The sequence below is a fragment of the Molothrus aeneus genome, chromosome 28, assembly GCF_037042795.1.
Source record: "Molothrus aeneus isolate 106 chromosome 28, BPBGC_Maene_1.0, whole genome shotgun sequence".
NCBI classification, from domain to species: domain Eukaryota; kingdom Metazoa; phylum Chordata; class Aves; order Passeriformes; family Icteridae; genus Molothrus; species Molothrus aeneus.
This window is the reverse complement of record NC_089673.1, coordinates 4,939,431-5,062,664: the sequence shown is the minus strand read 5'-3', so window position 1 is coordinate 5,062,664 and position 123,234 is coordinate 4,939,431. Positions and strand designations below refer to the sequence as shown.

At 57.9% G+C, this 123,234-nt stretch overlaps 7 protein-coding genes, 1 long non-coding RNA gene and 1 other non-coding gene across 10 annotated transcripts; 5 read left to right on the top strand and 4 right to left on the bottom strand.

Moving 5' to 3' along the window:
• Positions 1-9,374: 9,374 nt before the first annotated feature.
• IGF2BP1 (insulin like growth factor 2 mRNA binding protein 1) lies at positions 9,375-29,568 on the top strand. 2 transcript variants are annotated; one of them, XM_066567148.1, is made up of 15 exons: positions 9,375-9,549; positions 10,970-11,030; positions 19,381-19,429; positions 20,014-20,065; positions 21,367-21,430; positions 23,069-23,338; positions 24,023-24,157; positions 24,549-24,671; positions 24,865-25,000; positions 25,935-26,057; positions 26,554-26,670; positions 27,016-27,090; positions 27,751-27,882; positions 28,498-28,611; positions 29,476-29,568. In XM_066567148.1, the coding sequence occupies exons 1-15, from the start codon at positions 9,375-9,377 to the stop codon at positions 29,566-29,568; spliced, it is 1,719 nt and encodes a 572-aa protein (XP_066423245.1). The 2 variants fall into 2 exon arrangements, with proteins under 2 accessions (XP_066423245.1, XP_066423246.1); XM_066567149.1 differs by lacking the exons at positions 23,069-23,338; positions 24,023-24,157.
• Positions 29,569-37,578: 8,010 nt separating this feature from the next.
• On the top strand, positions 37,579-37,650 carry TRNAQ-UUG (transfer RNA glutamine (anticodon UUG)). Its single transcript has one exon. It is a non-coding gene; the product is annotated as a tRNA-Gln (tRNA).
• A 2,501-nt stretch (positions 37,651-40,151) lies between these two features.
• Positions 40,152-43,549, bottom strand: GNGT2 (G protein subunit gamma transducin 2). Its single transcript, XM_066567178.1, has 3 exons — positions 43,480-43,549; positions 41,120-41,215; positions 40,152-40,333 (listed from the first exon to the last, which is right to left on the bottom strand). The coding sequence occupies exons 1-3, from the start codon at positions 43,495-43,497 to the stop codon at positions 40,208-40,210; spliced, it is 240 nt and encodes a 79-aa protein (XP_066423275.1). The 5' UTR covers positions 43,498-43,549; the 3' UTR covers positions 40,152-40,207.
• A 127-nt stretch (positions 43,550-43,676) lies between these two features.
• On the top strand, positions 43,677-50,108 carry ABI3 (ABI family member 3). The gene is made up of 8 exons (XM_066567180.1): positions 43,677-43,793; positions 45,193-45,360; positions 46,219-46,395; positions 47,149-47,234; positions 47,898-47,987; positions 48,452-48,612; positions 48,732-48,854; positions 49,145-50,108. The coding sequence occupies exons 1-7, from the start codon at positions 43,677-43,679 to the stop codon at positions 48,848-48,850; spliced, it is 918 nt and encodes a 305-aa protein (XP_066423277.1). The 3' UTR covers positions 48,851-48,854; positions 49,145-50,108.
• PHOSPHO1 (phosphoethanolamine/phosphocholine phosphatase 1) lies at positions 50,106-57,699 on the bottom strand. Its single transcript, XM_066567171.1, has 3 exons — positions 57,591-57,699; positions 53,751-53,819; positions 50,106-51,793 (listed from the first exon to the last, which is right to left on the bottom strand). The coding sequence occupies exons 2-3, from the start codon at positions 53,793-53,795 to the stop codon at positions 51,041-51,043; spliced, it is 798 nt and encodes a 265-aa protein (XP_066423268.1). The 5' UTR covers positions 53,796-53,819; positions 57,591-57,699; the 3' UTR covers positions 50,106-51,040.
• Positions 57,700-62,830: 5,131 nt separating this feature from the next.
• ZNF652 (zinc finger protein 652) lies at positions 62,831-85,598 on the bottom strand. Its single transcript, XM_066567146.1, has 6 exons — positions 85,551-85,598; positions 74,022-75,072; positions 70,700-70,847; positions 69,425-69,540; positions 67,479-67,623; positions 62,831-65,369 (listed from the first exon to the last, which is right to left on the bottom strand). The coding sequence occupies exons 2-6, from the start codon at positions 74,886-74,888 to the stop codon at positions 64,849-64,851; spliced, it is 1,797 nt and encodes a 598-aa protein (XP_066423243.1). The 5' UTR covers positions 74,889-75,072; positions 85,551-85,598; the 3' UTR covers positions 62,831-64,848.
• A 1,893-nt stretch (positions 85,599-87,491) lies between these two features.
• LOC136567523 (uncharacterized) lies at positions 87,492-93,141 on the top strand. The gene is made up of 2 exons (XR_010785123.1): positions 87,492-92,480; positions 92,612-93,141. It is a non-coding gene; the product is annotated as an uncharacterized lncRNA (long non-coding RNA).
• On the bottom strand, positions 92,046-96,796 carry PHB1 (prohibitin 1). Its single transcript, XM_066567170.1, has 7 exons — positions 96,781-96,796; positions 96,230-96,349; positions 95,773-95,934; positions 94,844-94,986; positions 94,067-94,183; positions 93,394-93,489; positions 92,046-92,389 (listed from the first exon to the last, which is right to left on the bottom strand). The coding sequence occupies exons 2-7, from the start codon at positions 96,315-96,317 to the stop codon at positions 92,177-92,179; spliced, it is 819 nt and encodes a 272-aa protein (XP_066423267.1). The 5' UTR covers positions 96,318-96,349; positions 96,781-96,796; the 3' UTR covers positions 92,046-92,176.
• A 14,293-nt stretch (positions 96,797-111,089) lies between these two features.
• NGFR (nerve growth factor receptor) lies at positions 111,090-122,202 on the top strand. Its single transcript, XM_066567150.1, has 6 exons — positions 111,090-111,152; positions 115,125-115,269; positions 118,711-119,070; positions 120,668-120,911; positions 121,342-121,502; positions 121,901-122,202. Exons 1-6 carry the CDS (start codon positions 111,105-111,107, stop codon positions 122,200-122,202), a joined length of 1,260 nt encoding a protein of 419 aa, XP_066423247.1. The 5' UTR covers positions 111,090-111,104.
• Positions 122,203-123,234: the final 1,032 nt, after the last annotated feature.

The window sequence follows — 123,234 nt, the reverse complement described above, 5'->3', positions numbered from 1 at the left end:
GGATCCGGGGCTTTGGGACCGGGAGCTCACTGCCTTTTCCTCTCGCGCCGGGCCAGCAGCCACTCCACGAAGTTCTTGCGCAGGACGTGGTCCATGGTGCGGCTGTAATCGCTGGCCAGGGTGGCCTCGGAGTAACGGCGGGACAGACGGACAGCGGGGACAGACGGGCTGGCGCGGGGACACGGGCTCAGGGGGACAGGGGGACAGACGGACAGGGGGACAGGGGGGACGGGGGCTGATCCCGTGCGTTTGGGGCGGATTCCCTGGATTTGGGGCTGATCCAGGGAGCCCGGCCCAAACCCATGGACTCCGCCCCGAGGGCCACGAGAAGGCTCCGGGCTCCCCGGTCCCGGTCCCCGCTCACCCCGGGGCCGTTCCCGGTTCCCGTTCCCGGTCCTGGTCCCTCTCTCACCCCGGGGCCGTTCCCCGTTCCTGTTCCCGTTCCCCGCTCACCCCGGGGCCGTTCCCGTTCCCGGTTCCCGGTTCCCCCTTCCCGTTCCCATTCCCGGTTCCCGTTCCCCGCTCCCCACTCACCCCGTTCCCAGTTCCCATTCCCGGTTCCCCGTTCCCGTTCCTGTTCCCCGTTCCCGTTCCCCGTTCCATTCCCGGTTCCCATTCCCCGTTCCCGTTCCCCGCTCACCCCGTTCCCGTTCCCGTTCCGGTTCCCCGTTCCCGTTCCCCGTTCCCATTCCCATTACCGGTTCCCGTTCCCGGTTCCCGTTCCCCGTTCCCCATTACCGGTTCCCGTTCTGGTTCCAGTTCCCATTCCCCATTCCCCGCTCACCCCATTCCCGTTCCCGTTCCCCATCCCCGGTTCCCGTTCCCGTTCCCCGCTCACCCCGGGGCCGTTCCCATTACCGTTCCCGGTTCCCGTTCCCGTTCCCCATTCCCGGTTCCCGTTCCCCGTTCCCATTCCCGGTTCCCGTTCCCGTTCCCCGCTCACCCCGTTCCCCATTCCCGGTTCCCGTTCCCCGCTCACCCCGGGGCCATTCCCATTACCGTTCCCGGTTCCCGTTCCCCATTCCTGGTTCCCGTTCCCCGCTCACCCCGTTCCCCATTCCCGGTTCCCGTTCCCCGCTCACCCCGGGGCCATTCCCGGTTCCCGTTCCCGTTCCCCATTCCCGGTTCCCGTTCCCCGTTCCCATTCCCGGTTCCCGTTCCCCGTTCCCGTTCCCCGCTCACCCCGCGCTCTCCTCCGCGCCCGCTGCTCCCGGCCGGGCCAGCAGCAGCAGCAGCGGCAGCAGCGGCAGCGCCCGCAGCGCCCTCGGGGCCATTTTCCTCTTCCCGGCCGGGATTCCCTCGGGATCTCCGGGATCTCCGGCACCTGCGGCACCCTCGGGATGCGATCCCGGCCCCGCTCCGCTCCCCGAGCTCTGGAATTCGCGGCGGGAGCGGCTCTGGAACGCCCCGGGACAATTCCCCTTACCAGCCCCAGGGCCACGGAGAGAGAGAGCCAGAATTCCCATTTGCCCTGTGCAATTCCCATTTGCCCTGTGCAATTCCCATTTTCCCCAGAATAACAATTTTCCCAGAAATTCCCTCTTTTTTTTTTTTTTTTTTTTTCCCCCACGGAATTCCTATTTTCCCCTGGAATTCCCGTATTTCCCAAAATTCCCATTTCTCCCTGGAATTCACGTGTTTCCCAGAATTCCCATTTCCCCCAGAAATTCCCATTTCTCCCTGTAGTTCCCATTTCCCACAGAATTCCCATTTCTCCCTGTAGTTCCCATTTCTCTCTGGAATTCCAATTTCCCCCAGAAATTCCCATTTCTCCCTGTAGTTCCCATTTCTCCCTGGAATTCCAATTTTCCCCCAGAAATTCCCATTTTCCCCTGTAGTTCCAATTTTTTTCCGTGGAATTCCGATTTTTCCCCCAGAAATTCCCATTTTCCCCTGTAGTTCCCATTTTCCCCCACAATTCCAGCCTTTCTCCCCCAAATTCCCCTTTTCCCGGGATTTCTCACCTCCCTGTGCGGGTTCCCAGCGCCTCTGCAGCCCCGGGGCCGCTCGGGGCCGTTTTTATCCCGACTCCCGAGGGTATCCAGGAAATCCAGCCGGGAACTGGGGCCATTCCCAGCAGGAAATCACCTCGGAAAATATTGACATTAATGGCAATTAAACATTTCTGCATCGGGGCATTAATGGGGCCGTTCCAGCCCTGACTCCACGGAAACCCCCCCCCCCAGAATTCCCATTTTTGCCATGGAAAAAACCCCAGCCTGCTCCTTGTTTGGTGAAATCCTTGGATTTCAGGCGCCTGCCAGCCCCAAATCCAGCGTTTGCTCCCCAAAAATGGGACCTCCAAGAGGAAATTTGGGATGGAGAGGGGCAGATCCAGTTTGGGGTTGCCAAATCCCAGTTTGGGATTCCCAAACCTCATTTAGGAATTGCCATGGATACCCCATTCCCAGATCCCGTCCCAGGAGAGGCTCTCCCTGCTCCGTGGATACCCCAATCCCACATCCCATTCCCAGTCCCAGATCTCATCCTGCCCCACGGACCCCATTCCCAGATCCCAATCCCATTCTGCTCCAGGGATACCCCATTCCCAATCCCATCCCATATCCCATATCCCATATCCCACCCCACTCCATGGATACCCCAATCCCATATCCCGCTCCATGGATATCCCATTCCCATTCCCCGTTCCCAATCCCATTCCACAATCCCATATCCCATTCCCATTCCCCGCTCCATGGATACCCCATTCCCATTTCCCATTCCACAATCCCATATCCCATTCCCATTCCCCGCTCCATGGATACCCCATTCCCATTTCCCATTCCCCATTCCCCGTTCCCAATCCCATATCCCACTCCATGGATACCCCATTCCCATTCCCAATTCCCTGCTCCATGGATACCCCATTCCCCCATTGTTCCCCATTCCCATTCCCCATTCTCAGATCCCATATCCCGCTCCATGGATACCCCATTCCCATTCCCATTCTCCATTCCCAATCCCATATCCCGCTCCATGGATACCCCCTTCCCATTCCCAATCCCATATCCATTCCCCATTCCCCGCTCCATGGATACCCCATTCCCATTCCCCATTCCCATTCCCCATTCCCATTCCCCCATTTTTCCCATTCCCCATTCCCTGCTCCATGGATACCCCATTCCCATTCCCAATCCCATTCCCTGCTCCATGGATACCCCATTCCCATTCCCCATTCCCATTCCCCCATTGTTCCCCATATCCGTTCCCAATTCCCCGCTCCATGGATACCCCATACCCCATTCCCAATCCCAATCCCATTCCCCACTCTGTGGATACCCCATTCCCATTCCCATTCCCCCATTGTTCCCCATTCCCATTCCCATTCCCCCATTGTTCCCCATTCCCATTCCCATTCCCCGCTCCATGGATACCCCATTCCCATTCCCCATTCCCATTCCCCCATTGTTCCCATTCCCCATTCCCTGCTCCATGGATACCCCATTCCCATTCCCAATCCCATTCCCCGCTCCATGGATACCCCATTCCCATTCCCAATCCCAATCCTATATCCCGCTCCATGGATACCCCATTCCCCCATTGTTCCCCATTCCCATTCCCATTATTCCCCATTCCCCCATTGTTCCCCATTATTCCCCATAAGCCGCCGCCGTTATTGCTCATTAGGGCCATTAGGCGCTAATTACCCACCCGGGGGGGGCCAATTAGCGCCGTTCCCGTCCCGCTCCCGGCTGGGCCGTGACCGGGAGCACCGGGAAAAGCGGGAATTCTTATCCCGGGATCTTCACGGTGCGTGCTCCGGGGGCAATCACCCCGTTTATGGCATCGCTCGGGGCCATATTCCCGATTTTCCCCCTCATTAGGGGGGGATTAATGGGGTGAGAGCAATTCCCGGCTGCTCCCGGCGATCCCGGAACATCTGGAGCGCGGAGGGGCGGGATTGAGCGCCAGATGTGCGCGGGGGGAATCCCGGGAACTGCCAGGAAAGCGGGAATTGTCCCAAAAACCGGTGCGAACCCCGGGAATCCCAGGAAAACCCAGGAAATCCCAGAAAAGCGGGAATTGTCCCAAAAACCGGTGCGAACCCCGGGAATCCCAGGAAAACCCAGGAAATCCCAGGAATTCGCAGAAAAGCGGGAATTGTCCCAAATCTTGGTGCAAACCTCGTCCCTCCCCAGCCCCAGGAATCTCAGGAATTCCCAGGAAAACAGAAATTGTCCCGAATCCCGGCGCAAACCCCGCCTCCACCCCAGGAAATCCCAGAAAAGCGGGAACTGTCCCAAATCCCGGTGCAAACCCCGGGAATTGCCAGGAATTGCCAGAAAAGCGGGAATTGTCCCAAATCCCGGCGCAAACGCCGGGAATTGCCAGGAATTGCCAGAAAAACGGGAATTGTCCCGAATCCCGGTGCAAACCCCGGGAATTCCCAGAAAAGCGGGAATTGTCCCGAATCCCGGCGCAAACCCCGGGAATTCCCAAAAAAGCGGGAATTGTCCCGAATCCCGGCGCAAACCCCGCCCAGCCCCGGGGTCTCCATCCCGGGACACCCGAGCGGGGCTGGAATCCCGGGAATCCGGGAGCGCCTCGGGCAGAGCCCGGAGAAAATCCCGGGGAAGTTCGGATCCCAAAGGGATTCGGGAGCCGGAATCAGGGAAAACGGGATTGGGAACGACCTCGGGGATTTAGGGATGCATCCATCCCTTCCTTCCTTCCTTCCTTCCCATAATTGGAATTTTAGGTTGTTTTTTTCCCCTCCGACATCACCGAAACCTCAGGAAAACGGCAGGAAATTCCCAATTTTGGGGTCCAATCCCCAAATTCCTCCCTTCAGGAATTTCCAAAGCGGCACCAAAACCTCTTGGGAGCTGCGGGAAACAAAAAAATTCCAATTTTGAGGCGGTTTCCCCCCATTTTTGGATGCTTTTCCCCCATTTTTGGTTTTTTTTTTACCCTTCCCCCCCCGTCCATTTTTTTTTTTAATTTTTCCCCATTTTGGGGTTTTTCTTCCCAATTTTGGAATTTTTTCCCCATTTTTGGGGTGGTTTTTTCCCTCCCCCCCCTTCCATTTTTTTTAAATTTTTCCCCCCATTTCTGGGTCCTTCTTCCCAATTTCTGGGATTTTTTTTCCCATTTTTGGGTCCTTCTTCCCAATTTCTGGGATTTTTTCCCCATTTTTGGGTGCTTCTTCCCAATTTTTGGAATTTTTTCCCCCATTTTTGGGTGTTTTTTTCCCTATTTTTTGGGTTTTTTCCCCCTCTCATTTCTCAGCGTTCTGCCCCTCATCCAGCAAATCCCAATCCCAAAAAATCCCAGCTGGGAATCGGGGATGGATCCCGAGCTGGGAATGGATTTTTATCCCCACTTTGGGTTTTTTTTTTTTGGGAAGGGGCGATTTCACTGAATATCGAGGGATCTTTATTGAATTTTGTAGATTTTTATTGAATTTTGTGTGGTTTTAATTGAATTTTGTGGGTTTTTAATTGAATTTTGAGGGTTTTTTTCTTTTTTTTTCAATTTGAAGTTTTCTAATTTCAATGTTGAGTTTTTAACTTGAACCTTGAGATTTTTTAAATTTGAACTTTGATTTTTTTTTTTAAATTGGATTTCGAGGGGTTTTAAATCTGAATTTCGAGAGTTTTTTTTTTTTTACTTGAATTTTTAATTTATTTTTTTTTTTAATTTAATTTTTTCATCCAGGAATTTCCTCCCAGCTGGAATTCCCAGGAACGCCCCCACAGACTGGGATGGGCTTGGAGCGCTGGGATCCCGAATTTCCCAGAATTAAACCCAAAAATTCCCGGGATTCCAGCCCGGGAGGGGTTTTCCCACAAATCCCGGGATTTTCGGGATTCCTTTGGATGAATTTTCCTTCGAGCGCGGGTCCGAGGGGGGGCGCGGCTGCGTCTCCTTTTTGAGGTTGAAAAAAATCATTTTTGGGTGTCCCGAGTGAGGGTAAATTGATTTATTGGGAGGTGAATTCCCCCCTCAGCCGGGGGGGAAAATTAAAATAAAATAAAATAAAATAAAATAAAATAAAATAAAATAAAATAAAATAAAATAACCAAACAAAAATCCAAAAATGAAGATTATATAATTTTTTTTTAAATCACCAATAAATTCCAAAATAAAATAAAATAAAATAAAATAACCAAACAAAAATCCCAAAATGAAGATTATATTTTTTTAAATCACCAATAAATTCCAAAATAAAATAAAATAAAATAAAATAAAATAAAAGGAATTGCCCCTGGAACCCAGCATGTCCCACGGGGGCAGCACTGAGGGAACCCCAAAATCCGCTTGGATTTTTTGGGGGCACAGAACCAGCCCGAGCCCAGCCCAATCCTCCACCACTAACTTGGGAATTTTCCCACATTTTTTAGGATTTTTCCCGCATTTTTTCAAGATTTTTTTCTCTCATTTTTCTGGATTTTAAAAACTTTTATTTTTCCACATTTTTAAAGAATTTTTCCACATTTCCAAAGACTTCTCCCACATTTTTTTTATTTCTTCCCACATTTTTTAGGATTTTTTCCCCACACATTATTTAGGAATTTTTCCACAATTTTTAAGGATTTGTTCATACATTTTTTTTAACTTTTCCACATTTTTTAGGGATTTGTCCACATTTTTATAAGATTTTTCCCCCCATAATTTTAGGAATTTTTTTCCTATATTTCTTAAGAACTTTTCCACATATTTTTAAATTTTTTTCCCATTTATTTTCGATTTTTTTCCCCCCCATTTTTAAAGATTCCTCCCCCATTTTTAAAGGTTCCCCCCCCCCTCCCCCTTTATAGGAGTTTTTTCCTATTTTTAAAGTTTTTTTCCCCCATTTTTCAGGAGTGTTCCCCAGGGGGTTTTTTTCAGCATTTTTTAGGTTTTTTTCCCCCATTTTTCAGGACTTTTCCCCAATTTTTTTTTCAGTATTTTTTTAGGTTTGTCCCCCCATTATTCAGGACTTTTCCCCAATTTTTTTTTCAGTATTTTCCAGGATTTTTCCCCCCATTTTCCAGGATTTTCCCCCATTTTCCAGGATTTTTCCCCCCCCATTTTCCAGGATTTTTCCCCCCATTTTCCAGGATTTTCCCCCCATTTTCCAGGATTTTCCCCCCATTTTCCAGGATTTTCCCCATTTTCCAGGATTTTCCCCCCCCATTTTCCAGGATTTTCCCCATTTTCCAGATTTTCCCCCCCCCATTTTCCAGGATTTTCCCCCCCCATTTTCCAGGATTTTTCCCCCCATTTTCCAGGATTTTCCCCCCCCATTTTCCAGGATTTTTCCCCCCATTTTCCAGGATTTCCCCCCATTTTCCCGCTCCCTCAGCGGGCGGGCCCGGGGCGGGGCTGCCCGCGCTCATTACGAGCCGCGCTCATTAAGCGCTGCCCTCGTTAAGAGTTAATGAGAGCGCGGGGGCCGCTCCCGCCTCGGGGGCACCGGGGGAGCCGCCATTGGAGCCCCCCAAAGACCCCGGAGACCCCAAAAACCGCCCCAGAGCCCCCCAGATTCCCCCCAGAGCCCTCGGTACCACCGGAGCCCCCCAAAGACCCCGGAGACCCCAAAAACCGCCCCAGAGCCCCCCAGATTCCCCCCAGAGCCCTCGGTACCACCGGAGCCCCCCAAAGACCCCGGAGACCCCCGGACCCCTGAGCCCCCAACCCAACCCCGGTGTCCCCCGAGCCTCCGATACCCCCGGAGCCCCCGAGCGCCCCAAAGCCCCCGGTGCCCCCCGAACCCTCAGCCCCCGGTGCCCCCGGAGCTCCCCCGAGCCCCCGGCCCAGCCCCGGAGCCCCCCGAGCCCCCCGGTGTCCCCCAGCCCAGTCCCGACCGTACCCCCGGGGCTCCCCCGGTACCCCCGGCCCAGCCCCGCAGCCCCCGACGGGGCCGCCGATACCGCAGAACCCCCGAGCCCCCGGTGCCCCCCGAAACCCCAGCTCAGCCGTGGGGTCCCAGAGCCCCCGGAGCCTCCCGAGACCCCGGCCCAGCCCTGGAGCCCCCCGAGCCCTTGGTCCGCAGTTCCCGGAGCCCCCGGCCCAGCTCCGGAGCCCCCCGAGCTCCCAACTCAACCCCGGTGTCCCGGAGCCCCCGATACCCCCGGAGCCCCCCGAGCTCTTGGCCCGCAATCCCCGGAGCCCCTGGCCCAGCTCCCGACCCAGCCCCGGTGCCCCCAGAACCCCCGGTGCCCCCAGCCCAGCCCCGGAGCCCCTGGCCCAGCTCCCGACCCAGCCCCGGAACCCCCGGTGCCCCCAGGACCCCCAGAGCCCCCAGCCCAGCCCCGGTGCCCCCAGAACCCCCGGTGCCCCCAGCCCAGCCCCGGTGCCCCCGGTGCCCCCGAGCCCCCGGCCCAGCCCCGGTGCCGCCGCCGCCGCCCCGCGGGGTCGGGGCCCGGGGGTGCCGCTTTGGGGGGTGGGCTCGGGGTGGGCTCGCTGCTATTTTCAACCCAGCTCCGAGCTAAAAATAAAAACTGTCCCGAAAAGGCAGCGGGGGAGCACGGAGGGGCCGGGGGGGGTTTGTGGGGGGGGTCCCTTTGTGCCCGCGCCGCCCCCGGAACCCGCCCGGGGGTCCCGGCAGCCCCGGGGGGAGGGGGCGAGCCCGGGGCTGGCGCCAGGGCCCTCCCGGCCCCTTTGATGCCGAAGTTTTTTACACCCAGAAAAATCCCATTGAGGCTCCGGGGGGAGGGGAGGGGAGGGGGCGGCCATGGGGGGGGAGGGGCGCGGTGGGGGCGGGGGGCGCAGCAGATGGGACCGAGCCCCCGGTGGGGGTTGGGGGGGATTTGGGGGGGATTTGGGGGGGGGATTCCGGGTGTGGACGCCCCCCCCCCCCCCCCCTCATCCCTAGGAGGAACAACGGGCCGGGATTCAAACAAACACACGGATAAACGACGGAATAAATAAACGAATAAATAAATAAATAAATAAATGAAAACGAGCCGAGCGGCGGCCCCTCCCCTCCCCTCCCCCCGGCCCGGCCCCTCCCCCGGCCCTCCCCCCTCCCCACCACGTGGCTTCGCCCCGCGAACGTTTCCGCGCTCGCCCTCTCCCCTCTGCGCCCCCTCCCCGCCCCGCGCCCCCCTCCCGGTGTCCGGTGCCGCTCCGGGGCCGCCTCGGGGGCCCCGCAGCCACCGGCGCCACCGCCCTGCCCGCCGGGGCCGCTCCCTCCCCTCCCCTCCTCTCCTTCCTCCTCCTCCTCCTCCAGCGGCCGCCGCCCCCCTCCCCAACGGCACCGAAATCCGCTCGGCAGAAGGGGGGGAAAAAAAACCCCTTAAAAAACAACAAAAAGGCCAAAAAAAGGAAAACAAAAAACCAACCGGAGGGGGAAAAAAATCCGGGGCGAAGCTCGGGGGGCGCAGCGGAGCCGCCCCGCGCCGGCACCGAGCGGCCGGAGCCCCCGGAGCCCCCCGAGCCCCGGAGCCATGAACAAGCTGTACATCGGGAACCTGCCCGAGGGCGTCACCGCCGCCGAGCTGGAGAAAGTGTTCGCCGAGCACCAGATCTCCTTCAGCGGCCAGTTCCTCGTCAAGTCCGGCTATGCCTTTGTGGACTGCCCCGACGAGCAGTGGGCCATGAAAGCCATCGAAACTTTCTCGGGTGAGGCGCCCAGCCAGCCCGAGCCCTTCCCAAACCCCCACATCCCAAATCCCCAAACCCCGAAACCCTCAAATCCCCGAAGCCCGAAATCCCCAAACCCCGAAATCTCAAACCCTCAAATCCCCCCAATCCCAAACCCCTAAATCCTCAAATTCCCCAAGCCCCCAAATCCTCAAATTCCCCCAATCCCAAACCCCCAAATCCTCAAATTCCCCCAATCCCAAACCCCCAAATCCTCAAATTCCCCCAATCCCAAACCCCCAAATCCTCAAATCCCCAAGCCCCCAAATCCCAAACTCACAAACCCCGAAATCCCAGCCCCGAGATCCCTCCCGACCCTCACTCGATCCCGACCCTCACTCGATCCCTCCCGGACCCCCAGAGCTTCCTGAGCCCCCTCATCAATCCCGACCCCCCAAATCCCTCCCGACCCCCCAAATCTCCCCCTAGATCCCGACCCCCCAAATCCCGCCCCTCCCGATCCCTTCAGACCCCGAAATCCCTCCCGAATCCCGAAAATCCCGAGCCCCAAAATCCCTCCCGACCCCCAACCCCTCCCGTCCCCCCCGGACCCCCCAATCCCGACCCCCAGCCCCTCCCCCTCCAATCCCCGCTTTTTGTCCCTTCCCCGAAATCGCGGCCGGGACGGGGACACGAAGCGAACCCGAACTCGCGGGGGTCCCCAGGATCTGCCCCCCCCCCCCCCCCCCGGGGGTCCCCAAAGCCCCGGGGTCCCCCCGGAGCCGCTCCCGGGGCCCCGCGGACTTTGCCCGTCCGGGGGCGAGGTCGCCATGCTGGGAGCAGCCGGGGAAGAGCTCGGCAAGAGGCAAATTTGGGGGCAAATCGGGAATTTTGAGGCTTTTTAAAATTTTTTTTTTTCCCTTTCCTGTCCGTCTCCTTCCACCCGTCGGATTCTTCTCCTTCTTCGCTATTCCCTCCTAAAAAAAAAATAAAAAAAAATTAAATGATGAATCCTGGACCGAGCCCGCAGCGAGGGGAATCCCTCTCCATTTTCCGGGAGAAATCCTCCATCCCTGTGCAATCCCCAATTCGGAGCTTTCCGGCGGGGGAGAAAAAAGGGAGGGAATTTTCTCCAAAGGCTTTTCCTGGAGGGCTGAAAGAAAATGGGGGGAGGGGGGAATTCTCCAAATCCACCCCAAAAAAAACCCCCAAAACCAAAAAATCTCATCCCTGGAATCCTTCCGGGCTGAAATATTCCCGAGGAACGATTCCAGAGGCACCACTCCCCCTCTGGAACCTCGCATTCCATCAAAATCCACTTGCGAGCAGCCGGGGGACGGCGTCTGGGTGGAATTCGGGGAGGAATTCGGCGGGGAAATTCCCATTTGTGAAAATTCCCCCTTTGTATCCCGAGTTTTCCCTCCCAGATTTTTTTCCAACCCCGGGTTTTGTTTTGTAGGGAAAGTGGAGCTCCATGGGAAGCAGCTGGAGATCGAACACTCGGTGCCCAAAAAGCAAAGGTAAAGGTGGAGTTTTAACTGATTTTTAATTGATTTTTAATTGATTTTTTTTTTAATCGTTATCGTCGGAATTACTAATTTGTGACGAGGGCGGAAATAGGAGACGGAAAAAGCCAAAAATTTCCACCTAAAAATGTGAAAAATGAAGAAGCGTCGGAGATTTTAGGCTGGGATTTGCCCCAGCGAGCTGAGTTTAATGAATTCATTAAACATTTCATGAATTAATTGATTTTTTTTTCCCCAAAGAAAACTCAATCTGCGAGTTTTTCATTAAATTAAAAGGGGGGGGGAAAGAGGTGAAATCAAGAATTCTCCAGGCGCTGCCTGAGGTGATGGATGGCTCTGGGCTGGGATTCCCAAACTTGTGGAAGAATTTCCCGGCTCCTTTTGGCGCCTGGGCTGGGAAATGAGGCAAAATCCTTTGTTTTGGGAGACGGAAAATTCAAAGAAAAATCGAAAAAAATTAATTAAAAAAAAAAAAATCTGATTTAAAAAGTGGGTTTTTTTTTTTTTTTTTTGCTGGGATAAAAAGAACAAAACCAGCGCGCTGCTGCTGAGGGCGGGCAGGGATGAAATCCTGGCTGAATTCCGGGGGTTTTTTGGGGTGAAAAGCGGCGCTTTTGGGGTTTCCCAGGACCTGCCTCTCCCGCCCAGCCCATCCCATCCCTCTCCATCTTCCCCGGCCTTTGTTGTTCCCGGCTGGGGCCGGGAGCGCTCTGGAAATTCCTCCCCGCGCCCCCAATTCCCGGGAAATCCGCCCCGTCCCGCCCGCGCTTGGGGTTTCCCCCTGAAACCCCCCCCCCCTTTTTTCCCCGCCATTTTTCGCCCCCCAAACTCGCGGAATTCCCGGAATTCCCGGAATTCCCGATCCCAAAGAGTCCACGTTGGACCCGAATCCATCGCCACGTGACGGAGGCGCCTTTTCCAAAGGGGAAAAAGGAGGGGAGGCAGCGAGGCCGGCAAATCCCGGCCCCAAATTCCCAAAATCCCATCCCAAAACTTCCCCAAATTCCCAAAATCCCATCCCGAAACTTCCCCAAATCCCGGCCCCAAATTCCCAAAATCCCATCCCAAAACTTCCCCAAATCCCGGCCCCAAATTCCCAAAATCCCATCCCAAAACTTCCCCAAATCCCGGCCCCAAATTCCCAAAATCCCCATCCCAAAACTTCCCCAAATCCCGGCCCCAAATTCTCCAGATCCCACCCCAGAACTTCCTGAAATCCCAGTCCCAAAATCCCGGCCCCAAATTCCCAAAATCCCATCCCGAAACTTCCCCGAATCCCGGCCCCAAATTCCCAAAACCCCATCCCAAAACTTCCCCAGATCCCAGCCCCAAACTCTCAAAATCCGAACCCCAAACTCCCCAAATCACATCCCGAAACTTCCCAAAATCCCGACCCCCAAATTTCTCCAAATCCCAACCAAACTCCCCAAAATCCCATCCCAAAACTGCCCCAAAATCCCATCCCGAACTCCCCAAAATCCCAGCTCCAAATTCCCAAAATCCCATCCCAGTTTTCCCCAAATCCTTTTCCCGACCCTTCCCTGCCCCTTTTTGGGATCGCCCCCTTTGGCCTCGCCTCAAAATTCCCAAAATTCCCAAACCTCGGGAGGGGGCTGATCCCAAAAAGGGCGATCCCAAATCCAGCCCCGTTTTCCCGGCCCAAATTCCCGGACTTTAGGGCAATATTTATAATTTTTATTAATTTTTTTTCCTCCCTCCCTGATGGTTTTTGTTGCTGTGGCTTCGGTGTCCGGGCATGGGGGGAATATTGGGATGGAATTCCATGAAAAGTTTTAAAAAATCCCTTAAAAAAAAGCCTGGAAAATCCTATTTCCTCCCCTATATCGGATAATGAATAATTTGGGGAGGGAGGAGCAGATTTCCTCCTTTTTTTGCCCCAAAATAATTCCTTTAAAAATGAGAATATTCCTTTGGGATCTGGGATTTAAATTGCTGGGGAAAAAAAAAAGCGGGAAAAAAAAACCAAACCTTTAAATATTTTTGGGATTTGGATTTGTTTTCCTCCTGGGCGTCCCTAAAAATGCTTGGATTGGGCTGGAAAATCCAATTTTTGGGGTTTTTTGGGGGATTTTTTGGGGTTAAAATCCGCGCCCCCCTCACGGGCTGCTCTTAAAGGGCCAGCGCCGCTTTTCCCTCCCCGCCCTCCTGGAAGATTTTGGGGCAATTTTGGGGGATTTCGGGACCGTCCCGGACACTCTGGGCAGGGATTTGGTGATTTTGGGTGTGGAAAAGGCGATTTTGGGGCATTTCCCTTCAGCTGGGAGCTGTAAATGGAATTTTTTTTGGGGGGGGTGGGGAGACGATCCCTTAAAAACGAAATTTTTTGGGGGGGGGGGGGGGATTTTTTTGGGGGTTTATTTCAGTTTTCCAGGCTGGAATTTCCAGTTTGGAGCGGCGGGGAGCAGGAAAGGGTTAAAGAGGGGGAGAATTTCGGGATCCAAAGTGAAATTCCTCCCCTTTCCCCTCCCCCAAAACCTCAGGTTCATTTTTTTCTTTCTTTTTTTTTTTCCTCCCTTTTTCTTTTTTTGATCCCTTTAAAAATGTGGGAAAACGAGTCAGGAGCTGGGGGGTTTCCCTTCCCAGTTAATTTATTATTATTTTTTTTAAAAACAGCAAAAAAACCCCCCAATTTTTAAAAAAAATTTAGTTTAAAGTGGAAATAATGCTGTAAAAAAACCCCTGAATTTGGGTGGTTTTAATTCATTCATGCTTAAAAAAATTCCCAAGGAATTCTTTCCTCTTGGTTTATCCCCAAATTTTTCAAACCTCTCCTGAACAAAAAAATTCAAAAATAATTTAAAAAACCCCAAAATGGGTTAAAACAGCACCAAAAAAGGGGATTTGGGGTGTGTGGCTCCAAGAGGAATAAATTTATTTATTTGGGATTAATTCCTGGGATTTTCCCAATTATTTTCATGATTTGGGGAATTATTGCAGCAGAATTCTGTAAAAGTCTTAAACTGTGAAGAAATATTGATAAAAACGGGATTTTATGAACGAAAATGAGATTTTGGGTTGATTTGGGGGTCATTTTGAGCATTTTGTTGGGTTTGGGGAGTTGTTTTTCCTTGGATTTTGTTGATGGGAAAACTGGGGGAGAAACTCGGGATTTCCAACCCCAAAATCCCCGAAATTCTCCTTGTTGGAGTCACCAGGGAAGATTTTTAAATTTCATCTCAAATGAAATTATTTTTAAGGAAATAAAAATTCCAAATTCAGGCGTTTGGGGTTGGGATTTCGGGGCTGGGATGGATTTGGGATGGATTCGAACCCAAAAATGGGAATGAAAAGGGATTTTCACCCCCAGCCCCTCCTGGGGTTGTGCTCAGGGCATTAATTTTGATTATAATTATTAAAAAATCAATATTTTTTCATTATTTTAGCGGCGTCAAAGTTTGGCTCAGGGCAGAGAAATGCTGGGGGAAAAAAAAATCCTAAAATTCTCTTGGATTTTCCTTCAAATCTGGGGATTCCCATCAGGAAAAATCCTCATTTTCCACAGGGAAAATCCTGGAATTCATTGTTCCCAATGAAAAATATCCAAATCCAGGTTGAGGTTCCTTTTTTTTGTCACTTTTCACCCCAAAATTTGCTTTTTTTCCCCCCTTTTCTTTTGGGGTTGGATTTGCTGGAAACGGGACCGAAAATGAACCAAAAAACCCCAAAAACGAACCCAAAAAATTGGAAAATTCTTTTCCATGGAAAATGAGAAGCCAGGTGGATTTTGGGTCTAAAATTCTGCTTTAAATCCAATTTTGAAAATCTTGATTTTTCCATTCAAATGAGGCTGGGTTGGGAGTTTTAATAAAAAAAATAACAAAAAAGCCGGAAAATCGAAATTTTGAGGAGCAGAAAAAAGAGAAAAAAAATTTAAAATTTAAATTTCTTTTATTCCTTTGAGCTCCCAGTTTCCAGCTGCTCCCGGATTTTCACTTCTGGGGACAAAAATATTGGGGAATTCTGAGGTTTTTGAGGATTTTTAGCCCAAAAAAGTAAAAAAATTCAACGAATCCTGGATGATCTTTCCTTTAGTCTCATCCCTGAGGTTTGGAAACTTTGGGAATTCCATCAAATTCCGGCCCTCGGGGAGAGAAAATTCAATTTGGGAATGGCCAAAAGTGAGGAAAATTTCCTTTTATTTCCCTCATTTCCTGTGGGAAATGTGGGAAAACCTCCCCCCCCCCCCAAAAAAAGGGAATTTCAGGGAAAATTGGGAATTTTGAAGCCACGGGGTAGAAAATGAGAAATAATTGAATTTGTGGAATTGCAGAGGGAATTCCTGGGGTCGATCCCGGCATTTCCGATGGGATTTCTGCGGGAATTTGGGTTCAAGCTCGGGCAGACGAATCCAGGCAGGGAATGGGGGGAAAATTCCTCCTTTGGAAATCGGGAATTTTGGGATTTAAATGAAAAACTCCCCCCCAAAAAAAGGGGAATTTCTGCCCCTTCCAGCCCCAACTCCCAGCAATGCTGAAGCTCCCAGGGATTTTCCCAGGGATTTTGGGGGGAATTCTGGTTGGATGAGGGATCCCTGCTCCTTTTCCAGCTTTTCTTTTTAGTTTTCCCCGATTTTTGGGGGTTTTCCCATATTTTTTCTGAGGTTTTCCATGATTTTTTTTTTTTTTTAGTTTTCCCTGATTTTTCCGGGGTTTTCCGCCTCTTTTCCAGGTTTGCTGGATTTGGGAGTGGGGGCTGCCTCTGATCCAGGAGGGATTTGGGAATTTTTTCCCGCCTTTTTTACTTTTTTTTAGGGATTCCGCTGATTTCAAGGAAGAAATGGAGAAATTCCTGGCGCCCCATTCCTGTCGGGAATTCCTCATATCCCATTATTCCCACAGGGAATTCCCGGCGTCTCTTTCCCATTGGGAGCAGGGAATTCCTCACGTCCCGTTCCCGTTGGGAATTCCCGGTGCCCCGTTCCCTTTGGGAATTCTTTGTGTCCCATTCCCACAGGGAATTCTCCATATCCCATTCCCACAGGGAATTCCTGGTGTCCCATTCCCAAAAAGGCTCCCAGGTTTCCATCCCGCAGTCGGGATCAGAGCGCGATCGAAGCTCCTCGATCCCCTGAGCGCTCCCGGAAATCCCAGACTGTGGAATTCCTGGGAATTCCCAGGGGATTTGGGAATTTGGGATCTGCCTGTCCCTACAGGCTCTGAGCGCTCCCAGAAATCCCAAACTGTGGATTCCCTGGATCCCTGAGGATTATTGAATTTGGGGATTTGGGATTTGGGATCCGCCTCTCCCCACAGGCTCTGAGCGCTCCCAGAAATCCCAAACTGCTGGAATTCCTGGCATCCCAGAGGATTTGGGAATTTGGGATTTGGGATCCGCCTCTCCCCACAGGCTCTGAGCGCTCCCAGAAATCCCAAACTGTGGATTCCCTGGATCCCGGAGGATTTGGGAATTTGGGATTTGGGATCTGCCTGTCCCTACAGGCTCAGAGCACTCCCAGAAATCACAAACTGCTGGAATTCCTGGGAATTCCCAGGGGATTTGGGAATTTGGGATTTGGGATCTGCCTGTCCCCACAGGCTCTGAGCGCTCCCAGAAATCCCAAACTGTGGATTCCCTGGATCCCGGAGGATTTGGGAATTTGGGAATTTGGGATTTGGGATCCGCCTGTCCCCACAGGGAAGCTCCGGCTCTTTCCGGCTCCCGCTCCCTCCCCGCCGAGCGGATCCAGCAGAATTCCCGATTTCCCCTCCTGGCTGCCTCAGGCAATGTTGGGTGTGGGGGCTCCAGAAATTTTTGGGAATTCCGGCACAGGGGGGGGCCCCGGTCTCCATCCCAGCTCCGCGATTTCCCTGGAATTTCCTCAGCTGAGCTCCGGCTTTGCCTCAGTTCCCGCGGAATTCCGGAGCGGTGGGATCAGCCCTGGGTGTGCAGGGAGCTCCCTGCAGTTCAATGATCTTAATTAACCAATCCTAATTGGTCAATCCTAATTAACCAATCCTAATTGACCAATCCTAATTGACCAATCCTAATTGACCAATCCTAATTGACCAATCCTAATTGACCAATCCGAATTGACCAATCCTAATTAACCAATCCTAATTGGTCAATCCTAATTAACCAATCCTAATTGATCAATCCTAATTAACCAATCCTAATTAACCAATCCGAATTGACCAATCCTAATTGACCAATCCTAATTGGTCAATCCTAATTAACCAATCCTAATTGATCAATCCTAATTAACCAATCCTAATCGACCAATCCTAATCGACCAATCCTAATCGACCAATCCGAATTGACCAATCCGAATTGACCAATCCGAATTGACCAATCCCAATTGACCAATCCCAATTGACCAATCCCAATTGACCAATCCCAATTGACCAATCCTAATTGATCAATCCTAATTAACCAATCCTAATCATTCCCAGCCTGAGGGACCCCCAAACTCCTGGAGCCTTCACCTGCTGGGGGGTTGGGAAAAGGGGCTGGAATTTGGGATTTTCCCTTTTCTCCGGGGCCGTCCGTCCTTATCCCGAATATTCCTCGGGATTGAGGTGGGAATTTCTGGGATTTGCGTTCTCTCTTTTTTCCAGGGGAGTTTTGGGATCCTCCTGTGGCTCCTCTCCCCATAAAAATCTCCCCAGAATTGACCAAAGGAGCCCCAAAATCCCCCGGAGGGGGGATTGGGATCCCCGAGCAGGAAAATCCCGATGGATTTGGTGGAATTTTGGTGGAATTGTTCTGCCTGTGCAGGGGCTGGGAATGGGGAATAAAGGGAATAAAAATGGGAATAAAGAAGGGAATAAAGAAGGGAATAAAGAAGGGAATAAAGAAGGGAATTCCCCATGGCGGGCGGAATGCCAGGAATCGTAAATCTGAGCGAGGCGTGACTGACAGCTGTCAATCACCCAGATAATGAGGCCCAATTAGCCGGGAATTCCAGGATTTTGGGATCCTTCCCGGAGGGAGGCACCGGGCAGGATCCAGGTTTGGGATTTTCCTGCTCCAGCTCAGCCCAGCTGCTCCCAAACGGACGGAATTCCCCGAAAATCCGGAACATTCCGGGTTTAATCCCGGGTTTTCCCGGGGATTGGGAAGCGGAGGGGGAAATCCAGGGATTCTGGGGGGATCTGGGAAGTGCTCTGGGATCTGTGCTGGGGTGAGGAACCGCCCTGGAAAAAACCTTCCCGTAAAAGCTCGGGATTAAACCGGGAGGGAGAAGGAATCTGGGATTTTGTTCCTGGAGGGATTCTGGGATTCTGGTCCCGAGGGGAATTCTGCTTCCAGTGGGATTCTGGAATTCCATTCCCAGGGGGATTCTGGAGTTTTGCTTCCAGCAGGATTCGGGAATTCCGCTCCTGGGGGGATTCTGGAATTCCATTCCCAGAGGGATTCTGGAATTTCCCAACTAGGGGGAATTCTGGAATTTCACTCCTAGAAGGATTTCGGGATTCTGTTCCTGGAGGGATTCTGGAAATCTGTTCCCAAAGAATTCTGCTTCTGGAGAGAGTCTGGAATTCTGCTTTCAGTGGGATTCTGGAATTTCACTTCCAGCAGGATTCGGGAATTCTGCTCCTGGGGGGGGATTCTGGAATCCTGTTTTCAGTGGGATTCAGGAATTTCACCTCCAGCAGGATTCTGGGATTCTGGAATTCTGCCTCAGGAGCCATTCCAGAATTTCCCTCCCGTGGGATTCTGGGATTCTGATCCCAGAGGGATCCTGGAATTCTGCTTTCAGCGGGATTCCGGAATTTCCCTCCTAGAAGGATTTCGGGATTTCCCTCCTGGAGGGATTCTGGAATTCTGTTCCTGCAGGGATTCTTGAGTTTCCCTCCCAGAGGAATTCCGGGATTCTGTCCCCAGAAGAATTCTGCTCCTGGAGAGAGTCTGGAATTCTGCTTTCAGTGGGATTCTGGAATTTCACCTCCAGCAGGATTCTGGAATTCTGCTTCAGGAGCCATTCCAGAATTTCCCTCCAGTGGGATTCCGGGATTCTGATCCCAGAGGGATCCTGGAATTCTGCTTTCAGTGGGATTCCGGAATTTCACTTTCAGCAGGATTCCGGGATTCTGATCCCAGAGGGATTCTGGAATTTCAGTCCCAGCGGGATTCTGGGATTCTGATCCCAGAGGGATCCTGGAATTCTGCTTTCAGCGGGATTCTGGAATTTCACTCCCAGCGGGATCCTGGGGTTCTGATCCCAGAGGGATCCCGGGATTCCGCTCCTGGCGGAACTCCGGGGCAATTCCAGCCCCAAAACCAGCTGGGATCCGCCCAGGGAGGGAGCACCTGGAATTTCAGGGCTGGCTCGGATCCGTGCCCCGGCCCTGGCCCAAATCCCGACTTTTCCCCATCCTTGCAGGAGCCGGAAGATCCAGATCCGGAACATTCCGCCGCAGCTGCGATGGGAGGTGAGGCCGTCCCCGAGCCCGATTTTCCTCCCCTTTGTCATTAATTGGCTCTTAATTACCCCAGAATTACCCCGGGCCGCCCCCTGGAAATCCCGGGAAAGCGACACCGCCCGGAGCCCCCCGGGATTCCGGGATTCCCGTGAATTCCCGTTAATTTGCGATTTTCATTCCCATTGTACGGGGAATAAAACGGATCCTCGCTTCCCGCTGGGAATTCCCTGCTCTGCCTTCCCCTCCCGCTGGCTCCGGGCGGCCAGGAGCTCCCCAGCCTTAATTACTCGGGAATTCTTAATGATCCTGATGGAATTATTAACGATCCCAGTGACCCCGAGGTGTGGATGGGGCTCCCCGGGACATCCCGGCGTCAACTGGGATTGACTTCCCCCTTTTTCCCCCTTTTTCCCCCTTTTTTCCCCCTTTTTTCCCCCTTTTTTCCCCCTTTTTCCCCCTTTTTTCCCCCTTTTTTCCCCTTTTTTCCCCTTTTTTCCCCTTTTTTTCCCCCTTTTTCCCCCTTTTTTCCCCTTTTTTCCCCTTTTTTCCCCCTTTTTCCCCCTTTTTCCCCCTTTTTTCCCCTTTTTTCCCAGGTTTTGGATGGGCTGCTGGCCCAGTACGGCACCGTGGAGAGCTGCGAGCAGGGTAGGAGGGGGAAACCCGGATTTGGGGAAATTCATCCGGATTTTGGGATTTTCATCCGGATTTTGGGGAATTTCATCCCGATTTCGGGAACTTCTGCTCCCGAGAAGGGAATATAATCCAGATTTCTGGAATTTCTGCCCCGTTTCAGAGGGAGAAGGGAGTAAACCCCAGATTTCGGGAATTCCATCTGGATTTCAGGGTTCTGCCCCGTTTCAGGGAGAGGAAGGAACAAAACCTGGATTTTGGGGGATTTCTGCAGGGAACGAAACCTGGGCTTTGGGAATTCCTGCCCCTTTTCAGGAATGGAAGGGAATAAAAACCTGATCCATGTCTCTTTTACTGAACTCCCGATTCCTCTTCCCGAATTCCTGCTTCCTTTTCCCTAATCCCTGTCTCTTTTTTCCTGAATTCCTGCTTCCTTTTCCCTAATCCCTCTTTCCCAAATTCCTGATTCCTTTTCTCAAATTCCTGATTCCTTTTCCCGAATTCCTGCTTCCTTTTCCCTAATCCCTGTCTCTTTCCCAAATTCCTGATTCCTTTTCCCAAATTCCTGCTTCCTTTTCCCTAATCCCTCTTTCCCAAATTCCTGATTCCTTTTCCCAAATTTCTGCTTCCTTTTCCCAAATTCCTGATTCCTTTTCCCAAATTTCTGCTTCTTTTTCCCAAATTCCCGCTTCCTTTTCCCAAATCCCCGTCTCCTTTTCCCTAATCCCTGTCTCTTTCCCAAATTCCTGATTCCTTTTCCCGTATTCCTGCTTACTTTTCTCAAATTCCTGCTTCCTTTTCCCTAATCCCTCTTTCCCAAATTCCTGCTTCCTTTTCCCAAATTCCTGCTTCCTTTTCCCAAATTCCTGATTCCTTTTCCCTAATCCCTGTCTCTTTCCCAAATTCCTGATTCCTTTTCCCAAATTTCTGCTTCCTTTTCTCAAATTCCTGCTTCCTTTTCCGCAATCCCTCTTTCCCAAATTCCTGCTTCCTTTTCCCAAATTCCTGCTTCCTTTTCCCTAATCCCTGTCTCTTTTTTCCCGAATCCCTGTCTCTTTCCCAAATTCCTGCTTCCTTTTCCCAAATCCCCGTCTCCTTTTCCCTAATCCCTCTTTCCCAAATTCCTGATTCCTTTTCCCTAATCCCTGTCTCTTTTTTCCCAAATTCCTGTCTCTTTCCTGAATTCCTGATTCCTTTTCCCGAATCCCCGTCTCCTTTTCCCTAATCCCTGTCTCTTTCCCGAATTCCTGACTCCTTTTCCCGAACTCCCGATTCCTCTTCCCGAATTCCTGACTCCTTTTCCGGAATTCCCGCAGTGAACACGGACAGTGAGACCGCCGTGGTGAACGTCACCTACGCCAGCCGGGAGCAGACCCGGCAGTGAGTGCCCTGGGAATCACCCAGGAATTCTCTGGGAACGTTTCGGGAATTCCCTCCCTTCCCCACCTGTAGGAAACGGGATTCCCCATTCCCCCAAATCCTTGAGGACGCCCCTTAAATCCTATCGGGTTTTCCTTCACCCTTGGACAGAATTCCAAGGTTTTGGAGTTTTCTCGGCAGCTCAGGGAGCGAAAGCTGAATTTAACTCGAGGGAAAGTTGGGATTTCCTGGGGCTTCCACGATTTTGGGAATTCCGTCTCCCTAAAAAATGGGGAGAAAGATCCCGGAGCTGCCAGGGGGAGACCCGGAGCTCATTCCCAGCTTTTCCCTGCGTTCCCTGCTCCCCTCGCACCGGGCTCGGCTCGGGGCTGGCGCTTTTGGGGGAATTTGGGGGAATTTGGGGAGTTTCCTTCGGTGCCGGATTCCCGGGGCCGGGAGCGCGGGAGGGGAGCGGGGCCGAGGCGCTGCCCTCGCTGCCGGCTCCATCTGCCGACGGCGGCCGGCGCTGCGGGACCGGGGAACGCGCGGGGATTCGGGATCACCCACAGGGATTTGGGAACCCGCGGGGATTTGGGATCCTGCAGGGATTTGGGGTTTGGGAACCCGCAGGGATTTGGGAACGCTCATGGGGATTTGAGATCCTGCAGGGATTTGGGATTGCCCATGGGGATTTAGGGATTTGGGAACCCACGGGGATTCGGGAACCCACGGGGATTCGGGAACCTGAGGAATTTGGGATTTGAGGATTTGGGAATTGAGGATTTGGGATCACCCATGGGGATTTGGGATCCAACCCCTCCTACATCAAACCTGGCCCTTTTGGGGCTGCCCTGCTCCCTGCACCCCACCCCAGCCCCATTTCCCGGTGTCCCCCCAATCCACCCCCATTTCCCAGTGTCCCCCATCCCCATTTCCCGGTGTCCCCCCAGCCCCATTTCCCAGTGTCCCCAAACCCCATCCCCATTTCCCGGTGTCCCCCCAGCCCCATTTCCCGGTGTCCCCAAACCCCATCCCCATTTCCCGGTGTCCCCGAGCCCCATTTCTCAATATCCCCCAAACCCCATCCCCATTTCCCGGTGTCCCCGAGCCCCATTTCTCAATGTCCCCCCAATCCACCCCAGCCCCATTTCCCGGTGTCCCCCAAACCCCAGCCCCATTTCCCGGTGTCCCCCAGTCCCATCCCCATTTCCTGGTGTCCCCCAGCCCCATTTCTCAGTGTCCCCCCAATCCACCCCCATTTCCCGGTGTCCCCCCAGCCCCATTTCCCAGTGTCCCCGAGCCCCATTTCTCAATGTCCCCCCAATCCACCCCAGCCCCATTTCCCAGTGTCCCCCAAACCCCAGCCCCATTTCCCGGTGTCCCCCAAACCCCATCCCCATTTCCTGGTGTCCCCCAGCCCCATTTCCCGGTGTCTTCGAGCCCCATTTCTCAATGTCCCCCCAATCCACCCCATCCCCATTTCCCAGTGTCCCCCAGCCCCATTTCCCGGTGTCCCCCAAACCCCAGCCCCATTTCCCGGTGTCCCCCAGTCCCATCCCCATTTCCCGGTGTCCCCCAATCCCAGCCCCATTTCCTGGTGTCCCCCAGTCCCATCCCCATTTCCTGGTGTCCCCCATCCCCATTTCCCGGTGTCCCCAGGGCCATCCTGAAGCTGAACGGGCACCAGCTGGAGAGCCACGCGCTCAAGGTCTCCTACATCCCGGACGAGCAGCCCGAGCAGGGCCGGCGCGGCGGGGCCGGGGCGCGCGGCGGGGCCCGCCCGGGGTCCCCGCTGCCCGCGGGGGCTCCCCCCAAGGCGCCGCCCCCCGACGTCCCCCTGCGGCTCCTGGTGCCCACCCAGTTCGTGGGGGCCATCATCGGCAAGGAGGGCGCCACCATCCGCAACATCACCAAGCAGACGCAGTCCAAGTGAGTCCCCATCGCCCTGCAGCGGGGACACGCAGGGGCGCCCAGGGCGGATCCAGAAGATGTCCAGGGGTTCCTCAGGGGTGATCCAGGGGTTCTCCAGGGGATCTCCAGGGATTCTCCAAAAGTTCTCTAGGGGATCTACAGGAGTTCTCCAGGGGTTCTCCAGGGCGGTCCCCATAGTTCTCCAGAAGTTCTTCAGGGGTGATCCAGGAGTTTTCCAGGGCTTCTCCAGGGATTCTTCAGGGGTGATCCAAAGGTTCTCCAGAAGTTCTCTAGGGGGTTCTCCAGGAGATCTCCAGGAGTTCTCCAGGAGTTCTCCAGAAGTTCTCCAGAAGTTCTCCAGGGGGTTCTCCAGGGGGTCTTCAGGGTGGTCTCCAGAGTTCTCCAGAAGTTCTTCAGGGGTGATCCAGGAGTTTTCCAGAGGTTCTCCAGGGGTGATCCAGGTGATCTCCAGGGAATCTCCAGGGGTTCTCCAGGGTTCTCCAGAAGTTCTCCAGGGAATCTCCAGGGGTTCTCCAGAGATGATCCAAAGGTTCTCCAGGGGTGATCCAAAGGTTCTCCAGAAGTTCTTCAGGGGTGATCCAGGGTTCTCCAGGGTTTCTCCAGAGCTCTCCCTCCTCCTGCTGGGATGTCCTTTCCGGGGAGGCTCCGGGGCCCCTCCCAGCCCCTTCCCGCGGTTTTCAGGATCGACGTGCACCGGAAGGAGAACGCGGGCGCGGCCGAGAAGGCCATCAGCATCCACTCCACGCCCGAGGGCTGCTCGGCCGCCTGCAGGATGATCCTGGACATCATGCACAAGGAGGCCAAGGACACCAAGACGTGAGAGCCCCACAGACCCCACCCCGGCGTCCTCCCGCCCCGGGCCCCAGGAATTCGGGGATTCCAAACCTTGGGGTTTGGGCTTCCCCCGGCCCTCTGTGCCACCCCTCCTTTCCCAGATCCCATAATCCCTTATTTTGGCTTTCATCTCCTTTCCCAGTTCCCATAACCCCTCCTTTTGGGTTTTTCCTCATTTCCCAGTTTCCACAATCCCTCCTTTTGGGTTTTTTTCCTTTTCCTCATTCCCATAATCCCTCCTTTTGGGTTTTCCCTCTTTTTGGGTTTCCCCTCCTTTCCCAGATCCCATAATCCCTCCTGTGGGGGTTTTTCCCTTTTCCCAGCTGCCCTAATCCCTCCTGTGGGGTTTTTCCCCCCTCATTCCCGTTCCCAGGGCTGACGAGGTCCCCCTGAAGATCCTGGCCCACAACAACTTCGTGGGGCGCCTGATCGGCAAAGAGGGCCGGAACCTCAAGAAGGTGGAGCAGGACACGGAGACCAAAATCACCATTTCCTCGTAAGGACCAGGGCAGGAGCAGGAGGAGGAGGAGGATTGGGATGGGGGGAGAGGTTTCAGCCCCCAAAGTTCTCTTGGGAACCCTCGGGGTTGGGTTTTCTGTGCTCCCCTTTTCCCGTCCCCTTTGGGGTCCCCTCCCACGCCTTCGGGGCGCCCTTGGGTGTCCCCACGTCCCCACGGGCGCTGTCCCCAGGCTGCAGGAGCTGACCCTGTACAACCCCGAGCGCACCATCACGGTCAAGGGCTGTCCCGAGAGCTGCTGCCGCGCCGAGCAGGAGATCATGAAGAAAGTGCGCGAGGCCTACGAGAACGACGTGGCCGCCATGAGCGTGAGTGGGGCCGGCCTGGCGGGGACCCCATAAAACCAGAGCCCCTCTCATCCTGAGCATGATCTCACGAGGGATCCCATAAAACCAGAGCCCCTCTCACCCTGAGCATGATCTCACGAGGGATCCCATAAAACCAGAGCCCCTCTCATCCCCAGCATGATCCTGCTGGGATCCCATAAAACCAGAGCCCCTCTCACCCTGAGCATGATCCTGCTGGGGATCCCATAAAACCAGAGCCCCTCTCATCCCCAGCATGATCCCACCAGGGATCCCATAAAACCAGAGCCCCTCTCATCCCCAGCATGATCCTGCCGGGGATCCCATAAAACCAGAGCCCCTCTCATCCCCAGCATGATCCTGCCGGGGATCCCATAAACCAGAGCCCCTCTCACCATGAGCACGATCCTGCTGGGACCCCATAAACCAGAGCCCCTCTCACCATGAGCACGATCCTGCTGGGGATCCCATAAAACCAGAGCCCCTCTCATCCCCAGCATGATCCCGCCTTGTCCCTGATCCCTTTTCTCTCCTCAGTTCAATCCCCCTTGTCCCAATCCTATTTCTCCCCTCAATTCCAATCCCAATCCCCCCTGACCCCACATTTTGGTTCACTCAATTCTATCCCCATATCCCATATTTGGTTTCTCTCAATCCCAATCCCCATATCCCATATTTGGGTTTCTCTCAATCCCTATCCCCATATCCCATGTCCCATATTTGGTTTCTCTCAATCCCAATCCCAATCCCCACACTTTGTCCCCCCAGCTGCAGTCCCCATATCCCATATTTGGTTTCTCCCAATCCCAATCCCTACACTTTGTCCCCCCAGCTGCAGTCCCCATATCCCATATTTGGTTCCCTCGATCCCAATCCCCATGTCCCATATTTGGTTTCTCCCAACCCCAATCCCAATCCCCACACTTTGTCCCCCCAGCTGCAGTCCCACCTCATCCCCGGGTTGAACCTGGCTGCGGTCGGGCTCTTCCCGGCCTCCTCCACGGCGGTGCCGCCGCCCCCGAGCGGCGTCTCCGGGGCCGCTCCCTACAGCTCCTTCCTGGTGAGTGACCCCGGGGACAGGGGGACAATCCCGATGAGCCCCCGGGGTGGGCAGTGACCCCAAAATGTTGACAGTGACCCCAAAATAATGACAGTGACCCCAAATAGTGACCCCAAAATGTTGACAGTGACCCCAAACAGTGACAGTGACCCCATATAGTGACAGCTACACTAAATGGTGACAGTGACCCCAAATGGTGACCCTGGCCCCGAAATGGTGACAGTGACCCCAAATAGTTACAGTGACCCTAAATGGTGACAGTGACCCCAAAATAGTGACAGTGACCCCAAATGGTGACCCTGGCCCTGAAATGGTGACAGTGACCCCAAATAGTTACAGTGACCCTAAATGGTGACAGTGACCCCAAAATAGTGACAGTGACCCCAAAGGGTGACCATGGCCCCAAAATGGTGACAGTGACCCCAAGGGTGACACCCTGGCCCTGACATGGTGGCAGTGACCCCAAGGGTGACCCTGGCCCCGCTCCCGTCCCCAGCCCCCCGAGCAGGAGACCGTGCACGTGTTCATCCCGGCGCAGGCGGTCGGGGCCATCATCGGCAAGAAGGGCCAGCACATCAAGCAGCTCTCGCGCTTCGCCAGCGCCTCCATCAAGGTGGGCATGGCCTCGGCGACCCTTGGGTGGCCCTTGGGTGGCCCTTGGGTGGCCCTTGGGTGGCCCTTGGGTGTCCCTCTGTCCCCAACTGTCCTGTTTTTCCTCGGAAAAGCCCTGGGAAGCCTGGGCAGCGCTGTAATGCCATGTCCATCCCGTGTCCATCCCGTGTCCATCCCGTGTCCATCCCGTGTCCATCCCGTGTCTGTCCCATGTCCCTTCATGTCTGTCCCGTGTCTGTCCCGTCTCCATCCTGTGTCCGTCCATGTCCGTCCTGTGTCCATCCATGTCCGTCCTGTCTCCATCCCGTCTCCATCCCGTCTCTGTCCCGTGTCCGTCCCGTTGCAGATCGCGCCCCCGGAGACGCCGGACTCCAAGGTGCGCATGGTGGTGATCACCGGCCCGCCCGAGGCGCAGTTCAAGGTTGTCGCCGCTGTCACCGCCCTGGGGACATTGGGGTGACCCTGGCAGGGAGGGCAGGGGGCGACCCCGACTGAGCCCAAATCCACACATGGGGAATTCCCGGTTTCCCAGGGGCCGGGCAGGTTTGGAATTCCAAAGAACCAGGATTTTCCGGGATCCCAGATCCATGGATGGGGATTGGGGTGGGACATTCCTGACTCCCAGCTCCTAGAGGCCAAACGGGTTTGGAATTCCAAAGAACCGGGATTTTCCGGGATCCCAGATCCATGGATGGGGATTGGGGTTCGGAATTCCAAAGAACGGGGATTTTACGGGACGATGCCCCAGCCCAAATCTGGAGATGGCGTCACCACCTTGGGGACACTGGGGTGTCCCTGGGAGGGAGGGCAGGGGGTGACCCCAACCGAACCTCAACCCTCAGCTGGGGAATCCCGGGATTGGGCTTCCCAGGGGCTGAATGGGTTTGGAATTCCGAAGAACTGGGATTTTACGGGATCCCAGATCCAGGGATGGGGATGGATTGGGGTGGGACATTCCTGACTCCCTACTCCCAGGGGCCAAACAGGTTTGGAATTCCAAAGAACCGGGATTTTAGGGGATCCCAGATCCAGGGATGGGGATGGATTGGGGTGGGACATTCCCGACTCCGTCCCTCCCCAGGCTCAGGGCAGGATTTACGGGAAGCTGAAGGAGGAGAATTTCTTCGGGCCCAAGGAGGAGGTGAAGCTGGAGACGCACATCCGAGTGCCGGCCTCGGCCGCCGGCCGCGTCATCGGCAAGGGCGGCAAGACCGTGAGTAGGAGCGGGGCCGGGATTCCCGGGAGAAACTGGGGCTGGAATTCCTGGGAGAAACTGGGGCCAGAATTCCCAGGAGAAACCGAGGCCGGAATTCCCAGGAGAAACCAGGGCCGGAATTCCTGGGAGAAACCAGGGCCGGAATTCCTGGGAGATGTTGGGGCTGGAATTCCCAGGAGATGTTGGGGCCGGGATTTCTGGGAGATATTGGGGCTGGGATTCCTCGGAGAAATTGGGGCTGGAATTCCTGGGAGATGCTGGGACCGGGATTCCTGGGAGATACTGGGGACAGAATTCCTGGGAGATGCTGGGGCCAGAATTCCCAGGAGATGCTGGGGCTGGGATTCCCAGGAAATATTGGGGCCAGAATTCCCGGGAGATACCGAGGCCAGAATTCTGGGAGATGCTGGGACTGGGATTCCCAGGAGATGCTGGGGCCGGAATTCCCAGGAGATGCTGGGACTGGGATTCCCAGGAGATGCTGGGGCCGGAATTCCCAGGAGATGCTGGGACCAGGATTCCCGGGAGATGCTGGGACCGGGATTCCCGGGAGATGCTGGGGCCGGGATTCCCGGTGGGCGCTCCGGAGGGTCCATGCCGCGTGTCCCGCAGGTGAACGAGCTGCAGAACCTGACGGCGGCCGAGGTGGTGGTGCCGCGGGAGCAGACGCCGGACGAGAACGAGCAGGTGATCGTCAAAATCATCGGGCACTTCTACGCCAGCCAGGTACGGCCGGGGGCACCCAGGGGGCACCCGGGGGCTCCTCCGAGCTTCTCCAGAAGCTCTGCAGATGTTCTCCAGGGCTCGTCCAGGGGTTCTCCAGGGCTCGTCCAGGAATGCTCCAGGGGTTCTCCAGGGGTTCTCCAGAGGTTCTCCAGGGCTTGTCCAGGGCTTGTCCAGGAATGCCCCAGGCGTTCTCCAGATGTTCTCCAGGGCTTCTCTGGGACTTCTGCAGGGCTTGTCCAGGGCTTTTCCAGGGGTTCTCCAGGGCTTGTCCAGGAATGCTCCAGGGGTTCTCCAGGGGTTCTCTAGGGGTGCTCCCGGGGTTCTCCAGGACTTGCCCAGAGGTTCTCCAGAGGTTCTCTAGGGATGCTCCAGGGGTTCTCCAAGGCTTTTCCAGGGGTTCTCCAGGGCTTGTCCAGGAATGCTCCAGGGGTTCTCCAGAGGTTCTCCAGGGGTTCTCCAAGCGTTTTCCGGGGGTTCTCCAGAGCTGTGTTGCTCAGGCCGCACATTTCTGGTCGTTATCCCCTGAATCCCGTCCGTTATTCCCTGGAAAAAAACCACAGGAGAATCCTGGGACATGGGCTGGGTTTGGGTGGAAATTGGGATGAGTCTAAAAGATCGGGAATTTGGATTTGGGTGGAAATTTGGGTGGAAATCCAGGGACAGGGGCTGGGTTTGGGTTCCACGGGGAATTTGGGACGGGGCCGGGAGGGCCGGGAGGGCGGGACGGGAGCGTTCCATGGATCCCTGGCAGCGTTCCGTGGATCCCTGTCATTCCATGGGTCCCTGGCAGCGTTCCATGGATCCCCGGCTGTCGTTCCATGGGTCCCTGGCTGTCGTTCCATGGGTCCCCGGCTGTCGTTGCAGATGGCCCAGCGCAAGATCCGGGACATCCTGGCGCAGGTGAAGCAGCAGCACCAGAAGGGCCAGGGCGGCCAGAGCCAATCCCGGAGGAAATAGGGATCCCAAATCCCGGGAAAACCAGGACACGGCACGGCCAGGCCGGGCTCCGAGTGCCTGGGAATCAGCAACCGCAGGGAATGGACAGGGAGCGGGAATCCGCAGGGAGAGTGGGAATGTGCAGGGAGACAGGGAATCAATCCACAGGGAACGGGAATCCGCAGGGAGACAGGGAATTGATCCACAGGGATGGGGAATGTGCAGGGATTGGGAACGGACAAGGATTGGGAATGTGCAGAGACTGGGAACCACTTCCACAGGAATTGGGAATATGCAGGGATCGGGAATGTGCAGGGTTTGGGAATGGACAGGAATCGGGAATGTGCAGGGATGGGGAATCACTGCCACGGGGATTGGGAATATGCAGGGATCGGGAATCCGTGGGGATCGGGAATGTGCAGGGATTGGGAATCACTTCCACAGGGACTGGGAATTTCATCCCCCAGCAGAACTGGGAATTCCATCGGTCCCCCCAAAAAAAACCAAACCAAGCCCCCCATGGAATTCCTCATCTCCACCATCAGAATTTGGGAATTCCGTGCAGGGGAGGGGTTGGGGGGAAGCTGAAAAGAGCAGGAAAATCCCCCCCCGGGAATTCTGAATCCACTCAAATCCGGGGCTCCTCATTCCCAAACCCCTCCAGCGGGGAAAAAATTCCCCCAAAAAATTGGAGATCGGGGGCCCAAAATTGAATTTTTTTTTTTTTCTGATTTATGGGGAGAAAAAAAAAAAAAAAGATCCCCGAATTCCTCATTTCTGCAGGAAAATCCCTGTTCCCAAGAGAGAAAAAAGCGGATTTCAGATTTCAGGAATGTCAGCGGGCGCTGATTCCCGGCACTCCGGGGGGGTTGAAAGGATTTGGGATTTTGGGAATATTTTGGGAAGGGTCCGAAGCTGCTGATTCCCACCAAGGGTTGGGCTCCAGGAATTCCAGCCCCAAAATCCAGGATTTTCCCCCAAAACGGGAAGGGGAGGGCGGGAAAGGAAAACTGGGATGGATTTGGAGGGGTGGAGGAAAATCTGGGAGTGACCCCAAGAGAAAAAAATGGGAATTTGGGAGGAAAAGGGAAAATTCGGGCTGAGTTTAGAGGGACAGGAATAGTGGAAGGAAAGCTGGGATGTGAGAAAGTGGGAATTTGGGGCAAAATGTGAAAAATGCGGGAAAAAAACCTGAAATTGGGATGAATTTTGAGGGAGAAGGAGGAAGGAAGGGTTCCCAAATGAGGTTAAAAAGAGGGGAATTTGGGATAAAAAAAAAAATTGAAATTGGGATGAATTTCGAGGGCCGGGAGTGATGGGAGGAAAACTGGGATGAGTCTAAAAATCGGGAATTTGGGACAAACCCGGCCCTGACGTTTTTTGCCATCGATTTCACGGAGCCCAGCCCTTCCCAGCAGGAATTTTGGGGGAAAATCCTCCAAAACCCCTCCTGGAACAGCAGGAAAAGCAGATTTAGGGAAGGGAAGGCGGCAGAGGGAATTCCCTGGAATTCTGCAAATCCAGGGCAAAAAAAAAAAAAAAACAACAACCCCGGGAATGACAAAAAAACCACAAAAAAAGCTCAAAAAAAGCTACCTCAGGTGTGATTACCTCAGCTATGGAATATTCTGATTTTTTTGGGGTTGTTTTCACTTTATTTTGGGTTTGTTTTTTTTTTTCGGGGGCTTTTTCGCTGATATTTTATATAAGAGGTGCTAACGGGGAAGATTTTATTTTTTTAATGAAAAAGAGAGAAAAAAAAAAGAGAAATTTTTTTTTTTAATTTTTTTTTTTTTTAATGGAAGAATCCGGGCGTTCCGGAGAGAACGCCGGGAATTCTGGACCTAGTGGAAAAGATGGCAGCAGCTTCCTTAGCTTTGATATTTTTTATGGAATTTTTGTGCCCTTTCCCAGCCAGCCGAGGAATTTCAGCTCTCAGGCATCGTCGCTCTCCAAGAAAAAAAAAAAATCCGGGAAAATTCCAAATTTGGTTTTCCCAGTGGGAAAAACTTGAATTTTTTTCCTTTTTTTTTTTCATTTTATTTTAATCTTTTAATTTTTTTTTTTTCTGGGAATTTCAAGGGGTAAAAACCAAACCTGAACCCGGCGCTGGCTGAAAGGATTTTTCCCAATCAGATCCAGCCAAATCCGTGGAATTTTTGGGAATTTTTCCACTCCTGGGCAGCGTTTTCTATGCAAAGTGGGGTAAAAAAAGGGTTTTTTTTGTGCTGGTTTTATTTTCACACTCTCGGAAGCCATAAAGAGATTTTTTTTTTTCTATATTTGATAGAAAATTCCTAAAGATCCCAGAATCCCAAGGCGATCCCGACCTTCCCGGAATTCCAGGGGGGTGGTGTCGATCCATCTTCTCCACTATGGTGCTGTGAAATTTAAAATAAAAAATGTAAAAAAACACAAAAACCACAAAAAAAATATTTTATTTTAAAAGAGATTTTTTTTTTTTTGCCTCCGTTTTACCGAGGGAAAAAAAAAATTAATTAAGAAATGAATAAAAGAAAATGGATTAACGACTCTAATTAACAAAAGGAAAAATTGATTTTAGAAAAGGGAAAATAATTTTTAAAAAAGGAAAAATAATTTTTAAAAGGAAAAAAAATAATATAGAGAAAAAAAGGAAAAAAGTAATTTTTAAAAAAGAAAAATTTATTTAAAAAAAGGAAAAAATAATTTTTAAAAAAAAGGAAAAAAAAAGCTTAAAAATATTCAAAATAACTTTAAAAAACAGAGGAGGAGGGAGAGAAATTAATGAATGAATTCCTTCATTAAGTGGGAGCCGATTTTTATTCCCTACAAACGCACAGGGAGGAGGGAGAGGAGAATTCCCAACCCGAGCCCGAACAGGGATCGGCCTCTCCCTGCTCCAAAACCTCCACAGGGTGATCGTTCCTGGTCAAATCCCAATTTCTCATGGTAAAATCTCTTTTTTTCCTTGATGAAATCCATTTTTTTTTCCTTGGTGAAATCCCAATTTTTCCCGGTAAAATCCTTTGTTTTCCCTTGCTACAATCCCGTTATTTCCCGTTGTTTTGTCCCTGCGGGAAAATCCAATTTCTTGGATGAAACATTCAACAAAAAAAGATTCCAAAATGGTCCGAACGAGCCAAATTTTGGTGCCGTTTTTTCCCCCAATCCCATCGCCCCACGACTCCTCCCCATCCGGAATATTTGGGATTGGGGAATGTGGGATTCCCCCTCTCAGGGGGTGGGGGAATGCTGAACTTTTATTCCCAAAAAAATTTGGGGTGAAAGGAGCCGGATTTGGGCTCAGCAGAGCTCCCGTCCCTTGGGGGCGTTTTCCCGGTTTTCCCTGGAATTTTTGCCAGGGAAAGGCGGTTTGGAATACTTGAAATCCCGACCTCGGGGATCCCAAAATTTCCCATCCTGGCCCTAAAGACCAGGAACAGCCATTCCCCAATCCCATCTCTGGGATTTTTTGACCTAAAATCCCCAAAATTCAGGGAACCTTTGGTGCTTTTCCCGCCCTTTTCCCATTCCCGGGGCCGTCGGCGCTGTCGGAATTCCCAAGGGAATTCCAAGAGGGAAATTCCATTGATATCCAAGAGGTTCGTGGGAAGGAAGAGACCTTGGAGCATCTCCTGCTTTTTTTCTGGAAAATCTGGAAAATTGGGAAAAGCAGGGAAATGGGAATGAGATGGATCCGGACTGCAATGGAAAAAACAGGAAAAATTTCCCAAAACCAGAAAAAATTCCCCAAAAAGGAAAATGGGAATGAGACGGACCCGGAGTAGAATGGAAAAACCAGGAAAAATTCCCCCAAAAAACAGCAGGAAAATGGGAACAAGATGGATCCAGCTTGGAATGGAAAAAAAACCAGGAAATATTCCCAAAAACCAGGAAAATTTCCCCAAAACCAGGGAAAATTCTGCAAAACGGAAAACGGGAATGAGATGGGTCCGGTTTGGAATGGAAAAACCAGGAAAAAAATTCCAAAATTCCCAGCCCCACAGGACTCTTCCATCTGCTCCCTCGGTGCCAAGAAATCCAGGGAAAAGCGGAATCCAGGGAAAAGCGGAATCCAGGGAAAAGCTTGTTTGGATTTTTCCCCACGTTTTCTGGCGGGTGAGATCCCAGAACCATCCCGAGGCTCTTCCCTGCTGGATTTTTTTCCCTGGTTTTTGTTTTCGGAAGCTGGGATCACACGCCTGGAACTACCTCGGAGCCGCAGGGATCTTCCCACTGGAGGAGGAATTTTGGGATGGTTCCAAGGAGGGAGCCACGGGGAAGGCTCTGGAACATTCCAGGTGGGTGACGGAGAATTTCCAAGAATCCCCCTGGAAAAGTCTCCAGCGCCTGCTGGATCCCGGCTCTTCGTCCACAGGCAGGAATTCCCAGGTTTTTTTGGTTTTTTTGTGGGAGAGGAATTCCCAGGAGCTCTTGGAGACAAAATCGTGGAATGAGATGGGGGAAAAAATATCATGGGATGAGCCAGGCCGGGATGTTCCGCTGGATTTTGGGAATGCTCTGATGGATCCCGAGGATTTTTGGGATGCTCCAGCAGAACGTGTGGGGGATTCCTGGAAGGGATTCCTGGGTCCTGGGAATGGGATGAATTCCTGGATCCCGGCATCGGGATGATTTTTGGGATCCTGGGGATGGGATGATTTTTAGGGCAGGGAATTTTCAGGGTGGGAAGAGCTGATCCCAAGCAGGGAACGCCGCCTCTCCCATGGCTCTGATCCCAGGAAATCCACGGGATCGACCGGGACCGGGGCGGGAATTCATCCTCAGGAATCCTCAGGCTCCTCAGCTTCACTTGGATCCAGAATTCCACGGAATTCCAGGAGGAAACTCAGCCTTAACCCACGACCCCGCTGCTCCTGGTTTGGGATCGGGGAAACGGGAGGGGAGCGGGAGGCGATCCCGAGAGTCCGGAACGCGCCGCGGCCACGGAGCCGGGAACGGCCTCGGGGACAGCGCTGGGAATGATGCCAGGGACGGCTCCAGGAATGATCCCAGGAATGATCCCAGGGATGATCCCAGGAATGATCCGGGAATGATCCCAGGGACGGCTCCAGGAATGATCCCGGGGATGATCCTGGGAATGATCCCAGGAACGACTCCAAGAATGATCCCAGGGATGATCCCGGGAATGATCCTGAAAATGATCCCAGGGATGATCCAGGAATGATCCCAGGGACGGCTCCAGGAATGATCCCAGGGATGATCCCAGGAATGATCCTGAAAATGATCCTGAAAATGATCCAGGAATGATCCCAGGGACGGCTCCAGGAATGATCCCAGGGATGATCCCGGAATGATCCCAGGGACGGCTCCGGGAATGATCCTGGGAATGATCCCAGGGATGACCCTGAAAATGGTCCCAGGAACGATCCAGGAATGATCCCGAAAATGATCCCAGGAATGACCTCGGGAACAATCCCAGGAACGATCCTGAGCAACCCTGGGAATGATCCCGGGAACAATTCCGAAAATTATCCCGGGAATGATCCCGGAAATGGTCCTGAAAATGATGCCGGGAATGATCCCAGGAATGATCCTGAAAATGATCCCAGGAACGACTCCAAGAATGATCCCAGGGATGATCCCGGGAATGATCCTGAAAATGATCCCAGGAACGACTCCAAGAATGATCCCGGGAATGACCCAGGGAACGATCCTGGAAATGATCCCAGAGATGATCCCGGGAATGATCCTGAAAATGCTCCCAGGAACAATCCAGGAACAATCCCGAAAATGATCCCAGGAATGACCTCGGGAACAATCCCAGGAACGATCCTGAGCAACCCTGGGAATGATCCCGGGACAATCCTGAAAATGATCCCAGGAATGATCCAGGAGTGATCCTGGGAAGAAAAATCCCAAAAATGATCCCCGGGCATGATCCCAGGAACAATCTTGGGAGCGATCCAGGAACGATCCTGAAAATTATCACAGGAATGATCCCAGGAACGTCTCTGGGAATAATCCCAGGAAAAATCCCAGGAACGATCCAGGAATAACCCTGGGAATGATCCCAGGAACGATCCCAGGAATCCTCATCCCCAACCAATCCCGATTTTTTTATCTACCTCTTAGCCATAGGTGACTCTAGGTAGGGGCGACTCCCCGGGCGTAGTTTTAGGGAGAAAAGGAAAATTAAATTAAAAAAAAAAATTAAAAAAAAATTTTAAAAAGGTAGAAAGAAAAAAAAAGGTTTAAAAAAAAAAAGGAAAGAAAATTAAAATAGAAAAAATTTAAAAAATTTACATTTTTCCAAAGAACGCGTTCTTTTAAAAAAAAAAAAGATTTAAAAAAAAATAGGATTTATGGGATTGCTTTCCCTTGAGGAAAGTGATTTTTGAGTCCTTGGAAGCTCCAGACCTCACCAGCCCCAGATTTGGGCTGTGACTGATTTTATTTTTATTTTTTATTTTTATTTTTAATACTCAATTTTCCTCTTTTTTTTTCTGCTTTTCCTTGGATTTTTTCCTCCTTCCCTCTCACCCCTCCGGCCTCCCCGCGGGGCTGGGGGAATCCACGTCGATAATTTGGGGTTTTTTTCTATTTTTCCAATGGTTTGGGGTTTTTTTGGGGGGCGGTGATGGCAGCAGGGGAGGGAGGGGGGACGGAGCTGAATTTTGGGAGCATCCACAGGTGCTGCTTTTCCCAGGAAATTTCAGGTTCTTTAGGTAAAAATTGTGATTTCTGGGATGTTGTTTTGCCTCTTTTTTGAGTTGTTTTCACCTTTTTTGCCCCTCTAACCTCTCCTGACCCACGTCCTTCCCTTGTCCTGGGATTTGGGATGGATGCGGGCTCCAGTTCTTTTCCAGGGAGGAGGGTTTTCCTTATTTTATTAATTTTTTTAAATTTTTTTTTTTTTGGCCACAACTCGCTTTATTTCCACTGTTTCGCTGTGAAAAATAAAAAGCAAAAACAGAGAAAGAAGCAAAAAAAAAAAAAAATTCCAAGTGTTTGTGTGGATTTGTGGGTTTGGGGAGGGGGGGAAAGGGTAAAATTGAAGAATTAGGGAAAAATGAGGAGGGAAGAAAAAATAAAGGGGAAATTTGAAATTAAAAGGGAGAAAATAGAGGAAAAAATTGAGGGGAAATAGGAAAAGAAATGGGGAAAATGGGAGAATTAAAGGGGAAATAGGGAGGAAGAAAAATAAAGGGAAGATAGGAAAAAATGGGAGGAAGAAAAAATAAAAGGAGAAATTACAAAAAAGAAATTGAGGGGAAAATAAAGAAAAAACAGAGGGGAAGAGAAATAATGGAGGTGATAAAGGGAAAAGGGATAAATAAAAGGGGAAAATTAGGGAATAGAGGGGGAAAGGGAAGAGAAATAAAGGAAACTAGAGGATAAAACTGAAAAATGGGAAATAGAAGTGAAAAAATAAGGGGAAAGCAAGAAGAAAAGGGGGAATATAGGATAAATAGGAAAATAAATAAGAACTATAGGAGAAAAATGAATAAAAAGAGGAAAATGGAGGGGAAATAGAGAAATTAAGGGGAACACAGAGAGCAGTGGAAAAATAAACGCGAAAAAGTTAAAGGAGAAAGAGAAAATTAAATAAATAAAGGCAAATAGAGAGGGGGAAAGGGAAATTAAGGAAAATAGAAGGAAAATAGGGAAATAAGGGGAAATAGAGTGGGAAAAGGAGAAATAAAAGGGGAATAGAGAAAGAAAGGGGGAATAGAGGAGAAACATACAACTAAGTGGGAAATAAATAAAGTGGGAAATAGAGGAAAACGGATAAAGAACGGGGGAGAAATAAGGGGAAAACCCCAGAGAAATAAGGGCAAAAACAAGTTTAAAAATCTAAAAATAAGTAAAAAAAAAAACATAAATAAAAGTGGAAATCAGAGCAGCGGAGCTGGGGGCTGGCCCAGCGGGTGGAAGGGCGGCGGTACCGGGGTTCCAGGAGGTTTTGAGGGCCGGGAATGTTTCGGAATTCCCGAATTCCCGCAATTCCCGGGCAGCGGGACCCGGGACTATTTCCCGCGGGCGGAGGGATAGGGAGGACGCGCGGCACCTCCCGGTACACCCAGCGGTCCCATGGTGTAATGGTTAGCACTCTGGACTTTGAATCCAGCGATCCGAGTTCAAATCTCGGTGGGACCTCGTGTTTCTTTTTGCCCGCCGCCGCCCCGGGGCTGACGAGGGGACAGGAAAGGACTGGAGGAGGGTGAGAGATTGCGGGGGCCGCACTGGGAGCGCCGAGCCCGCCCCGGAGCCCGCCGTGCTCCATTTTGTGCGTGGGCGCCCGCGGTTCACGGCGCAGGCGCGGGAAAAGGCGGCTGATAGCAGCCGGAGGGCACTCTCCGTGTTCCACGGCTGATTGGCTGGGCAGGACGTCACTCTGACAATCCTGTATTTCTATTGGCTGGCCCTGCGCTTCGCTCCTCCTTCTACCGGCGAGGCCCGGAGCCCTCCGGAGAGATTCGCCATCTCCGTTTTCCATCGCTGATTGGCTGTTCGGCCTGTCACTCTCAGAAGCTCTTATTTTTACTGGCTGAGAGCGCTCTTTGCACCGCCTCCTTCTTCCGCAATCCGTATCTCCCGAGGGGGTTTTCGTGCTCTCCGTTTTCCATCGCTGATTTGCTATATCTAGTGTCTCTCTCCCAACATCGCGTTTCTATTGGCTGCTACCTTCCTTTGTACCGCCTCCCACTTCACCAATCCCCCAGGAGCCTGTTCGCGCCCTCCGTTCTCTACCGCTGATTGGCTGAGCTGATGTCACTCTGCCGATCCCGCGTTGCTATTGGCTGGGAGCGCCCTTTGGCCCGCCTCCCCCCTCAGCAGCCCGGAGCCCTCACGGCGGGAGCCCTCATGGCGGATTCGAGCCCTCACAACGCTGCGCGGCCCCTGCCGCCCTGCCCTGAGGCGCTGTGTGGCCGGCATTGTCCCGAATCCCCTCAGAGGCGGCTTATCCGGCTCTGACGCACGTTCCCAGCCCTTTAACATCGATTAACGGGTCAATCCACTCCGGCCGCGGCCTGGTTATCGCCCCGGATTAGGGGCAGCTCAGGCCCCGGAGGAGCCGATCTCCTCAAGGCCAAGAATATACTATTATTTTTAATTTTTTTAACCTAAATAGCCTGAATTTGTCTTGGAGCTGTGGCCAGGAGAAGAAGCAGGACCTTTGAGTTGCTTCTTAATCTCCAAATTAATTATGGAGCATCTCACATTCAGCTCCATCACCCCCCAGAAAAGCCCCACCAACCAACTCCATCAAAAAATAGGATTCTACCAAAAACAACCCAGCAGAACCATCAAAAACCCCACCAAAAAGGAGGGTTCAGCCCCACTGTGCACATGTGTTTTAAAGGCAAAAAAAAAATATTATTGGAGCATTAAAAGAATAACATCAGTCACAAGCCAGCTCTTGGGACTGTGAGGTCTGCAGCTAAATAAAATAAAATTTTAAAAGGCAAATAAAATCCACTTTAGAGTGAAAATAAACCCATCAATTCTAATTTTTGGAGAGTATTTCCTGCAAGAAACAGAGGCCGTGGTGGTGCTGGCGGGTTTATTGAGCATCTGCGAGAAAGAACAAAACCACCTCGATTTTGGGGTGTTTTGGGCAGTTTGTGGGGTTTTTTTTGAGGCCAGGGAGTGCAGGGAGGGGGTTCTGGCTGCAGGGGGGACCCCCTGCTTGAGGAAAATCCACTTTTTCTGTCTTCTCCTCCAGATTTTAGGGTGTCGGGAGCGCCTTTGCCCCGTGGTGAGGCTGAGCAGGGATCCAGGGGTAGGAAAAGCGCTCCAGGTGGGATCCAGAGGGATTTCCTTGGGATTTAGGGGCAGGAAAAGCGCTCCAGGTGGGATCCAGAGGGATTTCCTGGGATCGAGGGGCAGGAAAACCACTCCAGGTGGGATCCAGAGGGATTTCCTTGGGATTTAACCGGGCTGGGAGAAGAGGAGGAGTGGGAGAGGGCCAGGGACAGTGCCCCGAGGGACTCAGAAATTCAAATTTATTGCTGCCTCCCTTTTGGGGTCGTTGGCATTGGGGCAGTTTGGGGAGAGTTCTCCCCGAAATTAAATGGAAAAAAAAAATAAATCCTGGGAATGGGTTTTTAAAAAAGCAAAACGGCTCCAAACAGCGAACCTACCCCAGTGAATTCGGGAGCTGGCTGTGCCTCGGGGTTTCTCTGTCAAGCAGGGATTCAATTTATCCCAAAAAAACCCCAAAAGGGAGCAGCAGTGCTCGGGGACGGCTCCAGGTGACACCACGCTGATCTCCCTGGGGTTTTCCAGAGGGGCAGGCGAGACCCTGGAGGAGGCGCTGGTGGCATCTCCATCCTCCGCAGCCCATCCCAGCCGGAATCCCCAGGGAAGGCAGCTCTGGGATTTTTGGGATAAAGGACAAATCCGGGCTCGGGGGGGCTCGGAGCAGCCCCAGCTCGGTGTTCCCCCACCCCCCCGCTCGCTCCGGCTGCTGAAAATGCAGAAGTTTTGCTTTTTTTGCTCGTGGAAACCACCAAAGCTCAGCCGCGGCGCCCCGGCGGCAGCGGGGGGGGGGAGCTTCGGGGTTATTTTTTTTTTGGTTTTTTTTTTCCTTTGTTCACGCTTTTTTTTTTTTTTTATTTCTTCTTTTCCTCCCGTTTCAGCGCGCTAGGGTTGGCTCCGGGCAGCCCGGGGTCAGACTAGAGGGGAAGCAGGAGCTGGCGGCGGCCCGGGGTCAGCTGATGGTGCAGCCGCCCTTCTCCTTGAAGGGGTTCTTGTCCTCGGGCACGCCCTTGAGCAGCGGGTCCTCGCCCGCCATGGACTCGATGTACTCCTTGATCTCCTTGCCCGTCTTGGACACCTGCCCGGGGCGAGACGCAACAGTGCGGGGGGAACGGCGCCGGGAACGGCACCGGGGATCTGAACCGGGGAACGGCGCCGGGAACGGCACCGGGGATCTGAACCGGGGAACGGCGCCGGGAACGGCACCGGGGATCTGAACCGGGGAACGGCGCCGGGAAATCTGAACCGGGGATCTGGACTGGGGATCTGAACTGGGGGATCTGAACCGGGGATTTGAACTGGGGAACGGCACCGGGGAACGGCACCGGGGATCTGAACTTGGGGATCTGAACCGGGGATCCAACACCAGGGATTTGCCCAGGGGGATCTGGACCAGGGATCTGGACTGGGGGAACTGAACTGGGGGATCTGGACCGGGGGATCTGCACCGGGGCAGGGGAGCAGGACACGGCCCCGGGATGGAGCGTCCCTAAACCGCCCCTGGGGCACCTCAAATAACGCCTGGGGCATCCGTGAACCATCCCTGGGACATCCTGAAACCACCCCTGGGGTGTGCCAGAGCATCCCAGAGCTTTAGGGGCACTGTGGGCGCTCCCGCCTGGCTTTGGGGACAGCGTGGGTGTTTTAGGGGCAGCGTGGGTGCTGTAGGGGCAGTGTCGGTGTTTTGGGGGCAGTGTCGGTGTTTTGGGGGCAGCGTGGGTGCTGTGGGTGCAGCGTGGGTGCTGTAGGGGTGGTGCCGGTGTTTTGGGGGCAGCGTGGGTGGATTTCAGGCCCCGGGGCTCTTCCCGTCCCCCCGAGGAAGCACAGCCCCCCTCGGGCGGCCGCCCTGCAGTGCGGAACTCACCATCTGCCTCTCGTTCTTCACCTCCTTCTTCAGCTGGTCCAGCTCCATCTTGAGCAGCTCCTTCTCGGTCATGTCCTGAGCCATGGTGCCCTGGAACTGGAGGACAGCTGGTTATCGGGATTATTGCTGTGCGGGATTGTGACCCCCCGAGCAGTGCCTGGCAACGCCTGCCCAGCTTTCCTGAGGAATTCAACACATTTCAGCTTTCCTTTCCCCCAGCTTTTTACACCACGGCTCCTCCATCACCACTTCCACTCCCCCCGAAATTTTGGGACCGTGGAAGTTGAGGAAATCCAACTCTTTTTTCGCAAAAACCCCCGTGGCACGCGTGCCCCGTGCTCCTCCCCGTGCCCACACATCCCTGGGGACACCGGGATGCTCCCAAAGCCGGGGGGAAGCGACTCCTGGTCCCCAAACGGGCCTGGAGGGGCAGAGGGACTCACCTGGGGGCCGGGGGCCGCCCCTGTGTGCTCTGGGGCCGCTCAGAGCCCCATGGAGGGACAGGACGGGACAGGAGGGGACAGGACAGGACAGGACAGGAGAGGAGAGGCGAGGCTGCTCTGCGGCTCCGGGCGCCTGCAGCAGATGTCTTTGCTGCTAAGCTGATAATGGACTCAGGAGCCTAAGCCGGTCAGGTGTTGGGAATTAGCCCCAAAGCCCGGCCTAATCGGGCCGGGGCGGGGCGGCCGGGCTGGGTGGGGTCCGGCACCCGGGGAGCCCCCAGGGATGCCCGGGGAGTGTCCGGATCCTGCCCGGAGCGAGGGAGTGACCCCGGGAGTGACCCCGGGTGTGACCACGGGAGTGACCACGGGAGTGACCACGGGAGTGACCCCGGGAGTGACCCCGGGAGTGACCACTGAGAGTGACCCTGGGAGTGACCCTGGGAGTGACCCTGGGAGTGACCACGGGAGTGACCCCGGGAGTGACCACTGAGAGTGACCCTGGGAGTGACCCTGGGAGTGACCACGGGAGTGACCCCGGGAGTGACCCCGGGAGTGACCCCGGGAGTGACCCCGGGAGTGACCCTGGGAGTGACCCCGGGAGTGACCCCGGGAGTGACCACTGAGAGTGACCACGGGAGTGACCATGGGAGTGACCCTGGGAATGACCCCGAGAGTGACCCTGGGAGTGACCCTGGGAGTGACCCCGGGAGTGACCCTGGGAGTGACCCCGGGAGTGACCATGGGAGTGACCCCTGGCAGTGACCCCTGGCAGTGACCTCTGGCAGTGACCCCTGGCAGTGACCACGGGAGTGACCCCAGGAATGACCCCTGAGAGTGACTCCGGGACTGACCCTGGGGTTGACCCCTGGGGCTGACCCCGGGAATGACCCCGGGAATGACCCCAGGACTGACCCTGGGGCTGACCCCTGGGGTCCTGTTGGTTCCCCCCGGTTTATTCGGGGCCGGTGCCGGTGCCGTGAGGAGCGGGAGCGGCGGAAATCCATCACTTCCCTCGGGATGGGCTCAGGAAGGGCCGGGCCCGGGGCTGGGACGGAGCCCGGGAGGCCCCAGGGCAGCACCTGGGGCGGAGCAGGAGCGGAGCAGAGGCTGCCGGGGCTTTCCGAGCGGGAATTTCCTGCGGCCTCACCTGCGGGGCGCGAAACGCGCCCGGCCAAGGACGCGCTGTGCCCTGCCAGGGGCTCCCGGGGCACCGCGGGGCTCGCGGGGCACCAATCACTGGGCACCGATAACCGGGCACCGCGGGGCTCCCCGGGCACCGATCACCGGGCACCGATAACCGGGCACCGCTCACCGGGCACCGATCACCGGGCACCGCGGGGCTCCCCGGGCACGTCCCGCTGTGCCCTGCCAGCCCCGGGGCTGTTCGGGAACGTTCCGGGGCGCGCAGCCGAGGGCGGTGGGAGCTCCGCGGGACCCGGGACGTGCCCAGCCCCGGGAGGGCGGCGGCGGCTCGGGGAGGGTGGCACAGGTGGCACAGGTGGGGGTGAGGGTGATTTTAGGGTTGGGGTCCTTTTGGGCTCTGCATCCTTGTGGGGTCTGCATCCTTTTGGGGTCGGGATCCTTTTGGGGTCAGGATTCTTCTGGGATCTGGATCCTTCTGGGGTCAGGATGATTTTAGGGTCAGGATCCTTCTGAGGTCAGGATCCTTGTGGGGTCGGGATCCTTTTGGGGTCTGGATCCTTCTGGGGTCTGCATCCTTCTGGGGTCTGCATCCTTGTGGGGTCAGGGTCCCTTCAGGGTCTGGATCCTTCTAGGGTTGGGATCCTTTTGAGGTCGGGATCCTTGTGGGGTCTGGATCCTTCTGGGGTCAGGATGATTTTAGGGTCGGGATCCTTGTGGGGTCGGGATCCTTGTGGGGTCCCTCCCGGCCCTGCAGCCCCGGTTCCCGTGACTCACATCCTCTCCCGCTGCCATCCCGGGGCTGTCCCCGCCGCCATCCCCGCGGGTTCCTCCCCGCCGGTCCCCCCTTGCCGCGGGCAGGGCGGGGTGTCCCTGCTGGGGACGGGGACACCGCGGCGCCCGCGGGCCCTGCGTCAGCGCCGGCAGCGGCTTCAAAACGCGCCCCGGGAGGAAGTGGGGCCGGGGCCGGGGCGATGTCGGAGCTGGAGCGGCTGCGGCTGAGCGAGATCCCCGCGGGCCGGCAGCGGCTGCGGGAGCAGCACGACAACCTGCTCAGGGTGGCCGAGTACTGCCACAGCAGCTACCTGCAGGTCAGCGGGGCCGGGGGTGGCGATGCTGGAGCGGTGCCCGGCAGCCCGAGCATCGCCCTGGCTGCGGCCCCGCCGCCCCTCCCGCGCCTCGGCTGCTCCTCCGCCCCCCAGCAGCTCCCGCGTTTGGGGGTTTGGGGTGCGGGGGGTTCCCGGGGGGCTGGGACCGCTGGAGAAACCTTGGGAGGGGGCTGGGGCCAGGTGAGTGTCACAGGGGCTGGGAGGGGGCACCTGGCAGGGCCTGCGCGCGCGGGGCGAGCGTGGAGCTCTGCTGGTGCCCTCATCCTCATCCTCACCCCGTCCTCCTCGTCCTCATCCTCACCCCATCCTCATCCTCATCCTCACCCCATCCTCCTTGTCCTCATCCTCATCATCATCCTCATCCTCATCCTCACCCCGTCCTCCTCATCATCATCCTCATCCTCATCCTCACCCCGTCCTCCTCATCCTCATCATCATCATCCTCACCCCATGCTCCTCATCTTCTTCCTCATCCTCGCCCCATCCTCCTTGTCCTCCTCCTCATCCTCATCCTCCTTGTCCTCATCCTCCTCCTCCTCCTCCACCTCCTCATCCTCCTCCTCCTCCTCCTCCCTGCCTGCCTGGCTCACCGAGGGCCGCGACAGGAGCGTAGGAGATGGAGTCAGGAGGAAAATGCCCATCCTGGCTCTCCCTGCCGGGCAGGGCTCCCCGGGCGCCCACCGGGGCCGGGCCGTGGCTGCTGCCGGCCCCGAGGCGGCTCCGCCATCGCGGGGCCCGGAGCCAGCGGGGCAGAACCGAGAGGAAATGGGGTGAGCTATTCCGGGAGCTGAGCCCCGGCACGGCTCAGAGCAAACCCAGCACGGCCCCGGCACAGCTCAGAGCAAACCCAGCACGGCTCAGAGCAAAGCCCGGCACAGCCCCGGCACGGCTCAGAGCCCCGGCATGGCCCCGGCACAGCTCAGAGCAAACCCAGCACGGCTCAGAGCAAAGCCCGGCACGGCCCCGGCACAGCTCAGAGCAAACCCAGCACGGTTCGGAGCCCCGACACGGCCCCGGCACGGCTCAGAGCAAAGCCCGGCACGGCTCAGAGCAAACCCAGCACGGCCCCGGCACAGCTCAGAGCAAAGCCAGCACGGTTCGGAGCCCGGGCACGGTTCAGAGCCCCGGCACGGTTGGGAGCCCCGGCACGGCCGCTGCCACCCCGGCTGTGCCACGCGTGGTCCCCTGGCTGTCCCCGGGGGCTGAGCCGGGCCCTCGGTGACCTCCGGAGCCCCCCGGGATCTCATTCCCGGCAGGAATCCCGGGGAATCCCTGCACTTGCCCGGGGAAGTGCGGGGCATCTGGAAAGCAGAAGGAAACTCCTCGGGGGGTTCCGGGCGGGCAGGGCTCGTCCCACGGCTCTGGGCTCTGTCCCCTGCAGGCCGGCGACAAGAGGAAGGCGCTGCAGGAGACGATGGCTCTGAGCACGCAGTCCCTGGCCAGCGTCACCTACCAGGTCAGCAGCCTGGCCAGAGCCTTCCTGCGCCTCATGGACCTGCAGGCGGCCCAGCTGCGCCAGCTGGAGGCCGATGTCACCTGCGTGGCACAGGTGGGACCGCGGGGCACCGGGGGGGACAGGGGACAGGGGCTGCGGGGGGCTCCGAGGGGCGGGAGGCAGAGCCAGCCCCGGGCTGGGCAGGGATTGGCCTCGGGGGCGCTTCCCGGTCACACCTGCCCATCCCAAAGTGTCCCCAGATCTGCGAGGGGGAGCGCAGAGCGTTCGCCTGAATGGCACTGCCTGAATGGCACTGCCTGAATGGCACACTGTCCCCAGCTGGAGCCTGGCCCTGTGCTCCCGGGGCTTGGGGACACTGCTGAGGGGTCCTGTGGGCACCCAGGCTTGGGGACACTGCTGAGGGGTCCTGTGGGCACCCTGAGCTTGGGGACACTGCTGCAGGGGTCCTGTGGGGACCCTGAGCTTGGGGACACTGCTGAGGGGTCCTGTGGGCACCCTGAGCTTGGGGACACTGCTGAGGGGTTCTGTGGGCACCCTGAGCTTGGGGACACTGCTGAGGGGTCCTGTGGGGACCCTGAGCTTGGGGACACTGCTGAGGGGTCCTGTGGGCACCTGGGCTCTCCCTGGCACCTGGGAGCCACCTGGAGCAGCCACGAGAGGGGACAGGGCCCTGTGGAAGCAGCAGGGGAGCAGCTCGGGGTGGCTGAGCCCCTCCTGTCCCCTCCCCAGGGCCATGTCCCCATTCCCTGCTGTGGACAGCCTGTCCCCATTGTCCCCATTGTCCCCATTGTCCCCATTGTCCCCATTGTCCCCATTCCAGAGCAGGACCCGCCCCTTGGCAATCCTGTCCCCTCCCTCCCGGGCAGGGACCCGGGGCTGGCAGGGGTGGTGGCACCCGGGGGAGGGGGGACAGCCCGCGGTGGCACTTTGGGGACAGCGTCACCTCGGCAGAGCGTGGACATCCACAAGGAGAAGGTGTCCCGCCGCGAGATCGGGGCCCTGACCGTCACCAGGAGGTGCCTGAGCTTCCAGAAGGTTCTGCCCCCCCCGGAGCCCCCCGTGCTGGAGCCCTACTACAGGAGACCCCTCAACTTCAGCGTCCTGGACGGCGTCGGCCACGGTGTCAAGGTGGGTCCCACAGGGGCTGGGGTGGCATTTCTGGGTCCCCGGTATCCCCAAGTGTCCCCGGTGTCCCCTGAGCGGGGCACGGGTGGCTCAGACCCCTCCTCCATGGAGAACTGGGCTCTGTCTGTGCCCTCTCAGCCTTGGGGCTCTGGCACCCCAGAGATCCTTCCCCGCCTCAGAAAACCCGCACAGGAGGGGTTTGGGAGCCCCAGAGCCCCGTGGAGCCTTTGGCAGCTCTGAAAGGTGCCCACAAAAGGGTTCTGGAGTCCTCACAGCCCCACGGCTCCTGCCCCGTTCTGGAAAACCCCACAGGAGGGGTTCAGAGGCCTCCGCGCCCCACAGATGCTCCCCCACTGCAGAAATCCCGCACGGGCGGGTTCGGGTTCCTGCGAGCCCCGCGGATCCTCCCCCGCTCCGGAAACCCCCGCGCAGGGCTCGGGGCCGCCGGGGCCGCGGTTCCCACGGTGCCGCTGCTGCCTCGGGGCCGCCCCCGCATCCCCCGGTCCCTCCCCGCAGCCCCCGCGGCCCCGGCGCCGCCCGAGCCCGAGTCCGCTTCCCTGGGGAGGAGAGACGCAGCCCCGGAGGTCACGGGGCAGGGATGGCACCCACATGTGTCCCCGTGTGTCCGTGTGTCCGTGTGTCCGTGTGTCCCCGTGTGTCCGTGTGTCCCCGTGTGTCCGTGTGTCCGTGTGTCCGTGTGTCCGTGTGTCCCCGTGTCCGTGTGTGTCCGTGTGTCCCCGTGTCCGTGTGTCACAGGACACCAGCACGCAGCTGTCCCGCACGGGCACCCTGGCTCGCAAAAGCACCAAATGCTCCTCAGCCCAGGCTGCGGGGACGCTGGGGTGAGAGGGGCCCTGCTGGGTCACCGGGGGGTGCTGGCACAGGGGTGGGCTCTGGCACAGTCCCATCTCCTCCCGTTCCGTCCCACTGATCCCAACCCATCCCACTGATCCTATTGATCCCATGGATTCCACTGATCCCATCCCACTGATCCCAGACCATCCCACCGATCCCAACCCATCCCATTGATCCCATTGATCCCATTGATCCCATGGATTCCACTGATCCCATTCCAACTCACTGATCCCAACCCATTGATCCCACGGATCTCATGGATTCCATGGATCTCATCCCACTGATCCCATCCCATCCCATGGGTCCCATCCCATTGATCCCATTGATCCCATTGATCCCATTGATCCCATTGGTCCCACTGATCCCATCCCATCAATCCCATCCCGTCGATCCCATCCCATCAATCCCATTGACCCCACTGATCCCATCCCACTGATCCCATGGATTCCATGCAATCCCATTGATCCCATTGACCCCACTGACCCCATTGACCCCATTGACCCCACTGATCCCATGGATTCCATGCAATCCCATTGATCCCATTGACCCCACTGACCCCACTGACCCCATTGACCCCACTGATCCCATCCCACTGATCCCATGGATTCCATGCAATCCCACTGACCCCACTGATCCTGTCGGTCCCGCAGGAGGAGCAGCCGTGTCCCGGAGCCGGTGCAGCCGCCCGTGGTTCCCACGGGGAAGCTCCCGAGCGGCTCCTGCGGCTCCTCCCCACTCAGGTACCGGGGCAGCTCCTGTGCTCGGGGTTTGGGGGAAAAAATGGGGTTTTGGGGGAAAAATAGGGGTTTGGGGGAAAAATGGGGGTTTGGGGGATTTGCTGCCCTGGCAGGGCTCGTGGGCAGGGCAAGGGTGTCCTTTAGGGAGAGGGGGAATGGTGGGAAATGATGATGGGAAATAATGATGGGAATGATGGGAAATAATGGGAAATAATGGGAAATAATGGGAAATTATGATGGGAAATAATGGGAAATTATGATGGGAAATAATGGGAAATTAGGATGGGAAATTGTGGGAATTGTAGGATTGATGGGAGTGATGGGAAATGGGGCACGGGGTGGGGAAGGGTTTGCAGAGCTGCAGAGGCCACACGGTGCCACCTCGTCCTGGCACGGCCCCGTGTCTGTGCCCAGGACGGGCACACAGGGACCCCCGCCCTGACACTGCTGCTCCTCCTCGCCCCCAGCTCCAGCGGGGCCCCGGCCGCTCCTGGGGACGGAATTCCTGCCCCGCCACCCCTGCCCGTGGGGCCGCCCCCGCCCGCCGCTGCCATCCCAGCTCCGCCACCCCTCCCCGGGCACCTGCTGCCACCTCCCCCCGGGCACCTGGCCGTGCCCCCGCCCCCAGGTGAGTGCTCAGGGCTCCGGGGCTGACAGGGGCACGGGGGCCGCGTCTGACCCGGCCCCATCCCTTCCGAGCCCCCCATCCCTCGCCCTGCACCCCTCGCCCTTTTGGGGTTTTCGCAGCCCCCGATGACCTCGAGCTGCCGCCGCCGCCCCCGGCCGAGCCTGACTTTGGGGACCTGGCCCTGCCACCGCCACCGGACGCAGAGGACCCCCCATGGGACCCGCAGAGCTACCTGTAGACAGGTACAGGGGGTCCCAAACCCCTGCAGAGGGGTACAGAGGGTCCCAAACCCCTGGGGAGAGGCACCGGGGTCCCAAATCCCCTTACAGAGGGTCCCAAACCCCCTGGGTCCCCTGGGCCAGCCCCTGCCCAGCACGCAGAGCCCCCCCTGCCACGCTCTGCGGTGCCAAAGCCACTCCTGTCCCCCGTGCCCTGTGGTGGCTCCATGTCCATGTCCCTGTCCCCAGAGGTGGCTCCATGACCGTGTCCCTGTCCCCAGAGGTGGCTCCATGTCCGTGTCCCTGTCCTGCAGTGGTGGCCCCGCTCCCTGACCCGCGGCAGGAGGACACCGAGGAGGACACTGAGCTGGGAACGCAGCGGGGCAGGAGCTGATCCCAGGGGGCACCTCTGGATCCCAGCCCTGGATCCCAGCTCTGGATCCCAGCCCAGAACAGAACCCCAGGCACAGAGCAGAGCCCACTGTCCCTGTGGGCTCCAGGGATGCTCCAGCCCCAAAACCGCTCCCCAGAGTGTCCCCAGAGTGTCCCCAGTGTCCCCAGAGTGTCCCCAGAGTGTCCCCTGTCCATCCCCTGTCCATCCATCCCCTGTCCATCCATCCCCTGTCCATCCTCTGTCCATCCCCTGTCCATCCATCCCCTGTCCATCCCCTGTCCATCCCCTGTCCATCCCCTGTCCATCCTCTGTCCATCCCCTGTCCATCCATCCCCTGTCCATCCCCTGTCCATCCCCTGTCCAGCCCCTGTCCATCCCCTGTCCATCCATCCCCTGTCCATCCATCCCCTGTCCATCCATCCCCTGTCCATCCCCTGTCCATCCATCCCCTGTCCATCCCCTGTCCATCCTCTGTCCATCCCCTGTCCATCCATCCCCTGTCCATCCATCCCCTGTCCATCCCCTGTCCATCCCCTGTCCATCCATCCCCTGTCCATCCCCTGTCCATCCATCCCCTGTCCATCCATCCCCTGTCCATCCCCTGTCCATCCCCTGTCCATCCATCCCCTGTCCATCCCCTGTCCATCCCCTGTCCATCCATCCCCTGTCCATCCATCCCCTGTCCATCCCCTGTCCATCCTCTGTCCATCCCCTGTCCATCCATCCCCTGTCCATCCCCTGTCCGTCCCCCAGACTCCAGGGCCTGAGGGGCAGAGCCCGAGCAGGAGCCAGAGCAGGAGCCCCCCTCGGTGCAGCTCAGGGCTGTGTCCCAGCCAGGCTCGTGTCTGTCTGTCTGTCTGCAATACAGAGCTCTGTCCATCTTACACAGATTTGTGTCTTTAATTCCATGGCTTTGAGTTCCACACAGTCCGAGGGAGGGGGTAGCACGGAGGAGGAACAACTCGGGGCTGCTTTGGTCAATTCCTGCCGGGTTTGGGGGAGCCAGGGCCGCCCTCGGGGGCCGGTAAGGCTGTGGATAAACCCGGGATAAACCCGGGATAAATCCAGGAGGAGCCAACCCCTGGAGGTGCCCCTGCAGAGTGCAATTAGAAGGGGGAATTAATTAATTAATACTGCAGTGGGGAGGGGGGGTTTGGCCTCTGGGGACCCGGTGCCAGAAGCGTCCCAGGGGCGATTGGGGCACCTCGGAGGTGCCCAGGTCAGGGGGAATTGACCCTCCCTGGGGTAGGAGGGGCCCCGCAGGATCCAGGAAAGGGCTCGGGGCAGGGAATTCCCAGCCAGAATTCCCAGTGGGATCAGGAGCCCAGCGAGCAGGGATTTCCCAGCCAGAATTCCCAGCGGGATCAGGAGCCCAGGGCCAGGCAGGCCAGGGTAGGATGGCAGGAGCAAGGCCGAGCCCAGCCCGTGGGGAGCCGGCTGCTGCATTTTTAGGAATTCCCTTTCGAGGTCAAAAGGGGAAGGAAGCAAAACTCCGCCAGAAATCCCCGTCAGGTCGGCAAAGGGTGCAGGGGCCGTGGCTGCGAGGCTGGGCAGGGCCGGGGGCCTGCAGAAAGTGCTTCACTGGCCGGGAACGGGGCCGGGAAAGGCGGGAGAACATCCCGGGAGCGGGGCCGGGAAAGGCGGGAGAACATCCCGGGAGCGGGGCCGGGAAAGGCGGGAGAACATCCCGGGAGCGGAGCCGGGCCCAGAGCCGGGAACGGAGCCGGGAAAGGCAGAGGAACATCCCGGGAACGGAGCCGGGAAAGGCGGGAGAACATCCCGGGAGCGGGGCCGGGCCCGGAGCCGCCTCCCTCCCTCAGCACTTTTTGCGCAGCAGCTCCTGCAGGTACCGCGCCACCTCCACCGCCGACTCCCAGGGCACCACGGCGGCCTGGAACGCCCCCGGCTGCTTCTCCTGGCTCTCCTGGATCAGCCTGTGCATGGGGTAGCCCTTCCTGGGGAACGCCACGTCCGCCGCCGTCAGCGTCCCGGCGGGGCAGAAGTCGTTGGCGCCGTCGCCCACGTAGAGCACGCGCTGGAACTCGACGTCCTCGCGCGCCCGCTCCGCCAGGTACTCGCCCAGGATCTTGGCCTTGCACATGTTGGCCGGGCAGCGCAGGCACTTGTGGCTGTGGTAGGGCCCCAGCGTGAGCACCCCGCGCCGGTCCAGGCTGGCCGGGTTGCTGAAGACCTTGCGGAAGAGCGAGCGGGCGCCGGCCGCGCGCAGCTTGGCCTCGATGCCGAAGGTGTTGGCGTCGGAGATGAGCACCAGCTCGAAGAGCTCCTGGTGCTTGGAGAGCAGCTGGAAGAGCTCGGCCATGCCCGGGGCCAGCGGGATGTTCTCGTAGGCGGCGCGGAGCTCGGCGGGGCGCACGCCCTGCTCGCCCAGGAAGGCCAGCACGCGCTGCATGTGCTCGTTGTAGCTGCCCCCGCGCGGGCTCTGGCGCAGCGGCTCCGGCAGCGCCCGGCCCCGCACCACGGAGTCGTCGCTGTTCTCGTCCACGATGGTCTCGTCAAAGTCAAACACCAGCAGGAATCGCGGCGGACGCGGGCCGGCCATGCCCACGCCCTGCAGGGGACGGACAGACAGACAGCGGGGTCAGTGGGGTGTGGGACGGACAAAACCTGGTGTTATGGGGGTGTGGGATGGACAGACAGACAGTGGGGTCAGGGGGGTGTGGGACGGACAAAACCTGGTGTCAGTGGGGGTGTGGGATGGACAGACAGACAGCGGGGTCAGGGGGGTGTGGGACGGACAAAACCTGGTGTCAGTGGGGTGTGGGATGGACAGACAGACAGCGGGGTCAGGGGGGTGTGGGACGGACAAAACCTGGTGTCAGTGGGGGTGTGGGATGGACAGACAGACAGCGGGGTCAGGGGGGTGTGGGACGGACAAAACCTGGTGTTATGGGGGTGTGGGATGGACAGACAGACAGCGGGGTCAGGGGGTGTGGGACGGACAAAACCTGGTGTTATGGGGGTGTGGGATGGACAGACAGACAGCGGGGTCAGGGGGGTGTGGGACGGACAAAACCTGGTGTTATTGGGGTGTGGGATGGACAGAACCTGGTGTAATTGGGACAGACCCTTGTGTCATTGGGGTGTGGGACGGACAGACCCCAGTGTTATTGGGATAAACCCCATTGTCATTGGGGTGTGGGACACACAGACCCTGCTATTCTTGGGGTGTGGGACAGACAGACCATGCTGTTATTGGGGTGTGGGACGGACAGACCCTGCTGTCATTGGGGTGTGGGATGGACAGACAGACCCCGCTGTTATTGGGGTGTGGGACGGACAGACAGACAGCAGTGTCAGGGGGGTGTGGGATGGACAGACAGACCCTGCTGTTATTGGGGTGTGGGACGGACAGACAGACCCTGCTGTTATTGGGGTGTGGGATGGACAGACAGACCCTGCTGTTATTGGGATGTGGGACGGATAGACAGACAGCAGTGTCAGGGGGGTGTGGGATGGACAGACAGACCCTGCTGTTATTGGGGTGTGGGACGGACAGACAGACCCTGCTGTTATTGGGGTGTGGGATGGACAGACAGACCCCGCTGTTACTGGGTGTGGGACGGACAGACAGACCCTGCTGTTACTGGGGTGTGGGACGGACAGACAGACCCCGCTGTTATTGGGGTGTGGGATGGACAGACAGACCCTGCTGTTATTGGGGTGTGGGATGGACAGACAGACCCTGCTGTTACTGGGTGTGGGACGGACAGACAGACCCCGCTGTCATTGGGCCTTGGTGGCACCATCCGTTCCCAGTCCCCCCAGGGAGGACAAACCCCGCTGGCCCCGGGACCTGAGCCGGGGCTGACGATCCCCGCCGGGCCGGGAGGGGTTAATCCCGTGCCAGGCCCCAGAGCCTCATCCTGCCCATGAAGGGATCGCCCTGAGGCTGATCCGGGCCAGGGGTCACTGCGGTCACTGTGCCCAGAGGGGACCGCGGGCCGGATCACGGAATTTCCGGCCTTGGGAAAGAGCTCCGGGATCAACCTCGGACCCGGGACACCTGGGGGGGACACCTGGGGGGGACAGGGGGGACACCTGGGGGGGACAGCCCAGGCTGCTCCTCCTGTGCCACCTCTGGGACAGGGGGGGACACCTGGGCACACCTGGGCTGGGACAGGGGGGATAGGGGGGACACCTGGGGGGGACACCTGGGCGGGCACAGGCCACCCTCCTCCTCCTGTGCCACCTCTGGGACAGAGGGGACAGCCCAGGGGCTCCAGGTGGGATTTTAGGGACCAGTTCCCCCCCCTTGGAGGGTGGAACAAGCGCCAGCGATGCCCCCGTTCCCAGGGGATGCCCAGGGTGGGATTTTGGGGTGTCCTGCAGGGCCGGGAGCTGGGCTGGACCGTCCTGGGGGATCCCTCCCGGCTCAGGGCATTCCATGAACCCCAAATCAGCCGGGCCTGGCAGCCCCCGCTGCCCTCAGCCCTTCCTGGCCGCTCCAGGGTGGAATTCTGGAATTCTGGAATTCGGGGACCCAAGCCCCCGGCAGTGGCACTGACCTTAAACAGGCATGGCAGCCCCACGCCCTGGCAGCACCTCCTCATGCTGGCACCATCGCGGGCCCGGGGCTGTGGGACACAGAAAAGCGGGAATTCCGTCAATCCCGGGGCTTTTCCCGCGGGATTCCCGAGCTCGGGAGTTTCTGTTCCAAGGCTGGGAGGGGGAGCAGAGCCCGTTCAAAGCCGCAGAGCCCTCCCGAGTCCCCGTGAGGGCAGCGAGGGAACAGCGAGCAGAAAAATAAAAAAAAAAAAAAACGGGAAGAGCAAAACAGAAAAAAAAAAAACAAAAACAAAAAAAACCCAAAAACAAAACAAAAAAAAAACCCAAACAAACATAACCCCCCAAAAAACAAAACAAAACAAAACAACAAACAAACAAAAAAACCCCACCAAACCAACAAAAGAAAAACCCGAGAACGGCAAAGAAAAAAAAAAAAGAAGAAAAAAAAAAGGAATAGCAAAAAAACCCGGGAACAGCAAAAACAACCCGGGAAGAGCGGCCCTGCTCCAACCTCCCCCCCCCACCCCGATTTTCTTCCAGGGAAATTCGTGGATGGATGGATGGAGATTCCCCGCGAGTGACAGCAAAGCGGAATTCGGAATTCTGCCGACCCCTGGTGGTCCCCGGCGAGGGGAACCCTCCCCAAATCCCTCTGCCGGCTGGAAATTGGGCAATTCCCGCCGGGAATTGGAGCCGCGCAGGGCGAGCTGGGCTCAGCCGGGCCGGGAGGACCGCGGGGATTTGTCCCCGGCTGCGGGAAGGGGATTTGTGGGGATTGCGCTGGATCCCGGCCCGCTCGCCGCTATTTTGGGCACAAACGCCACCCATGACTCGGCTGGAATAAAAACCCTGCGGCACCTGGCGCAGGGAAACGGAGCTGGAAGCCGGGCTGGAAATTGTGGGAAAATCCCTTTTTTTAGTGAGGCCTGGAACCACACGCTGGGTGTTTATTTGCTACAAAAATAAAAAAAAAAAAAGCCGTCAGAACTGGAGGGTTTATTTACAGACAGAATCCGGAGCCAAACAACGGCACAGCCAGGCTGGGAGCGGCTTCCAAAGGAAAAAAAAAAAAAATGGGATTAAACAGGAAAGAGGAACTGGAATTTTGGTCACTGCTTGGTCACCGCCAGCAGCGAGGAAATGATTTGGGATGAAGCCTCAGGGAGAGTCGGTGGTGCTGGGAGGGAGGGAAAGAGCCCTGGGGACACTGGGGAGTGAAACTGCCCCAAAAACTCCTCTGGGCCCGAGGGGTTGGGGTTTGTGGGGTGGGAAAAATTCCAGGGGCAGGAGCTCGGAGCATCCCCAGATGCGGCTGCAGGAGCTGCTCCCCCAAAAACGGCCCCAAACCTGTCCCAAACCCACCCCAAAATCAGCCCCAAACCCGCCCCAAAACTGGACCCCAACCTGTTCCAAAACTGCCCCAAAACCGGCCCCAAACCTGTCCCAAAACTGGACCCAAACCTCTCTCAAAACTGCCCCAAACCCGCCCCAAAATCAGCCCCAAACCCGCCCCAAAACTGGACCCAAACCTGTCCCAAAACTGCCCCAAACCCGCCCCAAAACCAGCCCCAAAACTGGCCCCAAACCTGTCCCAAAACTGCCCCAAACCCGCCCCAAAACCATCTCCAAAACCGGCCCCAAACCTGTCCCAAAACTGCCCCAAACCCTCCCCAAAACTGGCCCCAAACCTGTACCAAAACTGCCCCAAACCCGCCCCAAAACCCGCCCCAAAACTGGCCCCAAACCTGTCCCAAAACTGCCCCAAACCCGCCCCAAAAACAGCCCCAAAACTGGCCCCAAACCTGTCCCAAAACTGCCCCAAACCCGCCCCAAAAACAGCCCCAAACCCGGCCCCAAACCTGTCCCAAACCCGCGATGAATGGGATCAAAACAGGCCCCCGAACCGGAGCCAGCGTTATTCGGGGATTGAGTTCCTGTGGATTATTTTGGGACTGAAATCCTCTGAGGGCTGGGGGGCTCCTGGCATCCCAAAAACCCCCAAAATCCTCGGGATACGGGCAAGGAAATCCCTCCCCAATAAAGCCGAGCTCGGCCAGGGATCTGCAATTCCCAACTCCACCCCTGATCCCACGGGAGGGGAAAAATTAATTTAGGAAATCTGCCGGACCCGAATGGATCCACGGACACCCAGAGCCGGGCCCGGGGGCAGCGGGAAGGGAAATCCCGGCCGGAGAAAATCCCGAATTTTGGTGCGGAATGGGGCAAAGGGAGGGGAAATCCCAGCGGGAGAAGATCCCGAATTTTGGTGAGGAATGGGAAATCCCGGCCGGAGAAAATCCCGAATTTTGGTGCGGAATGGGGCAAAGGGAGGGGAAATCCCGGCGGGAGCGGATCCCGAATTTTGGTGCGGGATGGGGCAAAGGGAGGGGAAATCCTGGCAGGAGAAGATCCCAGATTTTGGTGCGGGATGGGAAATCCCGGCGGGAGCGGATCCCGAATTTTGGTGTGGGATGGGAGAACCGGGAGCGCCTTCCCCAAATAAAAGGGGGTCCCTTGGGAAGGGAAGCGGCCGCGTTTTCCCAAAAAAGCGCAGCCGGAGGGACGGGAAATAAACGGGATAATTGCTCCGGAATAAAGGTTTCAACTCGCCGAGTTTGGGCTGCGGGTGGGAAAACGCCGCGGAAATGCCGGGAATCGTTTCCCGGCGCCGTTTGCGCCCCGGGTTTCGGGGTTTTGGGGATCTCTGTGCCCAGAGCCGAGCGAGGAGGGGCCGAAATCGTCCCCGCCGCGCCCGGTCCCGCCCGGCACCGGAGAGGAGCGGCCGCGGGGAGCCGGGACCGGGAGGTGCCGCCCCTGCAAGTGCCGGTACCGGGAGCGTTCCCGGGGCACCGGCGCTCTCTGACCGTGCCCGGTCCGGAGGTTTTTAACCCCAAAGCCGATTTTGGAGCGCGGAATATTCGCGTTTTTAACCAACTCCAACCCAACTTCTGCCCTCGAGCGAGTTCCAGCTCCGGGGCGGAATTCCCGGGACACCGAGCGGGGGGAGAACCGGGACCGGGACACGATCCCGCCGCCGCTGGAATTAAACCCGACCCGCTGCGAGCCCCGGCTCCCGAAAGAGCCGAAAATGCGGGAATTAACGGGAATCCCCGTTAAGGAGCGCCCGGAGCGGGTCCCGCCAGCCCCGGGGTCCCCTCGTCCCTCCCCGGGCTCCGCTTTCCCCCCGAATTCCCGGGCACGGGCACGGGCGGAGCGTTCCGGGTCACCTCGGGTGACGGGGCTGCTCCGGCTTTTCCCGGGATTTGTTTTTCCTGCCGGGATCCGCGGCGTTACCGCAGCCCCGGTTCGGCCCCGGAACGCGGCGGTTCGGGGGATCCAGCCCGGGGTCCCGGATCCCGTGGCCTCTCCCCCGGTACCGCCGGGCTGGCAGCGGCTCCGGTACCGGCACAGCCCCTCCCCGAGCTCCGCGGCTCCTCCCGGTACCGGCGGGGCTGAATCGCGGCCGCTCCGTGCCCGGGTGGCACCTCCCGATACCGGCAGCAGCCGCAGCGGTACCGGCGGGGTCCAACCGGGTAAGGACCGCCCCGGTACCGGCACATCCGCCCCAGGCACGGCAGGGTCCAACCGAAACAGGACCCCCCCCCCTGTACCGGCAGGAGCCGCCCCGGTACCGGCAGGGTCAAACCGTACCGGCACCCCCCGGTACCGGCACCACCCGCCCGGCTCCCGGCAGGTTCCCGCCGGGTGGAGACCCCCGGCACCGGCACCATCCGATCCCGGCAGGGTCCAGCCGGGGGGAAACCCGCCGGTACCGGCAGCAGCCGTTGCGGATCCGGCATCTCCCGGTACCGCCGCGGTGCCGCCTCTCGCCTCCTTACCGGGTCGGAACGTGCCGGGAGCGCCCGGTCCGCCCCGGTGCCGGAGTGTGCGGGGGCGGCGCGGGGGCAGCCCGGGCTCGGGGCCGCTCCGGGGCCGGTTCGGGGCCGCTCCGGGGCCGGTTCGGGGCCGGTGCCGCCGCCGCCGGCGCTGCCGCTAGCGCGGCCCCTTTAAAGCGACGCCGCCGGGGCCGCGCGGAGCCTCCGCAGTGCGCCGACGTCATCGCCCGCGCAGCCAATGGCAGCGCAGCTTCCTCGCCTCGGAGGGGCGGGGCCAGCTCAGGCCGCGCCCCCTTTCCGAGGGGCGGGGGGAGCGCCGCACGCGGGTCCCGCCGCCCCCCCCGCTGCCAAAAGTTGCCAAATCGGGAAAAACCAACAAAAACCCCGGTGCCCCCCCCGGTGACCGCTCCGGGCTTGTGTAACCGAACCCGTCTGGGGGGGGAGGTTCTGGCCCCGAAGCCAAGCGCGGCGCCGAGCGAGAAAAACGCCCGAATTGTCCCCAAAATAGCGGCGGGGACGGGCGGGGGGGCCCGGCGGCCGCAGCGGGCGGGGCCCCCCGGTAATTTTAGGAACCGGGACGGGCAATTGCAGGGTGGCAGTGCCAGGGCTGCCCCGCCCGGGCTCCGCCGCTATCGCGGGGGCCGCAGGAGCCGCCGAGATAAAAACACCGGGGCAGCGCCCTCGGGACACCGGGCCCGCCCGGGACCGCGCCGGGACGGCCAAACCCCGGCGGAGCTCGGGGCTTTTGGGTGGCTTTTAATTAAAAGCGTCCCGGAATGCAAAGGCGCGGCCGGGATTCCAAAGGTCGGGAGGAGCCGGCGGTGCCACGCTGTCCCCGAGCCCCAAACGTCGGGATTTTTGCTCGTTTCGGTAAAATTCTGTCGCAGAGCGGAGCTCGGGGCGCTCCCGGGACCTTTCCTGGCTCGCCCGGGCCGGAGGTGCCGACCCTGCCCCAGCGGCTCCTCCTGGGGAACGCCAGGGAATCCCGTCAGGGAATCAGGGAATCCTGTCAGGGAATCAGGGAATCCTGTCAGGGAATTCTTTTAGGGAATCCAGTCAGGGAATCCTGTCCGGGGAATCCTGTCAGGGAATTCTTTTAGGGAATCCTGTCAGGGAATCCTGTCCGGGAATCCTGTCAGGGAATTCTTTTAGGGAATCCAGTCAGGGAATCCTGTTGGGGAATCCTGTCAGGGAATTCTTTTAGGGAATCCTGTCAGGGAATCCTGTCAGGGAATCCTGTTGGGGAATCCTGTCAGGGAATTCTTTTAGGGAATCCAGTCAGGGAATCCTGTCGGGGAATCCTGTCAGGGAATTCTTCTCTCCCCTCCCCAGCCTGAGACTCTCCGGCTCTCCCCGGACACTTCCCCGCCCTGGAGCCGCTCCGAGCGGGAGAATCCAAAGGGGGAATTCCCCAGGGGCTCCTGCAGCTTCCCAGCGGGGCAAAGATCACCCCGGGATCACCCCGGATCCATCCCGGACCCATCCCGGGTTCATCCCAGATCCATCCCGGGCCCATCCCGGACCATCCCGGATCCATCCCGCGATTATCCCGGGCTCATCCCAGACCCATCCCGGGCTCATCTCGGATCCATCCCGGGTTCATCCCAGATCCATCCCGGACCCATCCCGGGCCCATCCCGGATCCATCCCGCGATTATCCCGGACCCATCCCGGGCCCATCCCGGATCCATCCCGGACCCATCCCGGGCTCATCCCAGACCCATCCGGGATCCATCCCGGACCCATCCCGGACCCATCCCGCGATTATCCCGGACCCATCCCGGGCCCATCCCGGACCCATCCCGGACCCATCCCAGACCCATCCCGGGCCCATCCCGGACCCATCCCGGGCTCATCCCGGACCCATCCCGGGCCCATCCCGGACCCATCCCGGGCTCATCCCGGGCTCATCCCGGACCCATCCCGGGCTCATCCCGGGCTCATCCCGGGCTCATCTCGGATCCATCCCGGGCTCATCCCAGACCCATCCGGGATCCATCCCGGGCTCATCCCGGACCCATCCCGCGATTATCCTGGACCCATCCCGGACCCATCCCGGGCCCATCCCGGACCCATCCCGGGCTCATCCCGGGCCCATCCCGGCTCATCCCGGCTCCATCCCGGGCCATCCCACCCCGGGGGTTGTTGGGGACGCTCCCGGTGATTTTCCACTGCCGAGGGCCCCGGGGAGGAGGCGAGGGCAGAGCCCGGGGCACCCACGGGCGCCTTTCCCGACCCCCGGACCCGCCCGGTTCCCGCAGGGGCCGGGCCAGCCCCGCTGGCTCCGGGTTCGTCCTGGATTTTGGGATTGCGGCAGCTCCGCCGCCCTCTCCTGGCTCCGCCTCCCCCAAACGTGGCTCGGGTTAAAGCCCAAAGCCTCGGGAAGGAATTGCCGGGAAAAGCGCGCAGCTCTGGGGGCGCCGATCCCTCGGGTTCCACCGAGGAATGGAAAAAACAGAGAAATAAAATGGGGAAAAAAAAAGCAAAATAAATGGGGAGGGGGGAAAAAAAAAAAAAAGGAAAATAAACGAGGACAGTTAGGCAAAGTAAAATGGGAAAATAAAGCAAAATAAAATAGGGAAAAAGCAAAATAAAATAGGAGAAGAAAGCAAAATGAAATGGGAAAATAAAGCAGAAGTGGCAGGTGCAGAAAGGAGGGAACACCTGGACAAACCCCTTGGAGTTTCCCATCCCTGTGGAATTCTGTGGGTGCGGCGAAAATGGAAATCCAAGGATTAAGAAACCACAGCAAATCCCAGCCTTGAACTCCCTGCCTTTTAAACCAAATTTTCCCATTTTCCCGTATTTTTTATTCTTTGGAAAGGATCCCACCCCGCCCTCCCAGCATCTCACAGCACGGCCAGACCCGGGAAGAGGGGTTGGAATTTTTAATCTTCTTCCACAGAAAGGAAGTTCATAAATTCTCAGAATGATCCGATACAGAGCGGAGCTGAAGAGCAGGAAAAAAAAAAAAAAACCAACAAAAACCATCCCAGATTCTGGAATTCTTGGAAGAGCAGCCTGGAATGCTGGAGAATTTATTGAGGAGGAAAAAAATGGCTTTGGAAAACCTGGAAAACAAATTGCGGATCGCTTATTTTGGGGTTTTTCGGCATTTAAAAATCGGATTATCCCGGATTATCCTGAGCAGGAAATTGTGGCACCACTGGAGGCTGCAAGGGGGGGAATGCAGAGAATTCCAGGGAATTGCAACGTTGGGAATTCAGGACTGGAATTTTTTTTCCTGCTAGAGGGGAAGAGGGGGGGGTTTAAATATTCTGGAGGAAATGGTTCAAAAATGGCATTTCCTTCATCAGGAGGGGCTTTCAGCTCAGCCAAAACCGAGGGGTTTGGGCCCAAAACGGCCCTGAAACTTCCCATGTTACGGAAAACCCAACTCTGGGATTAGGAAAAGGCTGGGAAAAGATCCAGGGAGGAGCAAATTCCAGAGGTTTTCCCAACCCAGCTCTGTCCTGGCGGAGAATTCTGCCCTTCCTGGCTGAAGATGAATCCCAGAATCCACGAGCAGGGCAGAGCCCCCGGGGGATCCCTGGGTTCGGTGGGACTGGGGCGGGAAAGCGGCACAAAGAGGAGGAATTCCAAGGAATTCCCAGGAATTCGGGATTTGCTGGGCGCTGCTCTGGCAGGGGGAGAGAATTCCTGGATCCAGGGGGAAAAAAATCCAACCTGAGGGGTCCCAAGGGAGCCCCGTGGGATCCCAGCCTTGGAATGGGGCAATTCCCATGGGAACAGCTCCAGATCCCCATCCCGGCCCTGGGTTTGCCCAAAATCCCCAACTCTGGCCCTAAAAACCACCCCGGATTCCTGGGATGGAGCTGCCAGGGCTGTGGGACAGCTCCATCCCAAAATGTCCCAAAAAACCAGGCAGGAGCTCCCTGGAATTCCAGGGATTCCCTTGGTCTGATCCTCTCCTTGGAATTCCTGAATCCCCTGATCCCACTGCATTCCCTGCTCCCAGGAATTCCAGGAATTCCTGAATTCCCTGATCCCACTGCATTCCCCTCTATAGAAATTCCCTATCCCTGATCCCACTGCATTCCCTGCTCCCAGGAATTCCCTGATCCCACTGCACTCCCCTCTCAGGAATTCCAGAATTCCCTGATCCCACTGCATTCTCCTCTCAGGAACTCCAGGAATTCCCTGATCTGATCCCACTGCATTCCCTGCTCCCAGGAATTCCAGGAACTCCCTGATCCCACTGCATTCCCTGCTCCCAGGAATTCCAGGAATTCCAGAATTCCCTGATCCCACTGCATTCCCTGCTCCCAGGAATTCCAGGAATTCCAGAATTCCCTGATCCCACTGCATTCTCTGCTCCCAGGAATTCCAGGAATTCTCTATCCCTGATCCCACTGCATTCCCCTCTCAGGAATTCCAGGAATTCCTGAATTCCCTGATCCCACTGCATTCCCCTCTCAGGAATTCCAGGAATTCCCTGATCCCACTGTATTCCTCTCTATAGAAATTCCCTATCCCTGATCCCACTGCATTCCCCTCTCAGGAATTCCAGAATTCCCTGATCCCACTGCATTCCCTGCTCCCAGGAATTCCCTGATCCCACTGCATTCTCCTCTCAGGAACCCCAGGAATTCCCTATCCCTGATCCCACTGCATTCCCTGCTCTCAGGAATTCCCTGATCCTAATGCATTTCCCTCTCAGGAATTCCAGGAATTCCCTGATCCCACTGTATTCCTCTCTACAGAAATTCCCAGTCCCTGATCCCACTGCATTCCCCTCCCAGGAACCCCAGGAATTCCCTAAATCCGGAGATCCATCCCCAAATTCACCGATCCCATGGGGAAGCCGCCGAACCCCGCGCCAGCCGCGCTCCCGGCCAGGCTCGGAGCCCTCGCCTCCCCCTGCTGGCTGATCCCGCACCTCCCGTTCCCAAATTTCCCCAACTTGCAGGACAAAATCTCCCTCCCAATCAAATTCCCGTCCGTTCATTCCTGGATCCGCATCCAGCGGGAATATCTGACCCCGACAGCTGAAGGGAAACCGGGAAAAGGGAAAGAAATTAAAAAATAAACCCAACAAAAATAACCCCCCCCAAAAAAAAGTCCTAAAAAATAAATAAATCCAGAAATCACCACGGGTTTGGGATGATTTTTCCAGAAACTTTTGGGGATATTTTTTTTTTTTCTCCTCTCTTCTCCGAAGCACCTTGGAGTCGTGGGGTCGGGGAATTTGGGAAAAGCATCTTTGAGGAATCACATTGGGGCTGATTATAAAAATTTCTCTATTGTACAACAGAGGTGCAGCTACACGGAAAAAAATTACACCGTTTATGGAAATACAATTATTATTATTATTATCATCATCAATTTTTTTTTTTTTGGCTTTTTTTTGTTTTAGAAACAGACTCTACTAAATAGGATCTATACAAAAAACCTCTAAAATAATTTCTGTAGTAAAATAAAGAAGTGTGTTAGGAGAGCTACACAAAAACAACGGGAGGGGTTTTTTGTTTTTTGGTGTTTTTTTGCTTTTTTCCTTTTTTTTTTTTTTTTTTTTTTTGCTTTTCTGGGTGAATGCTCCGAGCTCGGGGTGCTGAAAGGAATCATTACGTACACAGTGATCATTAATGCTCTGTATTAATTAACTCACAGCCTTTCCCATTAGTACAAAGAGCCCGGGCCCGCCTCCTCTTTGAGGAGAGGGCCAGGATATAAAAGCCAAGCAAACCTCGTCAGCTGATATGAAATTAGAAAATTCCACCAGGCTCGGCAGCCGGGGCTTAGAAAAGTCACCGGGAAAACACAAAGTGGGGATTTCAGTCCTGGGGGGTCCTCGAGAGGGGACCCGGGGCGGGGAAGGTGGGGCAGAGCCCAGCCCAGGAAAGGGGTGGGGTGGTGGGAGGGGGTCCCAGAGCCAGAATGGATCCCAGGGCCAGAATGGATCCCAGATCCCAGGGCCAGAATGGATCCCAGGGCCAGAGTGGATCCCAGAGCCAGAATGGATCCCAGAATGGATCCCAGGGCTGGAACCTGAATCCCAGGGCCAGAATGGATCCCAGGGCCAGAATGGATCCCAGGGCTGGAACCCAGATCCCAGAGCCAGAATGGATCCCAGAGCTGGAACATGGATCCCAGATCCCAGGGCCAGGATGGATCCCAGGACCAGAATGGATCCCAGATCCCAGAATGGACCCCAGAGCCAGAATGGATCCCAGGACCAGAATGGATCCCAGATCCCAGAATGGATCCCAGAGCTGGAACCCAGATCCCAGAGCCAGAATGGATCCCAGACCCAGATCCTGGATCCCAGACCCAGATCCTGGATCCCAGACCCAGATCCTGGATCCCAGACTCAGATTGGATCCTAAAGCTGGATCCCGGATCCCAGACCCAGGTCCCAAGCGCAGTGTGGGGTGGCAGGAGGGCAGATCCCAGATCCCATCCTGGATCCCGGATTCCAGGCCCAGATCCCATCCTGGATCCCAGATCCCATCCTGGGTCCCACCCCGTGTCCGTGCAGCTGTGCCAGCCTGGCCTTGCCCAGGTGTGCCCGTGGTGGTTCTGGGGCTCAACCCCGTCCCAGATCCCAAACTCTGACCCCAAACACGAAGTGGGGCGGCAGCAGAGCAGACCCTGGACCCCAAACCCGGCTCTCAGGTCCCCGATCCCAGCCCACGTCGGTGGGGCTGTGCCAGGCTGGCCTCACCCAGGAGGTGCCACAGGAAGCCCTTGCTGTGGCTCAGGCTCTCGGTGCCATCCCAGAGCCCAAACCTGGGCCCCAGGTGCCGGCCGGTGTCAGTGGGGCTGTGCCAGGCTGGCCTTGTCCCGGTGCCACAGGGAGCCGTGCCCAGGGCCATGCCAGTCCAATCCCACCCCAGCTCCCATCCCACACCTGGGTGCCAGCTCCCACACCTGGATCCCAGCTCCCACACCTGGATCCCAGCTCCCACACCTGGGTGCCAGCTCCCACACCTAGATCCCAGCTCCCACACCTGGGTGCCAGCTCCTACACCTGGGTGCCAGCTCCCACACCTAGATCCCAGCTCCCACACCTGGGTGCCAGCTCCCACACCTGGGTGCCAGCTCCCACACCTGGATCCCAGCTCCCACACCTGGGTGCCAGCCGGAGTCAGTGCGCCCGTGCCCGGTGCTCTCACCCAGGTGCCGCAGGAAGCCGTGCCCATGCTCACAGCGCCTCGATCCCCTCCCAGCTCCCCTCCCAGCTCCCTCCCTGTGTCCCAGCTCCCAAACCTGGATGCCAGGTGCCAGGTGCCGGGCGGTGTCAGTGCGGCTGCGCGGGGCCGCCCTTGTCCAGGTGCCGCAGGAAGCCGTCGCTGCCGTGCCCGTGCCCGTGCCCGCGGTGGTTCAGGGGCTCGCTCTTGAACAGGGCGGGGGGCGGCGGCAGGTGCGGCACGGGGGGCACGGGCAGGTGCTGGGGGTGGTGCCCCCCGTGCGGGTGGTGCCCGTGGGGCGGCAGGGCCAGGGCTCCGTAGGGGTGCGGGACGGGGCGCGGCGGCGCGGCCGGGCCCAGCCCCAGCGCGGCGCCCGCGGCCGGAGGGGCCGGGCAGGGCCCGGGCAGCAGCGCGGGGCCGGCGGCGCCGGCGGGGCCGGGGCTGGTGCCGGGGCTGGTGACACGGAAACATTTCTCCTTGTGCGCCTTGAGCATGTTGGAGAAGCGGAAGCGCTGCCCGCAGACGTCGCACGGGTACGGCTTCTCGCCCGTGTGCGTGCGCCGGTGCCGCTTCATGTTGGGCCGGCTGGTGAAGCTCTTGCCGCAGATCTCGCAGATGAACGGCTTCTCTCCTGCCAGGGACACGCAGGGACGGGGGCTCAGAGATCCTGGGAAACCTCCCTGAGGCATGGAGAACCCCTGGGAAAATCACCTGAGCCATGGAGAAACCCCCTGGGAAAATCACCTGAGGCATGGAGAAACCCCCTGGGAAAATCACCTGAGCCATGGAGAACCCCTGGGAAAATCTCCTGAGCCATGGAGAAACCCCCTGGGAAAATCACCTGAGGCATGGAGAAACCCCCTGGGAAATCACCTGAGCCATGGAGAAACCCTTGGAAAATCACCTGAGCCATGGAGAGCCCTCTGAGCCATGGAGAAACCCCCTGGGAAAATCTCCTGAGCCATGGAGAAACCCCCTGGGAAAATCACCTGAGCCATGGAGAGCCCCCTGAGCCATGGAGAACCCCCTGAGCCATGGAGAACCCCCTGGGAAAATCAACTGAGCCATGGAGAAATCCCTGAGCCCTGGAAGAATCACCTGAGCCATGGAGAACCCACTGGGAAAATCACCTGAGCCATGGAGAAACCCTTGGAAAATCAACTGAGCCATGGAGAGCCCTCTGAGCCATGGAGAAACCCCTGGGAAAATCACCTGAGACCTGGGAGAACCCCCTGAGCCATGGAGAAACCCCTGGGAAATCACCTGAGCCATGGAGAACTCTGTGAGCTCCCCTGAGCCCTGGAGAACCCCTGGGAAAATCAGCTAAGCCTGCCTGGAAAAATCACCAGAGGCCTGGGAAACAGCACTGCCTTTAGGGATCAACAGGCGTTTAGGAAATCCTGGCTCACCCTCAGGGTTTGGGGCCAATAGGCTCTGAAATCCTGGCTCCCCTCAGGATTTGGGGCCAAAAGGCTCTGAAATCCTTGCTCCCCTCAGGATTTGGGACCAAAAGGCTCTGAAATCCTGGCTCCCCTCAGGATTTGGGGCCAAAAGGCTCTGAAATCCTGGCTCAGGGTCAAAAGGCTCTGAAATCCTGGCTCAGTTTGGGTTTGGGGCCAAAAGGCTCTGAAATCCTGGCTCCCCTCAGGGTTTGGGGCCAAAAGGCTCTGAAATCCTGGCTCAGGGTCAAAAGGCTCTGAAATCCTGGCTCAGTTTGGGTTTGGGGCCAAAAGGCTCTGAAATCCTGGCTCAGTTTGGGTTTGGGGCCAAAAGGCTCTGAAATCCTGGCTCAGGGTCAAAAGGCTCTGAAATCCTGGCTCAGTTTGGGTTTGGGGCCAAAAGGCTCTGAAATCCTGGCTCCCCTCAGGGTTTGGGGCCAAAAGGCTCTGAAATCCTGGCTCAGGGTCAAAAGGCTCTGAAATCCTGGCTCAGTTTGGGTTTGGGGCCAAAAGGCTCTGAAATCCTGGCTCCCCTCAGGGTTTGGGGCCAAAAGGCTCTGAAATCCTGGCTCAGTTTGGGTTTGGGGCCAAAAGGCTCTGAAATCCTGGCTCAGTTTGGGTTTGGGGCCAAAAGGCTCTGAAATCCTGGCTCCCCTCAGGATTTGGGGCCAAAAGGCTCTGAAATCCTGGCTCCCCTCAGGATCTGGGGCCAAAAGGCTCTGAAATCCTGGCTCAGGGTCAAAAGGCTCTGAAATCCTGGCTCAGTTTGGGTTTGGGGCCAAAAGGCTCTGAAATCCTGGCTCCCCTCAGGATTTGGGGCCAAAAGGCTCTGAAATCCTGGCTCAGGGTCAAAAGGCTCTGAAATCCTGGCTCAGTTTGGGTTTGGGGCCAAAAGGCTCTGAAATCCTGGCTCCCCTCAGGATTTGGGGCCAAAAGGCTCTGAAATCCTGGCTCAGGGTCAAAAGGCTCTGAAATCCTGGCTCAGTTTGGGTTTGGGGCCAAAAGGCTCTGAAATCCTGGCTCCCCTCAGGATTTGGGGTCAAAAGGCTCTGAAATCCTGGCTCAGTTTGGGTTTGGGGCCAAAAGGCTCTGAAATCCTGGCTCCCCTCAGGGTTTGGGGCCAGAGGCTCCTCCAGACCAAGACACCCAGGCAATAATTCCCACTTGCCCCCCAGGAAATCCCAGCTCCAAGTGTCACACCAGCAAGGAAAGGGATCCCAGGCAGGGAATGAAGCTCTCCCAGGTGGGGAGCACCCCCAGATCCCGAGGGAACCCCCTGGGAATGCCCTCCCAGCCCTCACCAGTGTGGGTTTTCATGTGCTCATCGAAGTACTGCTTCATGTTGAAGTCCTTGCCACACCACTGGCACATGAACTGCTTGTGCCCGATGTGGATGCTCATGTGCGAGCGCAGCTGGTACTTGTACTGGAACCTCTCGTCGCAGTTCTGGGGAAAAAAACGGGAATTTTGGGGCTTTGGGAAACTGGGGATGAGCCCTGGAGGGGCTGGGAGGGAGCTGGGGCTGGGCAGAAACACCTCAGAGAAAGAAGGGATTGAAATGATTTATTGAGGGGTGGGATGAGGGTTTGGATCGGGAGGGTGGAAGGGCTGGAACTGAGGGGGGAAAAACTGGAATTTTGTGGGGAAAGCTGGAATTGTGTGGGGAAAGCTGGAATTTTTGAGTGGGGAAAGCTGGAATTGTGTGGGAAAGCTGGAATTGAATGGGGAAAGCTGGAATTACTGAGTGGGAAAAGCTGGAATTGTGTGGGGAAAGCTGGAATTGAGGGGGAAAAGCTGGAATTATTGAGTGGGGAAAGCTGGAATTTTGTGGGGAAAGCTGGAATTTTGTGGGGAAAGCTGGAATTGAGTGGAGAAAGCTGGAATTGAGTGGGAAAGCTGGAATTGAGTGGGGAAAGCTGGAATTGAGTGAGGAAAGCTGGAATTGAGTGAGGAAAGCTGGAATTGAGTGGGGAAAGCTGGAATTGAGTGAGGAAAGCTGGAATTGAGTGAGGAAAGCTGGAACTGAGTGGGGAAAGCTGGAATTGAGTGAGGAAAGCTGGAATTGTGTGGGGAAAGCTGGAATCGAGTGGGGAAAAGCTGGAATCGAGTGGGGAAAAGCTGGAATCGAGTGGGAAAAGCCTGGCAGGGATGGGGTTTTCCTGAGAACAAAGGGTTCCTGTGGGTCTCTCTCCACTCGAGGACTCTGCCTCCCCCCAGGCAGGGACCTGTGCTGGGATCAGCACCTGGGGATCCCAACTGCTCAAACCCTGATAAAACTCCCCCTCATTCCCACCCCATCCAGGGCCATTCCCACTTCCCGGGAGAGTTCCCATGGATTTACCCCATGGATTTAACCCCTCAATCCCTCCAGAGACCCCTGTGCTGGCACCACCCCTCAGTGATTCCCCCACACAGAGAATCCCCAAACTCTGATAAACGCCCACCTTGTTCCCACCCCATCCAAGGCCATTCCCATTCCCAGGAGCATTCCCTCCTCTCATTCCCACCCCATCCAAGGCCATTCCCATGGATTTATCCCATGGATTTAACCCCTCTCAATCCCTCCAGAGACCCCTCCTGAGCAGGGACCTTTGCTGGTCATTCCCCCATGCAGAGAATTCCCAAACTTTGATGGAATCACCCCTTGTTCCCAGCCCATCCAAGGCCATTCCCGGGATCGTTCCCACCCCATCCAAGGCCATTCCCATTCCCAGGATGGTTCCCAGCCCATCCAAGGCCATTCCCGGGATCGTTCCCAGCCCATCCAAGGCCATTCCCAGTCCCGGGATCGTTCCCAGCCCATCCAAGGCCATTCCCATTCCCGGGATGGTTCCCAGCCCATCCAAGGCCATTCCCATTCCCATTCCCAGGATGGTTCCCAGCCCATCCAAGGCCATTCCCAGTCCCGGGATGGTTCCCAGCCCATCCAAGGCCATTCCCGGGATTGTTCCCAGCCCATCCAAGGCCATTCCCGGGATCGTTCCCAGCCCATCCAAGGCCATTCCCATTCCCGGGATCGTTCCCAGCCCATCCAAGGCCATTCCTGGGATGGTTCCCAGCCCATCCAAGGCCATTCCCATTCCCGGGATCGTTCCCAGCCCATCCAAGGCCGTTCCCATTCCCATTCCCGGGATCGTTCCCAGCCCATCCAAGGCCGTTCCCATTCCCATTCCTGGGACGGTTCCCAGCCCATCCAAGGCCATTCCCAGGGGTTCCCCGGGGTTCCCCGGGGACGATTCCCGCTCACCTCGCAGCGGAAGGGCTTTTCCCCCGAGTGCTGCAGGGAGTGCACCTTGAGGCTCATGCTGCGCTTGAAGGACTTGCCGCAGGTCTCGCAGGTGAAGGGCATGTCCTTGGTGTGGGCTGCAGCACAGAAAAGCGGTCATGGAAAAGGGGCAAATCCCGGGAGAACCAGCAGGGGAGGAACCTTCCTGAGGATTCCACGCGGGGCAGCGGCTCCTGGGGTGCTCTGTGAGCACAGGGCCGGGCTTCTCCTTCTTCAGCTCAGGGGGTTTTGGGCCAAGGCCAAACTCGGGCTGGGTTCCGTGGAATCCCCAGATTCTGGGGTGGGAAGGACCCTAAAGGTCCATTCCCAGCCCCTGCCCTGGGCAGGGACACCTCGGACTGTCCCCAGCTGGGCGTGGGCACGGCCAGGGATGGAATTAATGGGATTCAGGATTGAAGCTGATGCTGAGAGGAAGCACAGAGCTGAGGGTGACCGCAGAAATTCAGGGCCCTGGGCTCTCCCTGGGTCCTTCCCTTCTCCAGGGGAACATTCCCAGCTCTCCCAGCCTGATCTTCCCCCTGATTGTTTCAATTCCCCGCAATGATTTCAATTTCCCCTATTTAAATTTCCAGGATTATTTTAATTCCCCCGAGAATTCCAAATCCCCATGATAATTTTAATTTCCCCAAAAAATTTAATTTCCCCAATAATTTCAATTTCCCCAATAATTTCAATTCCCCCCATAATTTTAATTCCCCTAAATAGTTTAATTTCCCTAATAAAAATGTTACTTTCCCTGATAATTTCAATTCCCCCAATAATTTCAATTTCCATGAACATTTCAATTTCCCTGATAACTTCAATTCCCCTGATAATTTCAATTCCCCCTACAATTTCAATTTCCACGAACATTTCAATTCCCCTGATAATTTCAATTCCCCCGAACATTTCGATTCCCCCAATAATTTCAATATCCATGAATATTTCAATTTCCCCGATAATTTCGATTTCCCCAATTTCAATTCCCCCAATAATTTCAATATCCATGAATATTTCAATTTCCCTGATAATGTCAATTCCCTGATAATTTCAATATCCATGAATATTTCAATTTCCCGGATTATTTTAATTTTCCCCGATAATTTCGATTTCCCCAATTTCAATTCCCCCAATCATTTCAATTTCCCTGATAATTTCAATTTTCCCCGATAATTTCGATTTCCCCAGTAATTTCAATTCCCCTGAACATTTCAATATCCCCAGGTGACCCCAATTTCCCGGTGCCCGGCCACTCACCAACCATGTGTTTGCGCACGTGGGCCATGGTGTAGAATTTCTTCTCGCAGATCTCGCAGGAGAATTTCTTCTCGGCGTAGCCGTGCACGATCTTGATGTGCTCGTGGAGCGACCAGAGCTTCTTGAAGGATTTGTTGCAGGACACGCACTGGGGTGGACACAGAGGGAGCTGGGTTAGGGGGGTTCTGGGCTGGGGGGAAGGTTTGGCAAAAAAAAAAAAAAGGCCCCAAAATGTTGAAAAAGGTGCCTGGGAATGTGGATTTTGGGATTGCACCTGAGGGGAATGGAGGCGGTAAAAATGTGGATTTTTGGGATTGCACTGGAGGGGAATGGAGGCAGTGAGAATGTGGATTTTTGGGATTGCACCTGAGGGGAATGGAGGCGGTAAAAATGTGGATTTTGGGATTGCACCTGAGGGGAATGGAGGCGGTAAAAATGGGGATTTTGGGATTGCACCTGAGGGGAATGGAGGCAGTGAGAATGTGGATTTTGGGATTGCACCTGAGGGGAATGGAGGCAGTGCTGGTGTTCTGGTGCCTCCTGATCCCAAAATCCAAGAGCACGGGAGGGGCACAGGGGCAGCTCCACAGGCCCTGGGGCTGCTGGGCTGGGAGAGTCCAACCCTGGAGAAGGGAAATCCAAACCCTGGAGGGAGAAGGACCCAAACCCTTGGAGCAGGAAAATCCAAACATTTTCAGTGAGAAGGGAAGGATCCAAACCCTTGGAGTGGAAAAATCCAAACCCTTGGAGTGGGAAGATTCAAACCCTTGGAGAGGGAAGAATCCAAACTCTTGGACTGGGAAAATCCAAACCCCCGGAGTGGGAAAATCCAAACCCCTAAAGAGGGAAGGATCCAAACCCTTGGAATGGAAAAAATCCAAACTGTTGGAGTGGGAAAATCCAAACATTTTCAGTGAGAAGGATCCAAACCCTTGGAGCAGGAAGAATCCAGACCCTTGGAATGGGAAGAATCCAAACTCTTGGAGGGCAAAGAATCCAAACCCTTGGAGTGGAAAAATCCAAACCCTTGGAGAGGGAAGATCCAAACCCGTGGTGCTGAAAAAAAATCCAAACCCTTGGAGCAGAAAGAATCCAAACTCTGGAGAGGGAAGAATCCAAACCCTTGGAGCAGAAAGAATCCAAACATTCTCAGTGAGAAGGATCCAAACCCTCGGTGAGATAAGAATCCAAACCCCTGGAGGGGGAAAATCCAAACTCACGGAGAGGGAAGAACCCGACAGAGCTGGAGGAGGCTGACACCACTGAATTCCCAAAGCCCCATCCAGCCCCTGCTGCCCCCCCAAACCCAGGTGTGGCCACTCCAGGCTCTCCCATCCCTCTGGATCTCCATGGGAAGCAGCTCCCATCCCGCTGGACACGCCGGGATCGGCTCCTCCTCTCTTCGTTCGTGGAAAGTCCAAAGTGGCACTGGAGGCTGAGAATTCCTTCCCAAAACTCCCGTGGAACGTCCGGGCAATCATCCCCCTCAGGGATTTCAGGCTTCAGCTCTTCCTTTTCCCAGCAGCTCTTCCCAAAAACTTCAGTTAAAAAATTCCCGTGTGGAAATCCCGGAGCGCGAGGAAACCAAACCATCTTCAGCTCGGAGCGCACAGGGAGGAACCGCGCCTTGTCCTGGGGCTTTTTCGGGATGTTTGGGGTTTTTGGGATGTCTCCACTTCCCAGCCCAGCCGTTCCCACCCTCTCCCCGTCAGTCAGAAGGGCTGGGTGCTGATTAATGAGCAGATTAACGAGCTCTGCTCGTTGGGAATGTTTCCTCTCCACCGGGATCTCTGCAGGGTTGGGAATTCTCACCTGGAATCCTGCAGGCACCGAGGGGGCTCTGCCCCACAGCACCCGCTGGGATCCCCCCCTTGGGAGGGAAAAAAATTCCCGGAGAGCAAAGAAATTCCATGGAACGATCCCCAGATCCTTGGATTTTACAGGGAAGGGAGCCCTTGGAGGGGCCAAGGCCACACCAGAATTCAGGATTAAAACTCCAGCACTGAGAGGGAGGAACCACACAGAGCCCAGGATGAGGGCAGAAATGCCCTGAAGGTGCTGACTGTGATGGGTGAAAAAGCAGAAATTACCTGGAAAAACAGATTTGTTCCATCCCCAGGAGGAAAAACTGGGAGGAGCCAGCCCCGGTTTTCCTTTCAGCCCAACATTAAACCAGGTTTATTCCAGGACAAAGCTCCCCCTCGACACATTTAACCCCGAACTGAGGGAAATTTTAATTTTCCCTCAATCCTATTGGCAACTGGAATAAAAACACAGCAACAGGCAGCTGGAAAACACATCCCAAAGGCAGGACAGAACAAGAATTGCTGGATTTATTCCTGGATATTGAGGACCTGAAGGTGACTGCCAGTGCCGCTGGCACTGGGAAGTTTCTGGACCAGATTCCTCTGGATTTAAACCATCATTTCTGTAATTTCTCATTTTCTTATCATTTTTGGATGCGTGTGTAGATGGATATAGGATATTTCACCATTTTATGTGTTCAAAATATTTAGGAATTCCTGCTTAAATTTTAATTCCTCTATTTTTTTAACTCCTGCTTAAATTTTATGCTGTGAATGAATCCCCTGCTTGCTGGGGCATCTCTTAAATTCCCATTTAAATCCTCCCTGCTGCACTGAACTTTTAAAATACTTCTTTCAAAAGCTGCAAAAATTAAATTTATATTGATAAATCCTTCCTTGAGCTGAAACTTCAGGGGAAAAAAAAACCAGCCCAGAGTTACCCAGAGCTGGGAAAAGAGCTTGGAAAAGAGAAATTGCAATAAATATTCCACGTCTCCCACACAGTGGGAGCTGAGGATCAACCCAGTTCAGCATTGAAAGCAAACAAACAATGAAAAATGTTCAATTCTTGTGCTCAAAATTGCCCATCCCAGGGAATTCCTGGCATTCTGCTTCCCCTGGAAAGCTCACCTGGAGGACACGGAAACCCCTGGAATTCTAAACTCAGCAAGAGATGAGGGTGTTCAGCAGCAGGAGGAGGAGAAGGATTTACCACAGAACTTCAGATTTTTGGGACCATTCACTCCAGACTCTGACCCTGCTAAAGGAGCTTGGCGTCCCCAACTCACAGTTTACTCCTGGAGTAGCTGCTCAGAGCAGCTGGGCACTCTTTCCCTGCCATCCCCTGCTTTTGGGAGACCCCAAAATGTGGGATAAGGCAGAGCCTGGGCCCGGCTCAGCACCCGGGGCTGTGCAAAATGAGATTTTTTTTTTTTTCCCCCTGTGAAGCGTCCACCAGCCGGATCCAGGGCACGCCAGGAGGTGTGGGGACCTGGCAAGCAGGCGAGCAGACCTACCTGGATGTTTTTTTCACAGTCAGTTTGCTGGTGGAGGGACAGCTCACTCTCTAGCACAAATTTCTTCCCACATTTGTCGCAGATCTGCATCCGCCTGTGGGTGACGTTCATGTGCTTCTCCAGGTACCAGCGTGTGTTAAACACCCTGGGGCACTTCTCACAGGTCAGAGTCTCCTTCTCTTCGCACTTGGATTTCTGCACAGGTGCCTTGGGCTCCTTTGCAGCTTTCTTCTTACGCTTGGGGGGCTCCGCGCTCTTCCTGCGGCCGCGGGTCGCTCGCGGCGGCGCCGGGGAGGCAGCGGCGGCCGCGGCAGAGGCGGCTCTCCTGCTTCTCCTCTGGCCAACACTACCCTTCTCCACTCTTTTCTCCTTTTTCTTCTGCCTCTCATTCTCCTCATAATCATTACTGTCTTCCGTGGCCTCTTCCCCACTGTCACCCTCCTCCTCTTCCTCACTGCTGCTCTTAAGGACAGCAGTCTCTTTGGACTGGGAGGGGACACCCTTCTCCCCTTTGGACACATTTAAGGTTTGGTTGTTAAGGTTTACCTCCACTATAATCTGCTCCCTTTTGTAAGTCACTTCATCTTCCTCCTCTTCCTCCTCCTCAGAGTCGTCAGAGTTTTCCCTGTCTTCTTTCACAGCCCGGACCTCTCCTACCGCTCTGCTCTCCCTGAAAAACGGCTGCTCCTCCCTCTCGTGGAGGTGGCCCTTGCTCCCCTTGCTGTCCACCAGCACCGAGAAGGGGCTCCCTGACTCCCTCTTGTACACCTTGGTGGACAGGTCGAGCTCCTGGCTGGGGTAGAAGGCGGGCGGCCCCTCCTGCGCCATGCCGGCCCCGGGGGGCTCCCCCTTGGCTGCGTGGCTCATCTGGGGGGGCTCATGGGGCGCCCTCGGTCCCGGCGGGGCTGCTCCGGCCCGGCGCCTCTTCCATCGGAGCCCGGCGGGGAACGGGGGGGTCCTGGCGGGGCTGCGGCGGGCGGGGGTCGGGATCACGGCAGGGGCAGGGCGGGGAGGGATCTTCGGCAGCAAGCGGAGCCCTCGAGCATCTTATCTGCGGGAGAGAGCGGGAGGGAGAGCGGGGTCAGCGGGGAATGAGTGACCGGAATGACCGCAGGGATGGGGACGGCCCGGCCCGGGGAGCCTTCGGGAGGGCTGAGGGGGGACACGGAGACACAAACAGCAGGGAGCAGGAGAATTCCCACAGCAGAGAGCGCCACGGAACGGAAATCCAGCAAGGGATGCTCTCCATCAAACAGGGATAACACAACTGTTCCTGCTGGAATTTTGGGAGCACCGACAGCCCCACAAACAGACTGGCAGCAGAGTCCCAGGGAATGGAAATCCAGCAAGGGACGCTCTCCATCAAACAGAGATAACCACAGCTGCTCCTGCTGGATTTTTGGGAGCACTGATGGCCCCACAAACAGACGGGCAGCAGAGTCCCAGGGAATGGAAATCCAGCAAGGGACGCTCTCCATCAAACAGAGATAACCACAGCTGCTCCTGCTGGATTTTTGGGAGCACTGATGGCCCCACAAACAGACGGGCAGCAGAGCCCCAGGGAATGGAAATCCAGCAAGGGACGCTCTCCATCAACCAGGGATAACCACAACTGTTCCTGCTGGATTTTTGGGAGCACCGACAGCCCCACAAACAGACAGGCAGCAGAGTCCCAGGGAATGGAAATCCAGCAAGGGATGCTCTCTATCAACCAGAGATAACCACAACTGTTCCTGCTGGAATTTTGGGGGCAGTGATTGCCCCAAAACCAGCAGGGACAAGGAGAATTCCCAGCAGAGTCCCAGGGAATGGAAATCCAGCAAGGGATCCTCTCCATCAAACAGGGATAACACAACCATTCCTGCTGGATTTTTGGGAGCACTGACAGCCCCACAAACAGACTGGCAGCAGAGCCCCAGGGAATGGAAATCCAGCAAGGGATACTCCCCATCAACCACTCCTCCTGGATTTTTGGGAGCACTGACAGCCCCAAAACCAACAAGGACCAGGAGATTTCCCAGCAGAGACTCCCAGGGAATGGAAATCCAGCAAGGAATACTCTCTATCCATAAGAGATCACCACAACCGTTCCTCATGGATTCTTGGGAGCACTGACAGCCCCAAAACCAGCAGGGACCAGGAGAATTCCCAGAGAATGAAAAGCCAGGCAAGGGATACTCTCCACCAACCATTCCTGGATTTTTGGGAGCACTGACAGCCCCACAAGCAGCAGGGAGCAGGACTGGCAGCAGGTGCCCAAGGAGGGGAAATCCAGGCAAGGGATGTTCTCCACCCACCAGACCCTGGGTTCCTGGGAGCACCAATGGCCCCAAACTCTGCTCTGCCCCCACAAACACGGGGCACACCCGCCCCAAAACGCCTCAGCTCCACCCCAGCCCATCCTCGCATACCCCAGAGCCACATTCCCACCACGGAGAAATTCCTGCACTGAGGAATTTCAGTGGAGCCGCTCTCACCTGGCAGCACTGAACCAGCCCCGGAGATCCTGGATTTTGAGGGATTTGAGGAATTCTTCCTTTGTCTCTCCCTCCCTTCCCCCCTTCCCTTAACCCCCACGGCACAATCTCGTTTTGCCCATCCAGGTTTCCCCCGCGGTTTTCCAAGCTGGAATTTGCCCGGACTTTTGCTGCCACTTCCTCCTGCAGGAAGCACCACGTGGTCCCTCGTGGACACAAAGCAATGAATCCCTCACATTTCTCTTTTTTTTTTTTTTCCTTTTTTCCCACCGGGACAATTCCAGTTTGGGAGCTCAGGGATGGCAACAGCGAGCCCGAGGTTTTGGGCCGGGCTGATCCCATCAGGAATTCCTGAGCGAAAGCTGGGATCAGAGGATGCAGGGGAGGAGAATCAAGGACAGGGACATCCCAGAGTGGGATGGAAGGGACAGCAAATCCCACCCTGGGACACTTTCCATGATCCCAGAGTGCTCCAGCCTGGCCTGGGACACTGCCAGGGATGGAGCAGCCACAGCTTCCCCGGGAATTCCATCCCAGGCAGGAACTCCTGCCCAAAATCCACCCAATCCTCCTCTCTTCTAGAGATTCCTCTATTGTCATCTCTGTTCCACCAGGATTTCCCCACTTTGGAGTGAATTTTAACTGGACAGGAGATGAAACAGCCAGTGCCTGAATAAGTAATACTAATTATTTCTAACAATAAAGGGAATCTTTGTGAAGTGCCACACCGGGGAAAGAAAGGAAAAAATAACCAGTTTGCTGATGAACTTCATTAAAACACTTGAGTGTTTCTCCGGGGTTCCCAAATTACTCCAAATTAATTTCCTGGAGGTTCCCGGCAGCGACTGCACCACAGCAGGGCCCATTCCCGCTGCTCCATCCTCAAAGCCCACATTCCCAGCCCCACAGGAAATCCCAGAGATGGGCTGTTAATGCTGGATTGTGGGCACAACTCACATCCAGAGGGGAAAAATTATAAAAATCAACTGGTTTTGGCCAGCTGGAATTCCCAGTCCTACACCTAGGAAGCTGTGGGAAGGATGAATCCCAGTTTAGCTTTTCCTTGCAGAGGGATGGACTATTCAGGAGTTCAGGAAATTTCCAGTTCCACGTAGAAAATACCTGATTATTTCCTCATCAGATTAAGCCTCTCTAGGAAGCTGCAGGAGGAAATCAGGAATTCCACCGCAGAGCCAGGAAAGCACAAAACTGGCCAGGAAAAGGAAATTTCACCTTTTCCACCATTTACCAAATGGCAAAAAATTCCTGCCAATATTTCACCTCTGCTCACTAATGGGATATTGTGTGTAAAAAAACCCTTTTTATCAAGAGGAATCACCTCAAATCAAGCCCACAGTGGGGTTTATTCTGAATTATCAAAGCTGTTTGCTCTGAAAACCACTTCACTCTGCAGCATCAGCGGCTGCTGTGGCTTTGAACCTTTCACTGCCACCCTCGAGGGACCCACAACTTTCAAAACCATTATTTAAATAAAAAGCAAAGCCCTCCTTGGCCATTTAGTACAAACAGCTCTGAAATACTGCCCTAAAAACGCTCTTAAAACACATTTCCCCCCCTCACTTTTAAATTTTTAATGCCAAAGCAGGGTTTGGGTGTTTTTAATCCCAAAACACCCAAGCGGTTTTTGTTGTTTTAAAGGTGAATTTAATTTTGTCAAGGCAGATTTTTCCACAGAACAAATTCCAGTCCCGCTGCCAAATGAGAGATGCAGGCCGTGATTAAGATGTAAAAAGGAAACAAGAGTTTCAAAGCGATTTTTGATGCTTATCAAGCCCCAAACCTGGGGAATATCTGCAGCAATCAAAGGTTTGCAAAGACTCCGACATGAAAAGCTCGAACTCTTAAGAAAAAAAAAGCACAATTTGCAGACAAAAGAGTGGGTGGAGGAAGCTGGTGAGTGTGTGGGAGCAACTTCACACCGAGCTTCTGAAGAAAAACCGCATTTTTTGGTGTTATCGGCACTAAAAATAGAGAGATTCGCGCTCGGCCGGGGAGGCCTCGGCCCGGCCTGGGCTCGGGGGAGCGGGGCCGGCCCGGAGGAAAATGTGAGGAAAAACTGAGGGAAAAGTGGAGAAAAACTGAGGAAAACCAGGATTTCAGGAGAAGGTGAGGATGTGAGGGAAGCAGGATTTGAGGAAAAATGAGAGTGCGAGGAAAAACTGAGGGTGCGAGGGAAAAACTGGGGGGAAACTGAGGGAAAAACTGGAGGGAAACCGACTGAGGGTGTGAGGGAAAAACTGGAAGAAAACTGAGGGGAAAACTGGAGGGAAACTGAGGAAAAACAGGATTTCAGGAGAAGGTGAGGATGTGAGGGAAGCAGGATTTGAGGAAAAATTAGGGTGTGAAGAAAAACTGAGGAAAAACTGAGGGTGTGAGGGAAAAACTGGAGGGAAACTGATGGAGGGTGTGAGGGAAAAACTGAGAGAAAACTGAAGGTGTGAGAGAAAAATTGAGGAAAAATTGAGGGTGTGAGGGGAAATAGAAGGAAAAACTGACTGAAGATGTGAGGAAAATTAAAGATTTCACGAAAAGCTGAGGATGTGAAGATGTTTTCCCACTGAAACTCCGTGAAATCCCCAGGTCATGTGAATTCTGGAGAATGCACCAGCAGGGAATAACCACAGATTGCACCAGGAAAACACAAAGTGAGGGCTAAAATGACATTTTTGGGGTGTCCTGTGCAGGAACTGGCCTCCATCCCTGAGGGTCCCTTTACCAGGATATTCCACGATTCCATAAACGGGTCCCTAACAGCTCAATAAATCTGCAATATTGCAATAAAAAAGCCTCAATAAACTCTCCCAGTTGGAAGCACAGGTGCCTGGAACAGGCCCAGCCATTCCCAAACAGTGGGAAAACACATCCGAGGGGAATTATTATTTCAATTATTTCTCTCAGCTCTCAATCCCTTCTTTCTTGCGCATCCCGGCTGATTTAGGTGCAAAAACAAAACAAAAAAAAAAACCCTGAAAAGTCTGGTTTTAAGTGGGGAAGTTTTATCTCCCAGAGCCTCTGCACATCCAGGTGATTTTGCATTTCCATGGGAAGTGCTGGAGCTGCCTGAGCCCATGGAAATGCAAAATAAATGCAAAATAAATGTAAAATAAAGCGCTGAGTGCTGCTAACGACCCTATTCCCATTCCCAAAGCTGGGGACCCACCTGAGCTGCAAGAGCAGCAAGGGTAGGTGCAGGAGAGCCTGGGCAGGGACACAAAACCCTGGGGAACAGGGGATAAATCCTATAAAAATCCTGCAATTCCAGGGTTTTTCCAGCTTTTTTTTCCTTGGGTGTTCCTAAAATAACCAAGGGTAGGTGCAGGAGAGCCTGGGCAGGAACACAAAACCCTGGGGAACAGGGGATAAATCCTATAAAAATCCTGCAATTCCAGGGTTTTTCCAGCTTTTTTTTTTCCTTGTGTGTTCCTAAAATAACCGAGGGCAGGTGCAGGAGGGACAGAACAACCTGGAGAGGGGATAAATCCTATAAAAATCCTGGAATTCCCGCAGCTCCCACCTCATCCCGCTGCTTTTTGGCCATTCCCAAAACAACCCGGGCTGGGTATTTTGCTGATTCAGCAGGCAGCACATTTATATATTTTTATTTTCTTTTCTCCCCCATCTCCCCAGCTCTGTCTGGAGCTGGGAATTTCCCTCCAAGTGTTCCAGAGGCTCCTGAAAAATCAGATTCCCAAACCCCAGGAAAAATACCTGCGAAACCCTGCCACTAAAAGTGAAAATCCATGAGGAAGAAGCCTCAGGGTTTTCCCGTTTTTCCAGAGGAACGAACTGGCCGAGTCCAGATTTTTGGGAGGCACAAAGCATTTCCAACCAGTGGTCCCTGGATTTTTTTCAAGCATTATCTCCACGAGAAATCCGTTCCAGAGGTTTCCATCTGGGAATCGAGCATTAAAATCGGATTTTGCAATGTTTTATTCAATCTAAAGGAGTTTGAGATCTAACAGCCACAAAATCAATGTTTTTCTGGAAGTTGGAAAGAAAAAAAATGGCACTTCCCATTGAGCACCACCGACCCCGAGGTCCAGGAACGGTGGAAGCCCCAAAAAGGAAATTTGTCATCAAGATCTCTTGCCCAAAATTAGCATTTTTCCCCTCAAAGAGGCCCCAGAGGTGTCTCTGTGTCCTTGGGTATGCAGAGGTGTAAATGAAGCGTGAATAACCTGCCCCAAAGCCACCCTGGAATTCCTACCTGGACATTTCCCTGGCAGGAAAAAATCCCATTTCCAAGGGGAAAAAATCCCATTTCCAAGGGAAAAAAATCCCATTTATAGGGAAAAATCCCATTTCCAGGGGGAAAAAAATCCCATTTCCAAGGGGAAAAAATCCCATTTCCAGGGGAAAAAAATCCCATTTCCAGGGGGAAAAAATTCCTATTTTCAGGGAAAAACAAATCCCATTTTCCAAGGGGAAAAACCCCATTTCCAAGGGGAAAAAAATCCCATTTCCAGGGGGAAAAAATCCCATTTCTATAGAGAAAGAAATCCCATTTCCAAGGGGGAAAAAAATCCTATTTCCAAGGGAAAAAAATCCCATTTCTATGGAGAAAGAAACCCCATTTCCAGGGGAAAAAAATCCCATTTCCAGGGGAAAAAAAAAAAACCATTTCCAGGGGAAAAAAAATCCCATTTCCAGGGAAAAAAAAAATCCCATTTCCAAGGGGAAAAAATCCCATTTCCAAGGGAAAAAAATCCCATTTCCAAGGGGAAAAAATCCCATTTCAAGGGCGGAAAAAATCCCATTTCCAGGGGAAAAAAAATCCCATTTCCAGGGCGGAAAAAATCCCATTTCCAGGGGGAAAAAATTCCTATTTTTAGGAAAAAACAAATCCCATTTCTATGAAGAAAAAAATCCCATTTCCAAGGGAAAAAAATCCCATTTCCAGGGGAAAAAATTCCTATTTTCAGGGAAAAAATCCCATTTCCAGGGGGAAAAAAATCCCATTTCCAGGGGGAAAAAATCCCATTTCCAGAGAGATCAGGCCCAGCAGAGGGTGCTGGAAAAGCTGCTGGGAATTCCTGGGAGAAGTCCCAGTGTGAAACCTCCCGAGGGAAGGGTGTCGGGAAGGGCAGGAGCTGGAGCTGCTGCTGGCACCTGCCTGGGTTTCACTCCCTGCTTTTATTTTTTTTTATTTTATTTTTTTTATTTATTTTTAAATCCAGCTCACAAAAACCCCAGGTTCAAAAGCAGCCGGGAAACGCCAGGAATTTGGGAATTGGGCAGGGGGAACTTGGGGTTTTGGGGAACTCTGTGCTGATTGGGAGAATGTTGGGAATTCTGCCCCCAAATCCCGGGAAAACTCCCTGGAAAGGCACAAATCGGGGTGGGATTCGCCTCGGTTCCATGGGGACGGGTTTTGAAAAATCAGGATTTGATTCAAACGCTCCTTGAGGCTTCAAGGCTGTGACAGATCCCACTGGAACCCCCTTGGGCTCCGGAGATTCCTCAAATTTTGCTGGGAAGGATTTCAAGGCCTTGTGTTTCCAGCCGGGAATGAGGCACTGGGATCCAGGGAAGAAGGGGTTAAAAAATCCACGGTTTTTTTGGTGGAAAACGCTGGAAAAACTCAGCCACGTTCCCCTGAGGGAGCTCAGGACAGAGCAGGGAGATCCCACCTGGATCTGCTTCAATATTTAAACTTTGTGAGAAGAAAAGGAACTTTGCAGAAAAATCCACATTTTTTTCCCTTCATTACTGTGGGGGGAAAAGCTACAAACACTCATTTAATAAAATCCTGAAAGGACAAACAGCACAGATTTAGCAAAATGCAAATGAGTGCTGTTTTGAAAAGTAAAATTGTCTTTAAAAATTTACTTTATCTCCCTTTTTAGAAAGCCTGGATCTGGCAAGGAGGGAGCAGAGTCTGTGCCGGAGGAAATGAACCAAGAGAAATAAAATATTGAATTTTATATGTCATATATCATATAATAATATATTATAAAGAATACAATACATATTCTATTCTATTATATTTATTATATCATATTCATTATATCATATTCATTATATCATATATATTATATTATATTATATTATATTATATTATATTATATTATATTATATTATATTATATTATATTGCATTATATTATATTACATTACATTATATTATATTTTATTATATTATATTACATATATAATATACAGTATATAATGTGGGATACATAACACATATCTGTATCAAACTATATATGAATATACAATATGTAACATATAAAATACATATAATGCTATATATTGTATATATTAGAAAATATTTTAATATAATAATTATTCACAGAATATCAGAGATATCTCCCTTTCCTCAGCTGCTTCCTTTCAGTTCTGCCTTTTTGGGTTTTTTTTTTGTTTTTTTTTTTGTGGAACCAGGAATAAAACAAATTTAATTTAATTTTTTTTAAATTTTTTTATTTTATGGCCAGGCCCCTGAGAGCTGCAGGGAGAAATGGGTCAGCGAGCAGAGGAGTTTTGTAAGCACCCGAAATCCACCTGTGCCATCTCAGGTGTGCTCTGGGCATGGCCCTGCTCCTCCTGTTTACTGCAAAACTCCACCTCAGGCTCGGGGAACCCTTCCCAAGGCCTTCCCACAGGGAATCTCCTGCTCTGAGCCCAAAAAGGGACTTTGGAGAGATAAAAACTTCACATTTTCAGGTGAAGTGGTGGCTCTTGGGGTAAAATCCCCGCGTTCTGTGATTGTGGCAGAGGGGAAGAAAGCACAGCACCCCAATATCTCCTATTTTTGCATTATTCACCCCGATTTCCTCCCTTCCCACAGCAAGATTTCCTCTGAAAACATCAGTTACAGGCTCCCTGTATCATTATTAGATAATAAAGTCAATTAAAGCCTTCAAAACTCACAATCACCTCCAACACCAAAGCCTCTTCTGATCACACCCATATTCCAAAGGTGTTTAAACAAATAATGCCAGGCATGGCCCCAGACCCCCATTCCTGCAGCTCTGAGCTTCCTCTCACAGAAAATAGAAATGATAAAATTCTAAACCAGCCCTCAACCCCCCTGGCAGGCCAGGAAACACCACAGCCCAGCTGGGAAACCCAAAAAGCCAAAAGAATTCGCACTTTCCTTTCCCACAGCCTCTGGGAAAGCTCTCAGAGCCCCTGTCTGCCCTGCTTGGACCCCGATTTTGGGATCACATCTGGAGCTGCAGAGCAGCTGTACCCAGATTTTGGGATCACAGCTGGAATTGCAGGGCTGCTGTACCCAGATTGTGGGATCACATCTGGAGTCTCAGGGCAGCTGTACCCAGATTTTGGGATCACATCTGCAATTGCAGGGCAGCTGTACCCAGATTGTGGGATCACATCTGGAGTCACAGGGCAGCTGTACCCAGATTTTGGGATCACATCTGGAGCTGCAGGGCAGCTGTACCCAGATTTTGGGATCACATCTGGAATCGCAGGGCATCTCTACCCAGATTTTGGGATCACATCTGGAATTTCAGGGCAGCCATACCCAGATTTTGGGATCACATTTGGAGTCTCAGGGCAGCTGTACCCAGACTTTGGGATCACATCTGGAGTCTCAGGGCATTTGTACCCCGATTTTGGGATCACATCTGGAGTCACAGGGCAGCTGTACCCAGACTTTGGGATCACATCTGGAGTCAGAGGGCAGCTGTACCCCGATTTTGGGATCACATCTGGAGGGGCAGCGCTGCCTGCCCGGGGCAGGGGTGGGTGACAAGGCACAGAAGCAGCAGGGAAATGCACCTGGCACACAGGCGGGGAGGTGGAGGGGTAAAACCAGAGAGAGAACGCCCAAGCCGAGGGAAATTATCAGATCTGATAAACGCGAGGGAAATTATCAGATAGCACAGACACAAAGCCCTTTGAAAATCACACTTGGCAGCCCCGCGGCCCTTTCAAAACCGTCTCAAAAATCCATTTTTTAGCACAGATCAGGCGGCGAGGGAGAGAACCAGAGCAGAACTTCCAGCTGGGCAGAGCCCAGGTGCTTCCCAAAGCTCCTCTCGCCATCCCCGGCCCGTGCCAGCCCCGGGAGGATAAAAATTCCCGTTCTCCTCACACCCCCTGCCCGCGGCACCTCCGGGGCTTCTCCCTTCAGCCACTTCCACCAAACCGGCCTGCGATTAAAGGTCCTGATGGAATTCTGGTGAAGCCCAGGAGATGCCACTCGGCTCTTCCCAAAGTTGCGCGGAAGGCGCTCAAAAAAATCACGCCCAAAATCCCAACCCCGGGGCGCACGCAGCGCACCGCGAGCTGGGAGCAGGGGGAAAGGGGAAAACACCTGGAGGAAAAGGCTGAGAGGGACAGAAACCCCCCCGAACCCACAGCCGGGGCACGGCACCGGGCACCGCTGCCAGCCAGAGCCGAGCGGCACCGCGGTGACACCGGCGGGGACAGGGCAGGGGCCGAGGGGACGCGATCCAAACCCCGGTCCCGCAGGAATGCTGCCGTCCCTCCGCTCTGCTGGGGGATCTCAGCTTCCCTTCCCTCCCCCGGGCAGGTGACACGGCCCCGCTACCCGCGGGAGGGGACACAGAGCGCCCAGAGCCCGCACAGAGCCCCTGGAGCCCGCACAGAGCCCCCGGAGCTCGCACAGAGCGCCCAGAGCCCGCACAGAGCCCCCAGACCCCGCACAGAGCCCCCGGAACCCGGGCAGAGCCCCCGGAGCCCGCACAGAGCCCCCAGACCCCGGGCAGAGCCTCCATCCCCGCGGGATCCCCCCGATCCCGGCAGAGCCCCGGAGCCCGGGCAGAGCCCCCGGAGCCCGGGCAGAGCCCCCAGCCCCAGGGGATCCCCCCGACCCGGGCAGAGCCCCCCGGCCCCAGCCCTGCCCGCCCGCCCGCTCCTCCTCCCGCTGCCCGGGGCTCCCCCGGTGCCCCCGCTCCCCTGCGGGCCGTGAGGCGCCCGTGCCCCGCTCCCCCCGCCGCCCACCGCCGGGCCGGGCCTAGCGCTGCCGGGCTGCGCCGCCAGGCCCGGGGGGAAGGAAGGGGGAAGGGGCTCGGCGGCCGCGCGGGCGGCCCCGCACTCACCCAGGCCGGTGCCCTCGGGGCCGCCCCCGCCGCCGTCCATGCCGGGCGGCGCGGGGAGGGGGGCGCGGGCGGGCGCGGCGGCGGAGGGCGGAGGGCAGGGCGGCCGGGGCCCTCCCTCCCTGCCTTGCCTCCGGCCCCTCCGCTCGGCCCCCGCGCTCCAGTGGCCGCCGCCGCCGCTGCCTCGGCCCGGGGCCGGCGCTCAGGCCCAGGCGCTGCCGCCGCGGGCGGGCGGACGCGGCTCCCGCTGCCCCTCGGCCGCCGCCGCAGCGCTACGTGGCCGCCGCCGCAGCCGCCGCCGGTCCTCGCGGGGGCGCGCGCGCGCGGGTTTCGTTGTGGGGGGGGTGGGGGGAGGATGGCGGGGGCGCGCCCCGTGCCCGGACCGGTGCGCGGCGGGAGCGCGCGCGGGTGGCGTGGGGAGGTGGGGGGGGGGGGGCAGGCGGGGGAGCGCGCCCGCCCGGCGGGAGCGCGCGCGGGCCGAGGCCGCGGTTGAAGAGCCGGGAAGGTTGCGGGGGGGGGATGGGGGTGTATAGTGAGCGTGTGAGTGCGCGTGTGCGGGAGCGCGCGGAGGCGGGGAGGGAACAGACCGTGATGTGGGGCGGGGGGGAAGGAAGGAGGGGGGAAAACACCCCGCACCACAGGCCGAGGGCAGCGGGGACCGCAGGTACGCGCGCGCGGGAGCGCGCACGGATGACGGCGGGCTGGGGGGGTGACACACGCAGAGCGAGAGAGCGCGGGAGCGCGCACGGGTAGAACGGGGGCACCCGCGGGACGCGCGCGGGCCGGGGGAAGGGGGAGGCGGCGCTGTGCGCATGCGCCGGGGGCCGTTCCCGCGCGCCCGCCCCTTTCCCGCCGCTGCTTCACCTGAGGCGGCGGCGCGCGGGGCGCAGGTGAGGCGGGGAGGGGGCTGCGCATGCGCGGGGACAGGGAGCGGGCTCGGTACCCCGCGCCGGTAATTAGCGACCGGGCCCTCATTAGTGCGGTCCGGGGTTTGCGGAGTGTGTGGGTGAGCCTGTTGTGTGAGGGGACTGATGGAACGGGGAGCGTCCCGGCTCCCCCTCAGCCCGCCCGTGCCCTGCTCCGCGCGGGTAATTAGCGAGCCCGCCCTAATTAGCGCACCGAGGTGAGGCGGGCAGGCCGTGCCCGAACCCTCACGGGGCCCTCAGGGCTGCCGGGGATGGCTCCTGCCCTCGGAGCTGCCCCTCGGGCCCGGGTGAGGCCCTGAGCCCCTCAGTGAGACCCGGAGCGCTCTGCAGGAGCCGGAGCAGTCAGTGCCAAACCCCAGCTCCCGCTTACTCAAACTTTCTCTCCCCTTAACACGCTAATAACTACTTAACTGCAGCCTGCGGTTTGGTGATGACTCCCTGATGAGTGAGTGTGAGCGGTGTGACAAGGAGCAGCACCTCTGGCAGGTAGCTGGTGACAGGTGCGGGGCTCCCGGGGGACACGGAGCTGTCCCTCCCCGGGCTGGCCCTGCCTTCTCCAGGTGCCACCTGCCCTGGGAAGCTGCCGAGCCTCGGCCGCAGCCCCAAAACCACGGCTGGGGCTGTGTAGGAGGGGACAGCGCTGCTGTGGTTTGGGTTTGGCAGCAGTGGAGGAATTAGTGAGAGGGGGAAGGGCACCGAGCCCTTTGGCAGCGCCGCTGTTTCCCGAGGACTTCCCTCAGCTTTGCATCCCTCTCCTAAATCCTTCAGTCCACCATCTCCACCTGGTTTGTCTCCTCGCCTGCAAGTGCCCCCAGCAGTGGAGGGCGCTGGCTTTGAGATTCTGCCAAAAAACCTCGGCGCCCTCGCTCCCCCCCCCCCGGCGTTACAAATGCCAAATTCCAGAGGGTTTGGCTTGCTCTGGATTCCTGAGCATGAAGGCCGGAGCGGAGCTGCCCGTGCCGAGCGGGGATTGGGAGGCAAAGTTCAGGATGGAGTGAAAGGGGCAGGGCAGGCTGGGGCAGCCCCTGGCGGGATCAGAACAATGCTCCCCGTTTTCCTCCTTGCCCCCGCTGTTCCTGCAGCAGAAGGGGACACGCTGACCCAGCCCCGGGGCAGCTGGTGCTGCCCGACCCAGCCAGAGCTGTCCCAATCTCTGCTGGACGTGGTCACCTTGGAGTGCCCGGGCACGGCTCCAAATCTCAGCCCAACACCCCCGAGCAGTGCAGCTCCGGGAGGAAAAACGGTGTTGGGGCAGGTGCTGGGCTGCTGGATAACTCTGGGCGAGGATGTGCTGGAATTCCCTGCCTCAGAGAGGGAAGGAGGAAGAATTTTGGGGATTTTTTTGTTCCTTGGGAGGTGAATGCACAAGCAGCAGCGACAGAGCCCCTTTTCCAAATGTGGGATCTGAGGGACAGCGCAGAGGGGGAGCAGAGCCATCAACCACCGCCACAGCCACCAAGGGCAGCAGGTAGAAATATCCTGGAGCTGCTGGCATGAGGAAAACAAGGAACTCATCTCCCCATCCATCCCTGACTGAGAGGAGCAGGGAGAGAGAGGGGGGAACCAACCCAGGCCCTGCAGCTCTGCCCCACAGCCACAGGTCCCTGTCAGCCCCATTTCCTCAGATCACCTCTGCTCTGGCTCCAGGGTCCTTCTCTCCTGCATTTCCCTTCTCTCCAGCTGTCACCAGGGTTAAAAACCCCTCCTGGGCCAGGTAAAGGTGACACAAATCTCCATTTCCTCCTGAGCCCCTGCAGTCCCTCAGCCGTGGGTGGCCTCCCCTACAATTCAGATTTTGTTTTGTCTAAGCAGCTGAAAGCTGAAAGCTGGAAAAAGTACAGCAAAAGTGGGAGAATGTGCTGGGCCCAGGGCTGCAGACACAGCAGAACGCGCTGCCCCCACCTGCGGGGCTTCCAGAGGCTCTGGGCTTGCTGAGGAAGCAGATTTGGGTCATTGCTGGGGCCCAGGGAGCCCTGCCCGGGGTCAGCAGTGCCTGCGGGGCTGTGGGGAGAGGGGATCGGGGAGGAACAGAACCCCTCACTCAGGAATGAACAGAACCCCTCACTCAGAAATGAACAGATCTGACTCAGAAATGAACAGATCCCCTCACTCAGAAATGAACAGAACCCCTCACTCAGAAATGACCAAATCTCACTCAGAAATGAACAGATCCCCTCACTCAGAAATGAACAGATCCCTTCACTCAGAAATGAACAGAACCCCTCACTCAGAAATGACCAAATCTCACTCGGGAATGAACAGATCCCCTCACTCAGAAATGAACAGATCTGACTCAGAAATGAACAGAACCCCTCACTCAGAAATGAACAGATCCCCTCACATGAGGGGCACAAATCCCATCAGAGGGGCACAGATCTCACTCAGAAATGAACAGATCTCACTCAAGGGCACAGATCTGACTCAGAAATGACCAAATCTGACTCAGAAATGACCAAATCTCACTCAGAAATGAACAGAACCCCTCACTCAGAAATGAACAGATCCCCTCACTCAGGAATGAACAGAACCCCTCACTCAGAAATGAACAGAACCCCTCACTCAGAAATGAACAGATCCCCTCACTCAGGAATGAACAGATCCCCTCACTCAGAAATGAACAGATCTCCTCACTCAGAAATGAACAGATCCCCTCACATGAGGGGCACAAATCCCATCAGAGGGGCACAGATCTCACTCAAGGGCACAGATCTGACTCAGAAATGACCAAATCTCACTCAGGAATGAACAGATCTGACTCAGGAATGAACAGATCTCCTCCCTCACTCAGGGATGAACAGATCTCACTCAGGGATGAACAGATCTCCTCCCTCACTCAGGGATGAACAGATCTCACTCAGGGATGAACAGATCTCACTCAGAAATGAACAGATCTCACTCAGAAATGAACAGATCTCACTCAGGGATGAACAGATCTCACTCAGGGATGAACAGATCTCACTCAGGAATGAACAGGTCCCCTCACTCAGGAGCACAGATCTGACTCAGGAATGAACAGATCTCACTCAGGAATGAACAGATCTCCTCCCTCACTCAGGGATGAACAGATCTCACTCAGGAATGAACAGATCTCCTCCCTCACTCAGGGATGAACAGATCTCACTCAGGGATGAACAGATCTCACTCAGGGATGAACAGATCTCACTCAGGAATGAACAGATCTCCCTCACTCAGGGATGAACAGATCTCACTCAGGAATGAACAGATCTCCCTCACTCAGGGATGAACAGATCTGACTCAGGGATGAACAGATCTCCCTCACTCAGGGATGAACAGATCCCTTCACTCACTCAGGAATGAACAGATCTCACTCAGGAATGAACAGATCTCCCTCACTCAGGAATGAACAGATGCCCTCGCTCAGGGGCACAGCTGTCCCTCACTCAGGGAAGGCCCCAGCTGGCTGTTGCTGTGCCCTGGGCAGGCTCAGGGCTCAGGGCTCTGCCTGCTCCCCGTGTCCCACGCAGCTTTTAGGGCCGGAATGTTCTGGCAGTGCCCAGCCCTGCAGGTCCTGCCACGGGATCTGTGCTGGGAGCTCCGGGCTCCTCATCCCCGTTCCTGACAGGAGGATCCTGGAGCAGCCCTGGCCCTTCACCCCTGAAGTGCCTGGTGATTTGTGAGGCCTCCAAACGCTGCCAGTTCCGCCTTGGGCACAGCCTGGACCTGGCACCTTTGGGACAATTTCTCCTTCCCCAAAAGGGCAGAGCCCTCGGAGCTGCTCAAGGGTCCTGGGAAGGGAAACTGAGGCACAGGCGGTGCTGGCAGCCCCAGCTGTGCAGCCCCAGCTGTGCAGCCCCAGCTGTGCAGCCCAGCCAGGCTCCAGGTTTATCCTCAGATCTGCTCAGGATGCCCTGGAGCAGTGGGAGAGGCAGCAGAAGGGGAACAAAGGGATTTTCCTGCTGGGTGCTGCCACAGGAAGGCCTGGGAGCCACCACTGCCGAGGCTTTGAGGCCGTGTCAGTGCAGAGCAGAAGCTCCAGCAGAGGAAACTCCTGTTCCCTTTCCCGGTGTAGAAGCACAGTTCAAGATTAATTGCCTCCAGGCAGCAGAGCTCACACCCAGCAGCATCTCCTGGCGCTGGGGAGCACTGGCAGCTCCATCTGGGCTGGTTCCTTCTCCTTGGGCTCCTGGAGAACACAACTGCACCATCAGACCCTGCACAAAAAACACCGAAAAATTAAATTCCCCTTTGGCTAGCCTTGGCTAAAAAATTCCCTTTGGCTTTGTGGATTTTTTTTTTTTGCCTTTTCAAGTTAAGCACAGAACAGATTCCTCACAGGGAAGTTCTAAAGTCCGTGCTGGAGCAATCATTAAATGAAAACTTGGCCCTGAGGGTCTCTGCCCATCTCCCAGCCTGACCTGGGAGGTGATTCCTGCTCTTTTCCACCTTGTTCCTGCTCCCCGGCCCTCTTTCTCCCAGGACATTTTCTGCTGGATCCCCTCAGGTACAAACATCACAAAGGTGAGGAAACTCTTCCCCATCTGCTCTCCCCGAGCTCCAGGGCAGGGATTATCCTGGGTTTGGGCCTTGCCTCACCTGGGGGATGATTCCAGGAGGCTCCAGGGCAGGGATTGTCCCAGGTTTGGGTCCTGTCCCACCTGGGGGATGATTCCAGGAGGCTCCAGGGCAGGGATTGTCCCAGGTTTGGGTCCTGTCCCACCTGGGGGATGATTCCAGGGGGCTCCAGGGCAGGGATTGTCCCGGGTTTGGGTCCTGCTCCAGGGCAGGGATTGTCCCAGGTTTGGGCCCTGTCCCACCTGGGGCAGCTGCAGCAGGGCCAGGTGCCCATTCCAGCACCCAGCAGACCCCGGGTGCCCCAGAGGCTGCCCCAGGTGCTCTCAGCTGCTGACAAATCCAGTCAGAGTCACACCTCAGGCTCTGGGGGTGGCAGGGTCGATCCCTCTCTTTGCCAGGACTCTTCCCAGCCACCCCAGCCCCACCGAGCCCAACCCTCAGCACAAAAAAAAACCAAGGACCCAGGGTGCCAGCCTTGGGACTGTGACATTTATTGAGGGCTGGTTACACAACCCCACCCTCCTCACAGCTCCCCTTCCCTCAGCAGGGATGGCACAGGGGATTCCTGCCCCTGGAGCAGCAAGGGGCTGGCACAGGAGCCCGTGGGGCAGGACAGGGACAGCTCAGGGGCAAGGAGGGGAGATGCCCAGCCCCAGAGGGGCTTCCTGCAGAGCCAGAGCGAATCTGTGCTCCTCAGAGCCCCTGCCCTGCCCTGAGCTGTCTCGGGTGACACCTGAAGGTCTGGCACGGCTGAGGGCCCTGAGCATCCCTGGCCCAGCCAGCCTGAAGGCACTGAGGCAGCTCTGAGCCCTGATGGATGCAGCACCCGTGGCCAGGGACTCACCTGGGCTCCATCCCAGCAAAACTCTGCTCCTGCTGCTCCACCTGCCTGCAAAGGGCCAATCCCCAAATCTCACTTTCTGAATCCCCAAATTTTCCTGAACTCCCAAACTCAGAGTCCCTGAGTGAGGGGAGGGCAGTGCAGGGGAGGAACCGCAGGCCTGACGTCGCGAGCGTTCACTTTTATTTGATTACCCATCCAAAAAAAAAAAAAAAACAACAAACCACCCCAAAAATAAATCCCTCCAATTTCCAAATTTCCGTTTCCTCCGCGAGGAAATTGCAATGATTTCTTTGTGTGTTTCTGGTGTTTCCCCAGAGGGCAGGGGCTCACTGGGGCAGCTGCAGCAGCACGGACTGGCCCGAGGGCAGGTAGGTGATGTTGCGCGAGCGCGAGAGCTGGTACGCGATGTCCTCGGCCGCCTCCAGCTTGCGCAGCTCGATCAGCCCGTCCCCCGCCGTGGCCAGAGAGTTGGCAATCAGCTCTGCAGCCTTGGAGTCGCCCTCTGCAGAGATCACAGCTGCCTTCTTCTGCTGCTCGGCCTGCGGGGACAGCGGGGAAATGGGAATGCACGGATGGACAGACAGATGGACAGAGCGGCGCTGCCCCGCGGGGCTTCCCCAGCCACGGCAGGTGAAAGGGCTTTGCTTTAGGGTGGCGCTCTTTAAACTGGGTTGATGAACAGTGGGATACAGAATAACCAGTTTGCCCACTGTGGGAAAAGGAAAAAAGGCAATTTCGAGCTGAATTCTGGTGGTTTTCAGGCTCTGTCCTACCCGGAGATCCCCGCTGGCAGTTCCCAAAGCCAGAGCCTGCAGTCAGCTGAAATCTGAGCTGACACAAGAGATGATGACCCCACTGTGCTGCTGGACACTCCAGAGATGATCCAGAGTGTGTCACAGAAACCTTTTATGGAAAATCCTAAAAAAGGATTTTTCATAAGAGATTTCTGTGACACAAAATCCTTTCCTTAGGATTTTTCATAAAAGATCTCTGTGACACAAAATCTTTCCTTAGGATTTTTCCTCCCAAGAAGCCGAGAGGCCTCAGGAACAAAATGCAAACAATGGTTATCTGCTGCTGTGGAATGCAACAGGTGCATCTGGGATTGGGCTCATGTGGTTGTTTCTAATTAATGGCCAATCAAAGTGAGCTGGCTCAGACAGAGAGCCACAAGCCCTTGTTATTCATTCTTTCCTGTTCTATTCTTAGCCAGCCTTCTGTAGAAGTCCTATTCTTTTAGTATAGTTTTAATATAATATATATCATAAAATAATAAATCAGCCTTCTGAAACATGGAGTCAGATCCTCCTCTCTTCCCTCATCCTGGGATGAGCCAGGAGCAAACAGCGAGCACGGCTGCATTCAGCGCTGTGGGGTGGAAGGAGGAGCCTCCCTTCTCCAGCTGGGTTTGGGTTGGATTTTGGGGAAAAAACCATTCCTGATCAGCACTGCAGGGAGGCTGGGACAGGATATTCCAGGAAAAACCCCTGGGGAGAGGCGGGGATGGCAGAGGTGATCCCCAGTCTCCTGAAGGAGCAGGTACCTTCTCCACGATGAACCTGGCCCGCTCCGCCTCCTGCTGCGCCACCTGCTTCATCTCCACCGCCTCCGTGAACTCCTTGCCAAAGGTCAGGTGGGTCTGGGGACACAAACCAAACCAGGTCACCCACAGGGACCCCGGGATGGGCACAGAAACCGGGATCCCTGGAAGGAAATCCCACCGGGACCCCACACCCAGCCAGGGCAAAGCTCCAGAAACAAAGTGTCCAAACTCCCCTTTGGCAGAAACAAAGTCACCCTCTGCAGAGGCTTCCTGTGCTCCCAGCAGGATCAATTCTATTTCTGAAGGGAGCTGGGAGGGCAGAGCTCCCTCCCTGGATAGCTCAGCACAGGAACCAGTGGGAATTTCCTGCTGTCCCAGTGGGGATTTTCCCTCCTGGTGCTTCCAGGGCTGCCTGTGGAGCTGCTCCCAATCCCAAAGCACCCGCAGCCCAACCAATTCCCCCTCAGCAGCTCCTGGGGGGCTACAAAACCCCTGCACAGGGAGGGCTGAGGCCACCAAGGGCTGCCCAAGGTCACGGGGACAACAGCAGAGCCGTGACCATGACGTCCCTGCAAACACGGCCACACGAGCCCAAGCGTCCAACCCTGGCCACCCGGGGATCCCCTCCTGTCCCAGGGGTCCCCTCCTGTCCCCGGGGCCCTGCAGGGCTCACCAGGGACACGTCGTCCAGGATGAGGCCGAAGGTGGCCGCGCGCTCGGTGAGGTCCTCGCTGACCTGCCGGGACACCAGCTCCCGCTGCGTGATCAGCTCACCCGCGTCAAAGCGCGCCTGGAACGGGACAGGAACGGCTGGGAATGGGGTGGAAATGCTGGGAACGGGACGGGAACGGCTGGGAACGGGACGGGAACGGCTGGGAACGGGGTGGAAATGCTGGGAACGGGTTGGGAACTGCTGGGAATGGGGTGGAAATGCTGGGAACGGGATGGCAACGGCTGGGAATGGGATGGGAATGGCTGGGAATGGGGTGGGAATGGGATGGACACTGCTGGGAATGGGATGGAACAGGATGGACAATGCTGAGAATGGGATAGACACCGCTGGGAATGGCTGGAGCAGGATGGACACCACTGGGAACAGGATGGAATGGGATGGACACCACTGGGAATGGGATGGACACTGTTGGGAATGGCTGGAACAGGATGGACACCTCTGGGAACGCAACGGACGCCGCTGGGAACACGCAGGAGCTGGACACAGCCCTAGGCCGCACCAGTGAGGACAGCAGCAGGAATTCCCCCATGGAAAGGGTCTCCCAGGGAGGTCTGGAGGCCCTGTCCAAGGCCAGGCCGGATGGGGCTGGGAGCCCACGGCAGGGCTGGGTCTGGACGAGCTCCCAGCCGCCTCCCACCCAATCCAGGCTGGAACTCCGCGATTCCAGGGCGCCGCGCGTTCCCCGCCCCGCGCCAGGAGAGCCCAGGGCGCGCTCACCACCACGGACTTGAGGATCTCGGTGGTGATGGAGGGCAGCACGCGCTCGTCGTAGTCCTCGCCGATGCTGGTGAAGATGCGCGGCAGCTGCGCCGTCACGGGCCGGAACAGGATCCGCAGCGTGATGTTCACGTTCTGCAGGTCTGCAGCAGCAGCAGCCGCCCGTCAGGGAGCTGCAGGAGCAGGGAATGCTCCCCAGAAAAACCCCCCACCAAAAATGAGCTGGGCTCGCTGCCCTGCTCCCCTCCGGGGTCCTGCTCTGCGCTGCTGTAGGGGAGAATCCCAACCTTACCCGTGTCACCTGCCCCAGGTGAGCTCCAGAGGTCCCTCCCAGCCCCACTGGTGTCACCTGCCCCAGGTGAGCTCCAGAGGTCAGGATTCAGTGATTCACAGCACCAAAGGAAGATCAAACCATTCCTGTGTCACCCTGGGACATGTGGGATCTCCAGAGCCAAGGAACATTTGGGACTGGAGGGTCTCCAGAGATCCCTTCCAGCCCCAAATATCTGGGACCAAAGGAAGAGCTCTTTAACCTTTATGTCCTTTATAAAAACCTCAAACCATTCCCCTGTCACACCGGGACGTGTGGGATCACCACAGTCAGGGACGGTTGGGCAGGAGGATCTCCAGAGGTCCCAAATATTTGGGACCAAAGAGTTCCTCAAGCTGTTCTTTATTTAAGAGACCAAACCACTGCTGATGGAAGGGACCTCTGGCCATCAGCCAGCCAAGGCAGGGCCACCTGCAGCAAGTGACACAGGTGGGGCTGCCACCTCTGAGGGACACTCCAGGCCCTTCCTGCTCACCCTTACCTCACCCTGAGGTGGACCTTGCTCAGTTTCTGGCCCCTGCTCCACGGCCTGGCCCTTAGGACCACAACTGCAGGTGCAGAAGGATAAACCCCAAACCCCTGGAGCCCCCAGACCCACCTTTGCTGCCGGTGATGACGGGCACGTTGCGGGGCCGCGAGCGGCAGTCGAAGATGATGGGTTTCTGCACCCAGGGGATCAGGAAATGGGTGCCCTCGCCCACCACCACGTCCTGCACCCCCCGGAAGCGGTCGAAGATCACAGCTCTGTGCCCTGCGTCCACTGCAGGGGGGAAAGAAACAGCACTCAGGGCTGCTGTGCTGCTGCCACGGGGGTTGGAGACTTCATTAACAGCATAGCTTAATTAACAACAGTGTTTGGAGCAAGAGGAGCTGCAGGACCCCCAGTCTGCTCCTCACAGGGCCCCCCAGTCTGCTCCTCCCAAGCAGCTCCGTGATTTTTGGAGGAAGGAGTGCACTGCAGGCCCTCAGTCTGTTCTTACCGGGCAATAAAAGCACTGAGAAGTCAGGGTTTGGACAGAAACACAAAATGAAGCGACCAGGGCTGTCCCACTCACCGTTGTAAAGAGCAGAATTGACGACTCCCCCCGCCACAGCCAAGCCCAGGCCGAGCTTCCCGATGCTCTCGAATACCTTGGCAGCCATCTCAGCGCTCCAGCCCCCGCTCCAGAGCCCTCCTGCAAACCCCCAGACCCTCAAACCTCACTGCGACCCCTGCCCAGAGCCCCAGACCACAAAACCGCACCGGGCAGCGACCCCTGCCCAGGGCCCCGAACCACACCGGGGGCTCCTTCTGCCCCACAGACACCTCGGCCCCGGGGTCTCCCTCCCGTGACCGTCCCGGGGCTCGGACCCTGCGGCCTCGGACCCCTCCAAGGCCTTCCCCCGCTCTCCCCTGCCCCCACGCCCCCCGGGCCTCCCCCTTCCCGCTCCCTCCTAGGCCGCTCGCCCCCAGCACGGGCACCCAGGGGCCAAGGCCCCGCTGTGTCCACCCTGCCCGCCCGCCTCAGGCCGCGGCTCAGCTCGGGTCCCCCGGTTTCCCTCGGTTTTCCCGGTTTCCCGGACCCACCGCCACCCTCCCTCCCGCCGCTCCCGCCGCGCCGCTGACCTCCACATGAATCCGCGACCGCCCCCCCCCCCAGCGCGCCTGCGCCCCGCGCCAAGACGCGCGCTCCTCATTGGCCCGCGCCTCCCGGGGCTCTCTGGGATATGTAGTTCCCCGCGCCCGTGCCCTCTGCCGGCCCGCCTATAGGTTCCGGTGTGCCCCGCGGCGCCCCGCTGGCTGAGCAAGGCCGCGCGCTATTGGCTGGGGCGGCGGCCTGCGCGCACGGGCTCTTGGGAGATGTAGTCCTGTTGGGGGAAGGCACCGGGGTGGGGGGGGGGGCGTGCGGGGACAAGGGACATGCGGGGGACACGGGACATGCGGGGGACACGGGCACCATTCTGGGGCAGCGCTGCCCGCTCCCAGAATGCCAGGATAGGCTGGGACCTCTGAAGGTCACACAGTCCAACCCCCTGGCCAGGCAGCGTCACCTGGAGCAGGTGACACGGGTGGGGTTGGAATGTCCGAGGGACACCTCAGACCCGTCCCGGCCACCCTCCATGGACAGATCTTTCTCCTGCCGAAGTGGGAGTCGTGGTTAATTTCTGGCCATTGCTCCTCGTCCTGAGGAGCAGAGTCTGACACCTCCTGGAGCTATTTCCGTGCATTGGTGGGATCCCTTCTCTGAAATGAGAGATTCCCATGGATATCTGAGCTATTTCCGTGCATTGGTGGGATCCCTTCTCCGAAATGAGAGATTTCCATGGATATCTGAGCTATTTCCGTGCATTGGTGGGATCCCTTCTCCGAAATGAGAGCTTTCCATGGATATCTGAGCTATTGCCGTCCATTGGTGGGATCCCTTCTCCGAAATGAGAGATTTCCATGGATATCTGAGCTATTTCCGTGCATTGATGGGATGGATCCCTTCTCCAAAATGAGAGATTTCCATGGATATCTGAGCTATTTCCGTGCATTGGTGGGATCCCTTCTCCGAAATGAGAGATTTCCATGGATATCTGAGCTATTTCCATGCATTGGTGGGAATCTCTCCAGTGACAGATTTCCATAGATATCTGAGACATTTCCATGGATATTTGAGATTATTTCCATGCATTGACGGGATCCCCTCTCCCGTGACAGATTCCCATGGATATTTCAGATATTTCCACAGGAATGTGGGATATTTCCACTCTCAGCCTTCCCTCCTCCAGTCTCACCAGGCCCAGCTCCCTCTCTCTCCTCACCCGAGCCTCTCGAGACCCCAAATCATTTTCGTGCCCTCCCTCGAGCCCTCTCCAGCAGCTCCTGGTCCTTCCTGAGCCGTGGACACCGGGATTTGATGTTCCCCCTGTCCCTGGAGCCGCGATTCCCCAGCGGAGCGCGGGGACATTCCCGGCCCTGTCCCCTCCTGTCCCCTCCCGTCCCCGGAGCCGCTAGAGGGAAGCAGCGCTCTCCCTTTGGCTCCGGGAATCCCGAAAAACGGGGAAAAAAGGGAAAAAAACCCACCCCAGCCCCGCGCCCGCGGCGGGTTCCGCTGCCAGGTGACCCCGTTGGATGCAGGATCCAACAGGGAAAATCCCATTAAACCTGGGATTCATGGATCGGGGTTGGCACCCCCTGAGCTCTGCTCCTCACTCGCTCGTGCTGGGTTCATGTAGCCCATTCCCATTCCTATTCCATTTCCATTCCCAATCCCGCTCCTGTTCCCATGTGGGGTGAGCTCTCCCCATTCCCGTTCCCATTCCCATTCCCATTCCATTGCCATTCCCGCTCCCGTTCCCATGCAGGATGAGCTCTCCCCATTCCCATTCCCATTCTCATCCCCATTCCCATTCCCATTCCATTCCCTTTCCCGTTCCCATTCCCATTCCCATTCCCATTCCATTGCCATTCCCGCTCCCGTTCCCATGCAGGATGAGCTCTCCCCATTCCCATTCCCATTCTCATCCCCATTCCCATTCCCATTCCATTCCCTTTCCCGTTCCCATTCCCATTCCCATTCCCATTCCATTGCCATTCCCGCTCCCGTTCCCATGCAGGATGAGCTCTCCCCATTCCCATTCCCTTTCCCATTCCCATTCCATTCCCATTCCCATTTCTGTTTCCGTTCCCATTCCCATTCCCATTCCATTGCCATTCCCGCTCCCGTTCCCATGCAGGATGAGCTCTCCCCATTCCTGTTCCTGTTCCCATTCCCATTTCCAGTTCCCATTCCCATCCCTTTTCCCATTCCCGTTCCCAATCCCAATCCCATCCCCAATTCCCATCCCCATTCCTCATTTCCTGTTCCCATTCCCATCCCCTTTCCCTTTCCCATTCCCATCCCCATTCCCATCCCATTCCCATTCCCATTCCCATTCCCGCTCGGGACGAGCTCTCCCCATTCCCATTCGGGACCGATTCGAGGCCGCAGCTGCTCCCGGGCCAGAGTTTGGGGTGGGGGCTGTGGGAGCAGGGAGGGCCCTTGGTGGGGGACCCCGCACTCGGGGGGCGGTGACACGGGCGACCCCAAAACTGAGCCCTTTCTTGGGGTGTGGCTGTGGGCTTGCACCCCAAAATTGAGCTGGGAGCTCGTTCTTGGGGGTGACTGTGGGGTCGCACCCCAAAATTGAGCTGGGACCCCGTTATTTGGGGGTGCCAGCAGAACCGCACCCCAAACCAGCACAGGAACCCTGTTATTTGGGGGTGCCAGCAGAACCGCACCCCAAACCAGCACAGGAACCCCGTTATTTGGGGGTGCCAGCAGAACCGCACCCCAAACCAGCACAAGAACCCCGTTACTGGGGGATACCAGCAGAACCGGACCCCAAACCAGCACAGGAACCCCGTTATTTGGGGGTGCCAGCAGAACCGCATCCCCGGGCCCCTCCCCGAGCCCCCCGAGCCCGCGGTCCCGTTTTTGGGGGACATTTCCTGGCGGGCAGCGCGGGCGGCTCAAGAAGGGCTCATTGTGCCCCCCGGGCTGGGAACGAACGGGAACAAAGCGCGTCCTCTTCTCCTCCCCCCGCCGCTCCCGAGCTCCGCGGCACGAACGCGCCGAGCCCGGGGGGACCCGCGGGGCCTCCGGGGGGTGCCAGGACTGGGGGGGTTCCACCCCAAAGCCGGTGTGGGCCTGGTCCCAGTCCCACCCACCCCAGCCTTCGGGGGTCCTGGCATCCCCGGGGGTCCCAGCCCAGTCCAGAGGGATCCCGGCCCTTCCCAGGGGTCCTAACCCGGCTCTTCCTGGGGATCCCAGCCCTTCCTGGGGGTCCCAACCCAACCTGGGGGTCCCACCCCATCCTTCGGGGGGTCCCAGCCCTGCCCGGGGATCCCAACCCAGCCTTTCCCGGGGGTCCCAGCCCTTCCTGGGGGTCCCAACCCAGCCCCGCCCCCGGCACAAACCCGAATTAGGCTCAATAAGCGTTTAAATTCAATTAGTGAAACTGCATTAAAAGCCCTGCGAGGACACGGCTCGGAGTGGAAACGGCCTTAATGTGATTTCGGCCGAGTTCCCTGCCGCGATTTGCAAGTCAGAGAAATCGAATTAGGGCTGTTTGCATTCTGAACTCTGTCCGCACGGCCCCGCAGTGCAGCTTAATTCATTAATGGCTTCAAAGCCAGCCTGCCTTCCGCTCAGACAGCCCCGTCCGCCAAAACCCCCCCCCGGGGGCACCGGGACGCCCGGGCAGCCCCGGTTTGGGGATCGCGGAGGGTTTGGGGAGCGGCGGGATTGTCCCGGAGCGCACAGGGACTGACCCTGACCCGGTGCGGCCCCGGTTTGGGGATCGCGGAGGGTTTGGAGATTGTCCTGGAGCGCACAGGGAATGACCCTGACCCGGTGCGGCCCGAGCTGAGCCCCCCGGGCGGGGCTGGGCCGTGCCCGCAGAGCCGCGGGAGGAGCGGGACCATCCCGTCCCGTCCGGTCCCGTCCCGTCCCGTCCGGTCCCGTCCCGTCCTGTCCCGTCCGGTCCCGTCCCGTCCCGTCCCGTCCCGTCCCGTCCCGTCCCGTCCTGTCCCGTCCCGTCCCGTCCCGTCCCGTCCCGCACCGCCAGCCCAGGCGCCCCGCGGCTCCCCGGGGCTTCTCGCCTCTCCCCGGTGCCGTAACCGGGTTCACTCCTCCAGCTGGAACCGGCCGCGTTATCCGGAAAAGCTCCCGGAGTGGGAATTGTCAGCTCCAAGGAAATTGGGGCCGGGTCAGGGAAAAGCGCAGCCCCAAAACCCGAATCCCCCCAACCCCCGCATTGCCCCCAAACCCCGCATCCCCCCCAAACCCCGCATCCCCCCAGACCCCTCATTTCCCGCCCCCCGCATCCCCCCAAACCCCGCATTGCCCCCCAAACCCCGCATTGCCCCCCAAACCCCGCAACCCCCCAAACCCCACAACCCCCCCAAACCCCGCATCCTCCCCGGTTCCCACATTTCCCCACCCTCCTCTTCCTCGGGCTCAGGGAATTTGCGGGGCGAAGGGCTCTGGGCACCAAGAGGCGCTCCCGGCCGGTTGGGGACATTCCCGGGGCGCGGGGACAGCGCGGGAGCCGCCGGTGCCACCCCCGCGCCACCCCCGTGCCACCCCCGTGCCACCCCCGCGCAGGTAACGCGGCGTCCCCAGCAAGGGCTGCAATTAAAAGGGAGTTAATGAACTTAATGAATGCTGACCCGATCCCCGCATGAGCGCCCGAACCTCGGACCCGGCCCCGGCCGCCGCTCTGGGCTTGCGCAACTTTGAATTTCCTCCCGAGTTGGGCTCGGGTTTAATGCCGCGTTTAATGTCCTGGAGGGGAGACAAAGTGGGGACAGGGGCTGGAAAACCCGGCCCGGACGGGGCCGAGCCGCAAAATCCCTCAAAATCCCTCAAAATCGCTCAAAATCCCCCAAATCCCCCCATTCCTTCCCGTTATGGGACCAATCCTGTACCCCCCCCCCGAGGGTCCAATCCTGCACCCCCCAAGGGTCCAATCCTGACCAGGAAGGGTCCAATCCTGACCCGGGTGGGTCCAATCCTGCACCCCCCAAGGGTCCAATCCTGACCAGGGTGGGTCCAATCCTGACCCGGGTGGGTCCAATCCTGCACCCCGGGAGGGTCCAATCCTGACCAGGGTGGGTCCAATCCTGCACCCCGGGAGGGTCCAATCCTGACCAGGGAGGGTCCAATCCTGCACCTCAGGGAGGGTCCAATCCTGACCAGGGAGGGTCCGATCCTGCACCCCGGGAGGGTCCAATCCTGACCAGGGAGGGTCCAATCCTGCCCCCCCCCCCAGGGTCCAATCCTGACCCGACCCCCCCCCCCCCCCCCCCCCAAGGGTCAAATCCTGACCCCTCGAGTACAATCTTGACCCCCCAGGGTCCAATCCTGCCCTCCCCGCCGGACAAAGCCCCCTCAGTGCGGCCTCTCCCGCTGCCCGCGGGGCCGGAGCCGCTTCCGCCGCCCCCGGCGCCGCCGGTGCCGTCCCGGTGCTGCCGTTTCCAGGGGCACTGCCCGGGGTCAGCGAGGCCTCTGGGGTGTCCCAGCGCTCCCGCAGCGCCCTCTGGGGCGCAGGATCCGCCCGGAGCGTCCCGGGGCCCGCGGGAATCCCTGGAAACGCCTCCCGCCCGTTTTCCTGTGTCTCGCAGCGGGGAACAATCCGGAGCTTTGTGGAGCCGGAGCCGGCCCGGGGTCAGGGAGCCCCCGCTGCCTCCTGGGCCTCGGGCAGGGCCCCGGGGGCACGGGGGGGACAGCGCGGGGCCCTCGGCTGGGAATGAGGGCAGGGGCGGGCAGGGGGGGACCGGGGGGGTCACATATAATGGGGGGTTACAGATATCGGGGGGTTACAGATAACGGGGTCACAGGTATTGGGGGGTTACAGATATCGGGGTCACAGATAAGGGGGTAACAGATAACGGGGTCACAGATGTCGGGGGTCACAGATAACAGGGGTTACAGATAACGGGGTCACAGATAACGGGGTTCACAGATAACGGGGTAGCAGATAATGGGGGGTTACAGATAATGGGGAGTCACAGATAAGGGGGATCACAGATAATGGGGTCACAGATGTCGGGGGTCACAGATAACGGGGGTTACAGATAACGGGGGTCACAGATATCGGGGGCTCACAGATATGGGGGCCATAGATAACGGGGGGGGTCACAGACATTGAGGGTCACAGATGTCAATCAGGCGGTCACAGACACTGGGAGGAGCACAGATAACGGGGCATTACAGATAACGGGGGTCACAGATATGGGGGTCACAGAAAACGGGGGGTCACAGAAAACGGGGGGTCACAGATATGGGGGTCACAGATATGGGGGTCACAGATAACGGGGGTCACAGATATGGGGGTCACAGATATGGGGGTCACAGATATGGGGGTCACAAATATCGGGGTCACAGATACGGGGGTCATTCCTGGGGCTCTCGCACCCCCTGTTTCCCCCCCAGCACAGCCTCCTCCTTCAGCGGCGGGGCCGGGCGGCCCGCGGGGGGGTTCTGGGGCCCAGGGGGCTTTGCCAGCCCCAGCCCTGTCTGAGCCCCCCCGGCGCTTCCATTTCTCGGCTGCCAGGCCGGGCCCTTTCCGTGCCAAATGCGCCCGCAGCGCTCCCCAGGCGTCACTTCCCGCATGGCTCCGTCCCAGCGCTGCCATTCCCCGGCACCGGGAGGCTCCCGGGCGGGACCGCTCCGGTTCCGGGGCGCGTTAATTGTGCGCCATTGATCCCCCAAATTCCCCGCTGACTCCCATTAGGGCTGGGAGGGGGCGGGATGGATCCAGCCGCGCTCGGAGAATCGAGGGGGGAAAAGGTGAAAAAGGCACTTTTGGGGTGCAGGAAGGGGCCCCCCCTTTTGGTTTGTGCCACCCGAAAGCTGCCCTGGGCTGCGGGAAAACCCTCGGGAAAGCCGCCGGTCACCTGGAGGGGATCGAGCCCCGCACACCTGAACTGTCCCTGCGGAAAAGCAGCCCCCGGCATTTTTTAATGATTTTTGGAAGGAGCTGCGGGGGCGCGGGGCATTCCCAGCCCTTGGAGCGGCTCCCGGGGCCAGCACCGAGCGCGGGCTTTGCCCGGGAGGCAAAAAATCCATTTTGAGCCCCATTGGGAAATCCTGGCTCAGGGATGTGGGGGAGCCCCCGCGCTGCCCCCAGAGCCCCGGGCGGGGATGGAGCCGCCGCTGCTGCACCAGGAATTGTCCCTGGCAGCTCCCGGTCTGATTGGAAGGAGCCCGGAGCAGCTGGGTTGGTAATGACGATTGATAAACGATTGATAATGATTGATAAAATCAGCTCCGGCTCCTGCCCGGCACACAGAACCTCCCCAGGGAGGGTGGGCGCCCCAAATCCGGGCTGATCTCCCTGGACGAGCCCACCCAGCTCCTTCCCGGCCCCCTCCCCTCATCCCCGGCTGCTGAGGGGGATCCGAGCCCCCGGAGCACCCCCGAGGAGCTGGAACCGGGGAAATTCCAGCCCAGATTTCCAGGAAGGCTCCGGGTTTCTCCCGAGCAGCAGAGCAGCGGTGGATGGACGAGCAGGGAGGGTGAATGGGGCCGGTGAAGGAGCCGCTCCGATCTGGGTCAGCCGGGCAGGGCTGGCCCGGAGCATCCCCGGAGCATCCCCGGAGCATCCCCGGAGCATCCCCGGCCCCGGGAGAGCGAGGCGCGGTCCCGGCACGGCTGCGGAGCAGTTTGCAGATGGGCAGGGAAGGGAGACAGCCAGCGCTGCCGCTCGGGGCCATAAATTACCCTGCAGGTTTCCTAATGGGACCCTGATTTATCTCCTGCCTCTGTCTGGACTAATTGAGTTCATTCCGCTCGGTGATTCATGCCGTGGAAATGGGTTCCAGGGAAAATGGGACCTCGAGCGGCTTCAGCAAATCCCCGGCGCTGCCGGCCTGGGAGCTGAAATGCTTTCAGGAGCGGCTTTAGGAGCGGCTTTAGGAGCTGAGGATCCGCCAGGGCAGCGGCCCCGGCCCATCCGTCACTGCCAGGGCGCGGCTCGGGTTTCACCGGGAGGGAGAGACCCCCGGATCCCCCTGGGTTGGAGAGGTCTGGGGGTCACAGCCCCCGGAAGGGACCCCGGGTCTGTCCCTGAACATCCCAGGGGCAGGGGGAGGGAAAACCTGGGAAAGAACAGGGGGAAACAGGGATGGGATGGATGGAGGGATGGATGGATGGATGGATGGATGGATGGATGGATGGATGGATGGATGGATGGATGGATGGATGGATGGATGAATGGATGGATGGATGGATGGATGGATGGATGGATAATGGATGGATGGATGGATGGATGATGGATGGATGGATGGATGGAGGGATGATGGATGGATGGATGGATGATGGATGGATGGATGGATGGAGGGATGATGGATGGATGGATGGATGATGGATGGATGGATGGATGGATGGAGGGATGATGGATGGATGGATGGATGATGGATGGATGGATGGATGGATGGATGGATGGATGATGGATGGATGGATGGAGGGATGATGGATGGATGGAGGGATGATGGATGGATGATGGATGGATGGAGGGATGATGGATGGATGGATGGATGATGGATGGATGGATGGATGGATGGATGATGGATGATGGATGGATGGAGGGATGATGGATGGATGATGGATGGATGATGGATGGATGGATGATGGATGGATGATGGATGGATGATGGATGGATGGATGGATGGATGGATGGATGGATGGATGGATGGATGGATGGATGGATGATGGATGGATGATGGATGGATGATGGATGGATGGATGGATGGATGGATGGATGGATGGATGGATGGATGGATGGATGGATGGATGGATGATGGATCCGTCCATGGAGGTATGGATGGGAGAGCAGTCCACAGGATTGGGATGGAGCTGACAGAGAATTCCATGGGGCTGGCAGAGAATTCCATGGGGCTGGCAGAGAATTCCATGGGGCTGGCAGAGCCCTCCCAGACCAGCACGGGACCTCTCCAGGTCTCCAAACCCCTGTGCACACCTTGAGGGCTGTCAGGGACCCATCTCCCCACAAATCCAGCACTGGGATCCCTCTTTGCATCCCCCGGGCAGTCCCGAGTGCTCCCAGGAGCCTCTCCCCGCTCCCCTGGGCACGTTCCCTGTTGCTGTCACGTCCTGGCCCTCATTAAATCCCTCCTACACGCCAGGATAAAATTGCTTTTACCCAATTTCCTCCTGGCTGTTTGCTGGCTCGGAGAATTCCAGCGGGGCCGCGCCAGCGCTGCCCGCCCCAATCCGATTATCCCGCCCCGATCGATCCCGGCTCCTGACCTTTGGCAAACTCTCACCTGCCTCCAGCGCGCCCGCCGCCCCCTCCCGCGGCTCCTCCCCGCACCACGACCTCCCTCAACGCTGCCCCGTCCCATTGGGAAAGCGTTAATTAAAATAAACCCGATAATGGAAGCGGCGGGGCCGGGCCGGAGCTGCGGGAGCTGCCCCGCCGATCCCTCGGGGTGTGCGGGGACACGGGGCCGGCTCCGGCCCCGCTCCCGGCTCCGCTCCCCGCTCCCGGCTCCGGGCTCCGCTCCCAATCCTGCTCCCGGCCCCGCTCCCGGCTCCGGCCCCGCTCCCGGCCCCGTTCCCGCCGCCTCCCGCAGATGCTCGCGGCTCATTTGCATAAGCAATGAAGGCAGCAATTAAGTTCCCTCATCATCTCGGCGGGCTGGAAAAAGAGTTCCCTCCTCCTGCGTCAGGCACTGCTGGGAAGAGGCTCTGGAGGGGTGAAATTCCTACCCCGAGGCGAAATTCCCACCCGGAGGTGAAATTCCCACCCGGAGGCGAAATTCCCACCCGGAGGCGAAATTCCCATCCCCACCGACACAGGGGAAACTGAGTCACGGCTGAGCGGGCAGCTGGAACTGGAGTGGGCTGGGAGGAGCCCAAAATTCCGCTGGATCTCCTCTGGGCTGCACAGGGGGATTGGGAGATTGTTTTAGGGCCCTTCCAGTGGGAATATTCATCCTATTCTATTCTATTCTATTCTATTCTATTCTATTCTATTCATCTCTATTCTATTTACCTCTATTTTATTTCTAATTTATTTCTATTTTATTCCTATTTTTTCTATTTTTTCCTCCATTATTTCTATTTATCCTATTTTATTTCTAATTTATCCTATTTTATTTCTAATTTTTCCTATTTTATTTCTATTTTTTTTTCTATTTTATTTCTATTTTTTTTTCCTGTTTAATTTCTATTTTGTCTCTATTTAATTTCTAATCCATTCTATTCGTCCCTCTCTTCCATTCCTCCTTTATCTCCTTCTCCTCCAGCCGAGCTCTGAGTCAATTAAAATCAATCCCCACCCCCAAACGAGAAACAAACGCAGCGAAAAGCGCAGCCCTGAGCCAAGGAAAATAAAAAAATCTCCTCTCGGCCGGCTCATCCCCACTGACACTCGTTTCCTCCGGGCAGCGAAATTCCTGATCCAGCAGCAGCAGCAGCGCCGGGATCAATCGGTTCCCAAAGAAGGAGCCGGCCCCGCCCGGGGATCGATCAATCACCGATAACGATCGATAACGATCGATAACGATCGATAACGCTGCCGGGTGTGGCCCCGTGCTCCCTCCCTGCCCGTTCCCCGTTCCCGGGATTTTCTCCCCGCGGTTTTTGGAGCTGCCCGGCCCTGGTTTCTCTCCGGGGTTTGTTTTTTCCAGCCCGGCTCGGCTCTCCCGGAGGTTCCTCCAGGCCGGCCTTATAAGGGCCCGAGGATCCATCCCGAACCCCCCCTGCTGCCGGCAGGGTGATGGATGGCGCTGGAAAACACGGGAAGAACGGGAAAAAGGGAAGGGGGAGGCCGGGAGCTGCCGGAGAGGGGGAGGGAGGGAGGAATTGCAGGCCTGGAAATCAGGGAGAGAAATGGGGGGCAGAGGGGGACACCCCGAGGGGATGGGAGCGGGACTGGGGGGGTTGGGGAGAGCTGGGTCCCTCCTGCCCTGGGGCCTTTGGGGTGCTCTGAGCCTCGGGGTCACACCCCAGCCCCAGCGGGACAATCCTGTGTCCTCCATGTCCCTCATGTCCCCCCTGTGTCCCCCCATGTCCCCCCTGTGTCCCCCCATGTCCCCCCTGTGTCCCCCCATGTCCCCCTTGTGTCCCCAGGCCCTGCAGTCCATCCCAACGGGAATTCACCTTCCCTGTTCCAACCACACCCCAGAATCGCCCCATCCCTGTAGGAACAGAACAACTGGGCCCCATTTCCATGGGATAACTGACCCCATCCCTACGGGAATAACTGACCCCATTTCCATGGAATAACTGACCCCATCCCTATGGGAATAACTGACCCCATTTCCATGGGATAACTGACCCCATCCCTATGGGAATAACTGACCCCATCCCTATGGGAATAACTGACCCCATTTCCATGGAATAACTGACCCCATCCCTATGGGAATAACTGACCCCATCCCTACGGGAATCACGGCCCTATTTCCATGGAATCACAGCCCCATTTCCGTGGAATAACTGGTCCCATTTCCACGGAGTAACTGCACCCCATCCTGTAGGAATCACAGCCCCATCCCAACGGGAAAATCTCCCCTTGGAGATGATTTTCTAGAGCGCTCCCCACTTTCCCCAGGCTGCATCCAGGGCATGGATGGGATGGGATGGGATGGGATAACGGGATGGGATGGGATGGGATGGGATGGGATGGGATGGGATAACGGGATGGGATGGGCAAGGCTGGATTCAGGGAGAGGTGGGAGGTGTCCTAGGCAGTCCCTTCCCAGCCGCCCAAATTCAGGGAAGGGTTTTTTCTCCCGAATGCAAAACGGCTCCGAGGGCTGCTCCCGGTGCTCCTCAGGGCTCCCGGGGCTGCTCCCGGTGCTCCCAGGGCTCCCTTGGAGCCGCAGCTCCAGGGCTGCTGCCGGTCCCGCCTGCCGGGAGCGCCGGGAGCCCGGAGCAGACCGGGTCGGGCTCTTCCAGGGCTGGGGAATTTCCCGGGATGGTCCCAGACTGGCACCGGGACACGGGGGGGGCAGGGCCAGGGCTCGGGGACCGCGGGCCACGACCTCGGTGTCCCCAGCATGGAGGGAGGAGGAGGAGGAGGGCGAGGGGGGGGAGGAGGGATTTATCCGAGGGCCTGAGGAGAACATCTGGATTTGCCACTTGCTGCGGGGAATTAATTGTGGGATCCCGCGGCTGCTGCCCCGCTGTGCCAGCCCTGCCTCCCGTCTGCTCCGGGAATGCCCCCAGGGACGGTGGCCCTTGTCCCCTGCAAGTCCTGTCACCCCCTCCCGTCCTGCTGGGGCTGGGGTGCCATCGGTGACCCCATAAAAACCCCTTAAAATGCTGGCATCCCTACCAAAGCCCGGGTGGGCATCCCAAAAAAAACCCTGGGTGGGCACCCCAAAAAAACCCTGGGTGGGCATCCCAAAAAAACCCTGGGTGGGCATCCCAATCCCGGGTGGGCATCCCAAAAAAACCCTGGGTGGGCACCCCAATCCCGGGTGGGCATCCCAAAAAAACCCTGGGTGGGCATTCAAGCCCCAGGTGGGAACCCCAATGCTGGGTGGGCACCCCAATGCTGGGTGGGCTCCCCAATGCTGGGTGGGCACCCCAATCCCGGGTGGGCACCCCAATGCTGGGTGGGCTCCCCAATCCTGTGTGGGCTCCCCAATGCTGGGTGGGCACCCCAATGCTGGGTGGGCTCCCCAATCCTGTGTGGGCACCCCAATCCCCGGTGGGCACCCCAATGCTGGGTGGGCACCCCAATGCTGGGTGGGCTCCCCAATCCTGTGTGGGCACCCCAATCCTGTGTGGGCACCCCAATCCCGGGTGGGCATCCCAATGCTGGGTGGGCTCCCCAATCCCGGGTGGGCACCCCAGCCCCGGGCAGCTCCCAGCCCGTTCCCACCTGGCCCCAGCGCGGCGTTCTTGGCTGTGAACTCCGCTCCATGTGGCTCGCAGATGTTCCGCCCGTGCCGGAGAACAAACGGCGGCTTTGGCTCGGCTTTAATCCCGCGGAGGAGCCGCGAGAGAGGGAATTCCTTGCAGCCCTGCCCGGGCTGAGCCGGGCGGGAGCAGCCGGCCCCGAGCACCTCGGAGGCTCCAGAATTGGCTTTTGCAGAGGAAATCCAGCGGGATCCCGGGGCTGCAGGGGTGGGAACTGCTGGATTTTGGGAGCCCCAGAAGCACCTGCAGAGCCCGGAGCGGGGAGGAAACACCTGGAGCTGGAGACGCACACGAGGCCAAATCCGCTGGGCCGTGGCCACGGGAGCCACCCCGGGGCAGTGACAGCGAGACAGGGGCGCTCCTGTGGCACCAGTGACCCCGTGGCACTGCTGGGTGACCCCGCAGAGCCGTGCCAGGGGTGACACAGAGCTGCGGGATGGGGAACCAGCCCTGGCATTTCAGAGCTGTGCCAGGGGTGACACAGCGCTGCGGGACACGGAACCAGCCCTGGCATTTCAGAGCCGTGCCAGGGGTGACACAGAGCTGTGGGACACGGAACCAGCCCTGGCATTTCAGAGCCGTGCCAGGGGTGACACCGCTGCGGGACAGGGGACCAGCCCTGGCATTTCAGAGCCGTGCCAGGGGTGACACCGCTGTGGGACACGGAACCAGCCCTGGCATTTCAGAGCCGTGCCAGGGGTGACACCGCTGTGGGATGGGGAATGAGCCCTGGCATTTCAGAGCCGTGCCAGGGGTGACACAGAGCTGTGGGACAGGGAACCAGCCCTGGCACTTCCAGCTGCCGGCGCTGTGGGATCGGGCAGGGCCCGTGGCCGGGCAGAGCCGCCCTGGAGCGCCAGGACAAAGGAGGCGGCACGCGGGGACCTTTCGGGGACCGCAGGACGCCCAGATGGGATTTTCTTTGCTGTGGAGGGCAGAAATACAAAGATTTGATTCAGCCCCCGCCGCATGTGCCCCTCTGGGGCCTCTCGGTGTCACTCGCAGAGCGGGGACAGGCCTGGGGTGTCCCCGGGGTGGGGATGCTGTCCCTTGTCCCCTGCGGCCGGAGCAGCGCTGGTCACCCCATCCCGGTGCCATCGGTGACCCCACCCCGCTGGGGACACAAGGACAGACAGACAGACGGACAGACGGACGGGGAGAGGAGGGGGCGCAGAGGGGCAGAAGGGCGGACGGACAGCGCGGGAGGAAAAGGGATGGATGGGCTGAAGAGCTCGGGGCGAGCGCACCCCAAAAGCGCTCCGGGGGCACCGGAGGGGGCCCGGGGGGGCTCGGGGGGGTTCAGGGGGGGCTCGGGCTTTGTGTGGCGGCGGCGGCGGCGGCGGAGGGTGCGGGCTCGGCCGCTCCGCGATGCTCCGAGGGCGGGGAGGAGGAGGAGGAGGAGGAGGAGGAGGGGGAGGGACTTGCAGCCCTTTTCTGGCCGCCGCCGCGGCGGAGAGCGGCAGAGCTCGGGCAGCCCGGCCGCGCTCCGGCTCCCGGGGGTGTCACCGGCGCCGCTGCCCCCGCCATGGCCGGGCTCCTGCCGCTGCTGCTGCTGCTGCTGCTGCTGCCGGCGGTGAGTGCGGGGAGCGGCGCCCGGGGAGCCCCGCGAGCCCCGCGGGGAGGGGATGCGGCGTCCCGGGGGCACCGGGAGCGGCCCCGGAGGCACCGGGGCACGGGGAGTCCCCCCGCGGGATGGAGGGGCCCGGGGGCTTCACACGGGGCGGGTTCGGAGGGGCCCGGGCTCACCGGGATGGGACCCCCCGGGTGAGGAGCGGGGGCAGCGCCGTGCGGGGCTGGAGGGTCCCGGGGACACCGGAGAGCCCCGGGGGGGGGGGCGGCGGAGCTCTTGGGGTGCGGGGGGAGCTGGGCGGGGATGGGGGTCCCGCAGCCCCGCCGGTGCCGCTGTCCCCGGCTCTGCCACTGCAAAGGGTGACGGAGCCGCAGCCCGAGGGGAGCGGGGACAGAACCCCCCAGCGCCTTCATCAGCGCCCCCCACGCACCCCCCGAAACCTCTCCCGGACTTTCCCGGCTCCGAAGTGCCCCAGAGCTGGGGCTGAGACCCTTTTGAGACCCTTTTCCCCCTGGCACAGCCCTCGCCGTGCGCCCCAGACAAAAAAAACTTCAGGGCAGGGGCAGGGGGGGCCAGCAGAGAGGGGACGGGGGCGGGGGGGGGTCCAGGCCCGCAGCTGGGGCAGGATCGGGGCCGTTTTGGGGCCAGGATTTGCCGGGGGTCCCAGGGGGGCCGTCAGGCACCGGACACCCCTCGGGCAGGATATTAAAGGCGGAGTTCAGCCGGGCAGGGCCGGGGAGCGGAGCGGGGCTGGCACCGCCGGCCCGGGGGGGCCCTTTCCCCCTTTCCCCATCGCCCCCTCGGGATCGGGGTGGCCAAACCCCCCCTCCCAGCCGGGGCCGCTGGGACAGGGGCGGGGACAGCAGCGCCCGGAGCTGTCCCGGCCGGATGGATCCCAACCATTGCCCCCCGGGCATCGCCCTCTCGCCCCCCCGGCTGCTGCGGATGTCCCCAAATCGCCACTGCCCCGCTCGGGGGGCACCTCCGGGGCCGGCTCTGCCCTCCGGGACTGCACCTGCGGGGCTGGGAGTGTCCCGGGAGGGACAACGGGGACCCGGCTGTGCCCCCCCAGCTGTGCCCGCACCCCGGGACCCCCCCGAGACCCTCCGGGACCCCCGGGACCCCGCAGCCGCTGCTCGGAACCTGCCAGGGCCGGCCGGAGCCGCGGGGCTCGGACGTGGCTCCCGGAGCTGCCCAAAGTTCGGGAATCGCTGGGAGCCGGGATTTGGCCTCTCCCCGACGCGGGGCTCGGCCAGGAGCGGCAGAACGCGCCCGTCAGGCTCGGATCTCGGCCGGGCTCGGCTCCAGCTGGAGCATCCCCTGCCCTGTGCGGCCGCTCCGCGCTCCGGGGCTCCCAAATCCCGCTCGGAGCGGCTCCGTCCTCACCCGGCAGCGGCTCCAACCCTCCCCGAGCCGGCTCCAAAAGCAATTCAGAGCTTCCAGAGGTGTCGCCGGCGCCCTCCGCCCGCGGCCGGGCCGGGCCAGCTGTCAGGATGCTTTATGGCGTTAATTCCGCGCCTTTGTCACCGGGAGCCGCGCTAAGGACGCGCGCGTTTCCGCGGCCTAACGCGGACCAGGTGTCCCTGCCCTGGCTCGGGGGGGCTCGGAGCCCCCAGCCCCGAAGGGAAACCCCCGGAACGAGGGGGCCCGCGGCACCTGGAGCGGGGAATCCGCAGCGTTCCGGGAGCGTGGGCGGGGGAGCCGGCGGGGAGAGGGGGTGGCCCCGCGGGGAGGGGACAGGTGGCACCGGGTGGCCCGGGAGAGGAACCGGGTGGCCCGGGAGAGGAACCGGGGTGGTCCGGGAGAGGGTCCGGGTGGCCCGGCCAGGCTTGTCCCACGCGGGCAGCTCGCAGCTGTGGGGGAGATGGGAGATCTGGGATCGGGGGAAAATTTGGGATCGGGGGAGATTCTGGGATTGGAGGTACATCCGGGATCAGGGGAAGATCTGGGATCCCTGGAAACTCGGGGATTGCGGGATGCTCTGGGATCGTGGGATGATCTGGGATCGCGGGATGCTTTGGGATTGGGGAAAGCTTTGGGATCACGGGATGCTCTGGGATTGAGGGAAGATCTGGGGTTTCTGGATGCTCTGGGATCGTGGGATGCTCTGGGGTCTCTGGAAGCTCTGGGGCCTCTGGGATCATGGGATGCTCTGGGGTCTCTGGAATCTGGGAAGCTCTGGATGCCCCGTGTTCAGCCCCATCACCAGTCACAGCCAGCCACGTTCCCGGCTGCTGGAAGCGCATCCCGGGGATCTGGGAGCTGCCAAACCCTGCCCCAGAGGAGCTCGGCATGGGCTGTGCCCAGCTGGGCTCCAAAACCCCAAATGTGCCCCCAATGTGTGGGCACAGCCTCACCCCAAAGCCCTTTCCAGGGGGCATTTGGGGTGCTGGGAGGGTTCCCGATATTCCAATCCCTCCTGCCTGCCTGGAGTGGGAAAAGGGTCTGGGAAAAGGGGCTGGGAAAAGGGACCTGGGAAAAGGGACCTGGGAAAAGGGGCTGGGAAAAGGTGCTGGGAAAAGGGACCTGGGAAAAGGGACCTGGGAAAAGAGACCTGGGAAAATGTTCTGGGAAAGGGTCTGGGAAAAGGGACTGGGAAAATGTTCTGGGAAAGGGTCTGGGAAAAGGGACTGGGAAAATGTTCTGGGAAAGGGTCTGGGAAAAGGGACTGGGAAAATGTTCTGGGAAAAGGGGGTGAGAAAGGGGGATGGAAAAAGGTTCTAGGGAAAGGATGTGGGAAAGGGGCTGGGAAAAGGATCTGGAAAAAAGGATCTGGGAAAATGTTCTGGAAGAGGGTCTGGAAAAAGAGTTTGGAAAAGGGTCTGGGAAAAGGGCGTGGAAAAAAGGGCTGAGAAAAGGGTCTGGAAAAAGGAGCTGGGAAAAGGTTCTGGAAAAAAGGGTCTGGGAAAAGGGTCTGGGAAAATGTTCTGGGAAAGGGCCTGGAAAAAAGGGCCTGGGAAAAGGGTCTGGAGAAAGGTTCTGGAGAAAGGGTCTGGAAGAAGGGGCTGCCAGGGCGGGCTGGCGGGGGCGCGGCGGGGAGGGGGAGCGGCCGCCTCGCAGCGCAGGGTAATTGGAGCACTTTGTCATTCAGCTGCCTGGAATTGGCGCTCCATTGTCTCGGCCCCGCCGGATGCGGAGCTCCGAGCGCCGCACCGAGCGCGGGGACGCGGCCAAGGCGCTGACGAGGCCGCCAGATGCTCCCCCGGGCCTCTCCCCCCTTCCCCAAAATCGGCCGTGGGTGGGTGGCAGAGGGAGGGAGCGGGGCTGCGAGCGGGAGGAGGCCTGGCAGGGCCGGCACCTGCTGCGGGACGGGGCTCCCGCACCCCGCGGGGCTTTGGGGGGCAGCTCGGCCCTGCCCGGGCTGCAGAGCCCCGTGGGGGTGGCCCGGGGGTGTTGGTGGCGCTCAGGGGCGGTGTCAGCAGCCAGGGAGGGCACCGAGGCTCCTGCTGCTCCCTCAGTTCCCCGTTCCTGGTACCCAGAGGGTTTTGGGGGGCAGAGGTGCCACCCAGGCTCTCCAGACCCTCCACGGGGGCAGGAATTCCTCCTCTCCTCTCCTCTCCTCTCCTCTCCTCTCCTCTCCTCTCCTCTCCTCTCCTCTCCTCTCCTCTCCTCTCCTCTCCTCTCCTCTCCTCTCCTCTCCTCTCCTCTCCTCTCCTCTCCTCTCCTCTCCTCTCCTCTCCTCTCCTCTCCTCTCCCCTCCGGGTGGCTCAGGGCCCTTAGGGGACGTGGCTGAGGGAGGGACAAGGACAAACAGAGGCCACATCACCCCAAACCCCCCTGAGGACCCTCCCAGCTCCCTCCAGCACAGAACTCAGCAGGGCCTTTCCCGAGGAGTGAATTCTGCCTGGAAAAGTGATTTTTTTTCCCCCCAAATCCGCATTCAGCACGAGTGGGGTGTCCCCAGAGCGGGCCCTTCCCGGGCTGTCCCATCCCAGCGGTGACAGGAGTGACCTCTGGGCTCTGCTCTCCCGCCAGGGTCCCGGGGCCGGCGCCTCCAAGGACGATTGTGTGTCCAAGCTGTTCACGGCGGGCGGGGAGTGCTGCCGGCTCTGCAACGTGGGCGAGGGCGTGGTGCAGCCCTGCGGGGTCAACCAGACCGTCTGCGAGCCCTGCCTGGACAGTGAGTGCCCCAAACACCCCCCGTCCCCCCTGGAAGTGTCACAGCGTTCCCGGGTCACCCCTCTGCTGAGTCAGGAGGGGCTCGGGCCGGGTTCTGGGCAAAGGATGGGTTAAAATGGGAGATTCTTCCCCCAGAATGGGAGTTTGGGGTGTGGAGAAGGGCACAGGCCCATTGTGGGGTCAGGGCAGTGCTGTCAGGTACAGGGAGGGGTTTGGGATGTGCACAGAAGGGTTTGGGATGGGCACAGGCACAGGGAGGGTTTGGGATGTGCACAGGAGGGTTTGGGATGGGCACAGGGGGAGTTGGGATGGGCACAGGAGGGGTTTGGGATGTGCACAGGTACAAGGGGGTTTGGGATGTGCACAGGTACAAGGGGGTTTGGGATGTGCACAGGTACAAGGGGGTTTGGGATGGGCACAGGAGGGTTTGGGATGTGCACAGGTACAAGGGGGGGGATTTGGGATGGGCACAGGGGGTGTTTGGGATGTGCACAGGAGGTTTTGGGATGTGCACAGGAGGGTTTGGGATGTGCACAGGAGGGTTTGGGATGGGCACAGGAGGGTTTGGGACAGGCACAGGGGATTTGGGATGGGCACAGGGGGGGTTTGGGATGTGCACAGGAGGGGTTTGGGATGTGCACAGGGGGGGTTTGGGATGTGCACGGGGGCTTTGAGATGTGAACAGGAGGGTTTGGGGCAGGGAGGGAGCAGACAGGAGGCAGAGGAGGCTGGAGGAGCAGAGCCAGGGCAGGGCTAAAAATACCTCAGCGTCCTGAGAAATCGATGGACGGCTCTGCCTGCCTGAGCCCGGCCGGGAAACGGGGCTGGATCCCTCCTGCATCAGGGGATGGATCCCAATGGGGGACAGATCCCAGTGAGGGATGGATCCCAGTGAGGGATGGATCCCAGTGGGGGAAGGATCCCAGTGAGGGATGGATCCCAGTGAGGGATGGACCCCAGTGAGGGACTGATCCCACCGAGGGAAAACCTCCTCCCCACCCTCAGCACCTCCTCCCACCCTCAGCTCTTCCCTGAGAGGGATTTTGGGGTGTGGAGGGAAGGAAACCCGCAAACCCCGCAGGTGTCCCTTGCTGGGATGGGGAGAGGACTCCTGTGGCCCTGGATCCCCCTGGATCCCCCTGGATCCTGCTGGACACACCCAGATGCCCCTGAATCCCCCTGGACATGCCCGGATCCCCCTGGAAACCCCCAGATCCCCCCAGATCCCCCCGGATCCCTCCGGATCCTGCTGCCAGGGCCCGGGCAGGTGGAGGCAGCCCCGCGGCTGGCACAGCCTCCAGACTGCGCCCCAGGAATGTGGGCACGGCCCAGGGCCGAGGGTCCCCACCTGCACCCGGGGCTGCCTCCTCCGAGCACTCCCTTGGACGCGTTCCCGACCCTCCGGGGGAACCGTTCCGGAAAAATCCTCTGCAACCGAAGCCCGGCCCCTGCCAACGCCCGGGGGGCTGCCAAAACCACCCCAGAGAGGGGGGGATTGCTCTAATTCCCCCTTCTCCCCCCATCGCAGCCTCCCCAGGGCCCGGGGGCTGCCTCATGATTTATTTATGCCCCGCAGCCTCCGGGGGAGGGAGGGAGGGAGCGCTGGGGGCTCGGGCCCCGTTCGGAGCGGGGCTGTAATTGCTCAGCTCAGATCCCTTCGGCTGCCACTGCAAATGTGCCCACTCAGCCGAAAGCCTTTCCTGGCCACTTCCCCGCTCTAATGGCGCCCATCAATAATTCAGGATAATGCAAGGCATGAGCCCAGGTTAATGGGAGCCGCGTGTGCCGCCCCGGGGCTGCTCCGGCGCTGCTCGGGCACGGGGCAGGGGCTGCGCGGGGCTGGCGGCGACAGCGACAGCGGCACCAGGGGAGCCGCGGCTGCCCCGACCCCGGGAGTGGCCGAGGATGGGTTTGGGAACAGCCTGGGATAGCGGGAAATGTCCCTGTCCAGGACGGGGTGGGGTTTGGGGTCCCTCCTGCCCCCAAACCTGTCCGGGATTTTGTGGCTCCGCGTCCTCTGCAGGTCCAGGGAAAGCCTCAGGGCAGGGCCAGGACACCCGGGCACAGGCACAGGGTGAGGGAAGGTGCTGGGAACGGGAAAAATCCACTGCTGAGGCTGGGATGGAACCCCCATCCCTCCCATCCCGCCCATTCCCGGGGGTTTGGGGCAATCCCCCCAGAGCAGCCCGAAATTCCTGTCCTTCCCTCGGTGTCCCCAGGGAAGCTGCTGGGAGCAGGAACCCATTCCCAGCACCATCCCTGGGGCTGACCGGGGCTCGCAGGGGTCCCCAGCCCCTTCTCCACCCCTGGGGCTGGAATTTCCCCGGATGGGATGGGGCGGGCAGCGCGGGGGCAGCAGCAGCAGCAGCTGCGCCCTCCAGGACGGGCTCCGCTCCTTCTTCCGGGGCTAAAAATATCGCCGAGCTCCTCCGGGAGCGGGCACAGCGCGGAGCGGGCATTGATTTCCCCCGCAGCGCGTCCTGCGGGCTGAAACCCGAGCGCAGGAGCCGCGGGGTCAGGCAGAGTCAGCGCTGCCACCATCGCACCCGGAGCGGGGACACGCGGGGCCCCGGGGAGCCCGGCAGGATGTGCAGGGGAAAGCGATGGGGTGTGAGGGGAGAGCATGGCCCCGGGAGGTCAGAAAGGGGAATAAAATCGGGAATTAGCGCGGGGATGGGCAATGGGGGCAGCGCAGCCAGGCTGGACCCCGGGGGGAAATGGGAATCGGGAAGGTGTTAATGGGAAGGATGCTGCAAACTGGGAATTGCGGAGGAATGGGAGGAGGAGGAGGGAATGGGGATGAAGAGACGTGAATGGGGATGAGGTGGGAATGGGGATGAGGTGGGAAAGGGGATGAGGTGGCAGGAATGGTGCAGATGTCAATGGGAAGCTGAGGCTGGAAGGATGCTCCAAACTGGGGATTGCAGAGGAATGGGATGAGGAGGCGGGAATGGGATGAGGAGGCGGGAATGGGATGAGGAGGTGGGAATGGGGAAGATGCTACTGGGAAGCTGAGCCTGGAAGGAAGCTCCAAACTGGGAATTGCTGGGGGAATGGTGCAGGTGTCAATGGGAACGGGAGCCTGGAGTGTGCTGGAGCTGGGAATTGTGGTGGGAATGGAGAAGGTGTTAACGAGAATTTGGGTCTGGAAGGATTCCAGATTGGGGATTGCAGAGGAATGGGATGAGGAGGCGGGAATGGGGAGGGTGTTACTGGGAAGATGAGCCTGGAAGGAGGCTCCAAACTGGGAATCGCTGGAGAACGGGGAAGGTGCGAATGGGCTGAAGAGATGAGGAGCTGGGAATTTCTGCGGGAACGGGGAGAGTTCATTAACAGGAAGCCGAGCCTGGGGAGGCCGCAGAGGGGGCACCCCCGTCCCTCTGACCCCAGAGGGGACGGCTGGAACCCGAGGCCGAGCTTTGGTCCCCTCCATGCCCACCAGGCGTCACCTTCTCGGACACGGCGAGCGCCACGGAGCCGTGCAAGCCGTGCACGCAGTGCGAGGGGCTGCAGAGCATGTCGGCGCCCTGCGTGGAGACCGACGACGCCGTGTGCCGCTGCGCCTACGGCTACTTCCAGGACGAGGCCAGCGGGAGCTGCCGCGAGTGCCGCGTCTGCGAGGTCGGCTTCGGCCTCATGTTCCCCTGCAAGGACTCGCAGGACACCGTGTGCGAGGAGTGCCCCGAGGGCACCTTCTCCAGCGAGGCCAACTTCGTGGACCCCTGCCTGCCCTGCACCACCTGCGAGGACAACGAGGTGCTGGTGCGGGAGTGCACGGCCGTGGCGGACGCCGAGTGCCGGGGTAAGAGCGTGCACGGCGTGGCTGTGTCATTGTCACCGCTGTGCTGCCACTCCAGGGACATTCCTGGTGTGTGCCATTGTCACCGCTCTGCTGTCACCGCTGGGATGTTCCCGGTGTGGCTGTGCCATTGTCACGGCTCTGCTGTGGGGTAAGAGCATGCACGGTGTGGCTGTGTCATTGTCACCGCTGTGCCATTGTCACGGCTCTGCTGCCACCGCTGGGACATTCCCGGTGTGGCTGTGCCATTGTCACGGCTCTGCTGCCACTCCAGGGACATTCCCGGTGTGTGTCATTGTCACCGCTCTGCTGCCACCGCTGGGACACTCCCGGTGCAGCTGCCGAGGTGTGGCTGGGTCTGGGTTTAGGGAGTAGTGCCGGGATCTGGCAGGGCTGGGATCTGGCACTGCTGGGCCAGTGAAAGGAGCTGGGGTTGTGTGCCTGTCCCCATCAGCATCCCAAGCACAGCTCCAGCCCTGCAGGGAAGGGGAAAATGGGGGAAAAAGGGGAGAAAAAAGGGGCAGAGCAAAGTGAGAGCCGTGCTGAGCTCCTGGAGGAAGCGGGGCTGCTCCAGAGGGGCTGCTCCCACCAGGGCTGCTCCCCCCGGGGCTCCTCGCCAGCCCCAGCAGCGCTCCCGGGTGGGAGCAGCGTCACTCCTGCCCCGAGTGGCAGCAGAAAAGCTCTTTCTTTGTCCTGGCCGCCGCCGGGCCGGGCAGAGCAGCAGCTCCGCCGAAGGGTCGAGTAAATGGAGCCACAAGTCAAGGACACAGGGATGGCTTTGTCTGCAGTGGGCTCGGGAGCGGCTCCCAAAGGGCAGCGGGGGCTGGGACACAACGGGGCAGGATGGGACTGGGACATGGCCGGGCAGGATGGCACCGACTCCCCTGTGACAGCGACAGCGACACCAATGAAGCCCCGGGGCTGGCGGGGCAGAATTCCAGCCTGGCACAATCCCAGCCCAGCACAATCCTGGCTCAGTCCTGACTCCAGACCGGCACAATCCCAGCCTGGCACAATCCCAGCCCAGCACAACCCCAGTTTGTCAAAATCCCAGCCTGGCACAATCCCAGCCTGGTGGCAGGGGGGTGGCAGGGTGAGGTCCCAGCTCCTGCTGCAATTCCCAGCTCAGCCTCACCCCAGGATGGGCTGGGGGATGTGGCCCGGCCCTGGCACCGGGCAAAGGCCTGGAGAGGGCACAGGGAGGGTGGGATGGGATGGATGGGGTGGGATGGATGGGGTGGGATGGGATAGGATCAGATGGGGCACCCATGTGTTTCCCCGTGACAAGCCCAGACGGCTCCGCTCTCCCGGGACACGCCCGGGTGTGGCAGGAGCGGGGTCACTCCCGGACGGAGCCGCAGGGGCCGGGAAAGGAGCAAACCCAGGCCCTGGAGCTGCGGGAGCGGCTCCGTGCGGGCTGTGGGCACCTGGGCTGCCTCAGGGCGGCTTTGGGGTCAGCTGGGCCAGCTCCCCTGGGTTCGGGGCCGCAGCAGGAGCCGTGCCCCAAGGGACAGCGCTGACACAGCCACGGCCACCCTCAAGGCAGGGCACAGCTGTGCCTCATCCCGACCCCGATTTCCCTTCCCCTCCACCCCGGCAGGGCTCCACCCTCGCTGGACAACGCCTGCCCCGTCCCTGGGGGGCTCTGAGAGCCCCGAGGCCACCTCCAGGGAGCCGCTGAGCACCGAGGGGGGGCCCAGCACCGCGGCGGACACGGCCACCACCGTCATGGGCAGCTCGCAGCCCGTGGTCACCCACGGCACCAGCGACAACCTCATCCCCGTCTACTGCTCCATCCTGGCCGCCGTGGTGGTGGGGCTGGTGGCCTACATCGCCTTCAAGAGGTACCGGGACAGGGATTTGGGGAGCGGGGAACAGGGGGATCCCCGCTCCGGGTGTCCCACAGCCACAGCTGCCACCACCAAGGGCACCAGGATGGGCAGATTTCCAAAATTGTGTGAGGGGTGAGGTGGCTGAGGGGTGAGGAGGGAGGTGGCAGCAGCGTGGGGGACGCACTGCAGCCTTGTCCCTGTCCCTGTCCCATTCCCTGTCCCTGTGTCCCTGTCCCTGTCCCATTCCCTGTCCCTGTGTCCCTGTCCCATTCCCTGTCCTTGTCTCCTTTCCTCTGTCCCTGTCCCATCCCCTGTCCCTGTCCTGGCACCAGGGCAGAAAACAGAAACTGGGACAAACCCCAAGGAAGGGGACAAGTCCCAGGGAAGGGGACAAAGCCCTGGCAGCCCCGGGGATGTCACCTGTGTGTCGCTGTCCCCGCAGGTGGAACAGCTGCAAGCAGAACAAGCAAGGGGCCAACAACCGCCCGGTGAACCAGACGCCATCCCCCGAGGGGGAGAAGCTGCACAGCGACAGCGGCATCTCCGTGGACAGCCAGAGCCTGCACGAGCAGCAGCCCCCCGGGCAGGGCACCCAGGGACCAGGTGGGGCTGCTGGGGTGGGCAGGGAGGATGGGCAGGGACAGCCTGGGATGGACACGGACAGCCTGGGATGGGCAGGGACAGCCTGGGATGGACACGGACAGCCTGGGATGGACAGGGACAGCCTGGGATAGGCAGGGACACCCCAGGGGTGGGTGGGAACAATCTGGGGTGGGCTGGAACATCTCAGGGATGGGTGGGGACACCGGGGTGGGCAGGGACAGCCTGGGATGGGCAGGGAGGATGGGCAGGGACACCCTGGGATAGACAGGGACAAACAGGGATGGGCCGGGAGGATGGGCACAGACACCCAGGGATGGGCAGGGACACCCCGGTAAGGGCAGGCAGGACGGGCACAGCCCCGGGCAGGCTCTCAGACCATTCCCGCCTCTCTCCAGCAGCTCCCAAGGCGGACGGGAGCCCGTACTCGGCGCTGCCGGCCAGCAAGCAGGAGGAGGTGGAGAAGCTGCTGGGCAGCTCGGCGGAGGACACGTGGCGGCAGCTGGCGGGGGAGCTGGGCTACAAGGAGGAGCTGATCGAGTCCTTCACCCGCGAGGAGGCCCCGGCGCGGGCGCTGCTGGCGCACTGGGCCGGCCGCGAGTCGGCCACGCTGGACGCGCTCCTGGCCGCCCTGCGCCGCCTGCAGCGCGGCGACATCGCCGACAGCCTGGCCAGCGACTCCACCGCCACCTCCCCCGTCTGAGGGCCGGCCCCGGGGGCTGACCCTGCCCGGCGACGGGGGGAGATGCTGGGGTCACCCCCAAGCAGGTCCCGGTACCGGTACCGGCCCCTGGTGGTGTTGGAGGGGCTCGGCCCCATCCTGATCACAAATCCCGGCTGCGGGATGGACGGACAGATGGACAGATGGACACAGGAGAGACCGCCGTGCTCTCAGCCCTCTCCTCTCCTCCCTTCCAGCTCCTTCTCTCCCTGGGGCTCCTCTTCCTCCTGCCCCACCCCGTTCCCCTCCAACACCCCCAAATCCGGCTGCTTTTACCCCAAAAGCGGGGGAAGGGTGGGGTTGGAGCACCCTGGAGCCGCTGCCCCGGGATTTGGGGGCTCGGGGGGCTGGGGGAGGGGACCCGGCTCCCTACACTGTGAAATTTGGGGTGCAGCTCCGCAGGGATTTGGGGGAGCAGCCAGGACCAGCCCGGACACTGAGGAGCAGATTTTGGGGTGCCAGGACCCCTCTGTGGGGGCTGCAGGGGACACCGAGGGGACACCGAAGGTGGAAAGCACTGACCAAGTGCCTGCCCCGCGGGGACACCCCCAGGGCTCTGCTCCTCCCTCCTGCCCTGTCCCTGAGCTGCAGGGACCACTGAGGCCACCTTGGCACCCCTGCACTGTCCCCGAGCTGGGCCAGGCCACCCTGCCACCCCTGCACTGTCCCCGCTGTCCCCACCCTGCTGAAAGGGCTCCTGCTGTGCCAGCACCGTCAAAGGCAGCTCTGCCCCGGGGGTGACATTGGCACCTTCTCGGGGAGGTGACATCGGTGACATCGGGCAAGGGAATGGCCCGGGGTGACATTGGCACCTTCTCGGGGAGGTGACATCAGTGACATCGGGCAAGGGAATGGCCCGGGGTGACATTGGCACCTTCTCGGGGAGGTGACGTCGCTCAAAGGGCGTTTTGGGGGCATTTTGGCCTCAGCTGGGTGAGCTGGGGATGTCCCCTGAGTGGCCTGGAGATGTCCCCTGGGCTGTCACCGGCCTTGGGATGTGCCCTGAGCTGCCCC

What these genes read in the sequence shown, in the direction of transcription:
- NGFR (XM_066567150.1), top strand. Translation starts at nt 111,105, where the DNA reads ATGGCCGGGCTCCTGCCGCTGCTGCTGCTGCTGCTGCTGCTGCCGGCG. An exon ending in GGCGGACGCCGAGTGCCGGG is followed by an intron (nt 119,071 to 120,667) that starts GTAAGAGCGTGC and finishes CCACCCCGGCAG; the next exon opens with GGCTCCACCCTCGCTGGACA. An exon ending in GCCTACATCGCCTTCAAGAG is followed by an intron (nt 120,912 to 121,341) that starts GTACCGGGACAG and finishes CTGTCCCCGCAG; the next exon opens with GTGGAACAGCTGCAAGCAGA.
- IGF2BP1 (XM_066567148.1), top strand. Translation starts at nt 9,375, where the DNA reads ATGAACAAGCTGTACATCGGGAACCTGCCCGAGGGCGTCACCGCCGCC. An exon ending in ACCAAAATCACCATTTCCTC is followed by an intron (nt 24,672 to 24,864) that starts GTAAGGACCAGG and finishes CGCTGTCCCCAG; the next exon opens with GCTGCAGGAGCTGACCCTGT. An exon ending in CGCCCGAGGCGCAGTTCAAG is followed by an intron (nt 27,091 to 27,750) that starts GTTGTCGCCGCT and finishes GTCCCTCCCCAG; the next exon opens with GCTCAGGGCAGGATTTACGG.
- GNGT2 (XM_066567178.1), bottom strand. An exon ending in TGAAGAACGAGAGGCAGATG is followed by an intron (nt 40,334 to 41,119) that starts GTGAGTTCCGCA and finishes CGCCCCGGGCAG; the next exon opens with GTGTCCAAGACGGGCAAGGA.
- PHOSPHO1 (XM_066567171.1), bottom strand. Translation starts at nt 53,795, where the DNA reads ATGAGGAGGTGCTGCCAGGGCGTGGGGCTGCCATGCCTGTTTAAG. An exon ending in GGCTGCCATGCCTGTTTAAG is followed by an intron (nt 51,794 to 53,750) that starts GTCAGTGCCACT and finishes CGTCCCCTGCAG; the next exon opens with GGCGTGGGCATGGCCGGCCC.
- ZNF652 (XM_066567146.1), bottom strand. Translation starts at nt 74,888, where the DNA reads ATGAGCCACGCAGCCAAGGGGGAGCCCCCCGGGGCCGGCATGGCGCAG. An exon ending in CGTGCGCAAACACATGGTTG is followed by an intron (nt 69,541 to 70,699) that starts GTGAGTGGCCGG and finishes TCTGTGCTGCAG; the next exon opens with CCCACACCAAGGACATGCCC. An exon ending in AAAAGCCCTTCCGCTGCGAG is followed by an intron (nt 67,624 to 69,424) that starts GTGAGCGGGAAT and finishes TTTTTTCCCCAG; the next exon opens with AACTGCGACGAGAGGTTCCA.
- ABI3 (XM_066567180.1), top strand. Translation starts at nt 43,677, where the DNA reads ATGTCGGAGCTGGAGCGGCTGCGGCTGAGCGAGATCCCCGCGGGCCGG. An exon ending in GCGTCGGCCACGGTGTCAAG is followed by an intron (nt 46,396 to 47,148) that starts GTGGGTCCCACA and finishes CGTGTGTCACAG; the next exon opens with GACACCAGCACGCAGCTGTC. An exon ending in GGCCGTGCCCCCGCCCCCAG is followed by an intron (nt 48,613 to 48,731) that starts GTGAGTGCTCAG and finishes GGGTTTTCGCAG; the next exon opens with CCCCCGATGACCTCGAGCTG.
- PHB1 (XM_066567170.1), bottom strand. Translation starts at nt 96,317, where the DNA reads ATGGCTGCCAAGGTATTCGAGAGCATCGGGAAGCTCGGCCTGGGCTTG. An exon ending in AGATCCTCAAGTCCGTGGTG is followed by an intron (nt 94,184 to 94,843) that starts GTGAGCGCGCCC and finishes GTCCCGTTCCAG; the next exon opens with GCGCGCTTTGACGCGGGTGA. An exon ending in CCAGGTTCATCGTGGAGAAG is followed by an intron (nt 92,390 to 93,393) that starts GTACCTGCTCCT and finishes CTGTCCCCGCAG; the next exon opens with GCCGAGCAGCAGAAGAAGGC.